This window comes from Engystomops pustulosus, chromosome 4 (assembly GCF_040894005.1).
Source record: "Engystomops pustulosus chromosome 4, aEngPut4.maternal, whole genome shotgun sequence".
NCBI lineage: Eukaryota > Metazoa > Chordata > Amphibia > Anura > Leptodactylidae > Engystomops > Engystomops pustulosus.
The window spans coordinates 87,004,623-87,136,626 of NC_092414.1; the positions used below are offsets into that span (position 1 = coordinate 87,004,623).

General features: G+C 41.5%; 3 protein-coding genes across 3 annotated transcripts; 1 reads left to right on the top strand and 2 right to left on the bottom strand.

Moving 5' to 3' along the window:
• Positions 1-6,227: 6,227 nt before the first annotated feature.
• NTN4 (netrin 4) lies at positions 6,228-69,036 on the bottom strand. Its single transcript, XM_072146600.1, has 10 exons — positions 68,578-69,036; positions 55,912-56,441; positions 44,626-44,904; positions 37,664-37,790; positions 35,112-35,300; positions 18,733-18,928; positions 17,739-17,812; positions 11,103-11,171; positions 7,790-7,960; positions 6,228-7,068 (listed from the first exon to the last, which is right to left on the bottom strand). The coding sequence occupies exons 1-10, from the start codon at positions 68,660-68,662 to the stop codon at positions 6,932-6,934; spliced, it is 1,857 nt and encodes a 618-aa protein (XP_072002701.1). The 5' UTR covers positions 68,663-69,036; the 3' UTR covers positions 6,228-6,931.
• A 30,659-nt stretch (positions 69,037-99,695) lies between these two features.
• SNRPF (small nuclear ribonucleoprotein polypeptide F) lies at positions 99,696-103,934 on the top strand. The gene is made up of 4 exons (XM_072146602.1): positions 99,696-99,879; positions 100,036-100,161; positions 100,686-100,750; positions 103,767-103,934. Exons 1-4 carry the CDS (start codon positions 99,877-99,879, stop codon positions 103,831-103,833), a joined length of 261 nt encoding a protein of 86 aa, XP_072002703.1. The 5' UTR covers positions 99,696-99,876; the 3' UTR covers positions 103,834-103,934.
• Positions 103,935-105,216: 1,282 nt separating this feature from the next.
• CCDC38 (coiled-coil domain containing 38) lies at positions 105,217-131,715 on the bottom strand. The gene is made up of 14 exons (XM_072146601.1): positions 131,655-131,715; positions 125,759-125,853; positions 121,372-121,549; positions 118,933-119,000; positions 117,361-117,524; positions 117,205-117,285; positions 114,658-114,836; positions 114,054-114,165; positions 113,747-113,816; positions 112,467-112,618; positions 111,142-111,277; positions 108,713-108,915; positions 107,072-107,165; positions 105,217-105,384 (listed from the first exon to the last, which is right to left on the bottom strand). The coding sequence occupies exons 1-14, from the start codon at positions 131,701-131,703 to the stop codon at positions 105,265-105,267; spliced, it is 1,701 nt and encodes a 566-aa protein (XP_072002702.1). The 5' UTR covers positions 131,704-131,715; the 3' UTR covers positions 105,217-105,264.
• Positions 131,716-132,004: the final 289 nt, after the last annotated feature.

Sequence of the window (132,004 nt, forward strand, 5' to 3'; positions counted from 1 at the left end):
AGTGACTAAGCCACTGAAACAATTCCAGTACAATATTTCGGCTCAACACAGACGTCTATTTTTTTTAATGGTGTTTGATAATTTTTTAAAAAAGAATTCCTTGGTATTTCTCGTTGACTCTATTTGATTGTTACCTCTTAGCTCTGTCTTGACAAGTCTGTAGTTATGTGCTGAGATCTGTTGACAGTTAAACAGGTTGAAGGTATGTAACAATACCTGTCTGACATATGCAATTTAAACAAAATTACCATAAATCTTCAGGTCCCACTATGCATTTCAGAGGAGCATAGATCAAGCACTCAGAAGTTTTGTAACAAGCAGACATCGATGTCTATATTTAGGTAGTGAAAGTTAAATGGCAATGAGAAAGTGCTTGTGGATGGATTGTCTGGTACTTTGTTAATTTTTATATTAATGGCATATCCAATGGAAAGATCACCAATATCTAATTGGTGTGGGTACAACACCTGGACCCTTTTTCCAACTCTTTTGGCCATGTCATGTAGGAAATCCTCTTATATATACTGGCATCCAAAATGTAAACAATAATTCTTTCCAAAATGCAAATCACCAGAACCAGTCCGTGAAAACTAAAAAGTTAGGACTATTGGGAAGTTTCTACATGAAGGCAAATCAAAGTATTCATTAAATGGGATTAATCTGCCTGTGACTAACGCATGAAAAATCCTCAAGAACTGATTTGTCATTTAGTTTTTTACTTGATGCGGATATCAAATCTGTGCAATGCAAAATCTGCACAGCAGTCCAAGGTTGGACCTGCCTAACAAAAATTACATTTATTGAGTCAAATTGAGTCAGATTTGCACCTGTTCTACTTCACCTGCTCCTGGTGACTTACAAATACTTAGGACTCTTTCACATTGGCGTTGTTTTCACGTCCATGTTTCAGTCGTGTTCAGTGATTGTTTGCAATGGGTGGTTTCACATTTCAGTTGTTTTTCACTGATCCATTGTCTGTGAAATTTTTTTTTTGAAACCTGCCCTATTTTTTCACGAATGTGGATCACAGAAGGCTATACAAGTCTAAAGTCTTGCAATAAAAAATGCCAGGTCTATTTTGTTTTCACTGATGAGCCTTGGAAGCCGGGTGTTAAACCTGCAGACAATAAAACAATACGGAAATAACACGCATCGGATGTGTAACAAATACGCAAGACACACGCCAGTGTGAATCCACCCTTAGGGCTCATTCACATGGCCGTCTGCGAGGACGTACATGCGGCCGCTAATTTGTGTGGCACCGGGCCGCACACCGCAAAAAGATAGAGCATGCTCTATCTTTCGGCGTGTGTGCGGCCGTGTACCGCTATTCTCTATGGAGGGAGGAGGGGTCACCACTTTTTTGACCATGTCATGCAGGAAATCCTCTCATACTGTAAATGATCATGTCATTATGCATAACATTGAACATTCCACTGTATTTATGATTAGGTTTGCTGATTCTGGTTAATAATAAAACTTTGATGAATGAAACCAGTAATTTGCAAATTGAGGTGTTCTTATTCAATCTGACTGATTTCAGCTGCTTGAAACTTCTTTTTTTCAATTCTACACTGTAGATGTCCACTCTTGCACTGCTGCTTCAAGACTCCTATAGAATTGAAAAGAGATAAATCATTCATGCACAGCCTCCTGACATTTACATTGTTATTAGACAGGGCCCTGTCTTCAAATGGTTTATTTATGTGCTCTACAACTCCAGTCCAAATGCCCATACAAGGGCATATACTCTAATCACAAAAAGTAAGGTATATCTGGTTTGTGGGTTCAGGATGAACCTAAATTCACTCTAATCTTAACAGGTGAGCTTTTTGTAAAATTTTCTAAACTGTTCAATGCAAATGTCAAGCTTATCAATATTTTCATTACTTTTTACACCTGCGGTTTTCTAATAAGAAGCTTCATGGAAAAATTCAAATCAGGTGTTTGAAATTGCCCAATAAATTTCCTGTTTTTTTCATAATTTTTACACAGTCTGCCTCATCATGCTGACAAGTCAATAGCTCACAATAAATCAATTGTACTTCACCATTGTGAGGCTTCAAGATGGATCTTCTCAGACAGAAGTGGCCAATCAGCTAAATGTGTCACACAATGTCATTAGCAGGCTGCAACAGTGAGACTAGAAGAGATAACTTTGCTGGATAAAGGGTCAGTGAGCCTCGGTGCTCTTCATTGCTGAAAGGCGATTATAGCTGAGGAGAAATCAGAAATGATGTTGGAAATGTCAGGGAGAACAATATGCCTCAACTGTGTTACAGTATAAGTAAGTGTGACTAGTCAAAAGGTCAAAACATTAAGGAATGGCTTCTGGAGACTGTGTTACCTTAAATGGAGTGGTCTGCACTTTCTCCACACCTGAATCCAATTGAAACACATTGGGGCACATTTAGTAAGGGTCGTGCGCTGCACTTTTGTTGGACTGTGCATGTTTTCAATGGCTAAAACGGCTTGCACAGGTATTTAAGAAGTGTCTGTGCCAAATTAGGGGACGATCGACTGATTCGGACCAAGCGCCATATTTAACTTGCAAATTGTGTTGCACACCCTATGTTAAAGGTGCATCACAAAAAAGATGGTGAACTCTGCCGGACCAGTGAGGGGAAGCAACGCATTAATGATTTCTGGTGCACAAATTAGTGGATCGCCGCACACAGCATTATAGATGGACAATGCACTTTTAGTGAACTCTAGTGACTTTGTAAGAAAATGTGCCTCTATGGGATCAACAGGGATCAACAGGAGTACCCCTGAACCACAATGACTTGAGGGCAGCCCACCAAAACAGTGTGATGGCATACCTTAGAAGACAGTTATTCCGTTCGGAAAGGTGAGTACAGTGTTAATTTTTTTTTATTAAAAGCTTTGCATATTGGGAGCAAGGGCTAGACGGCTATATACCGGGGGGCAGGGGCTGGCAGGCTATATACTGGGAGATATAGGCTGTTCAGTTTTATACTGGCTGGAGGCTGTGACCAATGCATTTCGCACCCTAAGCTTATTCTCGAGTCAATGGATTTTCCTGGTTTTTTTTTGTGTTAAAATTAGGTAGCTCGGCCTATACTCAAGTCGGCTTATACTCGAGTATGTACAGTAATTTTTTTTTTTTTTTTGAGTAGTGTCAAAAAATATGCAAATACAGAAACATTGAGTGAAGAGAAGTATATTGCTCAGATGTCTGCAACCCTCCTGCCCCACTTTGGACAAGGTAATTTCATGTATTAAATGTTTCATCCATCGGGCGGAAGAGTGAGTGGGGGGGGGGGGGCATGGTGTTATTTTACAGTAGTGGTTACCTTTAAGTAAGTAATTTCATGGAAATAATAATTTTTTTAATGCATTCAAAAGTTGCAACTATGCACAGACTGACCTACACACAAAGACAATGTAAAATAATCAAGTTGTGCAAAATAATAATTCCAAAATCGAGTTTGTGCTTAAAAGCAAAAAAAAGGCTGTCATACATGTCAGAAAAATATATAATACACTTCCCAAACTGCAAATTCGATACCAAAATGTACATTCCTAAAAAAGTCTGAAAAGGCATACAACTTAAAGGGGTTGTCCAGTGACAAGTTGACCTCCCACAGGATAGAGGCTAACTTGCTAATCAGTGGAGGTCACAGTGATGTGACCCAACCTTATACCCCTGATGAAGTGGCGCATGTGCCGGCTGATCTATTTGGTGCTGATGGAGATAGCCGGGCGCCGCACTCTGTCTCAATATCTGTCAGGGCCATAGAGATGAATAGAACATCCGGTGTGATCGGCTCCTCTGTTCATCTTAGGTACAGAAAGGGCTACAATGGACCCCCGTTCTTGTGATCCGTAGGAGTCCCATCACTGAGACCTGCACCAATCAGCAACTTGTTGCAGCAAATTCTGTGGAAAGGGGCTAACTTGACAGTGGACAGCCTCTTTTATATACATTCTTTATCAGAAGTGTCTTAAAGCAGAAGTGTTCTAGTTGCCCACGGTAACAGCTATTTATAAAATTAAAGCTAAGCTCTCGTTGGTTGCCATAGGCAACGAGAACAGTTCTGGTCTAAGACACGTCTGACAAAACTCCCTCATAGTGTCTGCTGGTCAAAACAGGCATTGAAAAGCCTGACTGCAAATTTTAACACACAATTTGCTGTGGATTTTCCATTGTATGAGCACAGTAAACGTATTAATCTAGAACATATTAATATTATTAACATTATATTGATTTGGACATGTGCCCAAAGCAAATTTTTTCAAAATATTCCATAGTGTTTTTGTAATACTTCCCCAGAACTTTTCAGACTGCAAACTAACTTCTAATTCTCATGTGTAATGAGGTCTAGACTCTAAATTCATGACATTAAGGCTCCATGCACACGTCTGCAGCAGCCGTGAAACGCAAACCCCGGGGGAAAGGGGCTTGAGTGCTGCTCACCCTTCCCCTCTCCATAGCGAGCTGAGAGGCTGCATCGCAAATCAGGGCAGGTATAGGACATGTTTTATCCTTTGAAGAGCAGCCGTATGGCTCAGACGCCATGAGACACAATGGGGCAGATTTACTTATCCTATCATGATACCGCGGTGCGTTGTCCGACGGGGATTCGGGTCTGCCGCAATTCACAAAGCTCATGCGCCCCAGTTCCTGTATCCGTCACTTGTGCGCCGAGGTACCCCGGGGTTCACCTGCTTCTTCCCAGTGCATGTAAGTGCGTGTCTTGCGACACATTGCTAAATGTTAAATCCTGCGCGTTGTCCGAATCTGGCAAAATTCGGCGCAAAACGTCGGGGAACCCAACAAAAATCTGCTCTGCGGACCCTAAGAAAACGAGCCCCATTGTGCTCACCTCTCTTAGATGTGTGCAGAAGGCCTAACATTGTTGTTCATAAATATGTTGGACAGTAAGTCTCTAACTTCAGTTGCGACTCAACACAGACTAAGGCTTCATTCACAGGGCCGTTGGGGGACGTATATACAGCAACATATATACGTCATACATATGCCATATATGGTGTCCTATCTGAACCCATGCGCCATGTTTATCTATGGAGATGGGCGCTGACGTGTGCCTGCCGTGCTACGGGCACACATTCGTGTGAATTAAGCCTAAGAGTTGAGTTTTGGATTTCCACATTGTTTATTTCACACCTTTCACACCAACATTTTAGCTAAATGTAGTCTCAGTTTGATTCCAGAATCTTCCATGGATGGATTTATGTAAGGCTTCATATGATCATATAATGTCTCGTGACATCTGTTCTGTGCTCAATTCAGAAACCAAAGCTTGTAACTACCTCAGGACGGTCATAAATCTATTCAAGGTCTTTGAGGATGAACTTCTTTGGGCAGATTTGAGTCATATTCTTCATTTTTTATGTATTCATAACCTTAACTGGCATTTCCTAATAGCCCTGCCACAGTTTTGTGTCGTTTTTTGCCATGAAACAGGCTTACCCTATCTTGGACTTTTAGATACGATGTCATCAAACTACTATCAGTTAAAACATATTGGGGGTCATTTACTAAGGGCCCGATTTGCGTTTTCCCGACGTGTTACCCGAATATTTCCGATTTGCGCCGATTGTACCTGAATTGCCCCGGGATTTTGGTGCACGCGATCGGATTGTGGCGCATCGGCGCCGGCATGCGCGCGACGGAAATCGGGGGGCGTGGCCGAACGAAAACTCGACGTATTCGGAAAAAACGCCGCATTTAGAAACTGAAAATGTGTCGCTCGGGATGCGCTTACCTTCACTCAGCCCGAGTCAGCGAACTCCAGCGCGTTCAGATGCTTTTCAGCGCAGCAGCACCACCTGGTGGACGGCGGAGAAACTACCTTATTAAATCCCGGGCCGCTGGATCGCGAATGGACTGGGTAAGTAAATCTGCCCCATTGACTAGACACAAATCTTCATTTTACAGGTCATAATTCATTACATTGTTATAAACTGCATTTCTTTTACAAACTGCATTTTTTACAGCTCAGTGTGGATGTACTCCATGACATTGGCTAGACAGAATTTGTTCCTGTGCTGGTGGATTTTTGTTCAATGTTCAATGTATTGCACTGCTGCAGGAGCAGTGACTGACAAAGTAACCAGAATGTATCTTCATTTTTTTTTCTTGTTTTGCAGACATTTTATAGTATGATCCAACAGATAATGGCGGGTCACAACGTAAATGTTCTTCAACATCTTCTACATGTACTACTCGTGTTAATGAGTTAATGGTTAATACTTTGATTTTAATAATTGTGATGATCACTTGACAGAGATTTACTCATACTTTTACAATAACGTCTTTTAAAAAAGGTCTTCAAATGAAGCTTTCACAAGTCTTAAATAAACACTGCTTAAAACAGAATAAAACACGTAATAATAATGTCCATTGTCTCATTGTATTTCTGGTAACATGAAATGACTATAAAACATAAATACATCTGAAGAAAACAAATAATATAAAAAGCTTTAAGGTGTCTCTAGTGTCATTTCAGTCCTGTAGCTTTCTTAACACCACTGTCTTGTATAACAAATATAAAAAAAAATAAAGAAATGCAAGAATATTTAGTAAAGTGCTTCTCAAAAACCCTAGTTACATTTCAGGAGGCCGTTTGGGGCACTACCTCAATAGTCCAATTATTCCTTTTGTACCTTCAATGAATTAAGTAATATGGTGATCATAGAAGCTTTAGCTTACACGTTTCCACATTTGTTTTCAAATTTGATGCATCCACAAAATTCCATTGTTTAAGTGTAGTTTCTTGCTATTATGCTGCAAACTTTTCAGACAACCATTTGTTTGCTAAACACAGTTACTGTAGATGAACCTGTAATAGGAGCTTGGCACTTCTGTGCAGTTTCTTAATGTGCGTTTTTTTACTAACTGGTCAATAAATATACTTTATTACTTCTGTATTTCATAATTTGCTCAAATGCAGTCTTTTCTCAGGATCTCAATTACTTTCTTGCCAAGGGAAGGTTTCCAAAGTTGCACAAAACTTTTCATGTTCACAATAAGACGACCAGAACGCATATCCTCATATCCAGCAACCAGATATTCTTGACCTAAAAAAACACCAAAAAACAATGAGAGCACAACTTGTGTTTTTTTCTAATGAATCCTCAAGTTGTTTTATATTTCTTGTTTGTCTCTTTAAAGAATAATTAAACTTTTAACAAAAGTTTATAAATCAACATTACAGATGATAAAACTTTGTAATACACTTTATTAAAGAAAAATGTTCATGTGTCATTTTTACTCTTCCTTTCTTCTTTCAGTTTGTGTAAATCGGTTTACTGCCCTGTACCCACTGTCTCCATGCTCCCTAAGGCTTTTGGGTGACGTAGTCTGAGAGCCCCAGGGAAGTTTGCATAACTTTTATAACTCTATTTTTCTGCAATCGCGGCATAAAGAGTCATAATAAAAGAAGTCCTGAGGAACATTGAGCAGAGGGTCTATCAGTCATATCCTGATTTTTCTCTTCACACTTTCTAAAACTTATGAGTTCTAAAACAGAACTCAATCTTTTGTCTGCCTAATGCATCTCTCTCACCAAAATTCATAGCTCCTAACTCCTCCGGTCCCAAAAGTTCACTTCATTGTAGTAATCTTGGACTCTACCATCAGTTTACTGTTTATTACATCCGTTTACTGTCTACTGTCATGTCTATTAATGTCTAATCATAGAATACAACTATATGTTGCTAATATTTTAAGATAATCATAGGCAAAAAGCATTTGCAAATAAATCCAACAATTGAGCAGGAAACAGGAAAGTAAATATACCTGGGTTTAGTATAGGACAGGTACAGCCCCGATTTGTCCATGATTCCGGGTACAGTGTTCTCTTTCCACGTGTAATCTTTAATTTTGTCATTTTTAAAACTTTTTTAATTTTTACATTCACTTCAGCATGGGAGCCCCTATCGTGGGCCGAGAGTATCTTCACTTTAAGAACTGCACAGAAAAAAAGGAAAACTGTTAAAAATTTTTAAATTCATTTGCCCAGATTTAGTAAAGCCAGTTTTCTGTCTGACTTTCTTTTCAATGCAAACTGATTGCACAGGTATTTAAGAATCGTCCAAGACACATTTGTGTCGCACGGGACACATTTGTGTCGCAGATGCACTATACAGCACTGAAATGGGTGTTCCTGTGCTCAGTTGGACCTTGCACCACATTTATAATGGTAAGGGTGCACCAAAAGTGGTGCACTCTGTCGGAGCAGTGCAAAGAGCGCAATTTTTGATGAAAGTCAGTTTGCGAATAGAGCAAGAGAGTATATCACTTGATTTGGAGCCAAGCATACACTATATTTTGAAGGAAACTTGTTAATAGAAAATGCACTGACACTATCCAAGCAACACCACACGAAACGGAGGCAGGCTATAGAAAAATGGAAAAGTGGATATAGGGTCCAGCGTACAACTTGGTGGTGCTCTGCTTGAAAAACAGTCCATAAAATGAAGCACAATTGAATAAGTATGAGGCGGCAATGTGAAGTACAAATCCTTTATTTTCAGATGCAGCAAATAGAGGACATAACGTGGCGACAGTCCGTTTCGCGAAACAGCCCACCGCCATCTTATCTCAATTAGGCAAAAATATATTGAAGGAAATCTACCATTTGATTTCATGCATTCACCAAACATACCTTGAGAATTCTGTAGCTACACTGATGCAGAAGCATATCGTTTTTACTCTGTGAGCGGAGTGGTTTTTCGGAAAAAACTATGATAAAATTATGATAATGAGGCTCTGTCGCTTCTTTGCCTGGCTCTGGCACTTCTCCTCTCACATTAAGTATGAACTGCTCCATAGAATGATGTAATCACTGTGTTGTGCCTGACAGGCAGAAGTAATAAATCGCGGCACCATCTCCTAGCTGCTGTGTATCAGTCATCCAGCTCAGGTTGATTAGTTCTGTCTGAACAGTTCAGGAAACTCCATGTAATGTGTTTATGAACAGCAGGCTGAATGCAATCCGGCTTTCCCAAGGTCCTGAATGTTATAATTGTTTTTTTTTAGCAAAACCATTCAGCTCAGGGATTAAAGATATTCTTCTGCATCATTGTAGCTATAGAATTCTCAAGGTATGCTTGGTTCAAAATGCATGAAATCAAATGGTAGATTTCCTTTAAGAGCTTACCATTAATAATCATTTCATTTGCAATTATTCATATGTATATATATATATATATATATATATATATATATATATATATATATATATATTATATACACACACATTTCATGCATTCATTTCATTTCACCATAAGTACTGCCAGATGATAAATTGTGTCAGTAAAGAAACACATATCCCTTCTACATACACAGAGTGATGAAAGAGTGAAGGACCTGGGTGCTGCTCTTTGATTTATACATCTTTTTTTTTACGTCTTCCCCTTATCTCAAAGAAAGATTAAATATCATCAATATCACGCTCAGGAAGCAAGAGCAACACATAATCATAATTATTCACCGACAGCAGACCCCTTGAACTTTCCTGCGCAGGGCGCCCTGTCTTTGTCGGATAGTACTTATCTCCTGATCCACTCCCAGAAAGGAAACAGGTGCGGACAGCTTTAACAAATGGGAAGGGAGTTTTATGTGCACACAGTGTCAGCGTATAGAATTCATATATATATTTTATTTGCTAATGGAAATAGAGGAGTAAAGTATTGTCTCATTCATACTGTTAAGTCCTAAATAAAAAGTTCTCATTGAATACATTTTTTTAGATTCACCGCTCTTGCGTGCCATTGGCAAGCTCTTAGTAACATATTCTATAATACTTTGTATGCATCCTTAATCACTACATCTAGTTCTATAACATATGGTCATTATTGGAATCAGTCCCTGAATTATTTATAAGCCTAGAGGCAGCTTGGCTTTAGAGAGAACTTCCAGACATTTCGGTGGACATCCTAATTTATTATCACATAGTATGCAGAAGCTTTTCTGATAAAAGTATTTATTAGCATCTGACATCTCCACTATACATTAATGTAGTTTCATCAAGATTAAACCTATGTTTTAACTCTCACTAGGAATAAATTACTGACCCGAATATAAGCCAAAGCACCTAATTTTACCAGAAAAAAATCTGGAAAAACCTATTGACTAGAGTATATGCCTAGGGTGAGAAATGCATTGGTCACAGCCTTCCCCCAGTATATAGCTAGTGAGCTCTCTGACGCACAGTATACAGCTAGCCAGCCCCCTGCCCCCAGCCTTCCAGCCAGGCATTCCCTCCACTATAGAGCCAGCCCATGTCCCATGTATATAGCATGCCGGCCCCTTTTCTATAGCCAGGCATCCTCCATATATAGCCAGCCCCAGAATATAGCCAGCTCCAGTATATAGCCAGCCAACCAGCCCCAGTATATTGCCAGCCAACCGGCCACAGTATATAGCCGGTATATAACTCGGTACTCAACTTCCCGACGATCACCACAGGTCCTCTTCTTGATCTAGTCGCGCTGGCAGTGACATGTCTGTGCGTGCTGGCAGCACACAGACAATTGACGTCAGCCACTTGCCAATGTCATAGTCTGTGCGCTACAAGCACGCGTGGACTTGGCGCTGCCGACAAGCAGGGATCAAGAGGAAAACCTGCAGGGGCCCATCGGAGAGGTGACTACAAAGTTTATTTTTTTATATACTGGAGTTTAAGCCAAGTGGTGCTTTTTCAGAACAAAAATTGTGCTGAAAAACTCAGCTTATACTCAAGTTTATACAGTAATTTCAGTACAAGGCTGGGGGCAGACTATTAAACAATGCCTATAGAAGTAATTGTCCTTTTAAAAAAAGAACTATCAAAAAAGAAGTGCTGTAAGTGAAAAAAGGCCACACCAAAACCCAATCCCTTTTTTAACAGAAAAAGACCATAAGAAAATATCACTGCAAGCGTTACATTTTTCTTTATTAGATTCTTCAGGCCAAAAAAATAAACTATTCTAATGCCAAATGGCCAGATAAGAAGCAGGTGAATTATAGAAACACCTGAAAGAATATTAGTGTGTTTTTTAAACTATTCTAAAGCCTAGGGAAAACAAAAAAATAAAATGCGTTAATAAAAATTAATCCTGTTACTTACCATAGGAGTACCTCATGTCACAAAAAACTTTTGAGTTTTCTAAAACTTGATCCTTGCATTCACATTTTCCTAAAATATAGAATCATAAATTTAGAGTACAACTGTAAAGTATAAAAACTTTTGCCTAACTCTGCAGTAAGCAAAAATAAGCAATTCTCTAATTGAATCTAATTAGCTATTTGCCGGTGTTAAGCAGCTAGCAGAGGTTTTAACTTGCTCCACAGGCTAATCCCCATTTGTCAGGTTTTCTGGTAACCATGGGAAATTATATAGAACAGCTAGAGACAACAGGAGGCTTGTTGAGATTGGCTTGAGGACCTGCAGTTATGTCAAAAGCATGAGACTCATCACATGCTTTAGATTGGCCAATTACAAACATGCTGTCCTGTTCTGGCTCCAGTGCCCTTAGCTGATGTCACAACCTGGAAGGGCCCTCCCACTTCAGGAATAGTTAAATCTGATTTAATAAGAAACAATGCTATACCAGCAGCATGATAAAGGTATCGTTGGAATTGTGCCAAAGCTATTTTTTGTCAGTACCTTTACAGTTATGCTTTAACCCCTTAACAATCTGGCCCTTTTTTGTTTTTTCATTTCCATTTTTCACTCCCCACCTTCAAAAATCTATAACTTTTTAATTTTTACACATAAAGAGCTCTATAATGACTTGTTTTCTGCATAACAAATTGCACTTCATAGTGACGGTATTGAATATTCCATGCTGTGTAGAAACACCTGAAAGAATTTCCAAATGCAGTGAAAATGGTGAAAAAACTCATTTGCACAGTTTTCTTGTGGGCTTGGATTTTATGGCTTTCACTGTGTGCCCCAAATGACAAGTCTACTTTAGACTTTGGGTTGGTATGATTACGGGGATACCAAATTTGTATAGGTTTTATAATGTTTTCATACATTAACAAAAATTAAAACCTCCTGTACAATTTTTTTTTAAAAATGTTGCCACCTTCTGGCGCCAATAACTTTGTCATACTTTGGTTTACAGAGCTGTGGGTGGTGTAATTTTTTGTGACTTTTGATGACGTTTTCATTGCTATGATTTTTAGGACTGTACAACCTTTTGATCACTTTTTATTGATTTTTTAAATATTTTTCAAAATGGCAAAAAGTGGCATTTTTTACTTTGGGCGATATTTTCCGTTATGGGGTTAAACACAGTGAAAAAACGTTATTATATTTTGATAGATCGGGCATTTTCGGACACAGCGATATCTAATGTGTTTAGGATTTTTACTGTTTATTTATATCAGTTCTAGGGAAAGGGGGATGATTTTAATTTTTAGGGTTTTTTTATTATATTTTTTTTAAACTTTTTTTTTATTTTTAGTACTTTTCAGACTCCCTAGGGTATTTAACCCTTGGTTGTCTGATCGATCCTATCATATACTGCCATACTACAGCATGGCAGTATATGTGGATTTTCCTCCTCATTCATTATAATGTGCTGCTGATGTCACAGGGAGTGATGATCCTCGGCATCTTTTTGAAACCACAGGCAGCTTTGCCGGCAGCGGTCGGCGGGAAAACACCCGTGGTCGGTGCTAGCAATATGCAGCAAAGACTTACCAGCTATGCAGAGGGCTCAGCCTGTGAGCCCTCTCCATGCATCGGGACCCGATGCGTGCCGTACTATTATGTTGCGCGTCGGTAAGCGGTTAAGTATATACATATAACAAACACCTACACATATATATATTTATATAACTAACAAGGAACTAAAATAATACTACATGTTTTAAAAAGCATAATCTGAATACATTTTAAATTTCCAATTTATATTATAAAAGCTTCCCCATTTCCTGCATTAAAAGATAAAGAGATAATAGAAAGAAAGAGAGTGAAAGATATGGAGGGCAAAAAAATGGCATAAAGAGGCAGTCAAGTGACGCAAGGGTGTTGCCATATTTGTCTAGATCGTCGCTCCTTGTGATGTCATTGAGGAGCGATGATCCATTGCCATGTTTTTATAAGGCCCGAATCTCGTTTTGGCAGATCTATTACAATGTGCGATGTGGAAAATCCACATATACTGCCGTACTGAAGGTAAAAGTTAAAAAAATTATTAAAACATAAAGGTTCAAATGACCCCCCTTTCCCTAGAACTGATAGAAAAAATAAACAAGTAAAATTAAAAACATGTTTGGTATCACTACATCCCAAAATGTCCAGTCTATCAAAATATAATAACGGTTATTCCTGGTGTTGAACCCTGTAACAGAAAATGTCCAAAACGTAACTTTTTCAACATTTTGCAACATATAAAAAATAAAACAAAAAGGGATAAAAAGGTCATGCAGTCCTCAAAATAGTAGCAATTAAACAACACCGCAAAAAATGATAACTGAACACAGATCCGTACACCAAAGTATACCAGAATATGGCGAATCAAAGCTTTTTTTTCATACACAAGGTTTAAATTTTTTAAAATGTATTAAAACCTGTATACATTTAGTATCCCTGTGATTGTACAAAGTAGATGTGTTATATGAAGAGTAAAATGAAAGCTGTAAAAAACCAAGCCCAAAAGAAAAGCCGCAAAAGTGTTTTTTCCCTGATTACGCCAAACTTGGAATGTTTATCACGCTTTCCAGTACAAGGCACGTAATAATAAATACTATCACTAAGAAGTACAATTTGTTACGGAGAAATAAGCCCTCATATAGCTCTTGTAGATGTTTGAAGGTGGGAGTGAAAAATGAATGTAGAAAGGCTGCAAAGTAAAAAACTTACTAAATCCTAAATATTGACAAAGCATATTGTATTATGAAAAATACACTAAGATACTAAGTCAGTTTATAAAAATAAAATTCGTGTTTAAGTGTGCTATTGAAGCAATTCTACTACTAGCTAAAAAGGCAGAAGTTTAAAATTAAAAGGAACCTATCATTAGGACACATATTTTAACCTAATGACAAAATAGTCTATTTAATACCAATTCCAAATCTTCTGTTATAATTACATTAGTGATTCCACCCACTTTTCAAAGTATATAAAAGTATACCTGGCTCCCAGCCAGCAAACTGGATCAAGTCACAGGATTGCAATCTCCTCTCTGCTCTATTAGCTCTTCCTCTCCTTCCCCTGAGCTCCTACAGACGTGAGCTGACAGAGATTTGCTTCCAACACAGGGTTAGTTAATGGCTGCAGGAGAGAGAGGGGGAAGAGCTAGACGAGCATAGAAGAGATAATGATGATGGCACAGAGACTGGCAGCCTTGCACAAATACCCCATGACCTGATGCAGTTTTCTGGCAGGGAACCACAAATACCTTTATCAACTTTAAATTAGTTAAACTAGTGATGCTATATATAAATGCGAAATGGGAATAAGGCTGGGTTCACACATCATTTTTTGCCACCGGTCCCATGGCCTGCATTCCGTGATACTGTCGTGTGTAGAATGCTTTCTATAGGCAAATGTAAGATCAATGGTACTGCAATCTGACTAATGGTCCATCCTTTTCCAGTCGATAGGTGGTCCCACCACTGAGGCCACATTTTGTTAAAGTTAATCAAAGATAATGGAAATTTAGAATAAAGAATGCGAGTACAGTCTGTTCTTATTATCTCTGTAGGCCATATGTAGGCCACAAGTAAACAAAAGATCACTCAAATAAGGCTAGGTGCCCACGATAAAGCCAATTCTTAGCAATGTTGGTGGTTGAGATGCTAGAGTAGCCTGCAGGGTTTTGTGTAGGCATATGTTACTGTTTCTGTTCAGTCTTTTTAAGGTGAAAAAAACTTCAAGGGTACTAGACATTAATTATATGTTGTTAGCTTTCTAACATATTTTTGTTGAGGTCTATAAGTGAGTGTTCTCGTAAAAAGTTTGAAGTACAGTCATCTGTGTGGATTTTATAGTGTCTGTGCAAACTGTCTGTACATTGGCTTTAAACTAATGCAAAGGGAAAAGTGTGTGCATCATGCGAAAGAACACTTTAGAGCATGATAGCTGTCTGAAGTAGACAGGGGTTAATTTGGAAGGAAGCAGAGGCACAGGTGTCTCATGACATGCAGCTTTGCAGCACTCCCTTTGTTGACATTCCAAAGAGGGGGAGCAGTAAAATGGGAGCAGTTTTTGGTTTATCCAATAATTAGAAAAAGGAATGTTTGTTGAATCCAAGAAAAACAAACCACAGTTAATGCATTTTTTATTGACACAAATGAATTGTATTAAAATAAAACTTAAACTATGGATTATAAAAACCACAATAAAAAAGCCAGGGGTGATCCATTTAATGTCGGGTGAGGAAATCAATGTGTTACTTTGTATATAGTTACTTAGCGCTTCCTATTCAGCCTTAGCACTTAGTCTGTTAACAAAGCAAAGCCACAGCGGGGTTGATTTGTCAATGTTATCAGCCAATATTCTGAATAATAGCAGAAGACAAAGGCAGATGTGTCATGTGTGATGTGACACGTCATGGGAATGCAACTCCTAGGCCACAAGCTGTGACCAGATGTTACAGGTTATTTACTAAGAAATTATGAACATCCTTAACCCTTTAAGGACGCCGCCATTTTGTAGCTTATGTTTCAGCCCCAACTTTGAACACATTTTTATTTGCCAATGTAATTTAAAGATAGTTTTTTTCATGACATGTTGTACTTCATGTTATTGGTTAATTTCGGTTGATATTTTTTAGTTTATTTATTTTTAAAAATAATTGTCAAAATATTTGAAACATTTGCTATTTTCAAAATCCTAAACTTTCTCCTGTTCTAGCTGATAGTTTTACCAACCAAATTAGTAACTAACATTTCCCATATGTCTGCCTTATGTTTTCATCATTTTTAAAATGTCTTGATATTTTATTACGATGCCACACAGCTTACAGCAGAATTGACTTTTTTGGAGATTTTTGTTTTTAATGAGTTTTGAATTATATAATATTAGAAACCCCTATGAATCACCCTATTTTTCAATTACTCCTCTCCAACTACTCAAAACAACTTCTATGAAGACTGTCACCCCTATGGGATCTTCATAAGACGAATTTAAAACAAAATGGAGTTGAAATTGGTCTAATTTTGTTGGTAATGTGTTCTAAAATTTACAAATTCACAAAAATTTAAAAAGAGAAAATCCATTTCAAAATCTGTTATGCCATTTCTCCAAAGTATGGAGACACCCCACATGTGAACGTTACTTGATGTATGGACTCACAAGCAAAGCGCAGAAGGGAAGGTTTTTCCTGTAGGACGTAATGGTTTTTAGTTGGTTAATGTGAAGGCTTATTTTTTGTGGGATGCATTTTTTTATCAAATTATTTTGGGGTTGCTATGCCCTATTGATGAAAATGTATTAACAAAAAGTACAATACACATCATTTCTGTAACTGATTTTGAGTTATATGTTAACTATATTCTATGGTTCAGTATGATAACGGTAATACTAAATTTCTATATCTTCTATTACGTTTTACTAATTTTTATAAATAAAACCTAATATGGGGAAAAATCTATCATTTTTGCATCACCATTTGTGGAATAACACTTTTATTTTTTGGCCTTTAGAACTGGTTGAGAGCTTTTTTGCAGGACATGTTGTACTTTACAACAGTACAATTTTGATATAGATACGGTTTACACTCGAGTATAAGCCGAGGCCCCTATTTTTACCACCAAAAACTGTGAAAACCTATTGACTCGAGTATAAGCCAAGGGTGGGAAATACATTGGTCACAGCCTCCCAGCCAGCAAGCCCCCTGTAATATACAGCCAGCCCTCTGTAGTATATAGCCAGCCGGCTTATGCTTATTATGCTTATGCAAGTTTACAAATAAGTTTACAAATATGTTAACATACTCACGCTACCTTGTGGTCTGAAAATGCAAGCTCTTTGAACTTTATCATAGTGAATATATGGTCAGCACCCGGATACGTGAGTTGTTTAAAAGGACATTCAAAGGATGGACTGTGATTATGCTTATGCAAGTTTACAAATAAGTTTACAAATATGTTAGCATACTCACGTTACCTCGTGGTCTGAGAATGCAAGCTCTTTGAACTTTATCATAGTGAATATATGGTCAATTTATCAAAAAATGTGAATGTTTTACGAGAAATTATGAAGTAAAAGGAAGATTTTATCCAGAAAACTTGTGTGGTTAGTTTTGCTTTTGGACATTATTTATTTGATGCGTTTGGGGAGTGAAGGAGAGCTCCTAGTCCTAGACCACATCACAGATTAATATTAGCTCCACCGTTTATGTATTTGTTGTATAGCCAGCCAGCCCCCTGTAGAATATAGCCAGACAGCCACCTGTAGTATATAGTCAGCCTCCTGTAGTATATAGCCATCCAGTTCCCGGTAGTATATATCCAGCCCCCTTTAGTATACAGCCAGCCACATTTAGTATACAGCCAGCCAGCCCCCTTGGATATATAGCCAGCCCCCTGTAGTATATAGCCAGCCAGTCCCCGGTAGTGTATATTCAGCCCCCTTTAGTATACAGCCAGCCCCCTTTAGTATACAGCCATCCAGACTCCTGTTTGGGGCATGTTTTTTGTCATCAAAGTCAATTGTTATGAATTTTTATTACATAAAATGTTACACTCTGAATCAAAATTGCATAAAGGTGCCTATAACTATAAACTATAAATTCAGACTGCTCACCTGAATGCCGAAGAGCTGAAAATCCCTGTTCACTTGATAGGAAATCAGTACCATGATACCAGTCTATTTCGAAGCTGTGTATAAGGAAAATTAGCTTATTATAAACAACTCCACTATTCTCTAGGTATATATTATATGAGGACTATAACAGTGCTCTGTGGAGCCTTTTCTCACTGCTGTGTGGAATAGGACCTATATGCAATATAGTCTCATGATGGTAGACATCCTAGTTCAAATTGTCATCTAGAAGCTAGATGTACAAAGAGAGGGGCATTTACCATTGCGCCAGTTTTTTTGGCAGCCTCCTTTTTTGTTGCTATGCCTTGTGCACTACATTTATTATATGTTAGCGGCACAATTTTTTTTGTCACTCAATTTGGTTGCAGCTTTCAATCCCGATACTTTTCTTACTCTTATTGCTTCAAAACACTTTTTTGGCGCATTTAGTGCCACAAAATTAGACCAACAAAAAGCAAGTCTACCAACTTCTAATTTCTGATGCTCATTTATTCTACTTACGGTGTCCCAAATTTATTATGGCCATGCACCATAATATAACACAACAGTACAAAACACTGCTAAAATCAGGCACCAAAAAACTAGTGCCAAAAATAATTGTCTTGTTGCTGCTTGTAATAAAGATTGCAAATGTTACACAACCAGCATCAACAATAAGGAGACACCATGACAAAAACGTGAAACAGTGGGCCAGAAAAAGTTTTGCTTTACATATCAGGTATTTATGATATATCTGAAAAATGCATAAACACTTAAAGATGGGATTACCCTCTTAAGACCAGGACCTCAATAATTATTTATTACACACAATTTGTGATATAACATGTAATTTATAGTGATTACTACGGTATACATACATTTCAGGATTGGAAAAAAAATGTAATTAGGTATCTACAACTGCACAAAAGATTGTTACACAATATTTTGTGTGCATAATACAGTATTAAAAAATATGTGTCAAGCAGACAGATCTTACTTGTTGATACAGTCTCCAGTTAAAGAATCACAGTTTCCAGCACATGCACATGGCCTACAACCATATTCACCGAATCCCCAATATCCGACCATACACTGGTCACAGGTAGGGCCGGCTACACCAGGTTTGCAAGGACAGTTTCCATTTTGAGGGTCACATAAGAGTTTTGCTGATCCAACTGGGTGACAGGAACATGCTAAAACCAGATAAGAGGGAAAAAAATTAGTGACCCATGTAAAATGGAATATGATTAGATACTACTACAAAGTTCATATCAATACATGTTAAAAATGCACATGATTGAAACTAATCACTATTTAGTACACATACAATGTTCGGTCAAGTCTGGCATGTATGTGTGTCTGTGCATTGTACAGACACATATACATTGTGCACTTGGAGTACATTGCAAAGGCAACAGGGACAAATGTATGCAAGGAAGCCCCCCTTTCTTCTGTGAAACCCATTAGAAGGGTAGTCTCTGTCCATCTCCAATTTTGGGAACTGCATGCAGCTGACACTTGTTTTTAATTTTCAAACTTACATCAACGTTTATATTTTAAACTCATGGACAACCTATTTCGGAAGCCAATATAAATCGCAGACAAACCACATGCAGCATCTGTAATTGTTGGGCTGCATCTGTGTGCTATCTTTTTTTTTTAAAAGTATTTATTTTTGCAGTTTTTGAATTTTTATACAAACATAATAAACAAAACCAGAAATCAAGATTGTCTGTCACATATTTCCTTCCCCCCAATACAGGATTATTATACAACAGCCATGGTAACAGTCAGGTTCTTACTGCGTTTCAAAACTACCTGAGGGATATTACACAGTAGATAACAGCAGGATACTGCAGCCAGACATCTTGATACAACACAAATAACTATTGACACGTAGACAATCAGTCACACACACACACACACACCAGCACGCTCAGTCTCCTTCATCATGGAGAGGAATATAAATCACATGTGATTATAAGGCTGTATGGGGAGTCGCGCACCATCTGGACCAGATGCGGTCAAACTTCTGGGGACACTTCCTGTTGGTATACAGGGACCGGTAGTGGGGAATGACACTATTAATGAGTAGTATCCATCTTTTTAATGGAGGGGGCTCCTGGTCCTTCCAGGTCATCACCACCACTTTTCGGGCGTAGTATAGGACAAACCTAAAGAAAATTTTGTCATAGTGGCCATTGACAACTTCATTTATGATGCCGAGGAGACACACAGAGGGAGATAGTAAGCGTGGGAAATCAAAGTGTAAATTAAGGAACTCCAGCACTTCGGACCAGAAGACATGGACCCTAGGGCAGGACCAGACACAATGCAGGAAGGATCCGACTTCAGCCTGACAGCGAAAGCAAAGATCATTAGGCATTGCTCCCATGCGAAATAGTCTAGCAGGGGTGAAGTATACTCTATGGAGGAATTTAGATTGGATCAGGAAGTCCCTCGCACTCACTACAGATGTGAAGTAGGACAGTTCGACCTCCCTCCAGTCATCATCTGACAGGTCAGGGATATCCTGTCTCCAGCGTTCACAGGCTCTATCAAACGGTCTGGACTTTTGCTCTTGTAGGAGAGCATAGCACTGAGTGAGTGGCTTAGGGAGGTCTGGGGTACTCATCAGAGTCTCTAGTTTGGAGAATTTCACTGTCAGGCTGAAGGAGCCGAATTGGGCTTTGAATGCGTGTCGCAGTTGCGTGTAATGGAAGCTGGCCGTATTGGGTACAGTATGTCTCTCCCTTATCTCGTTAAAGCTGAGTAACTCTGCTTCCGGGGATAAGAGCTGGCCTACAAATTTCACCCCTGCTGCCCCCCACATTGTCCAGCCTGGGAGGGAGAGGAAGTGAGAGAGCCACGGATTGAGCCACAATGGAGTCCTAGGCGAGAGGGGGGGAGAGCTGCTCGGCTCTACCAGGGATTGTGCCCTACGCCAGCACACCGCTACCGTACGTAGGGGAAGTGGGGTATCAGATGGGGACTTATACCTGTACAGCAGGTTTGTAAGGGCCTCGTAGGAACCTACCAGGGCACCAGCCAGTGCAGTAGCTGCATTACCCATGTCTATATCTATCCACCACTGGGCATATACTAGCTGGGAAGCCAGGTAATAAAGATACAGATCCGGGGCAGCCAGTCCACCCCTAGACTTGGGAGCCTGAAGCAGCGCTAGACTGAATCGCGGGGCACTACTCTGCCAGTAGAAGGACCTGAGAATGCCGTCCAAGCGTTTAAACAGACTCTTAGGAAGTAGTATAGGGCAGGCATGGAAAAGGTATAGAAATTTTGGGAGAAAAATCATTTTAAATATATTAATACGCCCGTACAAAGACAAGGGGAGAGTGGACCAGGCTTTTAGGCGCGATTCCGTTGCAACTATCAGGGGTGTAATGTTTAACTCCGTAAATGCCTGGACCTTGCGTGACACCTGGACTCCCAGATATTTAAAGGTGGACACCACCCGGACTGGGACGGGGAGGGAGTGTACCCCCACCTCAGATAAGGGAAATAGGGCCGATTTGTCCCAGTTAACCCGAAGGCCTGAGAACCCCCCATAACGTTCTATCAGGGCCAGAAGGGATTCCAGAGAGGGGCCCACATCCCCAAGGTATACAAGTGTATCATCGGCATAGAGAGATACCTTTTCAATAATAGTACCTCTAGTTATGCCCTTAATGCCCTCAGAGTGGCGGATCGCCACAGCAAGGGGCTCAATGGCGAGTGCGAAGAGGAGGGGAGATAGTGGGCAACCCTGTCTAGTGCCCCTGGCCATAGGGAGAGTAGGTGAGATGTTAAGGTTGGTCCGCACCCTAGCCTTGGGATCGTTATACAGTAGCTTAACCAATGCTGTAAATCGAGGGCCAAAACCCATTCTAGGCAAAAGGGTCCACAAATAGGGCCACTCCACAGAATCAAACGCCTTACAATTGTCTAAGGATAATATAAACCCAGGGTCTGGAGACCGCTCTGCCTCTGCAATGTTCAGGTGTAGTCTTTGTATATTTATGTCAGTTCCCCTCCCAGGCATAAAGCCTGTCTGGTCCGGGTGAACCAATGATAGTATTACTTTGTTAAGCCTTGTTGCCAGAATTTTTGCTAGTATTTTAACATCTGAATTTAGGAGGGAAATTGGGCGGTATGAGTCAGGAAGCAGGGGATCCTTGCCAGGCTTAGGAAGAACTACAATAAGGGCCTCTCGCATGGAGTCGGGGAGGGAACCACTATCAAGCGCATCGGAGTATAGGCTGAGGAGAAGGGGGACCAGAGTCTCACAGTTATCCCTATACCACTCACCTCCCAGCCCATCAAGTCCAGGTGTCTTACCGGGGGGCAACGATTGGATGGCCAGTTCCACCTCCTCTGCCGAGAGCGGAGCATCAAGCTCCGATGACTGTGCCTGTGTGAGCCTCCAAAGTGGAAGACTGTCAAGGAATCCGGAAATCTCGACGGAAGAGGCGGACAATCTGGAGCTGTAAAGAGAAGAATAGTATTCATGAAATACCAAGTTAATGGCCCGGGGTTCTGTGATCAATGCTCCGTTACCATCAACAATAGAGGGAACGGAAGCACAGGGGCGTTCAGCCCGCGATAAATACGCAAGCAGCTTCCCGTTTTTATCTCCAAATTCAAAGATGGACGCTTCCCTGGCTAGCAGGCGTTTGCTGGTGCGCTCCTTCACTACAGCTAGATGGTTCCTCTGCGCCTGAGCCCAAGTCTTTTTATTCCCCGGAGTAGGTTTCTCTAGATAATCCTTTTCTGCAGTCACCAGTACAGCCGTCAGCCTTTCCTCCTGGGCATTCAAGGACTTCCTATGGCCAGCTACCCCCGACATGAATGCCCCCCGCACCGAGGACTTGTACGAGTCCCAGACTAGAAGGGGATCAGGATGGGTTGAGTGTACATCCCAGAACTCGCTGTGCGCTGCCCTAACAGTACTCTGGACCGCTGGGGACAGGAGCCAAGCCGGGTGCAGGCGCCATAAGCGGGAGTCGCTGGGAGGGCCTATAAGGAGACTAATGAACAAGGCGGAGTGGTCTGACGCACTGCGCGGGCAATAGGATATCTGGTCAACGTGCTGCATCATATCGGGGGAGACAAAGGCCAGATCAATCCGAGAGAAGCTCTTATGAACAGAGGAATAAAATGAATATTCTCTCTCTTGAGGGTGTTTACTACGCCAAACATCGGCGAGGTCTAGAGAGGTGAGCCACTCGTTCAGACGGACCGAGCCTGTGTCCAGACCACTTGTACGATCCAAGGAGGGATTAGGGACGGCATTGAAATCACCAATACAGAGTAACGGGCTTGGAGGCATAGCAGCCAGCTTACTGGATATTAGATGCAATACTGCTGGATCAAAGGGAGGTGGGACATAAATAGACGCAATAGTAAAGGTAAAGCCCCACAAGGCGCAATGTACGATCACAAAACGGCCAAAGTGATCCGGTGCTACCTGTATGACCTCTATGGGAAGCGCTTTGGATATGAGTATGGATACTCCCCTGGCGTAAACAGAGTAGGAGGAATGGTAACCTCTAGCCACCCAGGCCCGCTTCAGGGAGAGGACCTTCTGACCCGTAAGGTGTGTCTCTTGGATACATACAATGTGAGGGGCCTGACGCTTAATGACGTCTAACATCAGGGCCCTCTTGAATTTGGAGTTAAGTCCCCTCACATTCCAGCTCATTACCTTAAGTGAAGACATCTTAGCGGAAGGGAAAGGGGTGTGGGGAAGGAGACGTGAGCAACCAAGCATTCATCCTTTCATACCACAAAGACATAGACAGACAGACAACAGTGAGCATAACAAATATAACAGAACTGAACTAACAATCCCAAGAATACAAACCCCCTGTCTAACACCCTAACAGCAGTAGTGTAGACCTATACCCACTAACAGTCAAATAGTAGAACAGTGGTCCCTAACTCAAGACAAACCTACACCATTTGTCCCGGGACCTTCAACCCTTAATGAATAGATGATCAGGAGGTTATTAGGCAGCCATATTTAGAAAGAACCAAGAGGAAATAGGGGAGGGGGGGGGGGGGAAGAAGGAAGACGCAAGGAGGTAATGGTAGGGGGAGGTAATGGTAGGGGGAGGTGGGAAGGGGGGGGGGGGAGGGAGGGAGGGAGAGAATGGAGTGCCATAAATGGCGCACTGGTCAAGATGACCAAGAAGAATGCGCAAATCAATCACAGGGTACATTTGTGAGGCACGTAAAGTGTAAACAAATATTAGAATACTGTAACAGTGATTTGGGACCCCTGGATAACCACTCAGGACCAAGTCCAGCACAGTCACTGCACATCAGACAAAAGGATATGTGAGTCCAGTCACTCAGGAGGTGCGGGCCTTGCAGCTGGAGCCCGTGGAGCTGCATCAGCCCAGTGAAGTGCTTCGGTTGGGCAAGTGAAGAATCGAGTCTTCTGACCATCCACTATTCGGAGCTTGGCAGGGTACATCATGGAGTATTTATACCCCTTGTCACGGAGACGGGCACGGACCTCGGTGAATTGTGCTCGCTGTTTCCTGACGGATGCAGAGAAATCAGGGTAGAAGGACACTCTGCTGTTGGCATAGAGAATTTCTCCCTTGGTACGGACAGCCCTGAGGATAGAGTCCCTGTCCCTAAAGTGCAGCAGCCGGGCCAGGAAGGGTCTTGGATTGCCCCCTGGGGGGCCAGGGCGGAATGGCACACGATGGGCCCTTTCTACTGTGAAGAACGGGGAGAAGGTATCTGCAGGCAGCATATTTTTGAGCCAATTTTCAAAAAAGGATACCGGGTCAGACCCCTCCACTTTTTCGGGGAGGCCAACCACTCTGACGTTGTTCCGTCGCAGGCGGTTTTCGAGGTCATCAGCTCTGTCGATGGAAGCAGACATTTGGCGCTGAAGCTCTCTTATCTGTGTCGGCATAGGCCTCTGGACATCCTCCACTTCAGATATTCTGCGTTCAGTTTCTGTTATTCGCTCTTTGGCTTTGTGAACATCGTGTCTTAAAAGAACAAAGTCTTGTCGCAGCTCATCCACCTTGGTAACCAGTTTGGATTGGCACCCATTAATGGCCGCCAGCACCTCTGCAAATTTGCGGTCCAGTTCAGTGGCCACGTCAGGCGGATCAGCGCCCTCCTCATAACTTACAAGCTGCGGCGGGCTCTGGGAGCCTTCAAAGAGGGAGGGAGAGGAGTTTGGGGACCCCTGAGGAGAGCAGGGCTGTGTGCGGGAGAATCTCCCCAATTTTTTTGCAGCGTTTGACTGTATCTGTGCAAGAACGGCTTGTGATGTGGAGCATTCCTGCGCATCCAGGGGTTCCAGGGACTGGAATGGAGGATCTTCATGGATGGATTCATCATCCGATGGAGGCGCAGACACCCCGGACGCCGCTTTTTGCAATTTAGCCGTCCTCCTCCGGTTACCCATGGCGTCTGGACAGAGGGGGCCAGTGATAAACAATCGAGGAGCCTAGCGTCCAGTAATTAGCAGAGATACAGTCCAGACCCACGTGGACTATTGCAGCGGCACTGCAAGGGTTAATATAAAACAAAACCCAGGAGCAGGGGGTCACTGGGAGTATGGTGGGCTGCACAGCTTGGGGTCCCCAGGTGAGAGGAGGGCAGTAGCAGGGGAATTACTTCCCTACCTTATTCCTGGCTGCAGTCCGGCAGTGACAGGGTTAACCCTGCGCGCCTAGGCCTCAGGCAGCGCAGGGGAGTCCAGTAAGATGGCGCCTCCGGCCGGATACAGGGCTGGCTGGAGCGCTGCCACGATCCCCCAGGTCAGCAGCACAGCGGGTCGGCGGCACAGCACGGGGGGGGGGGGGGTTCCCTCCCCCGGTATTCAGCACCTCTCCGGTATACAGCCGCGATGCCGGGCGGCTATGGTCCCGCCGCCGCGCGGGACACGTGGAAGGCCGCAGGAGGTGAAGTGCTGGAGGGGACCTCACGGAGCCGGTGACCGCCGCGATACCGCCACCGGAGTATGGGGGCAAGTACCCGCGGCACCGGGGAGCAGACTGGAGGGGGTACAGGTAAGGATGGCTGCCTGGGAAGGGTGATAGGGTGCCAGGTCCCGGGAGCTCCGCGGTGCACGTCCTCCTAGGTCGGCATCAGGCCACGCCCCTATCTGTGTGCTATCTTAAAGAATAGAAAGAACAGGTGTCATGTGGCCAAACTGTGTTCTAATTTAAAGGACGCTACACTGGTTGTCCAGTCCAGGGCTCGCAATGAATGAGATTTCCTAAGGATCATTAGACAATATGGAACTGTCCATTCACTGCTGGAAATGCAAGAATATGTAGTTAAACACCCTATTGACAAGGGTTTATCTACGCCAGGCTGTTGTAGATTTCATTTCAGCACACGACAGCTGTGGTTGGAATCTTCAAGGCAGGGTTCACATGTAGCATTGCGTTTTGAAATGCAATACAAAGGCTGCGGGTAAGGCCCAAATGCACTGAATTTACATAGTGTTAACATTGTGTTTACTTAAACAAGATGTAATCTCATTAGGTGAGATGTATCAATTTGTTTATTGCGCATTTCTTCTTGTGTCTGGATCAATGTTTGTTTTATCCTCTTTATCCTGGGGTTGGGTCCCCTGTATTTGCTAATAGCTTTAAAATATATGCAAATGAGCCTCCACTCCTTGGCTGCTCACCTTGTCCAGACCCTACTATAGCCAGAGAGCCGATCAGTTGGCTCTCTGTAAATCCTGCGCATGTGACGTAGTATCTTCATTGCGCAGCCAGCGGTGCAAGGAAAATAGAGGCAAACGAGGTTACAGCCAAGTAGAGAATAAATTAAAACAAGGTGGAGCCAAGAGAGGCTCATATAACATTGCTTCTTTTTAAAAGCTATTTTTAGCAAATACAGGGAACCCAAGGATAAACCAAACACTGTTCCAGACACAAGAAGAAGAGGCACACATGTGAAAGTGATCTACCATCATTGAATCAGGTGGTAGATTTCCTTTAATAATCTCCCCATTGTTAATATTTTGTTTAAATAAACGCAAAGTTAATGCTTTATTAACGCTTTGTGTGAACCCAGCCTTAGTAAATCTGGTGTGCACATGTTACGCTCTTCTGTGAATAAAGAGCAAATTAAAGCCCTTTTTTCTCCATGAGTTCTCATTAACTATCATTCATGGAAAGAATCTTTCCTTTTGTTTTATTTAATACAACAAAAAATGCACGCTTCAGCAATGGCATGAGTATTGCTTTTTTTTTTAACCCATTCTAAGCTGTTTGCCCAGGGTCCTATTTTGTCTATACAAGGTATCAGGAGACGTTAGAACTATAAGGTACATTAAAGGGGTATTCTCGTCTCGGCATTCACATTCAGTTTCATTAATCTGTCATATTTATATATTTCTTCAATTAGATGTTATTAAATTTACCTGTGTGAAGATAATTTCTCATAAATGTAGTCATATGGTCCCTTAGAAACAAGATTGGCTCCTTGGATACGGCCACCTCTGCTGGAGGGATTGCACAAAGACACAAAGGGTGTTTGTATACGAAATGTCCGGGAGTTACTGCAGGTCCCACAGTCGTCCTGTAGTAATGATTGCAGAATCCATGTGGTCAGGTAGGGCTCAATACTGCAGGTCTGGCCACTGCTGCCAAAATCTGAGGTGGTCATATCCGAGGAAGATATCTTGTTTCTAAGGGACAACATGGCTACATGAGAAATTATCTTCACACACTGCACACAGGAACTTTTTTTTTTTTAAACATCCAAGCTATCTTCCATCATACCACCATACGAATAAGAGTCATAATGTGACAAAGAACAATATTTGTGATTGTTTTTAATAAAGTACACAGTCATTGAACTATGTTTATCTGCTCTCATTTTCTTGGCCTTTATAGTTACATTTTTGAAGTTCTGTCAAAAAAATTAATCCATGCAACAGCAGCATTTTCAGCAGCTAATAAATGAATGTGTTTTATAACAAGATAAAATCACCCCTGCTATTTTTTGGCCAAAGGTGGCATTTTGCCTTGCATCTCCTGCCTGTTAAAAAACTGAAAATGTTTTTTTGCATATATAATTAAACATGCATTTTTTTTACTCCCTGAGCAGGAAGTCCAAAAGGGTTATCTTCTCCATTTCAGCACACAATACATTTGGTATTTCTAAAAGTAAACATTGCAAAGTAATGATCTGAACAATGGAAAATACTAAATTAGAATGAGCTCTCAGGAATAGGGAGTGTAAGAAAGGGCGGTTTAACACACACATCGTTTCTTGGAAAGTTGCCAAATAAGTCTTGGCTACCATTTTATTTAGCCAAAGCCTGGACTGGATCTTCTGTAGCTGGAAGCAGTCATATCAGTCCTTTATTTTTGCCATTTCTTTTTAATTCATTTCAGATTATGTTTAGAAAAATTGCCAGAAATGTCTGTGTTTAACAAATCTCCAAGCAGTACTACACAGGAGAAGTTACAACGAAAAAAGCTTTATTATAACTTAAGCACAATACTAACTGGTAGATAGATTTACTGTGAAAGAACATTATAAATGCCATTTATATATGTATATTTATCCAATAGTTAATTTGCCAACAGCACCAAGTGGAAGAACAGAATATTTTTATTGAAGAAAAGCATGAACTCCAGCACATTCATAGGGATCATTAAAACACATCTTTCTTTTTTTAATACTTTATAAAATCCATATAAAACATTATATCCCGGGTAAGGAAACAGTAAAACCAACGAGTTTTGTCCCAAGGACTTAGTCATGGTTGCAACCTTACTGAGTCGTCCAGGCTTTGATATATACTTCTCCCTGCACCTAGGAAGTCAAGAGCTGAAGTGGTGAGGTGGACTCTGTTTTTAACCTTTTTTTTGTTGCCCACTAAAAATTAAGTTAAGACCCTTAAAAATTTTTAACTTTGACTTAATCCAAGACTGCAGATCTGTAAATTTTAATTGGGAAGGTGTTACAGATCCAGGAATAACCTGCTCTCTACAGTCGTAGAGACTGACATAGTTTCCAACCAGGACCCTGCTGTAGCTTTTATTCAGAGCAGAGCAATAATTACCATACGTACTACAGATTCAAAACCTGCAGCACTTTACACTGCTCGATTTTATTGCAAAATGTGGATGGGATAAACTTCATCCACTAAGGTGCCAATGTAAATGACTACAGGTTAGCTGCAGCTACAGCTGTCCTCTGGCCTAATTGCCATTTCCTCATCCTTGTATTTGCTGGTTCCTTAATTTTTTATATAGTATACTAGACTTAAAAACTGCAGGTTTTTTTGTAGCTAGCTCATGTCCTCATGTACAGGACTGTGGAGTCGGTAAGCCACATTTTTCCAACTCCTCAATTTCCCTAGCTCCAACTCTGACTCCAACACTACCAAAATGGTCACCGACTCCACAGCCCTGTTTTCCTGGCATTCATTCCAAAGCCTTATTTCTGATCTGTAGAAGAGAAGCTTCACTACTGAGCATGTACATAAAGTAAAGCCACTGGAGGACACCTACATAAACATGGAAACTGGAGGACACACCCCACAAAGATGGATAGAACATACAAACTCTTTGCAAATGTTGACCTGGGTGGGACTTGAACTGAGGACCCCAGCGCTGCAAGGCACAAGTGCTACCCACTCAGCCACGTGCCAACCCAGGGAGGACATGCACACAGTTTCTGTGGACGTACAGCTCAGAAACTTAAAAAAAATACTGAAGACACACTGATTTAAAAAAAAACGGACAAGAGAACTGTAGTTTTCGACCAGAGAAAAGTTTGTGTACAATAGGTCTAAGAGGGAAACTTTACTTTGTAGTGTGTTACTATTTGTAACTGTGATTTGCCTGGGGTAATGTAATTATTTTACTGAAGTTTCTAAAAGTTAATAATCACTTCTAGACACTATTTATCAGTTACTTTAAAGCAGGAAAATCTATGCCAAATTGGAGTAAGAAAAAAGAAAATGGATGAAAGCTACAGCAATGTCTTACTTAAAGCCATATAGTTTAAGCTGTGCCAAATTTTCCTATTACACAATATTAAGGCGAGGGCCTTTGCGACTGTTGCACTGTTAAAAGTCCTGTATGAACCAGGTAGTAGTTTATCATCAGTTGAAAATCTTTGGTTATTTTATAGTATCACAAGGAAAAAACAATTTAAAATATTTTAGGAATACAATACTGTCTTTCACTTTCAATTTTAGCCATGTTTAATTTACTTTGTTTATTCTGTTATAAGCTGTCATATACAGCAGTATGTATTCAATGAGTGTTCTTTGAATTATATGTCAAACACAAGCTGACTCCAAGCATTTAACAATAGTATCAGTTTCTTTATGTCTGGACAATTTCTAGAGACACAGTGTGGGAATGTAAAATGAATCGGTGCATCGTGCAGCAGTCATGATTTCACTACTGGCCAGCGCAAGAGATGCGCCGGTGCGTCCACATGCCAGGTTGGCCTACTTGGAGTGGAGGTAGCATAACAGGGAGGAAAGCATAACAGGCCGTGATACATTTTTTCTACAGTCTTTAATATTCAGAAACAACATGTCAAGTCATTGGGGCAGATTTATCAAGCTGGCTGAAAGTCAGAATATTTCTAGTTGCCCATGGCAACCAATCACAGCTCCCCTTTAAAATATTCATGAGCACTGGTAAAATGAAAGCTGATTTGTGATTGGTTGCCGTGGGCAACTAGAAATATTCTGACTTTCAGACAGCTTGATAAATCTGCCCCATTCTGTGCAACCATCAGGACACAGGGATACCTGTCTTTGTCTTGAAGGCTCAGGAGTATTTGTTTCTTCTATCATATGTCATTAACATCCACCTTCCCTGAAACCAAAGTAGTTTTCATCCTACCAAGGATTGTTATTGTTATAATTAGTTACTGATACGTCAGAGCATGTATACATTTCTTTTAAGGTCGAAGTTGTATTTCAGTTGGGCGTGGTAAATGCCTATATTTATATTACATGAAGAAAATTATAGAGAATTTGGTGGGCCAAGGAGGGTTTGTGTCTTATTTCACTGACACTAGATACTGTTTTTGAAACATGTATATTTTCATTGATCGTGCTTCAGGTTGTAAAAGTATGTATTTTTATGTACCTCCTTTGACAAATAAAAACCCCCCATCTTCCTCTTTTATACACTGCAGAAAATGTAACATGCACATAAATCACTTTGGGGCACATTTACTAAAAGTGTGTTTGCCTATGTATAATTCAGGGTGCGCAACAAAGTGTTGTGTGCACCAGAAATGTGTCTCACTTTTCTCACTTCTTAAATACTTCTGCAAGCAGTTAGCACCGAAAAGAACATGCAAAGTCGGACAGAAAACTGTTGCAAGGACCTTAGTAAATGTGCCCCTATGTACTGCACCTTCCTGGTCCTGTCTGTTATATGGGTAGGGTGTCAGCAGCAAGGTTAAAATTGGAGGAGCTGTGACATATTTGGCAATATTTAATGAACAATGCTTTATTGAGAGATATGGCTGACTGTAATTACTGTGGAAGTGATGGTACTTCACAATTCTGGACAGAACTAGTAACTAGCATTGAGCCTGGTACAAGGACTCACGGTTTTTGAAGCAGTTGCAATAATTATAGGTGAAACATGAAAGAAATGTGATTCATCTGCAAAAACTTTGGATACAAAGCATTCATTTTTCAAAATGTGTTTACTACACTGTAGTGTCTGGGTGTTCTAGAGTGTTCTAGGGCAGTGATGGCGAACCTTTTAGAGACCGGTAGCCCAAGTAAGAACCAAAACCTAATTATTTAACATCAAGTGCCAATATGACAATTTAAACAGTAAATTATTGCTCCCTGTTATTCTACAACATTCAACCTCTTGTATCGACCTCTTGAGTACACCAATAAAGTTGAAAGCAGAAGAGCAAATTCAGGCATCATGTGGCCAGCAAGAGGACCTCACAAGGTTATCTGGCCCTGTTCACACCTTTTCACTCTTCCTGCAGTAAGATTCAAGTCCTGTCTGATGAACTTTGTCCTGGTATGACAACCTGGGTGCCCACAGAAAGGGCTCTGAGTGCCCCCTCTGGCACCTGTGCCATAGGTACGCCATCACTGTTCTAGGGTGTTCTAGAGAGTTAGGACCAGTTCACCTTTTCACAGTTTACTTGTCACTCTTTTTGTTGGTCATTTATGGTAAGCCAAAACCATTAGTGGTCAAATACAAAGAACTTTTGCAAATCTTTCCATAATCTCTTTTGCTGGTGTAGTTCTACATCTGGTTTAAGTGTACAATAACTGATGCAAAGAAATAATTAAATAACTGAATTATCAACTGGCCCTAAGAGTCCACTATCCTTTAAAAGTTGTTTGTTCCATGATAAAATACTACATTTTGTTAGTTACCTGCAGTTCTGAGTCAGGCTGCATTGTTTGTCTTCATACTACTGTGGTCAGACTGCCGAGTGTCTTGTTTCACCGACTGACCACACAGCTGGGAAGGGACTCCTTGCATTATAGGTACTTTGTTCATTATAGCGGCTATTTATAGAATAGCAATACATGATGCAATGAGTCCCCACTTCCCTGCTAAACAGCCATGGGAGATGTAACACTTTTGAGAGATTTTGAAGCCACAACTGACATTATTGCAACAATACATCCCCTACCCCAATATATTTAAAGGGGTATTCCCGGAATATGAACTTCTAATACAAAAACCCATAATGCTGTAAATAAATAAATGTAACAAAACTTAATGTCAATAGTCACAAAATGGAGCTCAAATAGTTTGATTTTATGATTCACAAAATTTTACTGCCTCTCTAAAGTTATCACTAAGATGGCCACCACTGGAAACTACAAGTCCCAAGATCCTTTAGTTCTCAGTAACTCCTCCTACGTCTTATGCTCTGCTCCTAGTAATGATGTAACAGGTTTTCTTGCTCTGTTACCATAGTAATGAAATGTAGCTGTAATCACCAAAACACTGGCCATACTGGATGCACTGCAACCAACCGACTACAGCCAAACTTAGTGGTGATCACATGACCTGCCCAGGCAGGTGCAGGGAAAATAAAAAGAAAGAGACACGGGCGGCGCCCCTAGTGATACTTAGAGAGGAATAATTGAAGTTTGTGAAATCTGCTCACCTGGTGCACCTTGTGTCTAGTGTGTTGGAGCAGGGGTTGGAGATATGGTAGAGTGGGTATGCAGCGTCTAACCGGGTTCCGGTACTGGGTGGTGCCGGATGGTGCAGTGTATAAAGGTAGGGTGGCGAAAGTGCCGGTTTGGGAAGCGCGTCCCACAACAAACCGGCACTTTCGCCACCCTACCTTTATACACAGGCAGGTGCAGGACAGGTGATGTGTACATGTGACCAGTGGCCATCTTCTGTCCTGTGTATGCTCTGCAACGGACCGCACTGAGGAAATTAACGGACTGATTAAAGGGCCAGTAGCATTTTAATTCTTCATTACAGTCTATGTCACCAGCATTTTTCTGCTAAGGGGAGCAACATTTTAAATAACAACTAATTACATATTAGCTTATATTTTAAGGACCCATTTATATATGAATTATGCTGATTCCTGGAATACCCCTTTAATGCTGCTGGGATGTTACCACATAAATTCCAGTCAGTTGGGACTGTGCAACAGCAAAACTCGCTGCTGCCTGTGTACAAGATGTAAATCTTTCTCTCCATTGATACACCTGGTTACTATCAGATTATTAGGAGCAGGGGAATTAGTGAGGTGGGTATAAATTCATTTCATTATTAATTAATTGTTTAATTAATTATTCATTTATTTATTTTTATTTAATTTCATTTATAGGCCAACTCATTTTCTATAAAACTGTAAAACCCTAATCCTTATTTTGTTAATAGTGATGCAAAAAACATTAGAGTAATTGTGTCCAAAAAGAAATTACTTTTGCGTGTGTCCTGATAATAATATGATTTTTCCTTCAATTGTTATTGTAACTGATGAATTTGATAGTAGGTAATTCAGACCAAGTACGACTTCCAGTTTAGGAAAGTTACAATGTATGCCTTATAGGAAAGCTCTAAGCTATTTAAAACTTGTGCAATCTTTTCAACACGTCTGTATTCTGTCTCTGTTTACCTTGGCTCTGACTCTATTCATTTTCTTCCACCTTTCTACAGACACCTGCACACTGCATAACATGTGAGGTAGCTTACAAGAACAAACCAGTATTTACTAAATGGATTAACCCCTGGCAATGTTTACATATTCTATTATTTTCTACAGTCTAAAAGGGAATGTGTGGTCAGAAAATGACTGGTTGCATGCAGATTACCCTATATACTGGAGTATTAGCCAACCCGAGTATAAGCCGAGACCCATAATTTTATCACCAAAAACTGGGAAAACCTCAAGTCCCCAGTTGTATATAGCCAGCCTGCCCCCAGTAGTATACAGCCAGCCCAGCCTGTCCCCAGTAGTATACAGCCAGCCCAGTCTGCCCCCAATAGTATATAGCCAGCCCAGCCTGACCCCAAGTAATATACAGCCTGCCCCCAGTAGTCTACAGCCAGCCCAGCCTGCCCCAGTAGTCTACAGCCAGCCCAGCCTGCCCCCAGTAGTATACAGCCAACCCAGCCTGCCTCCTGTAGTATACAGACAGCCCAGCCTGCCCCCAGTAAATATACAGCCAGCCCAGCCTGCCCCTAGTAGTATACAGCCAACCAAGCCTGCCCCAAGTAGTATACAGCTAGCCCAGCCTGCCCCCTGTAGTATAACGCCCGCCCAGCCTGCCCCCTGTAGTATACAGCTAGCCCAGCCTGCCCCCTGTAGTATACAGCCAGCCCAGCCTGCCCCCGTTGTATACAGCCAGCCAAGCCTGCCCCCTGTAGCATACAGCCAGCCCAGCCTGCCCCCAGTAGTATACAGCCAGCCCAGCCTGCCCCCTGTAGTATACAGCCAGCCCAGCCTGCCCCCTGTAGTATACAGCCAGCCCAGCCTGCCCCCTGTAGTATACAGCCAGCCCAGACTGCCCCCTGTAGTATACAGCCAGCCCAGCCACATTTACCTGTTGCGCTTGAATTGCGTTTTGAAATACAATTCAACTGCAGAGGGTAGGAGCTTATCCCAAACTTGTTTACACCTAAGATCAGACACTAGCGGCACGTGTTTTACTGGTAAACAATGCAAAGTATGTTTTGCTCATTCCCAATAGTGTTTATGTCTAAACGTATCTGAGTTAGAGAGTAGCTGCACCCCACTGCACAAACACAATTCAAATGCAAGGAGAAAAAGCAGCCTTAGACTAACAATAGTTAATCAGCGACAGTGTACATGTATGGGCAGGATACAGCAGCATTTATTTAAATTTTAGTAAGAAATTGATTGAGAACAGTGTATGTACAGTACCTTTGCAAGCATCCGATGATGAGAATGGGATCTTTAAATCACGGTAGAAGCCTGGCTTGCATCTCTGGCAGCGGATCCCTTCTGTATTGTGCTGACAATTGTCACATACTCCACCACTTCGGTTGCCTGATGTCAGCCATACATCCATATCAAAATGACAGCTGTCAGCATGATCGTTACATTTACACTCTATCAAGGAGAGAACAGTGAATAAGGGGCCACAAGTTATAAGAAGGTACACAACACAAGACAGTTCACAACACAATATAACGCTGGCTGCACACAGTGTTTTTCCGATGTAAACATACCAGTGTATTGGTCTGACTCCACGGACTGATCACAGTGCATCATACAGAAATGCAACACTGTTACAGTAACCACTACAGTAATGCCATGGTAGCAGAATATAATATTACATAGAGTACAAAAGAAAAAAACAGGTTGAGAACTGCTAGAAGTAGGTACAACCAGCTAGTGAGAATCAATTAAAACATAACTTTTACTATATTTTTCGGACTATAGTCCAGTGTGCCTTTTATATGAACCGTACTTACAGACAACACGTACTGTATAACGTTTAAGGGTGTTTAAGAGCTCTGCGCCAGCAATATCCTGCACCAGCCCACACTTAACACCGGGCACAATACCCCACACTGGCAGGGCCGGCAGTACCACCAGCGCCATAGTGCCGAACACGCAGCAATCCTAATCAACCGCCTGAGTAAGCAATTTTACCCCCATACCTGCCAACCCTGTAACAGGGGAAAGGGAGGGAGCCACAGGGAATCCTACAAGACTAACCCCCCCTGCCTGAGGAGGGAAAGAGAAGGGGCAGAGGGAGACAGCTTATCCCCTGCAGCATCTCCCTTGCAACATTTAGCCCTAACAGCCCATACCTCTGAGATCCGAGCTCTGCTCACTGGAGACACGTTTGCTTGAACTTTGCACAGGTCTGCCACCTGCTGGTTATTCATCCTTATAATCAGGTGCGCCTTATAATCCGGTGCGCCTTATATATGAACCTAGACGTTTTAACAGGCATTTATTGATGGTGCGCCTTATAATCTGGTAAATACAGTACTTAATCCAGGTAAAAAAACAAACAAAGGACTCTAAAATATGTGATTTGACACACGTCTTGCGTGTAATACAATTTCTATTGTGCATGCTCCATTGTGCATATCAAATCAATGTACTGTGTCGCCCAGATTGTACACTGGGTGGGCACTCACTCTTGTCTAAATGACAGGCAGTTTATGTAGGGCTAGGTCCCCAATACTGTCCTTGTTAGGGCGGAGTACATCAGTCCTGTGGGAGTTAGGGGATACCCCAGGGACTTCTATGGTGAATTTCCCTGATAAGTCGGTCCATCTGTTTTTTTCAGAGACAAGAGTGAGTGGTCACCCATTGTACAATCTGAGCCACAAAGTACATTGATTTGATATGCACAATCCGAATTGTATTACATGCAAGATGTGCGTCAAATCTCATATATGTGGTAATCTTTAATTGTCGTTTGGTTTTTAACCTGGATAAAGTAAAAGTTATATTTTAATTGATTCTCACTACCTGGCTGTAGCTATTTCTCTCTGTTATTGAGGGAGACCTTATCTACCTCTCCTGAGCTTGTATGCTTACTGAGAACTGATAGAAGCACATTTAAAAGCAAGCATGAAGAAAACGATCAACCGAATTAGCAGTTCATTTTTAGGCTCTGTCATGCATTGTATTATATATTAAAACAAATAGAACTTCCCAGGGAAGGAACAATATATTCCGCACATTCGTACATTTAATCTTCCACTTGGTTTCTCAAGACATGGACTTTACGGTCTCAAATATGACATTGTGAGCCTGCAAGCTGATGAATAGGACTTGCAAAAGTTCACACAGAGATGCATCTGAAAACAGCTATTACAATACCTGATAGATTGTTGAACTTTTTACTACTGCAATTTGACATAATAAAAACGATTGAAAAATAACAGAAAGGTTAGTTCTGCATTTAATTACACATTCCAGTTATTATGCTAATTTATCAGTAGATCACTGGGGATCACAAGGTGTCCTAAATTGCCCTATAGTAAATACAACTTTTAGAAATAGAAATAAAAGGAGACCACACCCCCCCCCCCCTCTTGGATAAGTATGTGATGTAAAAAAGCCTTATAGGTATGTAATTGTTCTATTATTCATAATCCTGTACAGAGCCTAAAAGGAAACAGGGTTCTGTGTTTCACAGCTCCCAATGCCAGCACTAAGAGTGCTTAGCATCTTAGTCACTGCTCTTGTCCAAAGAACTGTCCCTTCTTAAGGTCAGAAGAGTTGAGACAGATGTTACAATTCTGAAATGTCACAAAGTTTCCATTCCTCGCAATTTTACAGTGACAAGAAGTACAATCTAATTAGTTATCGTGGGAAAGATGTTTCATTCTGAGAGCAAAACATCATAAAGTGAAAATAACAAATATGAAATGAGTGGAGGTAAAAAGGTAACAGGTTATTACTTTGTGGCTTACATATAAAAGGCTTTTCTCATACTCTGTACTTACTTTCACACACGTTAGCTTCCCCCGTTTTACCATTTGCTGCCTTCCATGGTTGGTCATTATACAGGGGAGCACACCGCTCACAGTGAGGTCCGGCTGTATTGTGCTTGCAAACACATCGACCATGAACCTAAAAAGCCAAAACACAAAATTGGAATTAGAAACGTATGAAAAATATCAAGCCAGTTCTGTCATGTAAGTGAAAGAGTGATAAAAAAAATGATGGTAAAGCACCAGTGTAGAAGAGTAGGAATTTCCAGTCATGTCCTGTGTCAGGAGACCAGAAAGTGAAGATCGGTGTTAGAATTGTAGCAATATGTGATTAGGGCGGTAGGTAGAAATTTTATTTATAACCCAATTTAGCCTATAAAAAAATATATAAAACCATATTTTTTTTATATTTAAAATGAAAGTGCTCACTCTCTTATTAATATGAATTGCTAGAAATAACACTATTCATTTACTACTCATCAGTAGTGGACAGGCAATGGACAGCCTTTCCTTCTTTTTTTTTCGACATACACCATGTTCCTGACCACACATACTGCATTCTCCTGGAAGGTTTTTAAACATAATGGGGCACATTACCCGTCTCGTTGACGCCGGCGATCCAAAATGTCCGACGGGTATTCGGGTCTGCCGCGATTCACTAAGATTGTACGTCCAATTTCCTGCATGTGTCGCTTCTCCCGCTGAGGTCCGCCGGAGTTCACCTTCTTCTTCCCGATGCATGTCAGTGCTGATCTTGCAACACAATTTGCTTTTTAAATTCTGCGGTTTGTCCGAAACAGTCGGGTTGTCGGACGTCCACGCCCCCCTATTTGTGTCGCATGCAAGCTGGCGCCAATGCCCCACAATCCGATCGCGTGCGCCAAAAACCCGGGACAATTCAGGGCAAAACTGAAATAGAAAAACCTGGTGGAAATGCAGCGTTCGTACCCTTAGTAAATGTGCCCCAATGGAGCTTATTTACTAAGGGTCCACGGATTGCACTTCTGTCGGACTGTTCATGGTTTTCCGGATTTGCGCCACTGGGACAGGGATTTAGATGGGGATTGTGTCACACGCGATCAGATTTTGACACAATCGCGCCAGATTTCATGCGACTGAAATCGGGGGGCGGGCCGTCTGACAATTCAACTGATTCGGACTGAGCGTGGAATTTAATATTCATATTGTTCAGATTCATATAGTTATGTAGTTGTAGCTACTTACACATTTTAATACAACAGAAACTTGCAGATAAAGTCAATGACACATGTATAAAACTGTACACATGTCTGTAGTATATTTGTGCACACCCAGGAACAGCAGAACTATCAACTGAATTCCAAAGCCTAGAAATTAACTAAATAAAATATATAATAAATCCTTTCCATAAAAATCCTTTGTCTGGTTATCTTCCCCTGCCCTATAACACTGCCCGCAAATCTTTTTAATTTTCTTAGTGATGATTCCCTATGGTCAACAATTCTTTCCTAGTAAATTCAACTTTTATGTAACATCTTAATACACACACAGCCTTGTGTGATGTAACTGAACTGTAATCTCAGTTTTCATGTTTGTATGGAAAGTAAAATGCTAAGACTGAGCCAAATATAGTGGAACCTTAGATTAGTAACTTGATCTGCAAGTTCACAAAAACTGTAACTTGTTTTCAAAGCAAAATTATATAAGCCCTACCCACCGTCTACTGTACTTTCCTCACTCACAAAATCGTATAATATTGAACAAGTATAAGAAATAAAGGGGCAAGATGGTGCACTACACATAACTAAATATTTTGGGTGCATGGAACAAATTGTCTGTGTTTTCCCATGGGAAAACTTGCTTTTATGTACGAGTGATTTAACACAAATTATGCCCGTAAACTGACGTATTAGGTCCTTGTGGAACCTATTGTCTGGGTTTCAATGATTTCCTATGGGAAATCTTACTTAATAATAACTATTTCTTTATTAATATAGCGCAAACAGAACTGGACAGAGCTTGCCAGATCAGTTCTTTGATATATGAGTGATTTGGATCAATAATAATAAAGCTTTACATAGCGCAATGATATTCCACAGGCCTGTATACCTCATAGGGTATATACAAATAAAACAAGACATTATAGAGCAATAACGTAATCAGGCAAAACAATAGGAATGAAGGACCTGCTCTCAAGAGCTTACAGACTATGAAGATGAAGGGTTTCCACAGAAGGTGACTTGTAAAATATTCCAACCATTCTTTAAGTGATAGAATAATTAAATAAATAAATAAATAAATAAATAATGCTGCATGAATCAATCACCAGCGACTATCCATGGTTACAGAAACCAGGATGCATTGGTCTGCAGAGAAACTTGTTTAGCCCCTTCACAAGTGCCATACAGCTCTAAACGTCCTATTTGTACATGACCGTGCTATATAAATGTCGGTCATGTCTTCTAAACGGTAGCAACCAGCAACACACATTTGGTGTGATATTAATATTCTGTAGGTAAAACAGAACTGGAGATATTTACTGTTAAAGTTACAGTAAAAATGTAAGATTTTTAAATATAAAACCTCCAGACTGTAACTATAAGAGTGGATATCTCCGGTTCTGGGGAGAATTTTCTCTTTAATGGGATGAATTGTGTTTCTAGGTTCAGGAGATATGACCATTTGAAGTGAGCCACCCTCCAGCCATGCACCCTCTGTACATTGAAAATGGTCAACTTTATGAAATATTTTGGTAAAGGTTTATACAACTGTACTGCTTATTTAACATTTTTAATAGTAAAAATTACAAAACAAGTCAATATTTTCACATTTTTACTACGGTACTTTGTCCTAAATCTATAACAAAAAAATATTATTTTTTATATTATTCTGAAAAGTTAAAATCTTACATGTCGTGATAAAAACAAAGTACAACTTATTATGATATGTAAAGCAGTTTGAAAGATATTGTTATTTAAATAAGAGCAAAACAGAACTGCAAAAATTGACCTCAACATTCAAGCACCAATGGCCATGAAGGGGTTAATGTTGAGGGATTACAAGAATGTTCCCAGGATTAATTATGCACATAATCCAAGGGTCCAATGTATTACAAAGCATTTACACTGTGAAAATATAAACTGCATATATAATATATACAGTATTTAAGGAGAAATGTAAAACACATAGATTTTTTTTTATATTTTAGAATAGGAATAATGCAAACAGTTTTGTTCAGCATGAAACTTGCTACATGTGCCTTCTGGATTAAGTGGGCTATGCTCAGTTCAGCTGCAGCATGTTTGGGCCACCGATCCAGGAAATACTTGCAGCTAGTTTATTTGAAAAAACACACCTAAGTGAAACCTGCCTAAAAGTTCACTGTGGTTTATGATGGCTGAATAATAAAATAACTAAATAAAAAGGATTTCAGGGCCAAAGCAAGAAAGATAAACATATCATCATAACACAAAGGCTGCTGTGGTGTACTGGGCGAAGATGTAAAATATTTTGACGTGACTGACATTTCTTTCTAAAACATGAAATGTTTGCTCACTTTGGCGTGCGTGAGGCAGAGATCCATCACTCAACAACTGTGTCTCTGCGTGTTTACATGAAAATGACTTTCATTTAATATTCCTTTTTTACAGAGCTAAAAGCATTATCTCATTTATCCTAAGAAAACTGAGAAGCTCCTTATGTATCCATAACTTTTGATATTGTATCTCCTGAAAAGTGCTGTCATATTATTCATATCTGCTAATTTCATTTTCCTCACTGGCAAAATAAGTGATACAGGTTTTAAATCTTTAACCTCTTCTACGACTACCCAATGTAGAAATGCATCAAGGGAGATGGCTGGAGAAGGCTGATTCCTATCCATAAAGGACAGGTTTCTGCTGTATTATACTTAGATTGTTCTGCAGATAACAAGCCTTCATATGGCTTTGTCAAATGAAAAAATTTAGCTTTTGAAATGGGGGATGTGAGAAAACGGGCCTGGCCAAAAAAGGATTACAGACTAAGGCTACATTCACAATAACGTGTGCCCGCCGTACCATAGTACGTCGAGCACACGTTGGTGCCGGGGAGAGGAGGATGGGGTGAGCTGCTAACCCCGCCCCTCTCCATAGTTATACATGCCGTACAACGCCGTATTCCGGGTAAAGAATGACATCTTTCTCCCGGATACGGAGCGGTACGGTGCAGCACGTGTGCGGCGTACTACCCCCATACTGCGCCGTGCGCCCATTGCCGCATATACATCCCCCATACGGCCGTGTGAATATAGCTGATGTGTATAATACTGTAAATCTTTTATAATACTCTACAAGGACATACAGAACTACTCGATATTGCTCCGGTGACTTTTGGTGTACTACCAAGAGGCAGCATGTATTACTCAAAAAGTTCTCCACAGTCATTTATAAACATTTAATAAGTAATCATATGTAATGAAGCTATAGTCGTCCAGTCACATTTTATAAGGTGTTTCTTTAAAGTATGGTTATGGTAACATCTGTGTTACTTTATGGTGCATGGTATCTTTAATACAGTATGATGGAAATCAATATGAATGAGTTCTGTTCACATAGAAGATTAGCAACATTATACATTTAAAAGAAATCTTACTAAATAACCAATAAAATAACCATAATTAAGAAAAGTTTTCCAATACTGGGTGGCTGTCTGTATCACAGGCCATGTATTAGTAAATACTGTGCTCTTCTGTCAGATGCTGCAAGATATTAAGCTGGTGTACAAAATGTGTTGTACTTGTAATTTCAGAATTCAGATATCCAGAGAGGTTGTGTATACTACAGTCTACAGGCTAGTATAGAGGTTTCTGTGAGAGAATTCATATTTGCTGAACCCTGTATGAACTCACTTATTTAGCCAACATTTAGAAGTGGAAGTTCCTTTAGAGAATGGCACCAAATAGTTGTCTAGTTCACATGACATTCCTAAGAGTTTATGGGGAAATGCTGTGCCTTCACCAGGCTATTTGTTTTAGTTGCCCACTATTTTTATTTTATTTTTATAAATTACATGTTTGAGAATCAGTTTAGAGTTTATATACATTTTTGTTTATGACTGGGACATTACCAAAGTTAAAGCTGTAGAATGTAAAATTGTAAGTCACCATCATGTTAATAAAAGTAGATAAAACATATGCAAAAGAACACTTTTCAAAGTTCAGTTGGAAATGCATCAATTTCTACAATGTTACTTTAAAAAAAGAAGAAATATTTATTACAAAGTAAGAAAATTAAAGAGGTTATATTTACCTTCGCCAGTGCTCCCGTTGTCCCGTGTCGTCTCATGTGTTGTGCCACTGTTTGTTTACAGAGGTAGGACACTGACCCGACCACTGCTGCACACCGGACACTGCATTAGATTTAATGCTGTAGCCAGTGACCAGAAGTTGTCGGGTCGGCATGCCCTACCTCTATAAACAAACGGGATGGGAGACGACGCAGGACAACGGGAGTGTCGACGAAGGTAAGTATAAGCTCTTTTTTCTTTTCATAACCCCCCCCCCCCCCCCCCCCCGGCTGGTTATATGATCTAGAGTAAACTCAGACAACCCCTTTAACATTAATGACATATTTATGAGACTGCTGGACCATGCCTTGAGTCCTGTCTGGTGAACTCTGTGGTGGGAAGTGGGAAGATATCCCGCTTGCCAACAGAAAGGGCTCTGAGTTCCACCTTGGTGACCCATTCCATGGTTTTTCCACCACTGGACTGAAAGTTGTTATACTGCACCAGATTGATGTGTGTGATGCTGGATGATAAATCTGGGGTGTTTGCGACTCCCTAGTCCCACTTTGCACCTCCTATTAGTCGGAGTACTTTATGTGCATTTCCTTTTACTGAGGCTAGGCCCCTTTTGTCATACTAGTCAGAAGTGTATCTAAAAAAAACTGTATGAAACTTGGGGCTGAACCACTGCTCAGAGTACATCGCTATGCCTAGCTCTGTAGTACCACAATTGATCATGGAGGTGATAGCAGCTGGTTTCTTCTAAATACACAGATTGGCAATCATCAACCAAAGTAAAAGCCCCTGAATCTCCTATGATCATCACCAAGGTTGTCATGGAACTACGTTGTTTAAAAATGAATACTATTGTTCAGATTAAAGGGGGTTTTCCAGAGTTGAGATACATTCGTGGGGTCCAACACTCAGAACCCCAAATGACCTGATATTGATGATCTTTCCTATGGATAGTGGAAAAATATCACAAACATTGAAACCCTCTGTAAGATAATGAATTTAAAACCATGTTAACAAAGAAACACAATGGTTGCTGGTGATAAAAAACAAAGGCATTGGTACTAACCTGATGCTACATTACCGTATTGTAGTACCAGGATCCCTCAGATTCCATACTAAAAGTGAGGGTCCATAAGAAGCCTGGGTTTCAATATATATGCAGTCTTTGGGTTATGAACAAGGTTCTGCATGTTTGTTTTTAAGTTGAATTTGTATATACGGTAAGACAGAATAGGAATATTTTGTAAGTGTAACAGGGAACAGACTGGTAATTATGGGTCATCTGTAAATTGGGCATTTTTATGTCGGAGACTACCTGTAATGAGTAAACCCTGCAATTGGCAGACAATTTGAGTATCTGAAGTTTTAGAGAAATGCTGTTTTCAAATCCAAATGTGTTGTTTGACAATGAACAATATTATGTATGACATGCTTTTTGTTTATTGCTTATTGATCCGAAAAACAGTGATCTGTCTTTTATAGAGCCCATCCATTTTTTACATTTCAAAATGAATACTTGTTGGTGTTAAAAATGTCTGATATGAACCTCATGTAAAGTTCATAAAGTAAATGAGGCTGACTTGGACAACATATACAGCAACATAAAAAATGGTTTCAGATATGCAAACTTTCACACGTCAGACCTTAGTCCTAGCCTGCAGTATCAACAGTTGTATCCTGAATTCAGTTCTATTGCAAAATAATTTTATACTCACCACCTGGAGTTTGCTGGTTGTCCGGACTTGTCGAAATCCCTCTGTCGGTGTACAGTGATCGGCATGTCCATTACAAAAGCAGCTTCCTTTAACAATGAAGTCATAAACAGCATAGTGTGCTAGGGACTGGGGCTTGATATCCAAATTCTTATTCTGACATGGACAACTTTGTTGCTTCAATAGCTGTACACGTAGGTTAGTTATTTTCAACTGATCCTGCGCCTTTTCACTATAGGGATCCACAGCTGAATATGGCGGTGACATTGTTCGGTAAATAACCTAAAGCAAAATATGTACACAAAAGAACTGGTAAGAACTCAATATAGGACTCGGTGGGAAAGAAACAATTGTATCTCATTGTATTAGCAAACAAATAACCATAACAAATAAAACCCATAACATCGCAATGGTCACAGTGGTTAATAAGCAGGGGCGGACTGGCCATTGTACCCACCGGGAATTTTCCCAGGGGGCCGGTCGGTCCTGGGCCGGTCTGGGGCCGGTCCGGAGCTGGTACGGGGCCGGCCCGCACTCCCTCCCTACAAATTTTCATTTACTGTATAGTACCTGCATCGTACGATCGTACAATGCAGGTACTAGTAATTTGCACACAGACGAAGCGCAGCACCGCTGCTTCTGCATCTGTGTGTACACGCAGCTGCACAGGTCGCGCAAATGACGTCATTGCGCGACCTGTGTAGCGTGGAGGAGGCTGACACTTACCAGACGTCAGCTGTCGCCTGTCTCCATGTAGCTCCGCGGCTTGGTGTAAGAGGTGCGGAGCAGTGACGTCACTATCCCGCACCTCTACACCAAGCCGCCGAAGACCGAGGGAAGACGGGAAGAAACCTGCTCCAAAGAGGTGAGTATTATGTTTTGTTTTTTTTAAAGTTATAGAATGGGGACATTATTTATATTAATTCTATGCCTGGGGCAGGGGGCATTAATTCTATGTCTGGGGCAGGGGGCATTAATTCTATGTCTGGGACAGGGGGCATTAATTCTATGTCTAGGGCAGGGGGCATTATTCTATGTCTGGGGGGCATTATTCTATGTCTGGGGGGCATTATTCTATGTCTGGGGCGGGGGGGCCATTGTTCTATGTATGGGGCAGGCAGAGAGCATTAATTATATGTCTGGGCTGGGGGGGGCATTAATTATATGTCTGGGGCGGGCAGGGGGCATTAATTATATGTCTGGGTGTAGAACATAAGACGTCTGTGTGGTAAACTCTGCAGGAATGCTGTGTACCTGGAGGAAGAGACAAGGTGATGGTGCAACTAAAGGAGAAGATGAGGAACGATTCCAATCCGAGGAAACGTCACCTGATGTCACTGGATGCAATAGGTGAGGATCTCATGTGTTTTCTGTAGCTGTATATGATAAATACTGATTTTTTTCATGTTCGCTTCTGTGTATATATGTAGTATTATAGTGGTTATATTCCTGTACACAGGGGGCAGTATTATAGTAGTTATTTTCTTGTACATAGGGGGCAGTATTATAGTAGTTATATTCTTGTACATAGGGGGCAGTATTATAGTAGTTATTTTCTTGTACATAGGGGGCAGTATTATAGTAGTTATATTCTTCTACATAATGGGCAGTATTCTAGTAGTTATATTCTTGTACATAGGGGGCAGTATTATAGTAGTTATATTCCTGTACATAGGGGGCAGTATTAAAGTAGTTATATTCCTGTACATAGGGGGCAGTATTATAGTAGTTATATTCCTGTACATAGGGGGCAGTATTATAGTAGTTATATTCTTGTATATAGGGGGCAGTATTATAGTAGTTATATTCTTGTACACAGGGGGCAGTATTATAGTAGTTATATTCTTGTACATAGGGGGCAGTATTATAGTAGTTATATTCCTGTACATAGGGGGCAGTATTAAAGTAGTTATATTCCTGTACATAGGGGGCAGTATTATAGTAGTTATATTCCTGTACATAGGGGGCAGTATTATAGTAGTTATATTCTTGTATATAGGGGGCAGTATTATAGTAGTTATATTCTTGTACACAGGGGGCAGTATTATAGTAGTTATATTCCTGTACATAGGAGGCAGTATTATAGTAGTTATATTCTTGTATATAGGGGGCAGTATTATAGTAGTTATATTCCTGTACATAGGGGGAAGTATTATAGTAGTTATATTCTTGTACATAGGGGGCAGTATTATAGTAGTTATGGCAAAGAAAACAGAGATGCGGACTCCAGCAAAGAAGTTAAGAGCAAGTGAAGTTTTGTAAGATAAAAGTATTCAAAAAAATTTATTCCATCTTCATTAAAAGGAAAAAACTTGCAAATAGCAAGGTGGCAGGCATGGGATCACACAGACGACATGACATGAAAACACGGAAAAAGGGGGAGCTTGCGGTAGCGCGTTTCGGACCTTAAGCTTAAGCGTTTCGGACCATACCATACCTGGTATGAGTAAGGACCATACAGCTTAAGGTCCGAAACGCGCTACCGCAAGCTCCCCCTTTTTCCGTGTTTTCATGTCATGTCGTCTGTGTGATCCCATGCCTGCCACCTTGCTATTTGCAAGTTTTTTCCTTTTAATGAAGATGGAATAAATTTTTTTGAATACTTTTATCTTACAAAACTTCACTTGCTCTTAACTTCTTTGCTGGAGTCCGCATCTCTGTTTTCTTTGCCATCTGCCTCCTCGGTGGTCCCGATACCGGACAGGACCTTGGACTCCGTGCAACCTGCCGCTACCAGGCCACAAGAGAATCTATCTGGGTGAGCTATTTTTTCTCTTCCTTTTCTTTTTGCATTATAGTAGTTATATTCCTGTACATAGGAGGCAGTATTATAGTAGTTATATTCTTGTATATAGGGGGCAGTATTATAGTAGTTATATTCTTGTACATAGGGGGCAGTATTATAGTAGTTATATTCCTGTACATAGGGGGCAGTATTATAGTAGTTATATTCTTGTACATAGGGGGCAGTATTATAGTAGTTATATTCCTGTACACAGGGGGCAGTATTATAGTAGTTATATTCTTGTATATAGGGGGCAGTATTATAGTAGTTATATTCTTGTACACAGGGGGCAGTATTATAGTAGTTATATTCCTGTACATAGGAGGCAGTATTATAGTAGTTATATTCTTGTATATAGGGGGCAGTATTATAGTAGTTATATTCTTGTACACAGCGGGCAGTATCATAGTAGTTGGGTTGTATATGGGAGAAGGTATTGTAGTAGTTTTATTTTGAATGTGTTATTCTAAATGTGTTATTGTAGCATTATTCCTGTACATAGGAGGCAGCATATATTCTCTCTCTGAATTGTACATGTATGGCACAGGGGAAAGGTATTTAAGGCTTACCGGGTCGTGTGTTTGCAACATTCTTTGCACATTAGATTCACTTAATGCAAAACAAGAACATCTTTTGCTAGTAAGGCCATCTACCAACAATTTGTCTGTTATAACTCCACCCACATAATCTGACCACACCCACTTGTTTTTACTCCGCCCATAAAATGGGGCCACTTTTGTAGTTTTTTCCAGGGCCATTTTAAATTCCCAGTCCGCCCCTGTTAATAAGACACATGATAGTTAGGAATAAGACTAGTTGATACTTTCCAGACCTTGGTGACTGGAGACCAGGCAGCAGTAAATCAGTCACTACAACTCTATACCTTTTTCTCTATTTACTATATTCCTCTTTTTAAAGAAATTCATATGGAATCGACAACAAATAAATAATTTCCACCATGCTACAATAAATATTGTATTATACAAGATACATGGGGTAAACACATATAGCACACTGCTCATCTGAATATAGTTAATGTCCCAAATACAGCTATATTATGTAAGGCATTTCTCAGACCATGTTGGTGTTAGATATATAATGGTATCCACAAGGGTTTCCCTCATTGCAATGTCAAGAACTGAACTGCAAGTAGAGCTATTTCTGAGTCTTCCTATGTGAGTATCTACATACATTCTATTATATCTAACTAAAATAGCAACAAGCACCATGTGCCAGCTCTTCTGTGTACATGTATGTGATCGGGCTAAGAACCTCCACGCAGCTTGATAGAAGATAAGGGTCACACGGCTGTACTGAACATTATCACTGTCATCTAGTTTGGCGGAAGTGATTTTGCAGGGGATTTAATTGATACAGAATATGATGGCACTATATTTATAATGATTATTATTATTTAATTTTTTTTATACCTTGGTTTATTGACTAATAATCAACCTAGTGGTAAGCCAACTGTGCCCAGGGCACAGCTGTCTTACCACTAGGTCGCTTTGAAACGTTTTGGCACAACAGAGGCATCCACAAATTCACAACCAACAAATCGCACCCACTGTAACAATTCATAGCAAATCAACTGAGCACATTAAGAGAGCGCTACCACCAAATTACCTGCCGTACTGCAAGGTTTTGTAACCCCTTCGTCGAGAAAGCTATGAAAATGTAAAACAAAACCATCAGCACCCAAAGGACAAGAGTTGCCACCAGCCACCAATAAGCCACCTTGCCCTCCACAACTCCACGCCCCCCATTAATGATTTTCTTTTAGTTTCTTGTGTATTTATATGCTTATATGTAGTCCTAGCACAGACAGTGTGTCTAAAATGCAATTTCCTGAAAGGGATCAATAAAGTTATATTGTATTGTACTGTATAGCAAAATAGCAGATTAATAGCTGTGAATAGTACCATAAAAAGGGTTGTCCAAAATATATGGGTGGCCTGGGGAGGACATAAAAAAAACAACTTATACTAACCTCCGGCGATCTGGTGTCCTGCACCACCAACCATTGGTGTCATGTCCCTGTTTGTTTACAGAGGCAGACACGCTAAGCTCTGACAACTTATGCACGCCTGGCACGTCCACCCTTCTCCTGTCCCCGCGCCTGATTCATTAGTTTCAATGTCTATCAGGCGCAGTGATAGGGGACTAACGGGAGTGGCAGGCGGGAGGAAGTTGTCAGAACGGAGCAAGCCTGCCTCTGTAAACAAACAGGGGCATGGCACAAATGGGGGGTGGCGCAGGACATCGGGAATGCCAGAAAAGGTACGTAATTTTAGCGTTCTCTACTGTCATGTGCATAAGCCCTTAGACACAACACCATATCCCCTGCATCCCTTTTTTCCATCATTGGAATGAATGTTTATTATAATATTGTAGGATAATGCATAGAGAGTGCTCTAAAATGTGACAAACTACATTTCCTGGCTTTCTGTTATGGCATTGAAGGAAACAATTTCCTATAGAATTCTTCACAATGTGAACACATTCATAAAATACCAGAAAATCATGCTGACAATTGACGAGATAAATTCAGGTCTAAATTTTTCCCACAGATGTTATTATCATATTGCTGATGCATAACACCGTCCACCTTATCTTCATCATTTTCTCAGGAGTCATTTTATACACAAGCACATAGCACACATTCTAGATAGGTGCTTTCCTGTCACATACCAGAAAGTTTTTAGACATATTATTTGAACACCTGGTAAGACCTGTTCATTTTTTTTCCTAAATGTTTTCTCTGATTTTCCCCTCTGCTACAAGTGCTTTAAGTGGTTAAGGTTCATTTGTAGACATTTTCTCACATGTCATTTAAAGGTGCTCTATAAATAATTAATTATAATGTCATTGGAGGAGTTCTCAAGGGAAAACTATCACCATGAGATCTCACCCTCTCAATGTTCAAAGCTCAAGAAGCAGCAATAAATAAATAAAATCCACCAATAAAGATTGTTTCCATTTTACACAGGAAAAAATATAATATTAACTTAATAACAATACAATGTTATGATTTTGGAACTGTGCCTGGTACACTAACAAAGGCAACAATATAGCAAGCACCATTAAATGGTGTCTACAAGTAATTTTGACCATTTAAAGCTATGGAGTGTGAAAAATTGATTTATATTCCAGGACTGTAGCTGGACTTGGTGCACTGGGTATGAGATCTCACACAACAGTCCCTTCCCTCTTCTCTGAATAACAACAGTCTTCGGCTTCTAGAAAGATACTACAGCGGAGGGTAAGGGCAGGCGAGCAGTTTATTTGAGTGTCGCTTTATATGGACAAAACTGCAGCTAGACTCCCTTTAACCTCTATGGAAAAAATTATGTAAAGAAGCTTTCATGTTGACACGACATGAAACACCATGTGGACTAAAACTCTGTTCTTATTCAAATAAGAAGCCCAAAATTTATTGTATACTATTTTCCATATTTAGAGAACTTTTTATCATCAAGTTTCTAAAATTGCATTTTTATATATTTTTTGCAAAATGAGATATTTTGCTCCAAGTACCGTAAGTAAACAAGACTTCCTCAATGTTTAGTATGATAACATTCTGCTTCGACAGGTCACATCAATTGAACAAAATACTCACTTCATGGAATATTTCCACAAAGACAAGATTCTTAAATATACTTAGAATAACAAAATAACACATTCTCTAATTCAGTGTTTGTTTTTTTTTAAAAAAACAGGATTATATCAGAGAGTTAAATCAGAAACTCCATGCACTGACCAATCTGTTCATAAAGAATGATATATAACATTTTATATTTTCCTATCATAGGTGGCCTCCTAAACAACTTAGTTAAAAGCCATATCATATTTACTATACAATGGGGCGTATAATTCTAGTGGAATCAGAAAGAAGGTCATATCAGAAATACAGCATACTGTAAGTTGCACAATACGGGCATTTTAGTAAAAATTGTTTCTTGAGGTCACGCCCCCTGGTTGGTAAAAGGCCAAAAAAAATGTTCTAAAAGCCTTGACAAATGTGGCGCAAGGCATTTAAGCATTTTAGTCATTTTTTGGCCCAAATCTGCCAGAACTTTGGCACAAGTGTGTTAATGAATTACCTCCATCTGATCAGAGAATAAAAACCTTTTTTTTCCACTTAATAGGCTTCCCCCCCCCCCATCGCCTTCCTTCCGAAATAGACATTAAAGCTCCCTTAACACGAACATGCTGTCACGGGTGGTCCTGCAACCCATATCTCGGGTCGCGGGCTCACCCATGCCCCTCACCCCCCGCAGGCCCAGCGCCAGCGCCTCTCACCTGTCCCCGCTCCCGAGTCCCAGTCTTGCTCTGTGCGCGCGCGTTGGCCTCAGGATATTTAAAGGACCAGCACAACGTATATTGGTGCTGGCCATTTTTCCCATAAGGCTATTTAAACCTGCCTCTCCCATCACACCCTGCTGGATTTTTGTGCCTCACAGCCTTAGAAAAAGCTCCCTAACGATTATCCTGCATTCCTGTGTCTCCTACGTTCCTTTGCCTTATGCGTTCATGTGTATTCCTGCATTCCAGTGTGTTCCTACTCCTGAGTGCTGTGTTGCCGTGTTCCTGTGTTACCAGAGTACCCTACCTGTGGAATCACCTGGTGGTACCCTGCTGCAGAAGGTGCCACTTAGACTACGGTCCCAGGTGTCGGCTATAACCACCACCCGTAGTGGTCCAGTGGATCCACACGTCCCAAATCCTGACACATGCTCAGTCTTGAAACAGACCCGGGTGCTGTTCAAATCTCAGGGACCAAGTGCAGTGGATGGGACTCCATGCATCATATTTCTATGTTATTATGCACATTTGAGTAGAGTCATGTAGAGCAGTGTAGGGATCATATGCCACTTATTCCCATGAACTATGTGTCAGTAATCCAGTTTTCACTAAGCTGTTCGCATTCTTTAATGCAAATCAAAATAGCTTCTAACAAGGAACGTCTCATCACAAGAATGATGAGCTGCTACTATATAACCACCAGCTAAAAGGGTTGCTTAGAGGTTAAAAAACATGGCCACTTTCATCCAAAAACAACACCTCACCTGACCATGGTTTGAGCTGCTATTGTAGACTGTATACAGATGAATGGAGCTTAGTTGTTACAGCACACACTACTCAACATCAGGATGGGGTCTATTTTTTCAACCTCCGGCAACCCTTTTATGGAAAACTGAATGTCACAAAAAAGCCTACAAAGGGGAAATCACTTAAATATGCAAACTAAAAGATAATGGTCACAAATATTGTTCCTTCTCATGTTCACAAGCACACACAGCAGCAGTTTATCCTGGAAAGTTATCTGAAATTAATAACTTATCTAAAATTGAAATTAAAACCTCAAATAAACCGTCCTAATGTACTCCCAGGAACACATGATATCAAAGGAATGTTATAATGTAACGTTCAGGGAAATGTTCATTTATCCATTTTGATAACATATCAGAAGAATATGAAGAGACCAAATGTTCTCAGCCTTTATACAATGTGTAGACTGCAGGAAAATACAAATTCCTGGACACTTGGACGCCTTGTCAGACATACAAAGTTTTGCTGCTATTTGTGGAACACGGACAGTTCCTATTTGTACAAAGGAAAAAGTTCAATTTTAACTCAATTTCCTATGTACTTATTATATATTCACTGGAGAAAAAGATTGCACTTTCTTTTGCAAAGCAGAGCAGCCGTAGAGCAAAATCATGCTGGGACCAAAAGCAATAATTTAAATGGGTTCAAACTCTGGCATCATTTCTTCTATATAATAGCCAAAATAAGTTACGGAGTAAAAGAGCCGTAAGTGCCTTTTATAACACTGTTTTTTTTTCAAAAGCCTTTAGGTATTACAGCTTAACAGTTTTGACTTGATAGGAAAGTTTTACTATTTAAAGGAAATCTACCCCCAGGATCAAGGATTGTAAAACAAACACACTGGCATGCCGGTGTGTGCCTCCTTTTCAGGATCACCTCTTTAGTTTATGATGCTTTTGTTTATTACAAAAAAGTAAATTGGGATTGGAAAAGAATTGGGATTGACAGTGCTTCCAAGTGGAGTGGAGGACTAGTACACATGCTCAGTGATCATAGGAAAGTATAGGTATTCAAAAGGTATCTCACATGTGGCCCTGAGAGGTACTTGTGAGCCTACACTCACCGGCCACTTTATTAGGTACACCTGTCCAACTGCTCGTTAACACTTAATTTCTAATCAGCCAATCACATGGCGGCAACTCAGTGCATTTAGGCATGTAGACATGGTCAAGAAAATCTCCTGCAGTTCAAACCGAGCATCAGTATGGGGAAGAAAGGGGATTTGAGTGCCTTTGAACGTGGCATGGTTGTTGGTGCCAGAAGGGCTGGTCTGAGTATTTCAGAAACCGCTGATCTATTGGGATTTTCACGCACAACCCTCTCTAGGGTTTACAGAGAATGGTCCGAAAAAGAAAAAACATCCAGTGAGCGGCAGTTCTGTGGGCGGAAATGTCTTGTTGATGCCAGAGGTCAGAGGAGAATGGGCAGACTGGTTCGAGCTGATAGAAAGGCAACAGTGACTCAAATCGCCACCCGTTACAACCAAGGTAAGCAGAAGAGCATCTCTGAACGCACAGTACGTCGAACTTTGAGGCAGATGGGCTACAGCAGACCACACCGGGTGCCACTCCTTTCAGAAAAGAACAGGAAACTGAGGCTACAATTTGCACAAGCTCATCGAAATTGGACAGTAGAAGATTGGAAAAACGTTGCCTGGTCTGATGAGTCTCGATTTCTGCTGCGACATTCGGATGGTAGGGTCAGAATTTGGCGTCAACAACATGAAAGCATGGATCTATCCTGCCTTGTATCAACGGTTCAGGCTGGTGGTGGTGGTGTCATGGTGTGGGGAATATTTTCTTGGCACTCTTTGGGCCCCTTGGTACCAATTGAGTCATAAAGCTGGAATCATCTCAGACTGGTTTCTTGAACATGACAATGAGGTCACTGTACTCAAATGGCCTCCACAGTCACCAGATCTCAATCCAATAGAGCATCTTTGGGATGTGGTGGAACAGGAGATTTGCATCATGGATGTGCAGCCGACAAATCTGCGGCAACTGTGTGATGCCATCATGTCAATATGGACCAAAATCTCTGAGGAGCTTCCAGCACCTTGTTGAATCTATGCCACGAAGAATTGAGGCAGTTCTGGAGGCAAAAGGGGGTCCAACCCATTACTAGCATGGTGTACCTAATAAAGTGGCCGGTGAGTGTATGTTCTAGTAATCACTGAGTTTAGGCAGGCATTGATGTGTTGTGGCTATATAAGTGTTAAAATGTGATCATAGGGAAAACCCCTTTAATCACAATATAAAATGTAAGACAATACATACATTTTTGAAAGCAGACCTCTCCATTTATAACATGAATTATCGAATCTTCATTAATGCTGAAAGCATTTGCTTATCTAATAGACAATTCTCAATAATATTGGCTTCCTGCCCACTGAGATTTGGCTTGGTAACCTTAAAGGCAAGTTTTGTAATACAATATGACTAATGTCAGAAAAATAAGGCTGACTATGCAAGACTACATGAGCTTCTATCATTTTACTATAAAAGAACCTGAATGAAAGTTGGATTGTTTTTTCCACTACTAATTTTCCTGACTTCCACATTTGAAATACAAACAACATTAAATCATATAATTCTTGTATTCTAATGATCAGAAAGCTCACATAAATATTTCTATTGATTAAATCTTGCTTAATAGTTAATTATTCCTTATTATTCCTGGTTCATCTAGTAAACTTGACGCTGCGTTTCTCAAAGCAACTGATGTCACAACTGTGTGCACACTGTTTATGCTCAAGCCGTGTTGCCTTAAAAAAAGAAGCTAAACCGTGGCTTGTCAGTATAAGCAATCATTTAGTGGTGCAGATAGTGTCATATAATTCCAATGGTTTCAGCTATGAAACAGAGTTATAGTTTCATTTTATATGCATATAATAGCTCTAAAAGGTTTTTATTGTATTTACTCCTAGGTTACTGTTCACAATGGACAGACCAATCAAGGATACAGGTGGTCCCCTACTAAAGCACACCCGACTTACAGGCGACCCCTAGTTACAGACGGACCCCTCTGCCCACTGTGACCTCTGATGAAGCTCTCTGCTTGCTTTCATTTAGTAATTTACTGGTACAAAAAAATTTGTCTGGAACTACAATTATAAAATATACAGTTCTGACTTACATACAAATTCAACTTAAGTACAAACCCAAGGAACCTAACCCGGTACTTAACCCAGTATTTATTTGGTGGATTTTAAAGCCCAAACTAAAGCAGACTGAAAAATTAGAAGACATTCAATTTGTCCTTCAAATACTAGATACAGCCACACCAAGGTTAGGAGGGTTTTTAGACATGGATATAGGAATATTTGGAAGCTGCTGGGCTTCAGTGCAAAATAAAACGTAGTACATATTTTTGCATGAGTCCTCAATACTTACCTCCCCTCCACTACATGGAAATGCTTGTGAGTATCGAGATGTGCAGAGAGCTCCTTTTACTTGAACATCATCTTCAAGTTTAAAACTATCTGTGCAGTTTGTGGCAAAGTATTTATATGGGCGCCAACTGAGACCAAAATCCTGTGAACCCTCCAGAACCATGGCTGCAGGCCGAGGAGATTTAAAAACCATAATCAGATGAGTAAAGAAAAATATAGTCTCCAAATTTAACTGTATAATCTCTCTCTGAATATCCCGGGCTGACTGCCACCACGTGCGGGGGATTCTGAACGTTGAATCTGCCATCGCAGATGCTGGGTGTGAGAGTCGGTGAACTGCAGCATTGCATTTGTCACACTTTGGTTCCTTGCAAGTTTGGTCTGGATATTCAGTATATGTGCAATATAGTTCTGTGTTATTAGTGCCACAAACTGTGTCTGTCCATAAACTCCGACCAATGGCTAAATTGCCCATTCTAGGATTGCAGGCTTTCTCTCGATGATATACTATTGCAGTCCTTGTGTTAGTCCCTGGAGTAAGGGAAAAAAAAAAAAGAAAAAGAAAGATGTAAAAAACACAAATCAGTAACTGAGATTACTACAAAGTATATGGAATAGTCTTACTACTTAAAAATAATATGCATCAGTTTGTCTTTATGATAATAATCTTTATTCACGGTATATAGCGCCATCATATTCTGTAGTGCTTTACAAATCATAGGGAACATTTACAAATAAAATAAGACGTTACAGAGTACAAACAGTCATATAAAACTATAGGAGTGAAGGTCCTACTTGCCAGAGCTTACAGTCTATGAGGAAGGACGGGGGTGACACAGGAGGTATAAGAGCTTGTATAATGCTCCAGCCATTCTTTATAAGGGAACAATATAAAATTATTAAATAAATAAAAATGCTGCTGCCTGAACCGGCCATTAGCCACCATCTCATAAACAAAGTCCAAGGTCAGTGAGACTGCACAGAAGCCTGGAGCTTGGTATCCATCTTGTGTTTGCTGGATAACATATGGGAGGATGACACAGAAAGGGTTAGTAAAGAGATAGTTGAAATTTCAAGTGTGATAAACTTCGTAAAGAGATGGGTTTTAAGAGCACGTTGGAAACTTTGGAGGTTGGGTGTTATTAGGGAAGGGCAGTCCAGAGAATTGGTGCAGCTCAGGAGAAGTCCTGGAGACGTGAGTGAGAAATTCAAATTAAGGTAGAGAATAATCCAAGATCACTGGCAATTTGAAGAGTACAGGTGGGGCGGTAGACTGAGATGAGAGAGGAGAGGTAGGGAGGTGCAGCATTATGCAGAGCTTTGTGTATGAGGGTGATTATTTTAAACTGAATTCAGATGGATTGGCAGCCAGTGCAATGACTGGAACACAGCCGGCCATGTATTGTTTGGTCTGAAAGACAAGCCTGGCTGATGCATTGAGAATATAGACCAAGATGTATAGGACAGGGTTGGGTTGGTTAGCAGATGGTGAAATAACAAGAAGTTTAGTATTAGAAAGATTAATTTATTTTAAATAGTAAAAAGCCTCATTGGTATAACCACAACCTATGTTACAACATCTGCAGAGATTGCTATATGTAAAATCTGTTGCTTGCTGAATGGGATTTATCCGAATCTCATACACATGCTGCATAAAAATCTGCAGTGGAAAAGGATTTCCGCTGAGGATTTATGATGCGCAGCATGTCATTTGCTGCAGATTCCATTACAAATTTCAAACTTTGCAATCCAAACAAAAATGCATATAAACGCAACATAAAGCAGACAATTTCAGCCTGCAGTTATTGCTGTATAAATCCCGCAACCATTCCACATGCCGCAGTCACTAATAATTCCTGCATCTAAAGGGTACAACAGCTGCAAAAATGGTGTTTTTACTACTCACAAGATTGTTTGGGGTCATCCCAAATCTATCGTCATCTCTGGATTAAATCCCGGCGTATGAAGTACCAGACTTAATTCTCACTTAATTCTCCACAAAGTCCTGAACTGTTTTTGGTACTTAGATAATTACCTAATCTTACGTCTGCGATTATAACAATTTATGTCAATTACAGTTCTGACAGCCCTGATTAAGTAATCCATAACAAATCCTAAATCTGCTATAATCCTTGACTTCAGACATCACTGCTATGGCTTCAAATCTCCTGAGGTGAAGTTTACTGTCAATGTAAAAATATATATTTTAAGCATGTCTTTTTTTAAACATATTTATACCGAGAGTTTAGAAAGAGACTTGTCAATGCTGAGCATTGCCAGAATCCAGTTACAGGCTCAAAAATGTTATTCATTGCCAGGCATATTTTACAAGTTATATACATTTTCTTTTCGATACAGCATGTTACATGTACTTATTACCCATCTGTCAAGGTTTTCCTTAAAGAAGCAAACAATATTGCTTACACAATCTGCAAATGTACTTCCAGTGAAGTGTTTCCAGGAACTGGATATTTCTACTTTGATATACATCTACACATAAAAAGGTGTCCTGGTCAGAGAATAGATACACTGGTGCACAGCTTGTTACTAGTGACTCACAGGCCCTGGTAAAGTTTAGCTTTACCCCTGCGCAGCTTCTCCTCCTGACCATCCATGACTTTCAGCAGTTACCAGGATGCCACACCAGAGAAGACTGTGCCTATAAGGAAGTACAAGGCTATATTCAGACAAACATGTGCCCGCCATACCATAGCACGGCAGGCATATCTTTTCCCCAGGTATGGAACCGTATGGTGCCGCACGTCTGCTGCACCGTACAGCTCCGTGTGTCCATTGCCAGCCAATGGGGGACGTATATACGCCCCCCCCTATGGTCATGTGAATTTATTCTAAGGAAGAGTGTGTGTCATAAATTGTGATCAATATGTCTGGTGGGAGGGGTGTATTGCATGGAGTCTTTCTATAGGTATTTTTCCATCTTCTTCCCTGGATAAGTTTGTCAGACATAAGACTGCTTGCTGGTTTCTGAAGCACACATTATAGAGTAATCAGAATATATGCCATAGCATTGAGAGTAGGAGATCATTGCTGTCTGCAGCCTAAAATAAACTCTCCTCAGGGTGCATTCACACATTGCGTTTCAATTGCATTTCAAAAACGCAAATGAAATGTGATGTGTGAATGCACCTTCATCCATCGTTTTTATCCAAAGCCTCAGCTGTGGCCACCACACCCGAAGCCCATCACTAACTAAACAGTGATGTGTTGTGTCCTATCGACAAGAGGGCTATAATAAATGTATTTATTTTGTCAAAAAGATCTATTGTCAGTGTCAACAACCTTTTTCGTTTTGGAACATTGGAACTGTGGAACTATATATATGTGATCTTTGTCTTTTTACATTGTACACCTGTGTGTCTGTCTTCCTCCATTTCACAATTGCACTTGACTTCACTGATTTTATTTAAAAGCATCTCCAGCTCCACCAAAACAGTCACCGACTCCACTACTCTGCAGATCTTTTTTCCTGGTCTCTCTTGCAGTGCTGACATAATGTAATTGTTCATTGGTGCAGAAGCGGGTAGCAGTGAGTGCAACTAATATTGGTCCAAGGGCCATATTTTCATATAGCTCAACTTTAAAGAAATCTACCATCAAAATCAAGCATGGATAAACCAGGGACACTTATTCATAGATCCAGGCACTATAACTGTGGTAATATTCTTATATTTGTTATCAATGTTTCCTTCCTTCTAATATTCACACTTAAAATTATGCTAATGAGCCTGAAGAGCTAATGGGGCACTTCACAGAGCCCCTCCATGCTGTAGATTCCAAGGCTGTTGCAGTGTGTAAGGAGCACTTCCCCACAGCCCTGGCCTAAATCCTTAGATCAGGAATAAATTATATTATAATAATTATTATATATTTGTGGAGTTGGTTCATTTTATCACCACTCTGCCAAAATGGTCACTGACTGACTCCCTCCCTGACTCTGACCCACAGTCCCGTTTAGAGCCCTGTACAGAGTGATGTGCATTCTATGGTGTTTGTATATACTACTTACAAAATACATTTTCAGATGGTTTTGGATATCGTATGTTTTATGACTTTATGTTATTACATTTTTTAACGCTGGATAAAAATTTCAATTGTAGTATAGAATAATATAACGTAGAATAGTATACTGTAATCTTGACAGGGGGTAGTGGATTTAGAGTGGGTGTGATAGGAGATCTTACATCACAGCCTGTAAGCCTCCAACAGGCTCCCAACTGATCCAATTTCTCTGGGTATGACCATGTTCACAGGTGCACCTGTTTTCTGCTTTCTACTCCTTCTTTCTAAGGGGGATGTCAATCATTATGTAAAAAGGGTTGACCTGGGCAGTGTTAAGAAAAAAACAGATGCATCAGAAGTCACAGCCACGCGCCCTGGCCCCGGGTGCACCAAGATCCTTTGTATAAAATTTGTATAAAACTACACTTCTGTAAAATGATTGTTCTGTAAAGTATCAAACACGTTAGGGAAAGTTATTAAAGGAAATCTATCCACAGGATGAGGGATTTTAAACCAAGAAAACTTCCATGTAGGTGTGTGCCCCCTCTGGCAGGATCTGCTCTTCTTTTAGCTCTTTATGCCCTTGTTTTTTTTTAAAAAAGGCTTTAAAAGTTATGAAAATGAGCCTGCAGGGCTCCAGCCCCCTAGCTGTTAATTGAGCCTAAAGCCTCTCAGGCTCATTTGCATAATCTGTATAGTCTTTTTTTGTAAATACAAAGGGCATAAGGGCACAAGGAGCTAAAATAAGAGCAGACACTCACGGAGGGGCACACACCAGCTTGTAAGTGTGCTTGGTTTATAATCTTTGATACTGGTGGTAGATTTCCTTTAAGAGATGGTGCATCGTGCGGCAGTCTTAACATTCTCCCCGCTGGTGCAGGTTACACCGGATTTTCTAAAAGGCTTCGGCTGCACTCAGATTTATGTCAGAGATTTCACCTATAGCCTCTGCTAGTTTTCTGGCCCAAGCTATAGTAAATATCCCATGCGCCATCACACCAAACGTGTTGTGGGAGTTAGAAAACCCCTCAAAGGGTCACAATTCTTAGCCATCATGCCAAGAAGTACACATTTTTTCATGCCTTGCATGCCAATAAATCTGCCCCAATGATCTATTTACTTGTTAGGGAAGTGTGAGCTCATGGTTTTCCAACTGCAAACACAAAGGCCCACAAGCTTTAAAACGAATGCACCTTGCTGTCCTCTTTGGTAGAACAAAAGTTGAACTCATCTTGGACCGCCTGCTGATTTTCTGTGAAAATGTCCCCCAGGTCTATTATGACCTCATGGGGATATATAGGGTAAAAACACACATACACAAAAATATTTACAAATATTGCTAAAAATACATTCACATTTCCCCATATAATTAAAAATAAAAATCCCCCCTACACTACAAAACCATTGCTGTTTGCCCAAGACTATACATATTATATATGAATCAAAACAACTGAAACAAAATAGGAAATGTATTAATATTGTTCATTTTGAGTCAATTTGAAAACTATGTTTCAACTTTTATTACGTTTTAACTAGTTCTATGTGTCCCGAAAAAAACGAAGCAAAAATTTTTAAGGTAACATTCCAAAAAATAGTAATGGGCCTTAAACCGCCATGTACCAAAATTTGCCCGGTCACTAGAGCCTTTTCAGGCCACTTCACTAAGAGGTTAACATCGATACTTTGATCTGTTACTATAAGAATTTTCTGTCCTGCCCTCCAGTTACATGTGTTATGAAGAATGGTTCACTTTCATAAAACAGAATTTTTAATATGATGCACTTTAAACTTTATTTATTGTCTTATCTTTCTGTCTATCCCCTAAGTAAAGAGAAAGTGATCCCAAGAGATAAAACTAGAAACCTCAGTGTATGAATAATGACAGGATCAAAGGAGCTGATGAATAAAGAACATAGTCTAGGAGCCTAATCTGTAGATGAATGCCTTTGGAGATGTTTATTTGTGTCCATTACCCAAATACTTTCCTACTGCACAAGCTGCATGTTACACATTTTGGGAGTTATAATTTCAGAGTTATTGCTTTTAGCATTTAAACTTGTATAAACTAAAAGAGGAATCAAAACAGTTATATTAAATGCTCTTTTTTATTGAAAATGAAAGGTAATGGAGTATATGTGTATCATAACATGATTTGCATAAACATTTGTGGAATTTTTAGTGAAGGTATATATTCTTTATAAACATATGGGATTGTGTTATGTATTTCGGTTTACTTTCCTAGAGCTGAAGATGATTTCCGGAACTAGAAAACAAGTTCAGCTTAATGGTAGGTCATTAGTTAAGCCGGCACCAAATGCACTTGCCGTTGTTCAAAGACTGAGCACAGTGCTATAAGATGTATGGAGTCCTTGCTTCCCACAAAACAAAACAAAAACATTTATTAAGAGTTCTAGGCAGTTTTGAGACACTTCTGTGGCTAGCACAACAAAAGGGTGTGAACTCTGGTAAGAGGAAGCATGGTCTAGTTATCTCCAAAACAGTGACAAAAATGTCCCAAAATCTGGGGGAATTTTCTGGAGTAAAGTCCTAAAGAATGCCACATTTATCTTTTCTTTTCAAATCTCTTTTTATAGATTTAAAAAAAACAACACTTTTTTAAGTTTTTATTTAAGTTAATGTTGATGATTACGGCTTACGGCCAAGGAAAACCCAACCGTCATTGGGGGAGATGTATCAATCTGTCTATGCCAGAGTGATTTGCACCTGATATGCCCTGCTGCAGATTAATCATCTAGCCTCAGACAGTGATTGATCTGGCCCAGTAGAGAACTATCTAGTTCTACTCTTACTGGTCTAGAGAGTGACACATTAATATGTTTCCCCCATTATCTCAGAAAATTAGAATATTACATAAGACCAACTATAAAAAAATTTTGGAATAGAGAAATATATGTACAGTACTTGCACTCAATACTTGGTCGGGCTCCTTTTGCACTAATGACATGGCATGGAGGCCATCAGGTGATGGCACTGCAGAGGTGTCATGGAAGCCCACGTGGCTTCAATAGCAACTTGTCTGCATTGGGTCTGGTTTCTCTCATCTCCTCTGAAGAGGAGCATTAGAGTTAAGTGTTGACTTATTATTTTTATGGAGCTTTGCTGTGGACATTTCATTAATGCGTGGAGCACTGCTGGGGACATTTTATGAAGGGGAAGCAATGCAGGGCCATTTTATTAATGAGGGAGGCTGTCGCTGACATTTTATTCGTGAGGGGAATCTGCTGCTGTACATTTCATTGATGAGGGTAGACATTTTATAAAAGAGTACCTGCTGTATTTCCCACCATAGGCTTATACTCAAGCCTAAGTTTTCCTTGTTTTTGGTGGTAAAATTCGGTACCTTTGTTTACACTTAGGGTGGCTTATACTTGCCTATATACGGTTTGTATATTTTTTTTCTCACAGTGAAAAGCCCAAAGACAAGTCATTTTCTTATCAAGACATTACTTCAGAAAAAGGGGCACTACAGAAGGGTGCTACAGAAATGGGGCAGCTGCAGGAAAGGGGGCATTTTAGACCAGGCAACAAGAAAAGGTGTGTTCCATCTCACCATCCTCCCGAGTTGATTCACATCAAGCACAGTCCACCCCACTTCAAGGGCTGAGCAGAATGTAAACAGATTCCAGGTCCAGCTCGTGGTAAACTCAAATAATGTCCTTTAATAGCACATATTTAGAACATCCAGTGTGCAATAAATCCACCCGTCAATGTATTTAGAGGCAAACAATTCTTTTTTCAGGGACCATGGTTAGAGTGTTACCCGGCCTGGTCCCTGGAAAAACATTTTGGGTGCAGCCGGTCCCCGGATACAAGAAGGTTAGGGAACAATACTTGAAGTGGTTCAGGTTAGGCGAGTTTGCTCACCAATCAAGAAAACTGATACTGTGGTTATTAAATTAGGTGTTGGTATTTCAGTGTGGACTGTTGCCCAGTTCGGGGGAAATTAAAATTCCATCTCCGAAAGGCTTGTTGGCAGAGGTAAGCATAAAGTGCTAAAAAATTTCCTGCACTGACTTTGGTCTTGATAAAACACAGTGGACCCACACCAACAGATCACATGGTGCCCCAAACCATCAAGTGTAAATTTCAAAGTAGACCTCAAGCAGCTTTTATTGTCCCTCTCCACTCTTCCTCCAGACTTCTTTCCAAATGAAATGCAGAATTTACTTCCATCTGAAAACAACACCTTAGCCCACTGAGCAACAGCCTAGTTCTTTTTCTCCTTGGCCTCAGTAAGACACTTCTGGCGTTGTCTTTTGGTCAGGAGTGGCTTGACACATGGAACGCAACACTTGCAGCCCATGTCTGGGATACGTCTGTGGTGGCTCTTGAAGCACTCCAGCAGTAGTCCACTCCTTGTAAATCTCCCCAAAAGCTTTGAATAGTCTTTTCTTAACAATCCTATCAAGGCTGCAGCAACCAGCATTTTTTACCACAGACATTTTGTGGCTTGCCCTCCTTCTGAAGTGTGTGAATAAATGCCTTCTTGACATCTGTCAAGTCAGCAGTCTTCCCCATGATTGTGTTGCCTACTGAACCAGACTAAAGGACCTTTTAAAATGCTTAGGAAGCCTTTGCAGGTGTTTTGGGTTAATTATTGTAATTTTCTAAGATAATAGCCTGGATTAATTAAAGCCTTTGCACCAATTTTCTGTCTGACTTTGCACACTCATTTTAGTGCAAATTGTTTGCACATGTATTTGTAAAGACACATTTGTGGTACACGCAACATGGCTGCACTATGCCCGAAGCAAAACACAAAATTCTGCACATAAAGGGGCGTTCCTGTGCACTTTCGGACCATGCAACACATTTATTATGAAGTGTCCGACAGAAAGGTGCACCAAAAAAAAGTTGGTGCATTCTATTGGAGCAGTTCAGGGGGTGTCAGATTCATGAAAAATGTGCGACGCATTTAATGAATCTGTCACACCCTGCACCCTCTACAGGCGAACTGCACATAGTATGCACTGGAACTGCAACTAGTCTGCACATGTATGTATGAGCAGTCTGCCAGAATTCTGGCATAGACTGCATACTAAACATGCCCCAATGACTTTTGAGGTTTCTTTGGCTTTAAGCCATAATTATCAACATTAACATACACTCACCGGCCACTTTATTAGGTACACCATGCTAGTAACAGGTTGGACCCCCTTTTGCCTTCAGAACTGCCTCAATTCTTCGTGGCATAGATTCAACAAGGTGCTGGAAGCATTCCTCAGAGATTTTGGTCCATATTGACATGATGGCATCACACAGTTGCCGCAGATTTGTCGGCTGCACATCCATGATGCGAATCTCCCGTTCCACCACCTCCCAAAGATGCTCTATTGGATTGAGATCTGGTGACTGTGGAGGCCATTTGAGTACAGTGACCTCATTGTCATGTTCAAGAAACCAGTCTGAGATGATTCCAGCTTTATGACATGGCGCATTATCCTGCTGAAAGTAGCCATCAGATGTTGGGTACATTGTGGTCATAAAGGGATGGACATGGTCAGCAACAATACTCAGGTAGGCTGTGGCATTGCAACGATGCTCAATTGGTACCAAGGGGCCCAAAGAGTGCCAAGAATATTCCCCACACCATGCACCACCAGCCTGAACCGTTGATACAAGGCAGGATGGATCCATGCTATCATGTTGTTGACACCAAATTCTGACCCTACCATCCGAATGTCGCAATCCGAGTGGAACCCGGTGTGGTCTTCTGCTGCTGTAGCCCATCTGCCTCAAAGTTCGACGTACTGTGCGTTCAGAGATGCTCTTCTGCCTACCTTGGTTGTAACGGGTGGCGATTTGAGTCCCTGTTGCCTTTCTATCAGCTCCAACCAGTCTGCCCATTCTCCTCTGACATCAACTAGGCATTTCCGCCCACAGAACTGCCACTCACTGGATGTTTTTTCTTTTTCGGACCATTCTCTGTAAACCCTAGAGATGGTTGTGCGTGAAAATCCCAGTAGATCAGCAGTTTCTGAAATACTCAGACCAGCCTTCTGGCACCAACAACCATGCCACGTTCAAAGGCACTCAAATCACCTTTCTTCCCCATACTGATGCACGGTTTGAACTGCCGGAGATTGTCTTGACCATGTCTACATGCCTAAATGCACTGAGTTGCCGCCATGTGATTGGCTGATTAGAAATTAAGTGTTAACGAGCAGTTGGACAGGTGTACCTAATAAAGTGGCCGGTGAGTGTATATAAACACTTGAAAAAGTTCACTATGTTTGTAATTGTTCTATATGGCTCTATATGAGTCACTTTTTAATTGAATTACTGAAAATAAATAATTTTGATGACATTCTAATTTATTGAGAAGCAGTTGTACATGTCCACCAGACAGTGTAATGTAACTTAAAGGGCCACATTATAAATTCCTGTCAATGGGGTCCATCTGGCATCAATTTACATGTTAATTCATGTTCTTTATGTTGGTTACTGTTTATGTTTTGTTGGAGGCTCAGGGATATCCATATGTCAATGGCTTCCATCTGGCATCATTAGTGTGCATTATGAGATGACTCCATTATGTTTTGACATGAGTGAAGACATTTACTGAATGGCTCTTGGTAGATGAGCTCTCCTGGTAGGCTACTCTATGGCTTCTAGGAATCTGAATAGGCTACAGCAGGAAACAGTCTCTAGGGAATTATCCCTGAAATCCCTCACATATCTATGGATTTCTCCCAGAGGAAACCCTAGGTCATGGTCTTGAATTATTCACCATAGTTGACAGCTGCAGTTTAGACAGGCTAGAAAACTGTAGCACCAATCAAAACAAGAGGAAAATAATAGGTATAGCCACATAGCCAATGCAGGCAGTCAACAGAAGAAACATTAGAAACTAAGCCTAACCAATCTAGAGAGACCTACCCGAAAAGTTAAACTTAAAAAACTTCATAGTAAAGGCACTAAAATATACTTCTCAGACACAAGAGTCATAAATATAGGGGAAAAAATAAGAAACGATTACCCTGCTATCGGCACTATTTGCGCATGCCCCCATTTTAGGACACAAGGATTCAGCATTATAAAGGGGTAGGAAGATTTGTGGCCACTTTATCATGTAGATATGATATCCACTTTGGTAGTGTGACTATAAAGGGAAAACTTTTTCAAAGAGAGGCTTGGCTGCCATTCAATGATCCTCTAGCACAGGACCTGGCAGACAGCATCCTCTCTCCCAGGCAGGTTCTTAGGATGCAGAAACTCACTAGGACAAGTCACACGCTTTAAATTCCAAGATGCCTTGAAGAATTCCTGGTCATGAGGAGGACCAGTGTGAGAACTACACTTGCAGAAACATAGTAAAGAAAGTGTTAATCCAGAGAGCTGTATGAGTAACAATTGCAAACTGGGAAAGTGTTCAGCTATGTAACATTATGTAATGGATGTCCTAGCTAAACAAGCAGCATCTGCACAAACACAATGCAGCATAAGGCTCATGTATTAGTCACACAACAATACTAAAATCAGTTACCGAAAAAGAAACTAAATGAAGCATTTATCTATATAAACCAGCACTGAGCACCAATGACAGTCAGCAAAGATCCTTATATTTATACGGATAGACAACTTGCCCCTGGTGAGATCCACGTCTTATGAGGAGAGAAAATTTGAAATCAGTTTTTCTGTAGTTGGTGCCAAATTTAACAACAAAAATTTAACAAAAGATATTACTGGCTTAAAGGTAATAGTCCATAGGATAGGTCATTATTGTTGGTGACACATGGCACCTTATCTGCACATAGCAGCTTCTGGCGCCAACAGCCGGACCCATTCTCTACTTTACCCCCCATTTAATTAAAAGAGAGGTAGTAGCGTGGCCAATACAAGTGGTTGGAGCCGCCTGATGCCAGTTCAATAAATTGTTTAGTTCTGGTACCTGGTAGTGGGTGTGCTGGGGGTTGTAACTTTACCATCAGATAATGGTGTTTGAAGATAAGCCATCACTATTAAAAGTATTAAAACTTTATCCCCCCCCTCCAAGCTCCAGGTTTGCTTAATTTTCTTTGATATCTTAAAGAAAGCATGATAGAAGGACCCCTGAATACTAGTCTATGGATTTTATTTGTAATTAGTATTTTAATTTAGAGCTGCTCATATAATACCAGTGACGACAATCAAGTGCCACAGTGGAATTTTTTTTCTTGAAAAAATCTGCCCCAAAAATCTTTTCACACCGGTTTGCGCCAACGTTCATTTCCTAGTATTTAATTTCTGGTATAGTAAAGAATAAAATCAATCTGTATCAGAGATGCAAACTTGGCTTCTTAACTCCTCTTCATATCATACAATACATGGCACCTGCTGAGACTGATTGCTGGGACAAAGGATTTAGGACCACATTGGGACCACTGACATTATCTGGGACTGGCAGTGTGACATTTGTTGTCCCACGGCCACAAGCTGCCACATAACCTCTAACATCACAAGGGGAGAATACAAGATCTGATCTTCACAACCAGAGTCCGGTTATTTTTTCTTTTTCCTTAATACATATTTATTAACAAATAAAGTGAAGAGCTGGAAGGGCACTCATTGCATTGACACGTGATGACAACACTACTATGGTATAATACATAACACACATGTAATATAATATGATGGAAAGACCAACCTGTAGCCAGTGCAGAAGCTGTGAGGACTGCCAGCAGTGACAGAAGAGTCTCCATGGTCAGAGATACACAGAGCTGTACAGTCATGTGCCTTGTAGTCTATTCCATACACACAGGTCCCATCACTAGAGATCACTGATAGAGCTCCCTGAGATACATGACACCCTCATCTCACCCCTCCTGAGGTGCCATTTGCCCTGGCAGCAGCTTCCAAGTGCCCTCTTAGTATGCACTGCAGTTAGTCTCGCAGAGATATTATTGTGTCTTCCTCCCTGAGATAACAGTGTGCGATGTTTAGAGCTGCTGGAAATAAAGTGTAGGAGTGAGGGCAGAGCGCAGAGCCCGCCCGGTTCCCGCCCTCAGCCGCCCTCCGTGTCTGCACTGCTCCTGCACCTCACACACATTCCTCTCATGCACCGTCTGTCTCATCCAGACTTGCTCGGTGTTTTGTGAGGGAGAAATCCTTTGCCGGTATTGACAGAGCACAGTTTCCTCCCACACACGGTTGCCCTTGCCTCAGCCTCTTGCTTCCTTTTTGTTTGGCCGCATGCCCTTATGATACAATGAAATGAGTGAGTCAGTCATGCATGCACCATGACAGCGACATTCTTGGAATGGGGACATTCTTGGGACCATTAGTCATCCAAACTTCTACACAGAAAAATGCCTGATGCATGAGTTTTCATGTTACTGTAAAAGGCATGATTGACTGTAAAAGGCACACTTCTGTGCTATTCCCATGGATGGTCAAGAGGTTTTAATCTGATGTTTATTGCATAAAAACAGTGATATAACATAATATAACTAGATGTATTGCATGAGGACAGTAGAAAAATCAATCTTACAATCTTACATATGTTACTAGAACCAATATTACTTGCATATAAATTTGGCACCAGAACCAATCTTACTTTATAGAAATGTTACCAGAACGATGATTACTATATAGATATGTTACCAAAACCAAGCCTTCTATATAGATACGTTACCAGAAGCAAAATTACTACTTAGAAACAGCCACGGAAGCAACGTGACCTCCAAGATATGTTACCAGAACAAAGATTACTACATGGATACAGTACAAGAGCAATTTTACTACATAATCTTAATACATTACAGCCTTAGGCCCCTTCTCCACTGGCGTTTTTCACGCGCGAGTTCTGCGCGTGCATTTGACGCTCAGAACTCGCATTGCACTCTGTCCCATTGTATTCAATGGGTCTTTCTCCATTAGCGTGGTTTTTAACGCGCGTGCTTGCGTTCGTTTGCACGCGCGTCAAAATCGCAGCATGCTCTATTTTTGCGGGTCACGCGCGTTTTTCACGCCCCATTCAAGTCTATGGAGATGCATCAAGAACGCATTGCACTCGCAATCATTGCAAGTGCAATGCGAGTGCAATGCGTTTTAAACGTAAGGGTTGCTAGGTGACCAGAATAACATTATTTCCCCTGCTCGCGATCGAGCATTTAATTAAAAAAACACAATGAAGAACAGTGAAGAATAGAATAAAATCATTGTACACAGTGAACACAGTGACCACAGGATCATTTAAGATAAAAACACAGTGCAGAACACAGTGCAGAATAGATTACAGATGTTCGGCACATCTGCTTACTTGTCGGGAGATACGCGCGGAACGGTGCGAACAAAATAGCATGTGAAGAACAATATATATGTGTGAAGAACACATTGCAGATGTATTTAAACATCTGCAATGTGTTCTTCACACACATATATATTGTTCTTCACATGCTATTTTGAACAACAATGTGCCCATCCTTGTAGTGGATAACATCGGTTACACCGCGGCTGGCAGCGCCTCCTCTCCCCCGCAGGACATTCCCGCAGGGTGTTATCAGATAACACTCCCGTGTGTACTGTATGCGGCACTGCCTGCCCTCCATGTAACTGAAGCTTTCCCTCAGTCATGTAGCACAGCGTTCATACACGTCAGGGACGTATGACAATAGTAAGCAGCCGCCACCCCCTTAATGTGTGCTGCACAGGTGCCGTGTCACTGCTGGGGCTGTCCCATTGTCGCAGGAGAAGAGGGGACACGAGGGCTCGGAGACTGTGTAGTATGCAGCTGTTCCCTCACTCAAAGTCCTGCAGCGCCGCAAGGAGGACGGCAGCAGGCACCTGCTGTACACGGGAGCACGCAGCCCGACACCTGCGGCTGCTATCCCGTACAGAGAAGGGGAACCTGGCGGTGTGTGAAGGTTTCCTATGTCACTGGCACCGCTCAGCAGACGTTACCCCGCGCCTGTGTGTACAGCTACGAGTAAAGGGAGGGTGGGCGACACCTGGGAAACTTTGTGCGCGCTCACGCCGTGCCCTGTCTACACCGCGGGGAGAAGAACAATATATATGTGTGAAGAACACATTGCAGATGTATTTAAACATCTGCAATGTGTTCTTCACACACATATATATTGTTCTTCACATGCTATTTTGTTCGCGCCGTTCCGCGCGTATCTCCCGACAAGTAAGCAGATGTGCCGAACATCTGTAATCTATTCTGCACTGTGTTCTGCACTGTGTTTTTATCTTAAATGATCCTGTGTTCACTGTGTTCACTGTGTACAATGATTTTATTCTATTCTTCACTGTTCTTCACATCTGCTAAATTGTCGGGAGATAATATACGCGCGGAACAGTGAAGAATAGATCGCCGATGTTTGCAAATTATCAGAAGACATTATTTTTCAATTAAATAACACATTTTAATCCCAAACCATGGTCCCTTTGAAATATGCTCGAGTCTCCCATTGAATCGCGCGTCAAAAATGCGCCGAAAACGCAAAAAAAACGCAAATTACTCCAAGGAAAAATGGAACAAAAACGCAGCCAAAACGTCAGTTTTTCACGCATTGCACCCTGACGTGAAACGCAACGCTAGTGTGCAAGAGGCCTTAGGCTACATTCACACTGACGTATGGAGGACGTATATACGGCACCAGATTTGGCAAAGTGGGGGAGATTCATTATACCTTCTCTGACAGTTTTGTGGAAGAGAAGGCACATAAATCTCACCCTCCCTGTCAGTTTCCTGGCTTCACCAACCTGAACACCACTTTTTTGGGGACCTTGGCTGGGCAGGACTGTGAACGCCCAGCCACTGGTTTTTACTATAGTCTCCGCCAGAAAACTGACATTATTGGCGCCTCGCTATCGTAACCCCCATTCCTAAAGAAAGTGTCTGGGTCAGTCCAGTGCAGTTAACTACCAACCAGTAGGTAATATCCTCCTCGATGACTTACAATCTGGTTTACGCACTATTCACTACACTAAAATGACTCTAAAGTCCCCAATGACCTTCAAAGTCTCTTATTTCCATTGACTTAAATGACATTTTTCTTGTCCATCCACCATTTACTAACCAACTCAACCCTGACCTCTTCTACTCCATCTTTGGTATCACCATGACTAGAGGCAGCAGGCCCGCTGTCTTGGCTTTGTACAGGACTCTGACCTCTCCTTTGTACCTTTTCAATCACTTACACACTCTATTTGTAGCATCTGCTAATTTCTTATTCTTAAAAGCTGTAAAACTTTAATTGTAGCTCTGATACACTCTCATCTCAACTACTGTAACTCCCTACTAATCGGTCTTCCACTTACTAAACTCTCTCCTCTACAATCTATTCTTAATGCAGCAGCCAGACTTGTCCTTCAGTGCAGACGCTACAATGCTGCACCTCCCTACATCTCTTCTCTCATCTTGGTCAATCGTCAACTTATGCTCTTAGATAATTTTCTATTTTTAATTCAGCCATTAGGCCCACCATAACTATGTCTCTTCCTCCATTCACACGTCATCCCTGCAGAGTTTATGAGTTTACCACACTGCACTTTAACGTTGCCCCTTAAAAATTGGCCCCCTCACAATGTTATTTCTTCTAGTACCACAGAAACAGTGCTCCCTATTGCAACGCATTGTATAAGTCAGTGATTTTCAACCAGTGTGCCGTGGCACACTAGTGTGCCGCGACACATGGTCGGGTGTGCCGCGGGGAAAGTTCCCCAAACTATGGTGCCCCCTGTGTTTTGTTTCCCAGCAATGCGCAGTCATGGCTTCTTAAAATGTAGGAGACGTGTACAATAACACATGTGCAAGCTTTGAACCTCGCGTGACAAAATGACGTCACTGAGGCCGGCGCATCATCCTTAGAGCGGAGAGACTCTCGCATTTGCCCACCGCCAAGGTAATGCCCACCAATAATGCTGACTATATGAGCTTTTGCCTGAGTATATGAACTGTTGGCAGAATACTCAGCATATGAGCTGGTACTTTTAGTACTCCAGCAGTATACTGCATATAACAATGAGAAATGTAAAATGAGAAATACTATAGTCATGAGGCTGGAGTACTACAAGTACCAGCTCATATGCTGAGTATATGAGCCGGCACTTGTACTCTGGCCTCATGGCCATAGTACTTCTCATTGTTCCCCTTTATTTTGCAGTATATGAGCCACATAATAATCAGCACCATATACTAAAAACAGGGAGAAACTGAGAACTGTTGAGGAAGAGCTTCGTGTGTGTCTTTCCGGGCGCGTTCACACGTTCCGCTAGCGCCGCGTTCATAACGCGACGCTAGAGCACAGGGGGCGGAGTTTAGGGCGATCGCATATGCGTTTCCAGAGAAACGCATGCGATCGGGTCATTAATCGCATGCGTTTCCCAGGAAACGCATATGCGATCGACCCGAGCCCCGCCCACTGTGCGCTAGCGTCGCGTTATGAATGCGACGATAGCGGAACGTCATCAATCATTCCTGCCAGGATATCCCATTTGTGTTTATTGAAACAGGCCCAGGTTTTACACTGAGTAAAATAAATTTAGAATCTATATTATTAACTATATGTATAATATGGCTGTTTTAGTGTCATTTTGTGCTATTTTGGTTGGTGGTGTGCCCCAAGATTTTCTAAGTATAAAAAGTGTGCCACGGCTCAAAAAAGGTTGAAAATCACTGGTATAATTCACCCATTGTAGGTCCTACACTGTAACATGCCCATCACTTTATATTGCCTTTAGTTGTCGCCCTACACAGTCTACGGTACCTATTTATAGCCCCACACAGCATAATATTCCCCTAACTGATTTATACACAGTACATTGTTACAATTGTGCCCATCACACCTTGTAACATACCCCTTTAGTGATGTAATATGACCCATATGTATATAGTAATTGTAGGACAGCGGCTGGAAAGGTAATAGCTGGTGCATATATTCCATTCAGATTACTCCCTCACTAGTCACTGTGAGTACGCTGTTTTGCTAGAGAGGGACCTGCTGATGTACAGGTAGTGTTCAGACGAGCCCGCTTTTGTTTGCCGCTTTGTTTTATTTTAAGTGCCTGTAAAGCTGCATTGTTTTGGCTGCCAATAAAAGCCGCAAGGAAACCGCATTTCTGCCGTCCAGCCTGTCTGTGTCTCAGAACTTTATCACATTAAAAACTGACCTTGCTACATCTTATATTAATATTCAAAATATATATATATATATATATATATATAAAAAATACCCCTTAATGTGAACCCCACTAATTCCCCTTACCGTGCCCCTTAACTAATACCATGTGAATATAAACCCCACACTAAATAAGGTCTCCTCAATGTCCCTATTCTTAACTTTCTGATTATTGCCCCTTCCAAGCTACTGAAATGAACCCCCACTTATAATAATAATACGTCGACACTAATTAATGCCCCCAAATACTCAGTAAGAGCCCACTACATTCAGTTAGTCCCCCCACATTGACTGATTGACACTCAGTAATAGCCCTCCACACACTTGGTAATAGACCCACACATGCTTAGTAATGGCCCACACACTTAGTAGTAGCCGCCATACACTAAATAATATCCCACACACACTTAGTAATATCCCCCACACATTTAGTAATAGCCCCCACACACTTTGTAATAGTCCACAAAGACTTTGTAATATATACCTGTGTCACCCTGGTCAAATTTCTGTCCACTAGTGGTAAACCTAGAAGCTCTCAGTAGAATGACAGCAAGCAGAGATCTAGAAAACGGTGAGGAATTGATATAGAAAGTCTATTGGAAAATTGTATAACTTTTTATCATAAAAAGAATGACATTAATTTGTAATGGGAATACCCCTTTAATGTATTAGATCCTGGCAGTATGCTGACCACCATGATATACTGCAATACAGAAGTATTGCACTATATTATGAGTGATCAGAAGACTGCTGGACCTGAGACCTGAGTGAAGTTGGTCCCCCTCAACAAAATAGGTGCTGGTTTGTGCAGCAGAAATTTTCATTTGTGCCGCTATTGTTTTTAAGATATTGATAAAAGTTTTCTTGATAAAAGTGTTTTGAATATATAAAGCACATTGTAAAGACCAAAAGGTCAGACAGCCTCCCTTATTAATGGAATCAAACAAAACTGGTATCAAACATTTGTGCTACGTTTGTGCTGGTTTGTGCAGAATTTGTACAGTTTTGTTTGATTCGGTTAATGTGAGGGGGCTGCCTGACCTTTTGACCTTTACAATTTGCTATAATGTAAAACAAAATAAGTTTTTAGCCTTTTATAAATACAAATATGTCTATATTACTATAAATAATAATATAAAATAAAAAAACAACATAAAGCTGCCAAAAAACATATTTGTAAAGCAACCCAAACCATAACACTGACTTATTATTCTCCCAAATATTGAAAGACAAAGTGTCAGGATTCGGGATGAGTGGATCCTCTGGACCACTGCGGGAGGTGCTACTAGCCGATGCCTGGAACCAGAATCTGGCACCTGGTCTTCAACAGAGCCCGCCTCAAAGTGGGATGGTCTTGCTGTGGCAGGGTACCACCAGGTCGTTCCACAGGTGTGACTAGTCTGCAGTGGCAGCCGGGGTTCAGGTACCTTAGCGGATGACAGTCTCCTGGTCAGGTCCAGGCACAGGGTCAGGTTAAGTCCAATCTGGGGTCAGCAACGGGAGGTCCAGGCAGATGGGAACAGGAACACAGGAATACTGGAAACAGGCACACAGGAACGCAGGACACAGGAACTCAGGAGCAGGAACACAGCAACACAGGAACACGACAACACAGGACTCAGGAGCAGGAACATCGCAGGGGAGCTTTCTCTAAGGTGTAGGCACAAAGATGCCGCAGGGCAGGAAGGGAGGTGCCGGATTATAAGGTGGAGGTGTTCAGCCAGTGCACCAATCAGCGAGTGGGGAAGCACGGAGGAACACGGGTGCGCCCGAGATCCGAGACAGGGATCACGGCAGCACCCGTGACACAAAGCTGAAAACAATGACTGGTTGGCTTTATTTTGGTCCCCTGGCCTAAAAACTTAAAAAACAGGAAAAACTTGGACATACCAATAAAAAAAGGATAATAAAACATAGCTCCTTTTAAAAAGGGTTTTAAGTGTCCAATAGTAAATGATAAAAAAGCTTATACATATGTGTTATAAGCTAACATACTGCACAAACTCAACTAAACTTTTTTCTTTGCAACATAGTAAATGATGCAAAACTGAAAACATAAAGAAACAATTTTGTAGGGTGGATTTTTTTTTAAACAAAGTTGCATGAATAATATTTAAGTAATCCAAAATGTCATTGAAAAAACATATCCTGCAAAAACAAGCCCTCACAGACCACATTGATAGATAAGAAAAACACTTTTACACTTTTAGCTAATTTTTCACTGTTGTCGTTTTACAAAACTTAAAGGAAAACTACCAGTATGTTAAACAAAGAACAAACTTCACATACTTACATACACTCCTATTCATCCCATTTCCGGCGGTGTTCTTCTTTAATCTCAACATGCCGGCATTGCCTGGAAAAAAGACTTATAATTAGCAGGCGTGGACAAGATAACATATTTGCTCAAAAAATGTAAAAGTTGGGGCTCGAATATTGGGCGCTGGACGGCCTAAGATGGTGGAGTGTCTACACCAGCAAAGAGGTTTAACTGATTCAACCCACGGAATCAGTTCAGTGGGTTGAATCAGTTAAACCTCTTTGCTGGTGTAGACACTCCACCATCTTAGGCCGTTCAGCGACCAATATTCGAGCCCCAACTTTTACGTTTTTTGAGCACATTTCCACTACTGGTCCATCGGTCGATGGTACCCGTTAACCCGGGAGCTGTGGAGCTGCAGGAATGTGTTGGACCCTGAGGACCATTTCCCTTGGATTGTACACTGCATACCACCAAGTGGCAACCAGGTGAGCAATATTGCTTAGTCCTTACACCGCATCTGTGACGGTATCACACGAGGCGCCGTCCTCCCGTTGTTCTTCTTTTTCTCTCTTTAAGATAAGATATTTGGCGTTCCAAGCTGCTAATTATTCATTCCTCCTGCTTCACATCACCACCCGGAATCGGGATGTGTGGAGATGAGTATGTGCAGTTTGTTTTTTGTTAAATGTACTGGTAGTTTTCCTTTAATAAATTGCTGTGCCAAGTTAACAGGTTCACGACCGCCCGCCGTGTATTCACGGTGGCGGTCGGGTCCCGGTGCATGGTGAGGGCTAACAGGCTGAGCCCTCTCCATAGCTGGTAAATCTCTGCTGCATATTGCAGCAAAGGTTCACCGGTAAAAACTGTGATCAGTGCCGGCACCGATCGCGGGTGTTTTCTTGCTGATCGCCGGCGGCTTTCTGAGGATCGTCGCTCCCCGTGACATCATTGGGAAGTGGCGATCCGTCGCCATGGTAGCCTTGGATGTTCCGAAGACCCGATGCTACTTCGTTTTAACCCATTCATTACAATGTGCTATCAGCATATTGTAATGAATGAGGAGTAAAATCCCCATATACTGCCATACTGTAGTATGGCAGTATATGATAGGATCGATCAGACAACCTAGGGTTAAAGTACCCTAGGGAGTCTGAAAAATAGTAAAAATAAAAATAAAATAAAAAGTAAAAAAAAAATTATAATAAAAAAAACTAAAAATTCAAATCACCCCCCTTTCCCTAGAACTGATATAAATCTAAAGAAACAGTAAAAATCATAAACACATTAGGTATCGCCGCGTCGGAAAATGCCCAATCTATCAAAATATAATGTTTTTTCATAGCATTTAACCCTGTAACGGAAAATCGTGCCCAAAGTAAAAAATGGCACTTTTTTGCCATTTAAAAAAAAAGTGATCAAAAGTTCGTAAAGTTCTAAAAGTGATATCATTGAAAACATCATCAAAAGTCGCAAACAATGACACCACCAACAGCTCCGTACACCAAAGTATGAAAAAGTTATTAGCGCAAGAAGACGGCAAAATTAAAAAAAAAATTTGTACAGGAGGTTTTAACTTTTGTAAATGTATGAAAACATTATAAAACCTATACAAATTTGGTATCTGCGTAATCGTATTGACCCAAAGAATAAAGTAGACATGTCATTTGGGGTGTGAAGTGAAAGCCATAAAATCCAAGCCCACAAGAAAACGGTGTAAATGCGTTTTTTCACCATTTTCACTGCATTTGGAATTTTTTTCCCGCTTCCCAGTACACGGCAGGGAATATTCAATGCCACCATTATGAAGTGCAATTTGTTACGCAGAAAACAAGCCGTCACACAGCTCTTTATGTGTAAAAAAGTTATAGAGTGAAAAATGGAAATGAAAAAACAGGAAAGGGCCCGGTCCTGAACCGGTTAAAGATGTCTGTTGTAAGAATGGATTGAGAAATGTTTACTAAATAAAAAAACACAATCCTAAAGATAGGCCAACAGTTCACACAAAGGGACAACTTTATGCTGCCCAGTAGACTCAGCTTTAGGGCAAAGATGGAATAGGTTAGTTTCTGCCCTCTTCTCTGCAGCTCAGAGAAAGAAAAAGATCAGAGGCAAAATGTGGACATTGTTCTGTTTGTGTTGAAAGGGGGAATCAAATATTTTGTAAACAGTCAAGCCAGAGGCACAACTTTATTATTTCCCATTCCTTTTGGATTCACTCTCTGAGTTAATTCACAGAAAAAGAAAATTTCCACCAAAAAAAACCATGAAACTCCAAAAAAAGCAACCAATCACAAAGCACAAATGAAAACAGTTGGACTGTGATATGTTGTTTTGGAAAACTGAATTTTTATTTCAAATGGAACCTGTCACCACTTTTTTTTTTTACAAATTCAGCTAGTGACAGTTTCCCATAGAGCAGTGATGGCAAACCTTTTAGAGACCGAGGGCCCAAACTACAACCAAAATCCACTTATTTACCAGGAAATGCCATGTTGGCACTTCCTGGTAAATAAGTGGATTTTGGTTGTAGTAACTTATTGCAGTAACTTATTGCTACCAGTTCTTTCACCAATACAGTTGAAAAAAGGTGGGCAAATAAATTCAGACCATCATTGTAGCTTCAGAACAAAAGATTCACAGATCCAGCATTAGAACAAATTCCAACTGCCTTTATTAATTAATCCATGGCGTCCACAAGCATATTACAGGAGAACAAGGTAAAAGTCCACACGTTTCTAGCACTAGCTAATGCTCTTAATCATGACTCTTAATTAGCAGCATCCCTTAAGTTGCTTGAGACTGCAAGAAGATTTGGTGGATTTGGTCCTGTTTGGTGAAATTGGGGCAATGGCCTAAGTGCCCACAGAAAGAGTTTTGAGTGCCACCTCTGGCACCCGTTCCATAGGTTCGCCACCACTGCCGTAGAGCCTAAATGCCATGCTCCTTTTAGCTAAAAAGTGTTTCCCCCACAATGCTGTAAAATCTACTTTATTCTCTTACCAGGCATACAGCTCACAATTCAGCACTTCATGTCATATGACCAGCATGCCTCCATGAACTTTTAGCTTTCCATTGCCTCCATGGAGTCATGTTGTGATTTCATGTGATCAGATACATACATGGGGTAGATTTTGCAAATGTTAGGGGGTAAAGGAACACAGATGACATCACTCTGGTCACATGAATTGTTGAATATTGTAATAGAGCTCTCTCAACTTTCCAGCAAGGGACTGTGTAAAACATTAGACACACTATTTACTACACTATTTGTATATGTCTGTAGTTGAATATTGACAGAGGGTCCCTAAGTAATGGTAGCAGTGAGACCTGTCAATCAGGACAAATTAGGCAGGGCGGTGTAGTGAACACTGCAAATGCAGGACCCCATTCATATCATTGGGCACACATCAGGCAAGTTGCATATACGTTTAGAAACTGATTTTTTTTAACAATGCAGCCATAGAAAGGAACCATGGGACAATGCTTTGTAATCACATTTTTTTTAATAAAGTTTTTATTTTGGGTGAGTTCATTTGAATGTCAGGTTTCCTTTAAATAGTTTCAGAATGTTTAGCCAAAATATAGAAAAGAAGGAAAATGTATTAGGCACAAGTTTGGAAATGTTCCCACTAACCATACAATATAAAAATGATGAATATATTCACTAGAAGCAAAAAAAAAGAAATAGCTCCAATGGGCATTTTAAGTTTAGATCTGAAAATTAATATTTAACTGCAAATATGTCCAAAGTCCTTTTATTATCCAGTGTATAATTCCACATTGTTTCCCTTACAGTTTAACAAGGTTCTTCTCATGGATGTGTGGGTTATCAGACGTCTGCTTGGTGATGTCAAATAGAATCATTTCTAGGCAGATCAAGGTTATTTGTGACAAAATGAGAGCTTCCAATTCAAAGCAGATAGCACCATCTGTACCACTACACCTGAGGCCATCCACTACCCACAGAAGTCAGTGCTTTAGATCATTTATTCTGAAAGGAATAAAAAAGGCAGAGTTCAACATTTTTAATGATCAAGCCTTGGGTGCAGAATTTAATTTTTAATTAGGCTAATGAATCACTTGCCAAGTGCCGTAAGCACCTAGGAACAGGCTAATAATAGCCAACTCCCAGAAAACTAAGTTGTGAAGAAACTAATTTAATATTTCACATTCTATATTACACTGTCTTTATGCATTTGATCCTCCTGATAGCCTCAGGCTGTAAAAAGACTTGGTTTGTTGCTTTTCAAGTCCTGCCTTCATATTTGCTTGAAATTTCTATTTTCTAGTTACTCCAACTACTAAAACATTAGGTCTCTTACATTGGCATTGTTTTTTACATCCGTGGTTCAGTGATTTCCATTGATGCCTTACAAAGCCATTGATTTCTATGTGTGTTTTCACATTGACTTGTATTTTCACAGATCCATTGTCCGTGGAAAAATTATGAAACATGTTCAATTTATTCACTGATGTGGATTACGAAAGGCAATAGAAGTCTATGGGTCCGCACAAAAAACGGATGAAACATCCTTTTTTTCACTGATGAAACGTCCATTTTTCATCCCGGAGACAAAACAAAGGTATCTCAGAGACAAAAACGGAAGAAAAACTGAGACACAATGGAGTCAAAAATGGAACGGAAGCGCTAGTTGAACATCAAAGCCAATGTGAAAGAGCCCTTAGGCAGAACCATCCATTTCTCCAACTGTTAGGGCTCATACATATCGTCGTATTACAGCTTTATCTTATAGATTTAGCTCACAGCTGTGAGCTTACTATTTCTTCGAATGATACACAGTGGGCACTGGCTCTGTCAGTGAGAGCGTGCCCACCTAGCCCGCCAATACCCAATCGCATGCAGCATGCTTTTCAGCAGCTGCACTGTATGCAGAGTGACGCCTGATCCCCCTGACAGCTAACCCTGGTTGCCGAACGGTTGCCAACCAAATCTTAACCAATCAATTTTTGCTGCTAGCCAGGCCAGCAGCTACGCTAACATGTAAGTAGATGAAAGTGTAGCGTTATTAATGATAATTGACCGTAGTAATGTGTACAACTGTTTGGGCAGCATTCAGTGTTGGCCCTCACAGGCCTCCACCTATCTTAATTCAGAGCTGCACTTTGCTCTGCATTTTTTTTAAATCAGCATGTTTTTAAAACCCATCCACTATTCTTTGATTGTAAATGGTTCTGGGTGAGACATCAAGAATTTTGCATTGGCAAGCGATCAAACACAAAGTCCCCTGCCGACAGTCAAATGAGTAGCCACTTTTTTCAGTCTGATAATAAAATTACTCAGTGGATAAGATGAAAAATACTTGTAAATCACTTGCTAATCACTTATTGAGGTTTGGATAATTGTATAAAAAAAGGTCTTACTACAACATGGTTTCTGTCACAGTCTATGGGGATTAGTCCCTTAGAACTAAGTAAGTGGACTCCCTGGACCACCGTGGGAGATAACAACCTTAGCTGCACCCGGGAGCGGAGTCTAAGTGAACTCCTGGTCTTCGCCAGAGCCCGCCGCAAAGCGGGATGGTCTTGCTGCGGCAGAAGTCACCAGGTCGCTCCGCAGGTGCGACTAGGCCCGCGGTGGCAGCCAAGGTAGGGACACAGGGACCATGGGAAGGCGGGACCACGGGAAGGCAAGCAGGACCTCGGGATTGCAAGCAGGACCTCGGGATTGCAAGCAGGACCTCGGGATGGCAGGCAGGACCTTGGGATGGCAGGACCTCTGAAGGATGGTTGGCAGTACCTCTGAATGACGGCTGGCAGGACCTCTGAAGGACGGCTGGCAGGACCTCTGAAGGACGGCTGGCAGGACCTCTGAAGGCCACTAGGATACTGGACCACCACAGGGTTGCAGGACCGCCACAGGATTGCTGGACCGACACAGGATTGCAGGACCGCCACAGTATTGCAGGACCGCCACAGGAATGCAGGACCACCACAGAAATGCAGGACCGCCACAGGAAAACAGGAATCACCATAGGAACACGGGAAGCACCACAGGAACACGGGAAGCACCACAGGAACACGGGAAGCACCACAGGAACACGGGAAGCACCACAGGAACACAGAGGCGTATGGAAACGCTCAGGAAGGCTTTCACTCCAGTAGAATGACCTGAAGATCCGGCAGGGAATGCTGGGAGGCGCCAGGATATATAGCCGAGCCAGGAATGCCAGAGCCAATAAGCTGGACGCTGGCCCTTTAAGGCTGGGAGAAGTCGGCGCGCGCCCCCTCTAGTGGCAGGAGCGCACGACTGCAGGGAAGAAGCATGCGGCCTACACGCCAGGAGCCAGAGTACAGGCCGGAGGCAGGAGGGGGAGGGGGGACCGCGGCAGCAGGCACGGGTGCACCTGCATTCCGTACCGAGGATCGCGGGGGTAACCGTGACAGTTTCATTCACGTGACCAAGCCGATCCTTGGCCATGAAAAATGGATGTTTTCTTCCATCCTTCACAGCCCATTTATGTAAGTGATCCATGAAAGCGGTTATTACTAGGATATTTATCAGAAGTGCCTAAGAACAGAACTGTTTTAGTTGCCCATGGCAACAAATCAGAGCTCAGCTCTCATTTTCTCACAGCTGTTTATTAAATGAAAATTGAGCTCTGATTTGTTTCCATGGATTCCATGGCTCTCAAGCACTATTGATAAATCTCCCCCACTGTCTGTTAAAACCGTGGCCATGTGAATTGGTCAGTTAAAACATATTGGGGGAGATTTATTAACTTGACAAAAGAGGCGTGATTTGTGAAAAGGGGGCAGACCTCTCAGTCTATGACCCAAAAATACTGCTGACCTGACAGAATTGTATGCTAATTTTCTGGCGTAAAGTAAGCAACTAATAGGAGGTGCAGAGTATGACCATACAGTCTGATACTGCAGCAGATTTATCACCCAGCACCAGACACTTATTTAATATGATATGAATCTGGTGCAGAATACGACTCTAACTCTGCAGTGTCTTACCTTAGAACACTTTTTATAAATCCGCCCCATTGTATTCAGTTTAGCCATGTACACCATAACGTCAGCCGCTTGCTGACATTATAGTGTATGCGCCACCATCGGCACACACAATGATGTTAGCAAGTAGCTGACTTCATGGTGTATGTGACTGTAGCAAGTAGGGACCCGGAGCATCAGTAGCAATAAGAGGACCTGCGGGGGGCGTTGGAAAGGTGAGTACAGAGTTTGTTTTTTTATAGGCTTGGCAGGGACTGCAGGCTATATACTGGGGGGCAGGGGCTTGCTATTATACTAGGGGGCTGCTGGCTATATACTAGGGGGCAGGAGCTGGCTACATACTAGGGGACAGGAGCTGGCTATTATACTAGGGGGCAGGGGCTGGCTATTATACTAGGGGCAGGGACTGGCTATATACTATGGAGTAAGAGCTAGCTATTAAACTAGGGGGTTTCTGGCTATATACTAAAGGGTTGACTATATACTAGGGGGCATGGGCTGGATATTATACTAGGAAACTGCTGGCTATATACTCTGGGTCAAGGACTGGCTATATACTAGGAGGTAGGAGCTGGCTATTAAATTAGGTGGCTACTGACTATATACTAAGGGGCAGGGGCTGGCTATATACTAAGGGGCTGCTGGCTATATACTAGGGGGCATGGGTTGGCTTGCTATATACTGAGGGCATGTGATGGTTGGCTATATTTTGGGGGTTGGCTATATATAAGGGGGCGTTGGCTTGCTATATACTGGGGGTAGGGGCTTGCTAGCTATATACTGGGGTGCAGTGGCTGGCTGGCTATATACTAGGGAGCATGGGTTGGCTAGCTACATACTTGGGACATAAGCTGACTGGCTGTATAATGGGGGCATGGGCTGGCTATATACTGGGGGAAGGGGCTGGCTGGCTATATACTGGGGCATGGGGTGGCTGCCTATAAACAAGGATCATGTGCTGGATAACTATATATATATATGACATGGGGCTGGCTATATACTGGGGGGCATAGGCTGGCTGTCTACATTTGGGTGGGCAGGCTGGCTTAACACGGGTGGCATGAGATGACTGGCTGTATAATGGGGGCATTGGCTGGCTATATACTACGGGTAATGGTCTGGCTGGCTATATACTGGGGGGCTGGGGTTGGCTGGCTATATACTGGGGAACTGGGACTGGGAGGCTACATACTTGGGGGGCATGAGCTAGCTGGCTATATACTAGGGGGCATGGGCTGGCTAGCTACATACCGGGGGAAGGGGCTGGCTGGATACATGCTGGTGGCATGAGCTGACTGGCTTTATACTGGGGGTCATGGGGATGGCTATATACTAGGCGGGCATTGGCTGTCTTGCTATATACTGGGGGTAGGGGCTTTTTTAGCTTTATACTGGGGGCATAGGCTAGCTATATACTTGGGTGCAGGGGCTGGCTGGCTATATACCAGGGAGGATGGGCTGGTTAGTTACATACTGGGGACATAAGCTGACTGGCTGTATACTGGGGGCAGGGGCTGGCTATATACTGGGGGTCAGGGGGATGGCTATATACTAGGGGGCATGGACTGGATGAATATATACTGGGGGCATGGGCGGACAGGCTAGCTAGCTATATACTGGGTGGGGGCTGTGACCAATGCATTTCCCACCCTAGGCTTATACTCAAGTCAATAGGTTTTCCCAGTTGTTTGTGTTAAAATTAGGTACCTCGGCTTATACTCGGATTGGCTTCTGCGAGTATATACATGAACGTACATGAGTACAGGTTCAGAACCAAGATTACTACATAGATATGTTATCAGAACGCTATTAGAAGGCACTGTCCCTATGAACATTGGCTAATGGAGGAAGGTACTGTGACTAATGGCTACATGGAGCAGGCACTATGACTGTTGGCTATTGTGAGTCACAACCATGATAACAGAAAATTAAATTTGTCAGAAGAAGATGGAGAAGATAACTTTTGAGACCAGGTTTGAGTTTATGCTATAGTCTTTGCCGGTTTCCAGTAGAGACTATAGTGAATCACGCCAGTGCCTGCCTGCTCCTCACCCACTCTGCACCCCGACATGACCAATATGGCACGTGGGTTGGAGAAGGTAAAACAAATCTCCCCCACTGTGCCTACGACGGCCACTAGAAGGGGGCAATGTGCAGGGCTCTCCTGTGATCCACCTCACAGGCTGCACAGAAATTGCGTTTCTAAACTTAATTCAAACGCATTGTGTGAACGCAGCCTGAATCTGTTTTTGAATCTAATGCTAACAGGGGATCATTGAAGAGACTCCTGATGCTCTTTTCTAGTAACATGTTGGGGTTTATGGGCAGAGGCTTTCACTTGACTAAACCAATAATAAATATGGCCCGGTCCTCTGTCAGATATATACATCAGGGAATACTACCTGACTATAACAAAAAGCTACAATTTCACATTAAATGAATGTTTCCCATGCAGAACTTATGTTAAATCTGATATTTTCTGCCTTGCCATCCACATACAACCATACCATAGGTCTTTGTGTTAAAACAATAAATGTAAATCAAACCACTATGATCAGAATAGGAATAAAGTTGTCAATAATTCTACCGAGCATCTGGGGATCATATTTTGTTTTGGATCTCTGTGCAGCATGCAGAGACCTGTAGTTGAAATAAGGCAGTGAAATCATTCCCTGGCTCTGACTACTGTGCAGTGCTCTATGGGACCAGAAATTTGGTTGTAGCCCTGCCAAAAATCTACCACAGCTGCAGGCTTAACATACTTCTGAAACACTCACTTAAACTCAAAAGTAACTTTTTAAGCACTACATTTTTATAAATTATACAGCTTGGGTGTAATGTATCATTGGTTTTGCTGGTCTTTTTGAGTAATAAAGTCTCTAAAGAGTCACATTGAGATTTTTTGTGACTTTTCACTACTAAAAAGTCACACAGGACTATTAAATAATCTGCCGTAAACATAGAACTACTGCTAATGTAATGCTGTTCAAAGCCAGATTCATGACTTTTTAACAAAGTACCATAAAAAGAGACATACCTTTTATATATACGAGTATAAGCCGACCCGAGTATAAGCCGAGACCCCTAATTTTACCACCAAAAACTGGGAAAACCTATTGACTCGAGTATAAGCCGAGGGTGGGAAATGCATTGGTCACAGACTCCCCCAGTATATAGCCAGCCCCCTATAGTATACAGCCAGCCCAGCTTGCCCCCAGTAGTATACAGCCAGATCAGCTTGCCCCCAGTAGTATACAGCCTGCCCCCAGTAGTATACAGCCTGTTCCCAGTAGTATACAGCCACCTCAGCATGCCCCCAGTAGTAATAAAGTAGTAAAGTAGTAGTAAATATTTAAAAATTTTAAAACCTAAAAATTCAAATCACTCCCCTTTCCCTAGAGATATATTTCTATATATGTATATAGATATATATAGATATATATATAAAATATTGTCACTATGAAGTGTAATTTGTTACGCAGAAAACAAGCCCTCATAAAACTCTTTACACTGAAAAATAAAAAAGTTATAGATTTTTGTAGGTGGGGAGTGAAAAATGGAAATGCAAAAACAAAAGACGGACAGAGCGTAAAAATATTTATTAACCCCTTAAGGACGCAGACATTTTGTAGCTTAAAGGGGTATTCCAGGAATATGAATGTCTGACTCAAAAACCCATGATGATATAAATAAATGAGTATGCAACATCCCCCACCGGGGCCTAGCCTTTTCTCGGGGCCTGGAGTCAGCCGGGGCCCGCAGTACCTGAGTGGCTGGCGGTTGCGGCCTAGGCACGCTAGTGTCACAGTGCTTGGTATGGGGAACCGGAGGGCTGTCCTACAGCCTGGCAGGTCTCCAGCAGGGTGGTGTTGGCAGGAAATAATGGGGGAGAGGCTGCTATAGCGGATCTCCCTGGGGCAACCCTTTGGTGTCTAGAGTATAAGTCTCTGTGTAGTGGACAGGGTGCCTGTGATGACGGCAGCCGTAGTAGCAGGGACCAGACGGAGGCAGAGGTTGAACAAAAACAACTTACAGTTCTTTATTGGAACCGACAGGAACATCAGCAACGTGCCTTTAACAGAGTGGTGGAGTACTGAGATGCTTTTGGAGGAAGCCACAGGAGGTAGATCGCCAGCCTGGATGCAGAGGGCAGGCTGGGAGGTAGCTGTGTCCTAATAGGAAGCTTCAGCTTGTCCTGGAGTGCTTCAGGTATCACCCTTGAAGGTAGGATGATATCCCTTTCCTCACTAACTCTAATCTATTAGCTCCACTCTTCAGAGGCAGGGGCTAGGCTCTTCCTGCTCTTATCTGGTATGCTGGCTGAATAGAGTCTGGACTGGGTTTCCCTAGTCTACTTCTCTTCTCATCTGAGATAGGCTAAACTAGTCTCTAGACTGCTCCTAGAACATTCCTGGCCAGGGGTTTTGTAACTCCTCTGGTCAGGTGGTGGCTGCTCCTCCAATTACATCTCAGCTTACATTGGATAGAATGCAATACAGGTGATTGGATGACAGATCTTGAATCATACAAAACACTTAACTCCTGCCCTGTCAGGCAGGAGCTACCACTGCAATGTTCATCTGTGTTATGTAGTGACATGCTGTGGGACGTATTCGCAAGCACTCCTTCGCCATTGCATCGGCGAGGGTGTTGCAAGTACAACAATACTCAATGTCATTAGTCACAAAATGGAGAATAAATAGTTTGATTTTATCATTTACAAAATTTATGGCCTCTCTAAAGTAGGTGGAGTTATCACTAACATGGCCGCCACTGGAAAATACAAGTCCCATGATCCTTGAGTTCTCAGTAACTCCTCCTACCTCTCAGGCTCTGCTCCCAGTGATGATGTAACAGGCTTTCTTGCTCTGTTACCATAGTAATAATGTGTAACTGCCATAACCACAACACTGGCCATACTGGATGCACTGCAACCAACCGACTACTGCCTACTGTAGGGACCGAGGCGTTAAGTACATGTTTATTTTTTTATGCAGTCCTCGCCCCTGACCACCTCACTATTTTTTCTTAGTCTCGGACAATCCCTTTAGATCAAATACTTGAGAATTGACCACAACTTAAAAATTGGTTAATAATTTTAGACAACTTTTCTGGCCCTGCAAGAAGTTGAGCTATTGGGCACACACGATTTGTTGAAGTAGAGACTTACAAAAATCATGGGCCTACTTTCAGCCCATCTGATACCATTAAGGGGGACATTTAGCACTGTGTTTCTACACCACCTCCACACCATGTAGGGGTGGAGGGGGCATGAAGGGAAATGGTCTCTGGCAGAGTGGGCTGGCATGGGCCTTTCCTGCTCCATGTGCACTTTCTAAAAGCCTGCGAACATTCAGTGCTTGATGTGCACAGGTTTTTTATGCAAAACTACGCCAGGCTCTCGGCTGCCCAATGAATACATCAAGGGGTAAGTATCCGCAGCATTGGCTTGCATCATACATTCCCCTAGGAGTCTACATGGCAACCCTGCCCAAATCTGCTGGAACCCTACTGTTTATCAGAATAGGATGTTAAAAAGTCTTATTTCCTATTTTACGATATTTGACATAATCAATGATTTGCTATTTCCATCTACTTATACCTCACCCGTGCAATTTACTATTGTTTTGTAAATATTTTAGGCTGCCCATTTTAGGTTTTAACTGCATTATGGCCCTCTTTCAGGGAAAGTTTAGAAAGGCTGTAAACCAGAGCTTCCTCCTTTTTAGGCTACTTACACATGAATGAGGCAAAATTAAGATAATGGGGCATATTTACTTACCTGTTACATTCCCGCTCAGGTCGGCCGGAGTTCACCTTCTTCTTCCTGGTGCATGTTAGTGCTTGGCTTGCAACACAATTTTAAAGTTAAATCCTGCTGTTTGTCCGAATCCGTCGTATCGTCCAATGGCCTGTCCCTTCTCAATCCCTGTACCCGAAAAGTTGGAAAACCTGCGGGCCCCTTAGTAAATAAGCCCCAATGTCTGTTTTTCACTGATAATTTGCATCAGTGTCTCATTCATTTTACAGATTCTCATAAACTATACTCTATGAGTGATCGGTTGTACTGTTAAAGCAGCTATGGGAACCGATCCATTAAGAAAGGTCAGCTCACAATTTTCCTTGTTGTGTGCATCTGCCTTATTCTCTGGATTGGTTAAAAAAAATATGGCGAATCAGGTGGACATGAATACTGACTTGCTTAACATAATAAGATAAATATATCTGAAATGAATTTTCAGGCATGTGGCCACATACAATGGGGCAGATTTATCAAGCAGTCTGAAAGTCAGAATATTTCCAGTTGCCCATGGCAACCAATCACAGCTCAACTTTCATTTCACCAGTGCTCATGAATATTTTAAAGGGGAGCTGTGATTGGTTGCCATGGGCAATTGGAAATATTCTGACTTTCAGACTGCTTGATAAATCTGCCCCAATGTCTCTGCGACTATTAAAAGGCCCTACCTGGCACCACATTTCTTTGGGAGGCATATTGGACAATATAGACTAACTTCACCAACTTTTTACAGTTTCATTTCACACAATTTAAAATATTTTACATGCAAATGGAATCCATTGATAACTTATATAATACACAGCAGTACTAACTTGACAGATCCATGAGCTTTTTTAAAGCCTTTGGCTTAAATGAGGCAGCCCATTGGTTCCCTTTTGATACTATAATAAAAATGAATTGCAAATCCCCTGCCGATGCAAGGCAGAGGGGTTGTTGCGAATACGTCCCAATATGTAGCTTGCAACCTGTGTGGAGTCTGATCAACCCCACAGCAGGTCACTACACAACACGGGGAACACTGCAGCGGTAGATCCTGCATGGTAAGGCAGGAATTAATTGTTTAGTGTGATGTCTTTCCATCAGCCAATCACATCTGTTCTTGCATTGTATTGTAAGCTGGGATGCAATTGGAGGAGTAACCACCACCTGACCAGTGGGAGTAATAAAACCCCTGGTCAGGAAAGTTCTAGAGATCATTTAGTCTCTGTGGGAGACCAGTACAGTACAGCCAGTACACCAGATCAGACCAGTCTAGTCAGACCGAGGAGAGCCAGCTCATTGCCTGAGCAGCTCTGAGCAGTTAGTGAGAGTAAAGGGGTATCATCCTACCTTCAAGGGTGATATCCGAAGTAACCCAGGACAAGCTGAAGCATCCTACTAGGACACAGCTATCTCCCAGCCTGCCCTTGCATCCAGGCTGGTGATCAATCCCTATGTTTCCCTCTCCAAGTGTATCCCCATATTTTCCTATTTGTCAAGATTCGTTTGGCACGTTATCCACTGTTCCTGTTGGTTCCAATAAAGAACTGTAAGTTGCTTTAGACAACGCCTGCCTCTGTCTGATCCCTGCTACTACGGCTGTCACCATCACGGGCACCCTATCCATTACACAGGGACTCATACTCCAGACCCCAAAGGGTTGCTCCAGGAAGAACCACTATAGCAGCCTCTCCCTCATCATTTCTTGCCAACACCACCTGCTGGAGACCTGCCAGGCTGTAGGACAGCCCCCATGGTCCCCATACCAAGCACTGTGACATCAGCGTGCCTAGGCCGTAACCGCCAGCCACTCCGGTATTCCGGGCCCCGGCTGTCTCCAGGCCCCAAGAGAAAGAGGCTAGGCCCCGGTGGGGGATGTTGCAAAATCCTATAACATTTTTTTTAACATTAAATAAACCATTATGCAATAACCAAATATTTATAGTACATGCTCTAAAATGGTGCTATTTTAATCCACTTGAAATAAAACTGCAATAATAAAGTAATAGAACTGCAGATGTCTATTTGACAAAAGGAAAAAAAAAACCTGCTCACATCTGTGTCTGAGAAATAACTTGGTGAAAGCTGTCAAAGTCAACTTAGTATTTTCCAATTTTAGCTATTTCTTAGGCTACATTCACACACATGTATGGGGGACGTATATACGGCCGACGTATATACGGCCGATATACGTCCCCCATACATTTTTATGGGCTCACGGCCCTGTACGGCACCGTACCGCTCCGTAGCACGGGAAAAGATAGGACATGTCCTATCTTTTCCCGGGATACGGCGCCGTGCGCTGTATCTCCCTATGGAGAGGGGCGGGGGTGAGCAGCGCTCATCCCCTGCCTCTCTCCGCAGCGCCGATGTATGCCCGCCGTACTACGGTACGGCGGGCATACATTGTGTGAATGTAGCCTTAATTTACAGAAATATAGTTTTGTACATTACTCATTCTGGCTGGAAATAATCAGCCTGCAGAGGCTGAGCGTAAATGTGTTAACAAAGTGACATCTAGTGGAATTGTGTGGAATAGTGCAAAAGAGGAAACCCTTCCCTGCCCATTGGCATTCCTTCACAACACTAAAAAATTGTAGGACTCTCCACTAGATGATATAGAACTAGAGAAATGGGTGCATTATCTCGCCCTTCGGCATCAACCGGGACCAATAAAAGTTAGACAAAGGATAGAATGTGCTACAGCATAATCCCTTCAAATTTAATTACAGTGGAACCTTGGATTACAAGTAACTTGGTATGCAAGCAGTTTGCAAAACAAGCTTCCATTACACATAAATTGTAACTTGGTTTACAAGCAACATTTAATAATACAAGCATAATGTGAGTCCACCCTCTACTGCCCTGTACCTTACTCTCTCGCAAAATTTTATACATTGTATACATTGTAGAGGCAGAAGGAATAAGGGGCTAGATGTTGTACTACACATGACGAATTGTCTGCATTTTAACGATTTGAATTACAAGCTTGTTCCCAGAATGAATTATGCTCGTAATCCAACGTAAGGCTACATTCACACGACCATCATGAGGAGCTTGAGGCAGTATGTATTTCCCCAAAGACGGCAAAAGGCATCTTGTGGCACCTTACCGCACCGTACAGGGGGAAAAGATAGAACATGTTCTATCTTTCCCCGTGTGCACGGCTGTGCGCCATGCATACCAATGGAGAAGGGAGGGGTGTGCAGTGCTCACCCCTCCACCTCTCCAGCGTGTGTTCTGTATGCCTGCCCAGTTACGGCCGGGCAGGCATACGTTTATGTGTATGTAGCCTTAAACTGTATTTTGAAGAGAATAAGGAAATCAATATACACGGTGTAACATGTAAGGTTGGGACAGTGTAATATACTGCGCAATACACATCATATCGATGTAATCTACAAAAAATATTGTGGGTTCCCATTTAAGATTTTAAAGTTGCTCCCAGCCTCATCCCCAGGGTGTGAAAAAATATTTGACAGATATTTCACTAGATATTCCACCATCCCAACCTTTTTGTTACACCCTGGAATCAAGGAAGACAACAGAAGGGATGTAAACACAATTCTATATTACACCATAATTATCAATTTTATTGTTTGTAGCTCTCTACTGTCCCTACTGTGACCAGCGCCTGCGGCAGACTATTCCACAGTTTCACTGTTCTTGCAGTAAAAACTCTTGTTTCCTCTTGAGATTTAACCTTTTTTCTCCAGATGGACACAGTGTCCCCTTGCCTTTTTATTTAACGTGGAACTACTTCCCACCATACCTTTTGGACCCTTTCTATATTTATATAAATTAATCATGTCCCCCTTTAGTTATCTCTTCTCAAGACTAAGTAAATCTAATTCTTTTAATCTTTAACTGAGATTCTCCATGCCCATAAACATTTCTGTGGCTCTCCTTTCTACCCTCTCCAAGGCATCATCTTTATAAACTAGCGCCTAGAATTGAACCACATATTCCAGGTAAGGCTGAACCAATACCATAAAAAGTGAACTTGAGAGTCCAAACATCTTTTAATACATGACAATGCGCTGGTAGAAGAATACCTCGGTCCTTCACAACAATATGTTGTGTATGGATTATTAGTTCCCAGGTGCATACATTTATCCACAGTGAACCTCATCCCCTTCATATTGTGGCCATTGTCTTCTATCCCTTTCATATTGTGGCCCCTGTCCTCCATCCCCTTCATATTTTGGCCCCTGTCCTCCATACCCATCATATTGTGGCCCCCTGTTTCCATCCTTCTGTCCCATTAGGTGGGACAACTGTGAAAAACCGGGACTCTCCAGCCAAACCCGAGATGGTTGGGAGCTACAGTAAATACAGCCGGTCAGGTTGTTGATGCCACCTCCTGCCTGCCCCACCTGAACATCCTCCAACCTGGTGGAGATAGAGACTTTATAAATGTTTGGGTGCTTTATAAATCAGAAAACTAGTGAACAAGGCATTATAAAACCCAGTAAAGCCTGGTCCTGAAAGTATTAAAAGGGTTTTGAACATATCCTGGAAAACCCAAAGGAGACAGTGAAAAATGTACTTACACAGGGAAGAATTAATTTGCCAAAGTGGGAATACCCCTTTAATCCCTTATCACCGACACTAGTTTTCAGCTCAATGACCAGACTCGATTTTTCAAATCTGACATGTCTCACGATAATTGGTTATAACTTCGGAACGCTTTAACATATCCTGGTGATTTTGAGAATGTTTTCTCGTGACACATTGTACTTCATGTTAGTTATAAAATTTAAGTGATAAGTTTTGCGTTTCGTTCTGAAAAAAAGTGAAAATTTGGCAAAAGTTTGTAAAAATTCTTAATTTTCCAAGTTTGGAATGTTCTGGTTTCCAGACAGGAAGTAAAACTACCCAAAAAGTTTGATAAGTAACATTTACAGAATATCTGCTTTATGTTGGGATGATATTTTATGCTTCCGGTCATTTTTCGAGGATGTTATGAGGTGCAGAACTTTAGGTGCGATTTTTCTTTTCATGAACTCACATTTTGAGGGACAACTCAGCTTTCAAGTGACTTTGAGAGGCCTAAATAATAGTAAAACCCCATAAATTACCCCACTATAGAAAGTTCACCCCTCAACGTATGTAAAACAACTTCTATTAAGTCTATTAACCCTTTAAGTGTTTCACATGGGTTAAAAAATATGGACCTGCGATTTAGAAACTATAGAATTTTTTTGGAACATACATTCATTTAGGCCAAACTGACAGTTTCAGAATAAATTAAATGATAAAACGCACTGCAACATTTTGATGCCCAATTCCTCCCGAGTTTACTAATACCCCATATGTGGTGGTAAAGTGCTGTATGGGTGCACGGCCGGGCATAGAATGAATGGAGGCGCCATTCACAGCAGATTTGTATTGTCACATTGTACGACCTATAAATTTTTATTTTTTTTGGTAATGCAAACATATGAGGTCTTATTATTTACAGGATGATATACAATGTATAGATAATTAATTTTGGGAGTCTAAAGCTTATTCATGAGATTTTATTAACTATTTCAAGGGGGACACAAACAAAATCATCAATTTTTATTTTGGATTGTTAGCAGTTTTTTTCCCCCGCTCACCGTAATGTAAAAATAATATTTTATCTTTATTCTCTGGTTCACTACGATTGCGGTGTTACCTCATTTATATAGTTTTTCTTATTTTTGCTAAATTTTCCTGAGCAAAACCAATATTGGAGAAAATCGCATTGTTTTTACTATTGACAACTTTTCAGGGCCATAACTTCTGTATTTTTCTGTTGTCAGATCTGGTTGAGGGCTTATTTTTTGTGAAAACAGTTGTTCTTTTCAGTCGTATCATATTAGGGAACGTAACTTTTTTTGATCACTTTTTAGAACATTTTTTGTGATGGTGTTTGATGAAAAATTGTATATTATGGGAAGTTTTTTGAGTTTTTTTTTACGTAGTTCACCGAGCGCATTCAATATTGATTTAGATTTATTGTACAGATTAATACGGACGCGGTGATACCAAATATGTATGTGTTTTGTGTTTTATATACTTTATTTGCATTTTATGTGTAACTGGGGAGATTATGGGACTTTTATTTTATTCACTTAATTAATTATATTATAAAAAGATTTAATTTTTTTTTTTAACTTTTTAACATTTTCTACTTCTTGGCTTGAATAAGCGATCATCCGATCGCTTATTCAAGCCTTTACACTGCAATACACTAGTATTGCAGTGTATAGTGTAAGCAGGGCCGGATTAAGGTTGGTGGGGGCCCCTGGGCGCAAAATATGGTGGAGGCCCCCATTGAATGTAGTCCAGACAGGGAACAGCTCCCCCAGTAATCACTGTATACAGCTCCCCCAGCAATCACTATATACAGCTCCCCCAGCAATCACTGTAGACAGCTCCCCCAGCAATCACTCTATACAGCTCCCCCAGCAATCACTGTATACAGCTCCCCCAGTAATTACTATATACAGCTCCCCCAGCAATCACTATGTACAGCTCCCCCAGCAATTACTATATACAGCTCCCCCAGCAATCACTATATACAGCTCCCCCAGCAATCACTATATACAGCTCCCCCAGCAATCACTGTATACAGCTCCCCCAGCAATCACTAAATACAGCTCCCCCAGCAATCACTGTAGACAGCTCCCCCAGCAACCGCTATATACAGCTCCCCCAGCAATCACTATATACAGCTCCCCCAGCAATCACTGTATACAGCTCCCCCAGCAATCACTGTATACAGCTCCCCCAGTAATTACTATATACAGCTCCCCCAGTAATTACTATATACAGCTCCCCCAGCAATCACTATATACAGCTCCCCCAGCAATTACTATATACAGCTCCCCCAGCAATCACTATATACAGCTCCCCCAGCAATCACTGTATACAGCTCCCCCAGCAATCACTAAATACAGCTCCCCCAGCAATCACTATATATAGCTCCCAGTAATCACTATATACAGCTCCCCCAGCAATCACTGTATACAGCTCCCCCAGCAACCGCTATATACAGCTACCACAGTAATCACTATATACAGCTCCCCCAGCAATCACTATATACAGCTCCCCCAGCAATCACTGTATACAGCTCCCCCAGCAACCGCTATATACAGCTACCACAGTAATCACTATATACAGCTCCCCCAGCAATCACTGTATACAGCTCCCCCAGCAATCACTGTATATAGCTCCCCCAGCAATCACTGTATACAGCTCCCCCAGCAATCACTGTATACAGCTCCCCCAGCAATCACTATATACAGCTCCCCCAGCAATCACTATATACAGCTCCCCCAGCAATCACTATATACAGCTCCCCCAGCAATCACTATATACAGCTCCTGCAGCAATCACTATATACAGCTCCCCCAGCAATCACTAAATACAGCTCCCCCAGCAATCGCTATATACAGCTCCCCCAGCAATCACTGTATACAGCTCCCCCAGCAATCACTGTATACAGCCCCCAGCAATCACTATATACAGCTCCCCCAGCAATCACTGTATACAGCTCCCCCAGCAACCGCTATATACAGCTACCACAGTAATCACTAGATACGCTCCCCCAGCAATCACTGTATACAGCTCCCCCAGCAATCACTGTATACAGCTCCCCCAGCAATCACTGTATACAGCTCCCCAGCAATCACTATATACAGCTCCCCCAGCAATCACTATATACAGCTCCCCCAGCAATCACTGTATACAGCTCCCCCAGCAACCGCTATATACAGCTACCACAGTAATCACTATATACAGCTCCCCCAGCAATCACTATATACAGCTCCCCCAGCAATCACTGTATACAGCTCCCCCAGCAACCGCTATATACAGCTACCACAGTAATCACTATATACAGCTCCCCCAGCAATCACTGTATACAGCTCCCCCAGCAATCACTGTATATAGCTCCCCCAGCAATCACTGTATACAGCTCCCCCAGAAATCACTGTATACAGCTCCCCCAGCAATCACTATATACAGCTCTCCCAGCAATCACTATATACAGCTCCCCCAGCAATCACTAAATACAGCTCCCCCAGCAATCACTGTATACAGCTCCCCCAGCAATCACTGTATACAGCCCCCCAGCAATCACTATATACAGCTCCCCCAGCAATCACTGTATACAGCTCCCCCAGCAACCGCTATATACAGCTACCACAGTAATCACTAGATACGCTCCCCCAGCAATCACTGTATACAGCTCCCCCAGCAATCACTGTATACAGCTCCCCCAGCAATCACTGTATACAGCTCCCCAGCAATCACTGTATACAGCTCCCCTATAACTATTTACACACCCTATAATGACTATATACACACCCCCTATTACTATATACAGTCCCCCTATAACTATATACACACCCCCTATAACAACTATATACACATTAATATTATTGCTATATACTCCCCCCCGATAATAACTATATACACATTCCTATAATTCCTATTCCCCCCCCCCCATAATAACTATATACACATTCCTATAATTGCTATATCCCCCCCCCCCATACTAACTATATACACATTCCTATAATTGCTATATACACCCCCCATAATAACTATATACACATTCCTATTATTGCTATATACGCCCCATAATAACTATATACACATTCCTATTATTGCTATATACACCCCCCCCATAATAACTATATACACATTCCTATTATTGCTATATACCCCCCCATAATAACTATATACACATTCCTATAATTGCTATTTACACCCCCATAAGAACTATATACACATTCCTATTTTTGCTATATACCCCCCCCCCATACTAACTATATACACATTTCTATTATTGCTATATACCCCCATACTAACTATATACACATTCCTATTATTGCTATATACACTCCCCCCATAATAACTATATACACATTCCTATTATTGCTATATACACCCCCCCATAATAACTATATACACATTCCTATTATTGCTATATACACCCCCCCCATAATAACTATATACACATTCCTATTATTGCAATATACCCCCCCATAATAACTATATACACATTCCTATTATTGCTATATACCCCCCCCCATAATAATTATATACACATTCCTATTATTGCAATATACCCCCCCATAATAACTATATACACATTCCTATTATTGCTATATACCCCCCCCATAATAATTATATACAATCCCCCAATAACAACTATATACAGTCCTACATAAAATACTAAAATTGTACTCACCCTCCATAGTTCCCATGATGCGCGCCATCCTCATCCTCCCTCGCGGTGTCGGGTGGATGTAAACAAAGTTGGTGGCGCCCTGCTACAGACGCACTGTTAGTCGTGGCGCGGTGACGTCACACGCGGTGACGTCACACTCTGCGTCGTCACCAAGCGGCAGGGCGCCGCCATCTTTATTTACTTCGATCGTCTATGGCAGAGCAGGGAACTTATTGTTCCCTCGCTCTGCCATAGATTTAAGACAGACATATCAGCGGCATATGGCCCGCAGCCCGGGAAGCCCGGCAACAATATACTGTTGGCGATTCGGGCGGCCATGCGACCGCCCGAATCGCCCCAATTTGGTGGGGGCCCCTTTAAAGGTGAAGTGGTGGGGGCCCCGGGGCACTCGCCCCGCCTATGATCCGGCTCTGAGTGTAAGTAACTGAGCATGCCGCGCATGCTCAGTTACTTACAGCCGGGTCCTGCCAGGAAGGCAGAACCCGGCGGGGAGAGAAGCCAACAGCCTCGGGTCACTCGTCGGAACCCGGGGCTGAGGCAGGAGGGATCGGATCCCCCGGTAAGCACACCGGGGGGGTCCGATCCACGGGGGACACACTTGCACGCCGCGGTCATAGTGGTCACGCGCACGCCGGCGTGTAAGTGGTTAAACACCCGGGATCAGAGTTTTTCCGATCCCCGGTGTTAGTGCCGGGTCTGGGCTGTGATATCACAGCCCGATACCGGCACCAGCGAGACCCGGTGTCCCGAAATTGTCTTCTGACGCGCCGCCGTAGAAAGGCGTACGCGTCAGAAGAAGTACCCTACGCGTCAGTAAAAAGCCGATACGGCGGTCATTAAGGGGTTAAGAATACCATGTTCCAAAACATACTGGTAGATCGACTAGATTGTGAGCCCAATTGGGGACAGGGACTGATTTGGCAAGCTCTGTGCAGCGCTGTGTAATCTGTGTGCACTTTATACATAAAGGAATAATTATTATTATGTGCCCTGGGCTGTATGAATATTATAGCCCCTACAAGTCTGGAATTTACTTCCTACAAATGATACTAGAATCAAGCTTATTTGGGCATCCTTATGCCTGCTTTCGATCTGCAGTTTCTGGACCTTTCAAAGGTCCCGAAATGGCTCGTGTGTACAAGTGTATTAAGAGAAGGAACAGGTGTACCAGTATTTCACGGGTAACGGCCCTTCTCAGTTTGAAATTTGGTGGGTGGTTTGGGTGGCCATGGGCCCCGGGCTACCGCTCGATCAGCCCATATTATAATCCACTATTGCCCAGGAGCCGTGGAGCCCAGGAGCACGTTTCAGTCCAGTGGTTATAGTTTGTAGTGCTCTGACGTTGCAGTGCGGTAATGATATCAGTAGGGGCGCTGTGCGAAACTTCTTGTAGTTAGACCTCCTCACACCAGAGGGCGCTGTTTCCGAGGCTGTATCCACGCTCAGAATCTACTGTTCCGGCAGCCATTTCCTGCGGACTCCGGCGGTGTGTTCAACCGAGCGCTCCGAGGAGGAATTTTTGGACCGTACGCGCGGTTGGTCTGTAGATCGGCGGCGCCTTCGCTGACATAATGGTGGGTGTAAGGACAGGGTGACGGCTGGGTGCTGTGTGCCGTGTGCCGGCACTGCTGTGCACGTGCTCCATGTGCGGCGCCATTCATAGTGGAGGGAAGTCCCCCACACAATAGCTGCAGTGCTGGCTCCATGCTCATGTCTCCATTCTCTCGTAGAGTCTGCCACTGAACCCCAAACCCTTCCTGAATGGGCTGACCGGTAAGCCCGTAATGGTGAAGCTGAAGTGGGGGATGGAGTACAAGGGTTACCTGGTGTCTGTGGATGGCTACATGAACATGCAGGTAAGTACTTCTCTCCTCCATCCTGTATATGTCAGCACATGCACATCATCGGCCCATAGGCGCCATAGTTTGGTTACAGCCATTGTAGGATAGTGATATCTATATCTGAGTCACCCATTCTATATTATCCCTGGAATGCAGGCCATATTTCCTGATCCACACACCATTGTATGGAGCAGGACTCGCGGCACCTAAGATTCTGCGACCCCATTAAGTGGGTGTTTTGAAAAAGGTACAAATAGTCTGCAGGTAATTGCCTAAATTGACCTTCTTAGATGTATGTAGTCTTTGTGGTAAGTTCACACAACAGCATTTGATCTAGATTTTCCATCAGAATCTGTCCCTGTGTGAACTGTCCCTTAGCTTTGCTGTATCAGATTGCCAGTGTAAAGGCTGTTTTTGATCTCCCAAGTGCTGTACTCACATTGTCCCAAAATGAAATTCTGTTCAAAGGGGAAAATACATTTTGATGCGCATCAGCACCTTTTAGTGTAAAACTTTAACAATCTTCTTATACATTGTAGCTTGCAAACACGGAGGAGTTTATTGATGGTGCCCTGTCAGGACATCTTGGAGAAGTTTTGATAAGGTAAGTCATTCATTTATATGGTGTATACAGAGGTCACATTTACCAGCCGTAGTGATCCGTGTGCAGATGGTGTTTCTTCCTGGAAAGAGTATCCTGCATATTAATATGCTTCATAGTTTACTGCGCAGGATCACAGCGAGTGTCCGTATGGCAGTAGAACTGATGTAGTGCCAATAACAAAGCTTCTTGCATACTTTTGATGTTAAAGGAAATCTGTTATCACAATCAACCAGGGACACTTACTCAAAGCTCCAGGCACACTGACTGGTAATATTCTTTATATTTGTTATCCATGACTCATTTCTTTTAAAAGCAACTTTTAAAATTATGCTAAAAATTAGCCAAATGGCCTTTGGGGTGTTGCCAGAGCCCCTCCATGCTGCAGCATAACAGGCTGTTACACTGTTTTCTTCATTCCCCGCCCCTATTCCCATGATCTCGGCAGCAGAGGAAATTTCAGCACACAGAGGGAGGGTTTGTCTAACAGCCTGCACAGTGTAACAGCCTGTGAAGTTACACACACAGGAGCCCTTCATTAACATAGTTTTACAAGTCGATTTTAGATGGTAAGTGGTTTATCCTGCATCATGGTAGATTTTCTTTAAAACGGGGTGTAAAAGGTTTTTATTATTATTATTATTATTATTATTATTATCTGATTTTACATCTCACTCTGTAGCTGGAACTTCTTCTAGCTTTTTCATCTGCCAGACTTTGAGGAGATAGGATTCTGTCTGCAGCACCTGAATATGCAGACTATGTTCCAAGTGTCTCTCAAGTGACATAACTATACATACCTGGACGACACATTTGGGTCTGTTGTGTGCGGCATTAGATTTAGGCTGTCTTTTTGTATGTACTCCTGCATTTAATTATAAAATCTGCCTTTCTATCACTATTTTTTTTTATCCATTTAGGATTAGCCATTAGCGACCATTCAGGTCCCAGTCCATTTCCTTTTTTTAAAGGGCCTATTGAGAATGAGCAGCAACTCTATTTTTTTTTTTTTTTTTTAATTTGAAGTTATTCTGCTGAATCAATCTCTAAATACTTTTAGTAATTTACAAAGATACGAGAGGGCAGATTAATCCCTTCTGGTGCCCTTTTTTGTTTTTGCTTTTCAATTTTTTTTTTTTCTTTGCTCTAACTTTTTTTTTACTTTTCCCACATATGGAGTTTATAAAGGCTTGTTTTCTGTGCAATTACTTGCACTTCCTATTGGCCGTATGTAATTTTTCCATGCCTAGTACTGAGAAGCGGGAAAATTCCAAATGCAGCAAAGGAGATGAACATTTTTTTTACGGATTTCACTGTTAGTTCCAAATGTCACCTCTCCTTTATTCTTTGCAATTACAGGGATACAAAATTTATACCGGTTTTATTCTGATTAAAAAAAATTAAAACCTTTTGTACGGAAAACTCTTCATTTTGCAATATTCTGATGCTAACAACTTTTTTATATTTTGCTGTATAGAGCTGTGTAAAGTGTCATTTTTAGCAGGATGTAATAACACTTTTGAAAGTTATTGATCAGTTATTACTGCACTTTTAATGGACACTTTTAAAGGACATTTGGGCACTATTTTTCTATTATGTGGTTTAATGCTGGGAATTACTGGCATGTGCCCATGTGAGCCCCGATTGTGGGTGTTTATGCTGGGTATTTGCTGCAACCAGTCTGTATAGAGACGACTAGGCCTGTGAGCCCTCTCCATACACCCCTTCCCGCACACCAATGTACTATTACGTCAGTTGGTGGCAAGGGGTTAATATTAACAATCTAAGATGGAGCACATTTGTCACAGTGGCTGGTGCTGGATGATAAATTAGACATATCATGACTATAGTGTATCCAAGCCTCCTTAGTTGGCTAGTTATCCCCAAAAAAGTGTGCTAACAATGTGGTATATGACTTCATAACTTATGGGGAGTCTACAAGTACAAATGGGCACCAGTTAATTCTTGTTACTTATGCAATACTTAAAGGGGTATTCCAGGAATCAGCATAATTCATAAGTGGGCACTCAAAATATAAGCTAATGTGTAATTAGTTATTTAAAATTTTGCTCCCCTTAGCAGAAAATGCGGGTGACATAGACTGTAATGAAGAATTAAAATGCTACCAGCCCTTTAATCAGTCCTTTAATTTCCTCCGCGCGGTCCGTCGCAGAAAAGAACATGGCCGCTGGTCACATGTCCACATCACATGTCCTTTACCTGCCTGGGCAGGTCATGTGATCACCACTGTTTGGCAGTAGTCGGTTGGTTGCAGTGCATCCAGTATGGTCAGTGTATTGGTGATGGCAGTTACACATCATTACTATGGTAATAGAGCAAGAAAACCTGTTACATCATCACTGTTAGCAGAGCATAAGTGGTAGGAGGAGTTACTGAGAACTAAAGGATCATGGAACTTGTAGTTTCCAGTGGCGGCCATTTTAGTGATAACTCCACCTACTTTAGAGAGGTCATAAATTTTGTAAATCATAAAAATATTATTTTAGCTCCGTTTTGTGACTAATAACATTGAGTATTGTTGTATTCATTTATTTATATCATTAAGGATTTTTGTGTCAGACGTTCATATTCCCGGAATACCCCTTTAAAGGACATCTACCTCCAAGATGAAAGACTGTATGCAATTGAGCCTGAGGGGCTCCAGCCTCCATTAACACTCCCTTATTTGCATACAATCTTTCATCTTGAAGGTAGATGTCGCTGGTTTTACCGTTCAGGTAAACTGGGGTCTGGTAGAGACCTTCTTTTTGAACCTTGTGCCAAGACTTCCTCACGTTGTTTGGGAATCATTCAGCAATGTCCAAACCACTTAAATTTGATTTAATGTGCTGCACTTTTTGTTGTAAATTAATTGGTGAAATCTCATTTTCTCCAAGAGGGTATTTTAGGACTGTGGAAAACTAAAATACCCTAGTCCCCAGGTACATTATGTGAGGGCTATTCATTTAAGATCTTGTTGATTTTACTTTTACTTTTTTTTTTTTTTTTTCCTGTGCAGATGTAACAATGTGCTGTATATACGCGGTGTGGAAGAGGAGGAAGAAGATGGCGAGATGAGAGAATAAATGAATTCCAGATTATTTTTGTACATTTTTCACTTTTTTTGATTTTGTTGATGGCCATGCTGTTTTCTGTTTACAATAAAAACTATTGTAATATTTCTTAATCTTCATGTATTAATCATCAGTAATTAATCCCTATTACGCTGGGAAGCACTCTAGCACTACGCTCTTTCCATGCTAGACTGAAGTATTTTGTAACATCAACCCATCTTTGTTATCCTGTTACCCCTCTACATCTTCTTTTCTCCCTCCTTTCCGGCTCCATCACTTGTTGTTCATAGCCACCATGTCACCTATCTCCAGCCTGGTGTGTGATGTGCACAATGTCTCCTCTATCATTACCTTCTGACCCTTCACCTTTCCTCCCACCTTCCCAAACCACCTGACAAAGAGGATACAGCCAGTGTGGTGCACAGGCACCGTGTAGCAGGGGATGTTAAAATAGCTGTACATGTTCCAGCAAGGCACTGTGTAGCATTTCCTGCACCTGATAACTGTCTGTAGGGGAAGTAAACAGAGCTGTATGCTTCTGCATTTAAATATTGACAGCCCTTTAGTACTAGTTCCATGCACAAGGTTCCAGCACAGTGCTAGCAGTATGACCTGTCAATCAGGAACAGGGAGGCAGGGGAACCATCAATACGCAGGACTCACTTACTGTGATTGGATTCTCCTCAACTGAGTAGCATATAAGTTTAAGAAATGCGTTAAAACAGCTGAGAAAAGGACATTTGCCCTCAAGGATAAGGGCAATGCTTATCATAGTTTTTATTGAAGAATTTATTTTGGATGCGTTCATTTGAAAGGCAGTTTCCCTTTAAAAATCTAAATTTTTCTGCTAATTTATGTCTTTAGAGATTATGTGTCATAGCACTTGGCTTCAAATATAGATGAATTGGCAAACTATTTTAACATTTGACTAGAATTTTAATGGACAACACTTGTAATCTGATAGACATGAAAGTGTAAATTTAGTTCATTCAGTTGTGTAAAAACCCTATAATACAAGATGTCCTAGTTATATGTATGAACAAGTAGCAAAGGAGAGAACTCAATTCTGTGTTCATATTTTGTAAGATATTATGCTGTGTGATTGAAGACTTGTCACCTCTTACACGTTTCATATACTCTGGCAACTTTGCCTTAACATTCACTTTCTCAAGTTATTAATTAATAGAAGGAATATTTTGTGCATACAAGAGGAATGTAACAATTTAAAAAAAAAATGCTCCAAAATAATTTTCTGGGTAATGCCGTTCTTCACTAAAACAGCCGCGACCTGAGTATTAACATCCTTTCCGTAGAGGGGTTCATGAATTTTCAGCATTCATGGCATGTGTAAAAGTGGATCACCCCTTTTAATAATTCTTTTTATTTTAATGTCACTTTGAATCAAGTAATCTGTTTAATAGAGGGTTGGTGGTACAAGGTTTTTTAAGTAAAGAAATAGTTATATTCTTCTTGTTTCCGTGCTGCCAACTCTTGAACAACTATTTGGTTCTGTCTTTTTGATTGAGGTGGAGGCTCTGAACGTTTCATAAGTTTCCTTCCAACCTGGGAAAAGTTATCATAATATGTTAACACGTACACAAAAAAGCATTATATTCAAATTGTGTCCCCTACATGTTTGAATTTTGGGAATTATCAATGACGTTTTCTATGTTGGTTTAACCCCTGAGAACAGGCCATGCTTGCGTAAAAACTTTTTTCTTAAGTCCATGGAGTTGGAGTACAGGCAGTCCCCCGGGAACAAGATGGGTTCCATCGGGTTGTCCTTAAGTTGAATTTGTATGCAAGTCAACTGTATATTTTATTATTGTAGATCCGGACAAAAAAATTTTTTGCCCCTGTGTCAATTGGAGTTTGAAATTTAATTGGACCAAGGATTATCAATAAAGCTTCATTAGACACCTAACAGCTGATCATTGCAGTCTGGGACTATGGGCATCCAGAGAGGTTCATCAGAGGTCACGGTTGGCAGAGGTGTCCATCTTTAACTAAGGGTTGTCTGTAAATCGGGTGTCCTTAAGTAGGGGTTCGTCTGTATCTGCAATTTCAGTTACCCAACTAATCCTTTTTTTGTGATGCTTGCTTTATCCTTGCTATATATATATTTTTTTTTTTTCAGCTTTTCTCCTCTCCTGAAAATACACTTCCACAGAAATTGACCAGTCCAATCATAAACTTCAGGTCATCGCCCATTGACTCTTCTTTTAACCCCTTCCCGACGCGCGCCGGGTCCCGGTGCATGGAGAGGGCTCGCGGGCCGAGCCCTTTTCACAGCCGCTAAGTCTTTGCTGCATATTGCAGCGAAGGCTTACCGGTAACACCCGCGATCAGTGCTAACATGGGCGCCGCCATTTTCCGCGGATCGTCTCCCCGATGGCGTCACAGGGGAACGGCGATCAGTTGCCATGACAGCTTCGGGTCTCGCGCCCAGCGCGGACCACGGTGCGATGAAGCTACTTGTATATAAAGATTAATAAAGCATTTAAACGCTTTACATCTCTTTAAAAACAACGAAAATAAGCGCTGGCACCAGCTCACCCCGAGCTGGTGCACGGCATTTGCAGCTTATAACCCCCATCGGAAGTGGTAGGTTTCCTTTAAGCTCCTGTACCTGACAGTATTAGGAACAAGTATTGCATAGAATTAAAAAAAAATTTGGATCAACACCTTGCCGCTTATAGATTTTTTCCATTTTACGTTTCTATGTTTTGCTTCCCAACTTCAAAAATTCATTAACATTTTTATTTTTCAGTGCGCAGAGCCATATGAGGGCTTGTTTTCTGCGTAGCAAAATATAATTCCTATATTCAATGCTGTGTACAGGAAAGAGGGAAAAAAATTATAAATTGACAAAAAAAACATTTGTGCCATATTCTTGTGTGCTCCGTTTTTACGCCTTTCACTATGCGGTCCAAAAAACACCTCTGCTTTATTCTTTGAGGTGGCAAATTAACATAGGTTTTATTATGTGTTCCTAGATTCAAAAAAATTTTTAAACCTTTTGTAAGAAAAAAGTTTCTTTGTTTCGCCAACTTCTGAGGCCAATAAATATTTAATGCTTAGACGTCTGGAGCTGTTATTTTTTGCAGGACAAGCTGATGTTTTCAATGCTACCGTTTTGTGGATTGTGTGACCTTTTGATTACTTTTTTTACCCCTACATGGTGCCATTTTCAAGACTGGAAAATGGCTTCATATGTTGCTAATTTGGTATTATCATGCTATAAACTTACAGCTTTACGAGGAGGTGCAGATGCTCTTTCTAGGGCTCGAATCATGCGCTCTTCCTGTTTTTCTAGTGCATCCTTTAGCTTTTCTTGACGCATTCTGAAACATTTTAAAATTTAACAAATCTAAGCTGTTTTGTTCACTCATGATAAAGAAACAGCCACATATTTTACAAATAATATGCACACTATTGTCTATCATCTCTGTATATCTCAAAGCTTGGGGGCTTATCCCACTGAAGTACATGAAGTAGAAATAACCTCTACACAAAAGCTCAATGATGGGAGCTTTATGGTGTGGGGTTCCATGGCTGTGCTTTTCCATGCAATCTTTACATCAGAAGCCACAATGCTAATGCTGATGTAGTTGTATAAAGCACCTTGAGGACTCTTGGTAATGTCAAGAGCCCAATTTAAAGTTTGGTGGAGGAGGATTTTCCAGGAATTGGACCAGGCTCTGGTGAAGAAAAACCATGCTTTCAACTTTGTGGAAAGTATTTTGGGAAGGGCCTTTTTTGTTGCCGTTTGACCATGTAGTGGTGCACAATGCAAGGCAAGATTGTGGGACTTTGGTGAGATAGACCTTATTGCATACCCTTGGAATGGTTTAAAATGGAGATTGTAAGCCAGGCCCTCTTGTCAAACATCAGTGTGCACCCATATATCCAGAAGTACACTTGTAAGGTCAAAGATGCACATATTCATTCCAAAATCTTGGAGTAAGCCTTTTAAGAACAATAGAAGCAATATTAGGTCTGCTCCCCTGCAGAGACCAAGACCCAGCGATTATGCAGGTAAGAGCTCTTTCAGACTAGCCTTTATCATGTCTATATCTAATTCGTGATTTTCACTGATGGCATACTGACTAGTGTCTAAATAAGGCCTTAGAAAGGAGTTTTTTTTTAAATTTTCACAGACAATATATCAATGTTAAAAAAACAGCATGCACAACTTTTTCAGACATGCAGACCATGAACTTCCGCAAAAAAAAAAAAAAAAGAAAACAGGTAGGATGTCATCTGTGTGCAGACCATTTTTTCTCTCAGATTATGCTGTGGAAGCCTGCTTTCTGCCACATAATTTCTGCACAACTATTTTGTGGGGTTTTTTTACTGCTGTGAAAATAAACAACTGTTATGCAGACATGAAAAATGATGTAGATACCAAAGTGACACAAATGCATTTTCTGGTTGATGTGGGCATGCTGGCCATTTCCTCAGCACAGAGTTTGCCCGACAGGACTCAAGACAACCTCCTGCAGTCCCTGGCAGCCCCAGGATGGGCCACTTTCAGTGCTTCCTGGGACCGCATGAATAGTAGATAGGGATGGATTATCATTGGAGCTCCTGATCTGGGCCCTGCAATGTTTGTACAGAACCCCCTGGAGAATAATCAGAATTTCCCCTCATCCTTTTTACAGTACTGGGGTCCTCAGCATGAAGATACTGTTTCAAGCTGTGGCAGAGCTGGGAGTAATAAGTTATAACTGATTGTCGTGTTGGCACATTACAATGAATAAATGAGGTATGGCTAGTCTTAGGCATTACTTGAAAATTAGGACCATCAGCCACCACTAGAGGGTAGCAGGCTACATTTGGTGACATACTCTTTCCTTTTCGTAACATACAATGTGATTATAATATTTACCTCATTCTCCTCTCCCTTTGCTTAACTTTTTGTACAGCTGATACTGCATCCTGCGGAAGTGACTCTAACATGTCTTGCAATTCTCCAAGACGATTTTCAATGCTTGACAACATTTGCACAGCATTTATTGCAGCCTGGACCTCACCTATACAACATGTGTATACTTCTGTGATTTTATTCTTCAATGCAGACAAAATTCTATCCTATAATAAGAAATATGAAATATATTAAATCGGTAAGTATGTGTTATAATGTTCTTATGAATTTACAAAACATATCAACACATAATAAAACATATGGTCCATATAAAGGAAAAACAACCTCAGATAATGTGGGACATCTATTAATGTGTCGGTCATTAGACCAGTGTAGAGTAGAACTAGACAGTTCTTTGCTGCAGCAGATGCATCATTGTACCTGATGCAGGATGATTAGTGTGGTATACTGGCAAGGCACACACACAAAAAAGGCAAAAATGTAAAATATTTTTTCTAACTCACATAGATGATATTGAAAATAGGCACAGGTGCAACAACCTCAGGATTAGGGGCCTCTCTGAGGAAATCTCCCCTCACCACTTAGAAGCCTGGGCACAAGACTTTTTTTCATCTCTTTTGCAGCACCCGAAAAGCCGACCCATTGACATTGACCACATTCACAGGTGTCTGGACCCCAAATCCCCTGATCCAGCAAGACCATGCAATGTGATCTGCCGCATACACTTCTACAAGGATAAAGGAGCTATAGTGAGATGTGCCAGGGATGCGGAACTTTTGTCTTTCAAGAGCTCATACCCTACCAGACCTGGGGAGATGAACACTTTAACTCAGAAACGCACTTAAACCCCTTCTCACCACGCTCCGAGACAAAAATATCCCATACGAAAGCCAAGAAGGGAACCAAATCGTGCGAGACCTTCTCCCACCTGAACTTAATTCGGACTTTCTTCATTCTAAGAGGGTCCTTCAATGGTTATTTGCATCACTATCTTTATAATGCTTGTTTGTTTTCTCCTTTGCTGCATTCTAACCATATTGTACTGTTCTGTGGCCATATATTAGCCCCCTAGGAACCACAAATACAAGCAGGGTTCACTAGGGAGCTGCCCCGGTCATTGTTGTCTTTCTCGCCTCAGCCTTGATAAAGGTTCCAGGCTGTCTCATCCCACTAATAGTAAGCCCGGATTTGCCTGATATACCTGTCACAAATACAGATATCTCTGCTCCAGTCCCCAGAGCTTTGGAGGTGATCCATGAGAATAAATTACGCTCAATGTCAGATGTCTCCACTGCTCTGGGGGTATCCCCATCTAGGGGGCTGCACTTCCAAATTTGCACATTCATTGCCTCCTTATGCCCTCCTTCGGAACCTATAGAACCTGCCCCATTTGAGGAACTGTGCCTGTCCTCTACTTCTCCGCCATACTCAATACTCAATCTCCTTGGTCTATGCTATTCAGAGGGACACCCTGCCGCCTTTCACGGCCAAGTGGTGCATGCTCTGGATAGGTCATTCTCCCCTGAACTTCTATTTGTAACAGGCATCAGGAGCTAAACTATAAAATCCTATCTCAATAGTATAGGAACCCGTCCAGGCTACACCAAATATTCATAATTTTCTCATGGCCATGAGGCAGATTATTCCCCAGCTATGGAGATCCTCGGTTCCTCCATCTAAAACACAATTGGCGGAAGTCTCTTATGACTTCCATTGCCGGAGTTACACTGACATCTCTCCCCACAGCAGCGTTCTGTTCCTATTCATACCACCCGCATATGAGTTGTGCCATCAGCACAACCCAAGAAGGGGAGTGGAAAAAAAACAACCACCCGGGATAACCTACACATTGAGCGCCCCTGGATCTTGTCTTTTCTCTTTCTCCACAGTGGGCGGAAGCCCTAAACCAGATTCTGCACATGGAAAAGCCCAGTGCTAGTTGTTTCACAAGATTTAGCTTCCCTGGCTCACTTTTCACTCCTCACCCGACATGAACTCTTGACTATCTACTGACACCACTAATTCCAATCATAACACAGCGACTTAAGATGTTTCATCCTCCCTCCCCACCACCAGCCCACCCATGAAGTGTTGCAACAGTATTGTGTCGCGGCTGCACTGTTTCAGCCTTGCCACAAAATTCTGCACGTAAAGGAGCGTTGCGGTGCAGAGTTGCACCATGTTTATTACTGTGTCTCCACAGAATTGAGCCAGAAACAAAAAAAAAAGTTGGTACACACTTCCCCAACAGTGCCAGATTAATGAAGACCACACACTATAAAGGCAAACTGCTAGTGCAGTTTTTTTGATACGTGTGGGCCATTGAGTTCAATTCAAGGATTCTAGGTTTAATCTGGTACTTCCTGCAAGCACATGGATCAAGTTCATCAAACAAAAGATACTTTGTTTGCTTTTTAGACAGAAAAAAATACCTGGTCTTCTGTTTTCACATTCCCAAAATGAAACATTTTAGCTTTCAGCTCAAGTTCTGCAATCTGTTCTTGTTCTTTGGCCAAGGTCTCCAAATACATTTTCTTGTGTTCATTAAGAGTTTTTATTTTCTGGTTCCTGGAAGTTACAAGGATAAAAAACTCAGCATCTGAATATTGTTAAAGTGGTATTGTCATCACCAGAACAGGGTTCATCAAGCAATGTCTTAATGTAGCCCTGAGCAGGTAGGTGGGCAGCATACATAGTTCTCTTCATTCCCTCATAGGAGTGGAGAGCCATGATGTAGTGGTTGGAGAAATCCTGTTTTTGAAATAGATGAGGCTCCCACCTCTAGGACCTGAAGACTGTCAAACAATTATTGAGTATCCTGTGAATATGTTATAAATGCTTCAAGTAGGAATATCCTTTTAAATAATGTTATAAAGATATTTTTACTACCTGGGTTACTATCCTGTTAATCTTAGTTAAAGGAAATCTACCACCAGGATGAAGGATTATAAACCAAGCACAGTGACATACTGGGGTGTGTCCCCTCTGGCTGGATATACTCTTCATTTAGCTTCTTATGTCCTGTTTTTACAAAAAAAAGGCTTTTAAAATTGTGCAAATGAGCCCGAGGGACTCCATGCTCCATAGGTGTTAATGGAGTCCAGAGCCCGCGTGGCTCATTTGCGTAATTTTTAACTTTTTCTTTAAAAAAAAAGGCATTCTAAGCTAAAACAACAGCAAAACCTGCCAGGGAGGGCTCACACCATCATGTAAGTGTGCTTGGTTTACAATACTTGATCCTGGTGGTAGCTTTCCTTTAAAGGTGCCAAGCAACTGCAGCATCAACTCTTTGCCAGCAGCGGCAAGGATGACTTACAGCAGCACCTGAAACCATTTGAAAATAAAGAATCCACCACACTCTTCAATCCCCCTGCCTACCTCTCTTCCCATGGTCACCTCTATCTCTGATTTCCGAGGACCATGCCCTGACCCATCTCTGTGCACACCTCAATGTTCCAGGGTCTGACTACTAATGATTTATGTTAGACAGTTCTGAATCAGCAACTGAATCTGTTAACCCCTAAATGTAACCCCCCAACCAAATAAGTGACCACAAACGTTAAAATTAGAGTTAAAAAAAAGTTATCATGGTAGGATAGCTGGGTAACTAAGATTTCAATTACTTTCTTTTATGGGCAAGCCCTTTTAAATACTCGTGTCTATTTTATTGTTTTACATGGTTACAGAAATCTCACTATATAAGTAAAATTATTATATGAAATGCAATCTGAACTGACAAGAAGATGAAGATACTCACATTCTTTCTTGAGTGATATTCTCTCTTGCTTTGATTTCTTGCATAGTTTCTTCTAGTTCCTGAGCCTTTTTTATTAAAATTGCATTTTGCTCTTCCAACTCTGCAAATATCTGAAGTAGCTCTTGAGGATCAGTGAAATAAAGTTCAGGCTCCTTTATAGATAAAGCAGGATTATATAAATAACAGATACCATATTTTGTAGGATCAGACACATACATCTCTAAAAGCAAATAAGTAATTCTAGACTTACACCGGTTTTTATATATATAAGCTGAATTTATTGACACTTTATTCAATATTCATGAGTGTTATAAACTGTGCGCAGCAAAGTGGCATCTCCAGCACTCCCATTCAGTGCACGTCAATTGTTCAATTAAAGATGGTGGCTTGACCCATATATGGTGGGGTTGCCCAATTTTGCAACTGTATGCAGTATGCAGACTGATTGCAGAACTGACAGGCTACCTTCTTGAGAATGGTCCTGCTGTCCTCTTGCAGTCTTTGCTTCCTATTTCAGTTTCCAACTGAACCCTTATTCCCACATGGTGGGAAACTACTAGAGTCCTCACATCTCTCACTGGTTCACTGGAAAATGACTCTGCTACACAGATTACAGGAATTTACAGCTGACCTACACAACACTACTCACTCCCTGAGCAGGGGCTGTGTCTGGAGTTCAAACAATCCCCTGATTTTCTAGCCTTCTTCTGACGCTCTACTGTCCAACTCTTAAACAGCTTTTAAAAATCATGCATTGACCTCAGAACACCTGCTTATATGGCAAGCCTCTTGGTGTACTCTTTATCCTTCTCCCTCTATTTTTTGGTGCCTTTTGTTGATGGGCATCTCATTCTAACTTCCTTGTCATTTTTCCCCTGCTCCGTTTTTTTCTTTATTATCATATTTTATTGCATATTACAGCTCTACGATTAATCATTCTAAATTCTATTGTCTCAATGCTGTTTAATGAAGTATATAATTTCTTGAGCTTTGTACTAAGGACCTCTGTGTCCCATACTCTGTACATTGCTTGTTCTAATAAAGAAAGAATGATTAAGTTGATGGCTGCCAGATCCTGCGCACATTTACACAGGCTCTGGAGGCCTGCCCTAATAAGCACATGACCTCTCCACTGCCACTAAAAATAAAGTTAATTCTTCTCAGTGTCGGCTACTCCAGTAAGAGGAGGGATGGAAGCAGGCTGTATTATATTACACTTCAAATACATTTAAATTATAAAATGACAATTATTATAATTGAGTATGACAATGCCTCCTTACCTCTTCACTGTCTGAATCAGCAGTTTGTTTTTCTTGCTCATCACTAGACGCTTCACTGACACTTCTGGAACTAGATTACAATAAGAATATTGCTTTTGTTTACCGGTATTTCATTTTTAATGTGTATAAATGCAGGGAGCGAGCTTTGAAATTGTTTTATTAGAAGAATGACTGCATCTCCTTTGCACCCTTGAGTAAAGGCTGCAGGAAGCCAGGCTCTATTCATTTATATATCTGAAAATCTGAAAATGTTGTTGTTGTATAAGCAACCAGAACTTAAGGAAATTTACTCCCACAAATATTTTACCTAGTAGATGATCTCCTACGTTCAGTAAAAGAGGACCTACAACGGGACAGATATCCATGCTCTCTCATCGCTTCTGCTCTTGACAATGACCTCATTAACTTTACCTCTCCCCCTACAATAGCAATAATGGTAGCATTAATTATAGAATATACACAATACATTGATAATAAATGCAATATACACAGGGCTCATGTACACAAGCAAAAACAGCCACCCATGGACTTTAATTGGAAATATGGCTCACACCATATTTCTCACCTCACCGTGAAGTGGCTGCCAGACTGCAAAGTTGATAATATAACATTCTGTGTCTCTCCACAGAAGCCTTTTTTAATTTTTGCAGATATGGGTTGCTCACGTATGGGTTACTCACTCATGGGTGGGTTGCTCATAGGGTAGAATGAAAAATGCTTACGATCATGTGTATAAGGTCTTCGGGACATATTGGGTATGAGCTGCATGAAGACCATCTACCTACAGTCATATGTATTTTCTGACTTTCACCCACTCAAGGGATCATATTTACAGCATCACCTATGCCACAGACTGATGCACGTTCTCTTGTTCTGTTATAGCTCTAGAACTACAAGTAAAAGAAACCTACTTCTTGTTTCTGGTAGAAAAGGCAAAGTAAGTCTACTTTCTTGTTCCTTTTTCTTTGCTGCTTCCCTGATAAGTCTTTTTTGATTTTGAGCATCCTGCCATTCAGGTGGAGACAAAATTCTGAGGAAATTTTCATATACTTTGTACTCCTTTAGAATCTCTTCATATTTAGCAATGTCACTGTAAGTAAATGACAGTTTATCAAATGGGGCTACACTGAAATTATACGGCCCCATAGTAAAACTCTGAGAGGCTAACTTCCCCACAAGGGCTTTAAAGAAGTACTGGTTTTGTATTATGTTGAAAAAAAGCACTGCCGCAAAAATATATATTTTATGGGAGGTTAGAAAGCTACATGAATTAAATTGTGGTCAAAGTAGCCCTTACCGGTGGCTGTATCTATATCTAGGGACTCGGGGTCTCTATATCTCACAAGGACAAATTCACTTTTATGGGTTGATACACATAGCCATGGTTTCCGCTGCCCTATTTGTGAACCAACTGCCCAAACCGCAAAACACAGCAGATTTCCTATTTCTGCCCATGTTTGCGGCTCAGGTAGTCTTTTACTATTGTCATTGGTTTGTCAGAAGACCTCACACACCGATGATTCATGTTCCTGTGCATGAGGGCTTAAAGGGGTTGTCCACTTTTGCAAATTATTGATATGGTTTGTGTAAAAAAGAAAAGTTTTCTGTATGAATTCCTCATGGTTTTATAGTTATTTCTTGCTGTCCTACAATAGATATTTCTATGCTTACATCACGTGGATAGAAATCGGTCCTTGGCCATGTGATGTCATACAGGTGCATGAGCCGTTATTATCACATGGCGCTGATTGCTCTCTGTGATAATGGCTTCTGCACTTGCATGTCCATCACTTGACCATGGACAGATTATTATCCACTGAAAGTGAACATAGACATGTCCATAGCAGGACATGAAGCAGAGAATTTTTTTTTTGAGAAATTGATACTGAACCTATATTGTATAACTTTTCATTAAACAAACAACATCAATTATTTGCTGAAACAAGACAACACCTTAAATAGAGGCTGTTTAGGAAAAATAAATGGAGAAACATGCTGCTCAAACAAAAGACGCTTAGCCACTTGTAGAGTCAAAATCCCTAAAAGCTACAGAATACATTTTTTTTCTCTATCTTAATTTAATAATATTTTGTAAAGGATTATAGTATGAGTTTTCGGAAGTGTAGGGGTAAATAAACAGATACTGATGCAAAAGTATCTCTCTTAACCATCAACAGTGAAGTACAAATCTATTGTAAATGTGCCCTTAGACAAATGTTCATATCTGCATTGTGGGCTCCATTATAAATTAGAAGACAAAATAGTGAAACATTCTGCTCTAATTTGTCCAGTAATCTTAAAGCAATGTTTAGAATCTAACTGACCCAATTATAGTCAATAGGGACTGATCAGACAATTTTGGCTAGTTTTTGATGCCTGTAAAATAGCTGCAGGATTTACCCCAGCGGGGTAAAGTGTACATATACCCTTATGCTGCAAATACTTAAAGTAACTGTGGAAAAGTGCAGTTAACCTGCTACAGATTAAAAATATTGTTATGTACATTGCAGCACTGGTGACTGGCAGGTCTGCTGTGGTTAACCTGTTAGAACTATGCCCTCTATAGACCTAGCCTAAATAATCATTTAAACCTCTTTCTAAATCAAGTTATTGAGGTCAGGGAAGAAACTGAACGCCCTAGAGAGATTTTGGGCCAGATTTATCAAATGCAGCATTTCATGTGTGCAAGGTGCACCAGATTATTGAATACTGGTGCACGGTCTTCAATAATTCTGCACACCCTGCACTGCTTGGGATGTGTGCACCATCTTTTTTTGGGTACACCTTTACACTGTGTGCGACATAAAGTCGCTGTATTAAATGTGTTGCAAATTTCCGACTTGGCACTAACACACTACTTTTGGTTCACATTTTTCTTTTTTGTCTTGTCAGCAGTGCAGCTGCAACACAAAACTAGTACAAACACTTCTTAAATACATGTGCGAGCTCCAAAGACTTTCTTTTCCGTGCAAAGTCAGACAGAAAACTGGTGTAGCCAGAATAATAGATCTGGCCCTTTGTCTATGCAGGGCATCGTTCAGGGGTGAAAAGCCATGCATGCTCTGCTGTGGATTCTGCAAATGAAATATACAGCCAGTGACCTCTTCGCCTACAACCCCCCCTGCAGCACTTGGACATAATAGTACCTGACTTCTGTTACTCAATCTTGACTTGCTGATCCCTCTGCTGATCCATGCATACCTCAGGCATTATACCTGTAATGTCAGCCCAATCCTATAGTCTGATTAATCTTTGAAAGAAGTCTGCCTACTCAAACCTCAGATAGCATCTAATAACCGTTAGCTTTGGTGCTATGGACTGTGTCCCTGCAATTTGCAGCCAAGGCACAGTCATCAACATCCGCTAACATTATTTCGCCATATACCAATAACCCCAGCGTATAGTTTGGCTTTACTATAGCTCATAAGAAGTAGTTATGTGACAGGTTACAGGTATACCTTTTAAGTGTCAGAATTTCTGCAGAGACCTTCCTGATTTCTGAGACTTTTTCAAGTTTAGCTTTTGTTTGTTGGTCTGCACTGTAAAAAAATAAGCACACATCTGTATAATAAACAAAATAAACTATACGAGAATGATCTTATACACATGCTTACAGTTTCAAAGCCTCTACTACATTTCTTTCAGATTCCCTCAAAAGTTCTTCATATTTTTTTGGTTCCTCTTCAAGTTTTTGCTCAGCGTCACTTATCTTTTCTTTTTCTTTTAAAAGAATTGCCTTCATTTCCCTCATTGCAGCCTGTCTTGTATCTATAGAAAGCTGTACAAAAATAACAGTTCAAGATCAGAAACTGCAGATTGCATGTTGTTATTACTAAAAAGTTGTATGCTTTACTAATCCTTAAAGAAGTATTGTCATCTGGGCATACACATTTAATTAAATTCATCTGCCACATACAAATATTAATTCAAATGGATGCTATTAAAAATGTCCCCCTGTGAAGATAATTCCCGTATATTCCCCATAGTCATATGGTCCCTTAGAAACAAGATAGTTGTCCTTGAATACAGCCATAGCTGCTGGAGTGACTACACAATGAAACAAACTGTTTTTCCATACATAATGTCTGGGAGTTACTGCATGTCTCAACCGTCCTGTGGTAATGATCATTGAATCCAGGAGGTAGTATATGTGCTGCAAGACTGCAGAGGTGGTCACCTCCAAGAACAACTATTTAGTTTCTAGGGGACAACATGACTACATTTATGGGAAATTATCTTCACACAGGTATTTCTTTTTAATAATATCTAGTTGAAGAAATGCATGTATATGGCAGATGAATTAAATGTAAATGCAGAAACGGGAAGCAGAACTGGGAATACCACTTTGAGTGGTGTTTCTGTCTGCTTGGATTTGACAATGTGAGGAATTTATTAAGAGGAGCATTATGGCACATGGCATGCTCCAGCTCAACCCACCCTGTCTGATGTAAAGGGCAGAAAACCCTCACACCTGTCCGTACACTAGAGATTGGATATTTTTGATATCTTGTATGCCATGATCCCCTTTACTTATTAACTTAATATTAATTCAGTGAAATACTTTGTAAGAATAAAAACCTTGATTTTGTATTGGTGTTAGGTGAGTATTTTTTTTTTTTGTTGGATGTGTAGTAATGTTCATTGGTACCATTCTGTGGCACTATGTGATTTCTTTATTGCACTATAAATACATTATTTTTTGACAGGTAACAGCTCTTCAGTTTGGCCAGCAGACAGGGAGTCCTTGCATCATATTTCTGTATGATGCAAGGACTCCCGTACGGTGCAATGGGTTCAGTCCATGGGATCAGACCAACATGGGATCTATTTCTACAAGTTGAACAAGTTCGTCTGCAGCCAGCGTTATACTTACCTTTTAGCCAACAAGCTTAGGGCAGCGGCTTCTGTCACTCAGCAGTGACAACACAATCATGGCACACACCCACTTGAGCCTAATGCAGGCTGCATACCTAATAAAGAATGGCTGGACCACTGTATAAGCATCTCCCTGTTCACCCTTTCCTTCTCATAGATTGCAAGCAGGGCCATCAATACAATAGTTTCAAAGGACTATGTGATTACTATGTATTGTCTTCTTTTGTTCGTAAATGGACCCCATGGTTTGTAATGTTCTGTGGAATATGATAGTGCTTTATAAATAAAGATTATCAATATTGTATACATACCTGAGCCAGAGACATTTTCCTTGTCTGAGCTATGTAATCTTTTACAGACTGTCTTTTGACCGGGTAACCTAAGCACAAAGCACAAAGCAAAAAGAAATTATAAAAAGTTCATTGTAATAAATAACAAACTTACAGTGCTCCAGAAAGCAAAACAATATAAATGCCCAAGAAAAGACTTATGGTATAATATTAATACTATTCATATCTGCAACATATTCGGGCAGAATTTTCATGCCTCGTATGGCAGTTTTCTGGGATACAATGCATGAAAATGCCGGGTGTGGGTTAGTCAAGACTGGCGGACAAGGTCTGGTGAAGGAAGATTGTGCTGCGGCATTAAGCAGCCCTATGGCCCTATATGATGTAAGCTCATTCATTCCACAAAATGATGCATGGGGCACATTTAAGCCATACATTACAAGATTATTCTTCCAAGAGGCAATAACATTGGTTGGATACAAATGCTTTGAAAGAGCTCTGTGCAATTGTAGCTATATGCAATGCACAAGCCTTATCACAGGCTCAAATGGGGCAGATTTATCATTGGGCAGGTATCTGACTCTAGGGTACAGATTTATCAAACTGCCAAAGAGTAAGAATGAGCTTAGTTGCCCATGGCAACCAATCACAGCTCCCCTTTAAAATATTCATGAGCACTGGTAAATTGAAAGCTGAGACGCATTAAAAATGTGTTGCACTTGTATTTTCTCAGAGTGCAATGTGTTTTGGATGCGTCTTCATAGACTTGTATGGGGCATTTTTCATGCAAAAGACTAGTAAAAATCTATGGAGACACATTGCACTCTGAGAAACATGCAAGTGCAATGCATTTTTCACTGATCAATTTTCAAAGGAAAAAAAAAGACCACAGTCAAAAGTATTTTTCACGCTTATTTAATGTGCGTTGTCTGCAAGTGAATAAAGCAGCAAAAACAGATCAAACGTGCGTAAAAAACTGACACACTGAACAAAGGATACATTTACATGGCCGTATGGGGGATGTATACACGGTAGATGTATATATGCCCCAGCAATGGGCTCATGGCACTGTACGGGAGCGGTACGGTACACCACACGTGCGGTTCCATACCGTTCTGTAGCCGGGAGAAAGATAGGACATGTTCTATCTTTGCCCGTAATATGGTGCAGTGTGCCTTACATCGCTATGAAGAGGGGCTGGGGTGAGAGGCGCTCACCCCCTCTTCCGATCCCAGGTGCCGATGTGTGCCCATCTTGCTACGGTACGGCGGGCACACGTTCGTGTGAATGTAGCCAAACTCTGACTGAAAACTGATTGAACTCTGAAGAGAAATGTCAGTTCTTTACTGACCAAACTCTCATCAGACTCTAATGAAACTCTAGTGCAACGCAAGTGTGAAAGGGGCCTTACTGATACTTTTTTTTTTCACACTTGCGGATACCTGTCAATGGGTCTACAAAAATGGGTGTACAAAAATACAGCAACAAAACTTATAGTATTTGTGTGCACTTGTTTTTTCTCCTCAGATGACATGGAAAAACCAAACGGATGTAGACAAAAAACGGATTAAAAGGGAACCCACCATTCTTAATGGACACACAGAGGACAAGCCTGTGTGAATAAGCCCTTATTTTTCAACATTTTGAAGAGTTGCACTCAGGGGCATAACTAGGAGAGCTTGGGCCCCATAGCAGATTTCTGCATGGGGCCCCCCCTTCACCATATAAAAAAAAATTAATACAGCAGGCTATGTAGTCCAGTGGGTGGGGAGGACACGTCGGGCCGCCGGTTGGCGGGGAAAGTGCAGGCTGGTGAGAGGACGTGCAGGCCGGTGAGAGGACGTGTTGGCCAGCAGGTGGGAGGAACTTGACGATGGGTGCCGCCTGGCGGGAGGACACGTCGGCTGGCGTTAGGAGGAAGTGTCGGCCGGCAAAAGTACCTTCTCCGCCAGTGGGTGGGAGAAGGAGATAGTGCCAGCTTACGAGTGGGTGAAAGTACCGGTCGGCGGGAGGACATGTCGATCGGCAGGTGCGAGGTACGTGCAGGCGGGCGCGTGGGAGGGAAGACTTGGACGCAGGGAGGGAAGATGAAGAGGACGTACTGGAGGGCGGGTCATGAGTTTGGGGCTGGTAGGCCAACACAGGTGGGCAGCTCTGTGTTCAGCATGGCAGACGGGGCCCGGGAGAACGGCACTAAGAATTCTTGGTATCACCGTCCATCCCGGGCCCATGTACAACACGGGCCCCGTAGCAACCGCTACGGCTGTTGTTACGCCACTGGTTGCACTTCATAGACCTGGATTCACATCATAAATCTATAGTAAAGTGTCTGAAGTGAAAAGTTGGTTGTATTATTAAAAGGTCTATAGTTTGATGCACATGTGAAGCAATGTGATAACTTGAAGACAGAAAACTGACATAACGACATGATAACTGAATAGGCAAAGTGTAGTTCACAACCTAGTAAAGAAAGAGTTGATTGTTGGTCGAACATGTTGCACAAGCTGTGTACATCTTCATTTGGTTTTGCATCAGCTTCCAAAATATCTTTAAGTGAAAATGATAATGCTTTGGCCCTTGAGGCAGTCGTTGTCTTATCACAAATGTGCAGGTTTCTGAAGAGGATTCTGTTCTGTGCCTATATTAAAAAAACTCTGAGCGTTAACAACAACAGTAATGCAATATGCAGTGCTAATACTAAATAAATATTGTATTGTGTTTAAAATGTTACAAAAAGAAATAAATAAGCATTGCTTAACCCTTACAGGACACAGCCCTGTTCCAAAACCAATAACTCTTTTATATTATGTTTACAGATATGTGTTAGGGCAGGGGTCGGGAACCTATGGCTCATCTGGCTCGTGGACCAGGCTCCTGGTCGGGCCGGTGGATAAAACCCCCCTCGAACTCACCTTTCTGACGCTCCCCCGCAGCTCCGCTACTTGAAGCAGTTCAGCCAGCGGAGACAGCTCTGTGCGCCACCGCACTATGAAGTCGGGAAGCGGCTGTATACCCAGGGAGGATGGCTGGCTGTATACAGGGGGGTGGCTGGCTGTATACAGGGGGATTGGCTGGCAGTATGCAGGGGGAGGTGGCTGTATACTGGGTGGGCTGGCTGGCTATATACTGGGGAGGGGCATGCTGGCTAACTATACACTGGGGGGTGTCTGGCTATATATAGGGGGGTTGCCTAAATACTGGAGGGCTGGCTATACACTGGGTGGGCTGGCTGGCTATATACTGGATTGGCTGGCTGGCTGTATACTGGGGAGCTGGTTGTTTACTAGGGGAGCAGTCTGGCTATATACAGGGGGTCAGGCTGTCTGTATCCTGGGGGTGGCTGTATACTAGGGGGACTGGCTGGCTTTATACTGGGGGGGCTGGCTGGCTATATACTGGGGGGCAGGCTGTATACTGTATAAACATACTGTACAGCTCTTGCAGAATTATATTTTAAAACAACTTTTTCACACTTTGGTGTATGGACCTATGTAAGGTGTTATTTTTTGCTGCCTTAACTTATATCAATTTGGGACCTATATGATTGATCATTTTTTTCAAATATTCAAGGATGGAAAATGGGGAAAAAGGGCGAAATGGACTATTGGGGGTTATTTTCCATTACGGTCTTCACGGTCGGGAATAATCGTATTTATATTTTGAAAGAACAGGCATTTTGGGACATGGTGACATCTATCATGATGATGTATTTTACTGTTTATTTCTTTTTATATGCGATCTAGGGAAAGAGAAGTGATTTAAACTTTTACTTTTTTAAAAATATTTTTTTACATTTTTTTACCATTATTGTACTGTACTGTATTGCAGTATATAGCCATATTACTGGAGATCTCTAATAGCCTGCCATCTCTTGGCTATTAGAGATCATTACACATTGCAAGCCTGCCATGGCAAACGATCGGCCATCCAAGATGGTGGCACACATGAAATGGTAAGTTAACTGTTCCGATCGTAGCCAGCACCAACCACAGCAGTAACAGGCGGGTGTCAGCTGCACTATACAGCCGACATCTGCTGTGTATGGAGAGAGCTCAGAACGTGAGCTCTCTCCATACACTTCACGCAGCACCAGGAAGTATAGTACAGTGTTGGCGAACCTACGGCACGGGTGCCAGAGGTGGCACTCTGAGCCCTCTCAGTGGGCACTCAGGCTGTTGCCCCAGCACAGAATTCACCAAACAGGACTTGAGGGATCCTCCTGCAGACCCAGGTAGCCCAGGATGTGAAACACCCTGGGTCTATCTGAGACTGCAGGAAGAGAAGGTGTGGACAGGGACAGATTATCATTGGAGCCACTGAAGCTCCTGCTCTTGGCCCCACAATTCTTCCTGTTCATTGGGTTGTCAAGGGAAGTTCCAATAGCAATCTGAATTTTCCAACCTTCTGTCAACGATATTGGTCCGTTGAAACCTCTACACTCACTGGCCACTTTATTAGGTACACCTGTCCAACTGCTCGTTAACACTTAATTTCTAATCAGCCAATCACATGGCGGCAACTCAGTGAATTTAGGCATGTAGACATGGTCAAGACAATCTCCTGCAGTTCAAACCGAGCATCAGTATGGGGAAGAAAGGTGATTTGAGTGCCTTTGAACGTGGCATGGTTGTTGGTGCCAGAAGGGCTGGTCTGAGTATTTTAGAAACTGCTGATCTACTGGGATTTTCACGCACAACCATCTCTAGGGTTTACTGAGAATGGTCCCAAAAAGAAAAAAACATGACAGTGAGCGGCAGTTCTGTGGGCGGAAATGCCTTGTTGATGCCAGAGGTCAGAGGAGAATGGGCAGACTGGTTCGAGCTGATAGAAAGGCAACAGTGACTCAAATCGCGACCCGTTACAACCAAGGTAGGCAGCAGAGCATCTCTGAACGCACAGTACGTCGAACTTTGAGGCAGATGGGCTACAGCAGCAGAAGACCACACCGGGTGCCACTCCTTTCAGCTAAGAACAGGAAACTGAGGCTACAATTTGCACAAGCTCATCGAAATTGGACAGTAGAAGATTGGAAAAACGTTGCCTGGTCTGATGAGTCTCGATTTCTGCTGCGACATTCGGATGGTAGGGTCAGAATTTGGCGTCAATAACATGAAAGCATGGATCCATCCTGCCTTGTATCAACGGTTCAGGCTGGTGGTGATGGTGTCATGGTGTGGGGAATATTTTCTTGGCACTCTTTGGGCCCCTTGGTATCAATTGAGCATCGTTGCAATGCCACAGCCTACCTGAGTATTGTTGCTGACCATGTCTATCCCTTTATGACCACAATGTACCCAACATCTGATGGCTACTTTCAGCAGGATAATGCGCCATGTCATAAAGCTGGAATCATCTCAGACTGGTTTCTTGAACATGACAATGAGTTCAGTGTACTCAAATGGCCTCCACAGTCACCAGATCCCAATCCAATAGAGCATCTTTGAGATGTGGTGGAACGGGAGATTCGCATCATGGATGTGCAGCCGACAAATCTGCGGCAACTGTGTGATGCTATCATGTCAATATGGACCAAAATCTCTGAGGAATGCTTCCAGCACCTTGTTGAATCTATGCCACGAAGAATTGAGGCAGTTCTGAAGGCAAAAGGGGGTCCAACCCGTTACTAGCATGGTGTACCTAATAAAGTGGCCGGTGAGTGTATATAGCTGTATAGCACGGAACAAGAAGATTTTAATAATTTAATGCTAGAATTGCTGTGTTGGCACTTTGCAATAAATAAGTGGGTCGGGTTTGCATTTTGGGCAGTCGGTCTCTAAAAGGTTCACCATCACTGGTTTAGTACGTCCTAGTGCGTGTAGTGGTTAACTTTATACTTGCAACCAGTCTGTAGGTGTGAAATTGGAACAATGCAGAGAGACAGGGAGAATATGGCAGCCAGCCCCACCCCTCCAGATTTCGTGGATGGGGAGAGAGACAGAGACACAGGTGTTACGGATGTCTTGCCTGGGTCGTAGCCCTGGTGTGCATACAGCCTTGAGTTGATCACCCCTCCCCTCTTCATAGAGAAGGAACGTGTGCTCACCATGACCGGGCACCATAGGCCAGATCCATTCATGAGAATGGAGCTTTACTTATAGTGAAAGCCTGGGTCTGCCTTTTATAGTTTAAAGATAAAAGTTTACAGAACAGTTCACATACAAAGTAAAAACTGTTTAGCAACTTAGGCGGGAAGGGGTGGGAGAGTCTAACATAGAGTCCAAGATTAACGGTCATCTACAATGTCTATTCTAAGGAAATGTCAATGGCCTTCTATTCACACATGGCATTAACTGTGTTCAAGTACATTTATAACAATTAGAAATTAATTTGGTTTCACACCTTAAAGAAGACCTGTTACCAAGTATAAACCGCAAGATGTCAAACCTTGTTTCATTGCTACTATGCTCCTTATCAATAGGGATTTAGAGAGATATTTCTCAAGGCTTGTACACCAGGCTTACAAGCCTTAAAATAGTGGAGATTGCTTGGAGATGGACAGGAATTGTGTTTATTTTCGCCCTTACGCCACCTCCATGGCCATAGAGGGGCTTGAAGAGGGCTGTGCCAGGCAGTAACCATTCTGGCTAACCTAATGCATGCAAGACTTGCTAGAGTTTAATCTTCACAAATGATTTCTACCCAATTGATTTAACTATATTATTTTCTTTGTTCTGCTCCTATAACAAAGCAGAACGGTGGAATAAATGAGTGCAGTTATTAAACTAATCTTTATAGCAGTGGTAGGAGGTTGATAATAAATCGCTCCTTTTATAATTTATAGCATTTTAATTTTTTTTTTTGATGATAGTACAAAATATAAAATACAACTGTAAACATTTCAACTCACCCTTTCTTCTTTCTCTCTCCTACCATAAGTAAGTAAGTCCTTATCCATACATACAAAAGGCTTTGAATTAGGGTCATTCTGCTTTTTTAAAGTAGCTGTGAAAACATATGGAATAGCACTAAATGTATTAATTGGAATAAATAATCTATTTTATGCGCAGTTATATGAATAACACAGGATACTTTCTGGTTTTTTTATTTTAATTCTTTATTTGTAACGGGTAAACAGACAAAAGGCAGAAAAAAGAGAGGGGAAAGAAATGGAAAAGAGGCAGCGGGAAGAAGAGGCAGAAAGGGAAGATGGGAGGAAGAGCAAAGGAAGAGAGGAGAAATATAGATCTGGTATGATGGGAGTTAGGAGAGAGCTTTGCAGAGATTATTATTATTATTGTCAAGAATCAGTGGAATGCTAGAAAGTTATTCAGGGTTGCCAAGTTTTGTGAAATTTTTCATATTAGCCATGGACCGAGGAGGTGTGGTCTTCTATATACATGAGGTCATTGACCTTGGTCACTCACATTGTGGCCATTGGTGGAATTATTTGTTTCCACAAAATTGGAAAGCAGGGACTTGCAGTGATTTATCAGAAAGCACTGGAAATAGCACTTATATGCCCTAGTTCAGTGGTGGCGAACCTATGGCACAGGTGCCAGAGGTGGCACTCAAAGCCCTTTCTGTGGGCACCCGGGCCATCGCCCCAGCACACCAGACAAGACTCAAAGAATCTTCCTGCAGATCCAAGCAACTTAAAAGATGCTGCTTTCAGTCATATTTTGATATTGACTTTGCTACTTGGGACTGTAGGAAGAGGGAGAATTAGACATGGTCGAATTATTTTTGGAGGACCTCCTGCTGGCCCTACGATTCTCTGTGTACGGAGGAAAACTGGAAAGAAGCTAAAATGATGAAAATATTCCATCTTTATACTGTGTTGCTGTCCCCAGGGAGCCAATATGATTGAAAGTTGTTGAACAGGGAGCAATAAGTTACTGTTTAAATTTTTGGTTGGCACCTCGCAATACATAAGGGGGGGTTTTGGGTTGTAGTTTGGGTACTCGGCCTCTAAAAGGTTCGCCATCACTGCCCTAGTTGAAATGTCACAGTGGTAGGGGAGGAGCAAGGGAGGATCCAACCTGATGTGTCTCCACAAATCAGAGAAATAAAATGTTGAAGTTCCTGCCAGAAGGGAATTTGCACAAGGCAAGACCAGAACACGTGTATAAAGGTCACTTCCTTCTCCCCACACCTCCAACACATACTAGGGACTACAAATACAATATTGTGCAATGTAGTGGGCACTAGGAATTCTACTTCCTGGTAATGAGAGATAATGGATGTGCCATGGCAAAGTTCAAATATTCAGGTCTTTTTTTCACAGTAAAGAAATGTCCCATTCCCACTGAGCGAGGTACATTGGGCCCGGGTCATCAGGAATAGGCTGTAAATAATAATTAGTCGAAGATCTGGTATGTTGGAGGTTCCCCCTGGTCAAACATAGACTCTCAAAACAAGTATCATCTCTGGAAAATTGTAAGCAAGGAGACGTTACTCACCAAGAAATAGAGTCTCTGTGAGGTTGTCTAGAGATTGGGCAGTAAGCCAACTGGAGTCATCTATTACACGTTCCACTCTGAATTTGTCTGCAACCCTCCATTTAAATGGCAAAAGACAATCTTTCACAATATCTGTTTGTCAGTAGTTGGTCATTGGGCCAACAGCGGGATATTCCTTGAAAGGGACCATTTTAGTAGAATCAAGCCTTGTTTCCACTTGCAGAGGAAGGCCAGTGAGTAAAAGAATGCTCCAAGTAGATACAAGGTTTCAGGTTGGGTTTCAGCACCAGTCCAGAACTCTAGGTGGGCAGCAGTGTAGTCGCGAAAGCCCACTCCACTTGATATTTTAGGTCTAAACTAAAATATTGGGTCAAACTCTGGCAGGTTTACCAGCCCACACAAACTATGTTGGAGAGTGTTCAGTTACCGCAAAAAGGCCAATGGAAGTCTGATTGGAATGGCTTGAAACATGTACAATAGGCATAGCATTAAATTCATATTACTTATGGCACATCTACTAAACCAGGGGAAGATACCTGTCACACTCAGGAATGTGGAAAGTCTCTTTGGGAAGGGTCTATGGACTCTTTGGACCACCGCAAGGGTTGGTATGAGACCCACGGTGACAGCCAAGGTAACAAATGCAGGAAACAGTCAGAGCCAGGGATGACAGCAGGAACACAGAGGAAAACTGGTAACGCTAGTACGGACAGAAGACACCGCTGGGCTGGAACCCTGGAATGCACAGCAGGAGCACAGGATGGCAGGAGTACAGGATGGCTGGAAGTCACCGCTGGGCTGAAACCCTGGAAGGCACAGCAGAGCACAGGATGGCAGGAGCACGGAAACGGACCACAGGAACGGTCCACAGGAACGGACCACAGGAACAGACCTCAGGCACGCACCACATGATACGCAGGAATGGACCACAGGATGTACAGGAACGGACCACAGGATACACAGGAGGCTTTCACTTCAGGGGGAATGATTTGAAGATCCAGTGGGAATGCTGGGAGCTGCCGGATTATATAGCAGAGCCGGAAATGCCAGCTCCAATCAGTAGGTCGCTGGCCCTTAAATCCTGGAGAGCCCCAGAGAGCAAGGACGCGCGTGGCCTGGGAGATCGGGAAACAAGCTCGTGGACAGGTGAGTCCAGGGACAGGGCAGCCAGGGGACGGGGCACAGAGAGGGGCACTGGTGTGCCCACGATCTGTGACATGGATCGCGGGGCACCCGTGACAATAACCTTGGACCACCTAGAGCCATCTTCTTGGATATATTTGACCATCTGTGGGAAATTCAGGAAGTACAATTTAGGGGTCTTTCACATTGGTGTTATTTTTCACATCAGTGATTTTCTCACTGAACCCATTTTGGCTTATGGACACTTACTGATTGGTTTTCTCTTCCTGGCTTCAGTGATTTTTCACTGATGCTTTACTTAACCATTCCTTTCAATGTGCTTTTTCACTGAAAAAACTGAAAAAAAAATGGTTCAGGAAGGCAACGGTGAAAATGTATTGAGGCCAAGAAGAGAAACGCAATCTATAGGGGAGATTTATAATTAGGTCAGCTCTTTGCGATAGTTCTATGTTTGCCTTTGGAGCTCCGCTGCTTTTCAGATTGGCATTGGCCAATATTATTAACTATAAATATTTTTTTAAATAATCGCAAGTTGAATAGAATAATCCCAACAGCACATCTGCTAGCAGGGGAGTGGAGTGACGTGTCTACATTCTTATTATTTTAAAAAATGGCAAAGCTTAAATCTGGCTTTGCACAATTTTTTCACTAGCAGAGCTTCTATGTTTAAACCACTATTTCAGAATGGCGGGAAAAGGTCCATTCAATTTTTTCGACTCCAAAAAATTGCAAAAAAAAACTTTTTTGGCACTTTTTTACACCAAGTAAAAAAGTTTGACATACGCCCTGAAGAACACATCGGGGCAGATTTACTTAACTGGTCCTGTCGCGATCCCCGAGGTGCGTTGTCCGACAAGGATGAAGTCCGGCACAATTCTTCAAGATCGTGCGTCCATTTTCCCGCATCTGTCGCTTTCCCGCTGAGGTCCGCCAGAGTTCACCTTCTTCTTCCCGGTGTATGTAAGTGCATTGTCTTGCGACACAATTTGAATTGTAAATCCCTCGCTTAGTCCGAATCAGTCGGGTTGTCCGTCGGCCACGCCCCCTGATTTGTGTTGCAAGCAAGTCGTCGCGATTGCTCCAAAATCCAATTGCGTGCACCAAATACCCCACTTCAATGTGGTGCAAATTGGAAATAGTTGGGAGACCCGACGAAAATGTGCAGTGCGGACCTTAGTAAATGTGCCCCATTGAGGAAATTTTACTAAGAACCTTGGACCAGTTTTCTGTCGGACTTTACGTGTTATTTTATGTGAAAACTGCTTGCACATGTATTTAAGAAGTGTCGGCACAACATATGTGTCACGTGCAACACATTTATCATGCAAAGTCCAACAGAAGTGCGTTGCACGCTCCATGTTAAAGGGGCACAAATAAAAGTTGGTGCACTTTGGGCAGTGCAGGGAGCACCAGATTCATGCAGAACAGGCGCCACAATTAATGAATCTGGCACCCCTAGCACACTACACAGGCAAACTGCACAGTTTTTAGTAAATGCCCACCATTGGGACTCATTTACTAAGGGTCCGTGGACTGCACTATTGTCGGAATATCCGACAATTTCCATTGTGCACTGCATTTAGAAGGGGTTTTTGCACGCAATCGGATTTTGGCGCATCAGCATCGGCTTTCATGCGACACAAATCGGGGGCGGGCCATCGGACGATCTGACGTATTCGGTCAACGCGTGGATTTAACATTCAAAATTGTGTCGCAAGCCATGCACTAACATGCACTGGGAAGAAGAAGGTGAACTCCGGCAGACCTCACCGTATAAGCGACACATGCAGGAAATTGGACGAGCGATCTTAGTGAATCACGGCAGCTCCAAATCCTCGTCGGACAACGCACCTTGGGGATCGCGACGTGACGGGTAAGTAAATGTGTCCCATTGTGTGCAGATTGCCTTAGGCTGTGTTTATGCATTGTCAACATTGCGTTCACAAAACACATGCGGTAAAGCTATGTTAGCGCATGTGTTAATTAGGAAATGTACTGTAATTAGGCAAACCTCCTCTTCTCCGCTGTTGTGATGCATTTTAAAATGCATTCGTTAACGTAAACAAAACACCATGGGGCAGATTTATCAAGCTGTCTGAAAGTCAGAATATTTCTAGTTGTCCATGGCAACCAATCCCAGCTCGGCTTTCATTTCACCAGTGCTCATAAATATTTTAAACGGGAGCTGTGATTGGTTGCCATGGGCAACTAGAAATGTTATGACTTTCAGACAGCTTGATAAATCTGCCCCCATGTGTGCATGCAGCCTCAGAGAGATCAGACAGTAAATGAATCCCTAGATATTTAACACTTTGTGAAGCCCATTTAAAGATGATGGAAGATTTGAGCGTGCTCTGTAGGTATTCTGATAAAGAGACATTCAAATTTCCTGACTTAGACCAACTGATGCGAAAATTATACCATATTGAAAAGGAGTGAATTTCTCACATCAAGTTGGGTAGAAAACTTTGGGTTAGTTAAAAAAAGAGCATGTTATCTGCATATGCTGCTATATCATACATAAAGCCCAATACTACTGTGGTGAGGTGTCAGCATTACTCAGAATATGACGTAGAAATCCTTGCCTTGTTCCAGTTTGGATATTAAATCTTCTAGAGAGAGTACGGTAAATGTTTTTAATAATTGTGTACCTAGCAATATCTGATGCTAATTCATTTATGGCACTTGTGTCCGTTTTATTTGGTCATGGTATGTATGGCATGTATTCAAGCTTCCCTTCCGTTATTTATAACTGCATGAATAGCACTGCAGTCACCACTAACAAACATCAACGTCACTGTGTACCAAATGTTCAACCTCATCATCTGAATGGTTGCTTGTAACTTATGAATAAAGGGCATTAGTCCTAAAGATTTATTATAACTTGCGCAAAAAGACTATAGTCCAACTTATAGCTGAGTCAGCCCATGGCTTCAGCAATGTGGCAGAACTACTACCAGGCTGAAGCATCTTAATACTACAGGACCATGGATCTGTATATGTGTAGTAACTGCACAGCATCACTAAGAGTAAAAGACCTTAAGAAATCTTCATGTCCTCACAGGTTCTACCTAAAACAGATAAATTCAGTCATAATGGTCTTTTATACTGTAATTTTATTCCTGTTATTATTAGATGGTATTGTTTATGTTGATGTATCAACAATAATATATGATATTTTTCAGAAATGGATAAACATACCTTTCCGCTCAGCAGAAAGACACGGGAGCTGAGGTGGATACTTAGACATACTTCATTCAGTCTGCAAGAATATCAGGAAAAAATACATTGTTTTTTTATCTTTATTTTTAAACTTTGACTTTTATAAATGTTTTATTGTTTTAATTTTTCAAAAGGTGAGACAAAACATTAAATACATAAAGACAACCCCCTCCCGCCCATAAATTAGCAAACATTTAAAAAAGAAGGTAAGTGCGCCATAGGTGACTACTGCTTCATGCATAAGTGTCATCTGCTGTATGTAGTTCATAGAACTGAGAAAGTCCTTGGTAGGGATCTTCTAGGATTATTCCAAATTCCAAGCATTTCAT

Excerpts from the sequence above, each read along its gene's own strand:
- NTN4 (XM_072146600.1), bottom strand. The coding sequence starts at position 68,662 with ATGACTGTACAGCTCTGTGTATCTCTGACCATGGAGACTCTTCTGTCA. Across the intron at positions 35,301-37,663 it reads GGAAGCTAACGTGTGTGAAA|AGTGTAAATGTAACGATCAT; the intron begins GTAAGTACAGAG and ends TCTCCTTGATAG. Across the intron at positions 7,069-7,789 it reads CTGTCCTATACTAAACCCAG|GTCAAGAATATCTGGTTGCT; the intron begins GTATATTTACTT and ends GTGTTTTTTTAG.
- SNRPF (XM_072146602.1), top strand. Across the intron at positions 100,162-100,685 it reads ATGGCTACATGAACATGCAG|CTTGCAAACACGGAGGAGTT; the intron begins GTAAGTACTTCT and ends TATACATTGTAG. Across the intron at positions 100,751-103,766 it reads CTTGGAGAAGTTTTGATAAG|ATGTAACAATGTGCTGTATA; the intron begins GTAAGTCATTCA and ends TTTCCTGTGCAG.
- CCDC38 (XM_072146601.1), bottom strand. The coding sequence starts at position 131,703 with ATGTCTAAGTATCCACCTCAGCTCCCGTGTCTTTCTGCTGAGCGGAAA. Across the intron at positions 117,525-118,932 it reads GGAAAATGTCTCTGGCTCAG|CTTTCTATAGATACAAGACA; the intron begins GTATGTATACAA and ends ATTTTTGTACAG. Across the intron at positions 107,166-108,712 it reads CAAAGGGAGAGGAGAATGAG|AATGCGTCAAGAAAAGCTAA; the intron begins GTAAATATTATA and ends AAAATGTTTCAG.